General features: G+C 39.0%; 10 protein-coding genes across 11 annotated transcripts in view; 4 read left to right on the top strand and 6 right to left on the bottom strand.

Annotated features, from left to right (window-relative positions):
- Positions 1-3,799: 3,799 nt before the first annotated feature.
- Positions 3,800-24,073, top strand: LOC102216549 (lutropin-choriogonadotropic hormone receptor-like). Its single transcript, XM_005794648.2, has 14 exons — positions 3,800-4,109; positions 10,005-10,076; positions 11,036-11,110; positions 11,331-11,405; positions 11,486-11,560; positions 15,075-15,149; positions 15,388-15,468; positions 17,609-17,677; positions 17,760-17,834; positions 19,876-20,061; positions 20,139-20,359; positions 21,701-21,882; positions 22,080-22,271; positions 23,418-24,073. The coding sequence occupies exons 1-14, from the start codon at positions 3,925-3,927 to the stop codon at positions 23,949-23,951; spliced, it is 2,097 nt and encodes a 698-aa protein (XP_005794705.1). The 5' UTR covers positions 3,800-3,924; the 3' UTR covers positions 23,952-24,073.
- A 6,338-nt stretch (positions 24,074-30,411) lies between these two features.
- On the top strand, positions 30,412-46,989 carry LOC102238361 (F-box only protein 11-like). 2 transcript variants are annotated; one of them, XM_023341302.1, is made up of 22 exons: positions 30,412-30,745; positions 33,861-34,036; positions 34,167-34,227; positions 34,426-34,570; positions 34,662-34,791; positions 35,961-36,044; positions 36,172-36,304; positions 36,412-36,518; positions 38,474-38,585; positions 40,391-40,497; positions 40,577-40,714; positions 40,804-41,021; positions 41,236-41,416; positions 41,502-41,624; positions 43,107-43,192; positions 43,878-43,954; positions 44,036-44,179; positions 45,118-45,228; positions 45,314-45,421; positions 45,853-45,961; positions 46,044-46,142; positions 46,418-46,989. In XM_023341302.1, exons 1-22 carry the CDS (start codon positions 30,658-30,660, stop codon positions 46,545-46,547), a joined length of 2,667 nt encoding a protein of 888 aa, XP_023197070.1. In that variant the 5' UTR covers positions 30,412-30,657; the 3' UTR covers positions 46,548-46,989. The 2 variants fall into 2 exon arrangements, with proteins under 2 accessions (XP_023197070.1, XP_005794704.1); XM_005794647.2 differs by having other exon boundaries at positions 34,167-34,248.
- Positions 46,990-50,827: 3,838 nt separating this feature from the next.
- msh2 (mutS homolog 2) lies at positions 50,828-71,158 on the bottom strand. Its single transcript, XM_023341184.1, has 16 exons — positions 70,883-71,158; positions 70,077-70,225; positions 69,056-69,340; positions 68,639-68,785; positions 67,423-67,572; positions 65,983-66,116; positions 65,202-65,401; positions 65,021-65,130; positions 64,803-64,926; positions 63,646-63,796; positions 63,433-63,530; positions 62,865-63,110; positions 60,252-60,456; positions 59,931-60,178; positions 57,674-57,849; positions 50,828-51,132 (listed from the first exon to the last, which is right to left on the bottom strand). Exons 1-16 carry the CDS (start codon positions 71,094-71,096, stop codon positions 50,956-50,958), a joined length of 2,814 nt encoding a protein of 937 aa, XP_023196952.1. The 5' UTR covers positions 71,097-71,158; the 3' UTR covers positions 50,828-50,955.
- Positions 71,159-76,447: 5,289 nt separating this feature from the next.
- On the bottom strand, positions 76,448-82,849 carry LOC111609918 (the record flags this gene model as incomplete). Its single annotated transcript, XM_023341221.1, has 1 exon — positions 76,448-82,849. A coding segment is annotated over one exon (1,227 nt), but the record flags the coding sequence as incomplete, so codon positions are not given.
- A 1,981-nt stretch (positions 82,850-84,830) lies between these two features.
- On the bottom strand, positions 84,831-87,218 carry LOC111609817. The gene is made up of 3 exons (XM_023340312.1): positions 86,155-87,218; positions 85,048-85,185; positions 84,831-84,873 (listed from the first exon to the last, which is right to left on the bottom strand). The coding sequence occupies exons 1-2, from the start codon at positions 87,164-87,166 to the stop codon at positions 85,112-85,114; spliced, it is 1,086 nt and encodes a 361-aa protein (XP_023196080.1). The 5' UTR covers positions 87,167-87,218; the 3' UTR covers positions 84,831-84,873; positions 85,048-85,111.
- A 2,367-nt stretch (positions 87,219-89,585) lies between these two features.
- Positions 89,586-94,917, top strand: LOC111609824 (GTP cyclohydrolase 1-like). The gene is made up of 6 exons (XM_023340433.1): positions 89,586-90,038; positions 92,203-92,312; positions 92,397-92,452; positions 92,947-92,978; positions 93,946-94,030; positions 94,249-94,917. Exons 1-6 carry the CDS (start codon positions 89,741-89,743, stop codon positions 94,376-94,378), a joined length of 711 nt encoding a protein of 236 aa, XP_023196201.1. The 5' UTR covers positions 89,586-89,740; the 3' UTR covers positions 94,379-94,917.
- Positions 94,918-96,563: 1,646 nt separating this feature from the next.
- On the bottom strand, positions 96,564-99,437 carry cript (CXXC repeat containing interactor of PDZ3 domain). The gene is made up of 5 exons (XM_005794645.3): positions 99,325-99,437; positions 99,083-99,148; positions 98,594-98,648; positions 98,393-98,496; positions 96,564-96,911 (listed from the first exon to the last, which is right to left on the bottom strand). Exons 1-5 carry the CDS (start codon positions 99,338-99,340, stop codon positions 96,847-96,849), a joined length of 306 nt encoding a protein of 101 aa, XP_005794702.1. The 5' UTR covers positions 99,341-99,437; the 3' UTR covers positions 96,564-96,846.
- Positions 99,438-99,569: 132 nt separating this feature from the next.
- Positions 99,570-102,352, top strand: pigf (phosphatidylinositol glycan anchor biosynthesis class F). Its single transcript, XM_005794644.3, has 5 exons — positions 99,570-100,185; positions 100,485-100,576; positions 100,728-100,844; positions 100,936-101,044; positions 102,058-102,352. Exons 1-5 carry the CDS (start codon positions 99,958-99,960, stop codon positions 102,169-102,171), a joined length of 660 nt encoding a protein of 219 aa, XP_005794701.1. The 5' UTR covers positions 99,570-99,957; the 3' UTR covers positions 102,172-102,352.
- Positions 102,353-111,154: 8,802 nt separating this feature from the next.
- LOC102237316 (cytochrome c oxidase subunit 7A-related protein, mitochondrial) lies at positions 111,155-117,639 on the bottom strand. Its single transcript, XM_014469709.2, has 3 exons — positions 117,469-117,639; positions 113,045-113,179; positions 111,155-111,707 (listed from the first exon to the last, which is right to left on the bottom strand). The coding sequence occupies exons 1-3, from the start codon at positions 117,538-117,540 to the stop codon at positions 111,567-111,569; spliced, it is 348 nt and encodes a 115-aa protein (XP_014325195.1). The 5' UTR covers positions 117,541-117,639; the 3' UTR covers positions 111,155-111,566.
- Positions 117,640-123,865: 6,226 nt separating this feature from the next.
- The window catches only part of kcng3 (potassium voltage-gated channel modifier subfamily G member 3), a 6,610-nt gene continuing 5,003 nt past the window's right edge, over positions 123,866-125,472 (bottom strand). The window contains exon 2 of the mRNA XM_005794643.2: positions 123,866-125,385. Coding sequence (XP_005794700.1) covers positions 124,740-125,385 — 646 coding nt within the window. The 3' untranslated portion in view covers positions 123,866-124,739. The remainder of the gene's footprint in view (positions 125,386-125,472) is intronic.

Raw genomic sequence — 125,472 nt, 5'->3', positions numbered from 1 at the left:
TTATTTTCAACATTCTTCAGCTATTTGAAAGAATCTTAGTCGTCCATTTCTATCGTATTTAACTGCCTGTGAAACAGTTTCTTGATCCTCCTTTCTTTGCAAATGCAGATGCAAGTTTTTTAGGTGCATCACCTCCAACTTTGCATATATAGAAGCAGAAATATTTGTCCAATTATTCACTACACAGGTGATTTTAGGAGGCAATTAATTGTGCAGGGTTTTACTTAGGACAAGGGTCTCCAAAGTGGCGCAGGGGTCATTTGTGGCCCTTTGGCTTATTTTCTAATTCAAGAATGACACCGTTTGCACAGGTGGTTGATACAGAGAGAGGTGTTTTTTTTACTTATTTGTAATCAGGGTAAAATTATTACAGACATAATCCTCTTACAGTGGAAAAGGTACAACACAAAGTATTCACCTTTTCATTACCAAGCTTTTATAATACGTAGCACCACGTCTCTCCAGAGACTTTTACTGAAAATCAGATTTTGCTGCACCCAAATCAGCTTTTATTTAATTTATTAAAAGTGTCTAAATATAGCAAGCATTTTGAAAGAAGGTGACCCATTTCCTGTTCTTATAACTGAGAATAGATTTCTTCAAATCGACCCAAAGGAAATTTGGAGTAGATGGCTCTCTTTTAACATGGCAAATGTGCAAAATCTTCAGATTTGCAAAGAATAACACATCGCTTTCCTGCAAAAAAAAGAAAAATAAAGGACTGCTGAAAGAAGTCCAGAGTACCTACATGGTAATTCAGTCTTAAAGTATATAATTTCAGCGTAACAGTTGCCGTCACCATGACGAATGATGAAGCGTAGATGAAGAGGTCCTGCTTGATTCATTCAGTGCTTTCAGGTTGTGCTAGACTGGATCTTACTCAGTCGCAACGTCAACGTGCCCTGATTTATCACATCCTCACGCCAGTGCGATATATAACATCCAAACAAGTTTTCTGTTCATAACCCTTAGAGTTGATGCACATAAATTGTACATGCAGACAGACCTCTGCAGCAAAGCACTGTTTTTCTGCCTCAGGTTTTGAGTCAGTCTGCAGATACAACAGATACAATTCGTTCAGATACTCTGAACAAATTGTACATTTTGACTAGTTGGAGACACATTCAGACGTGAACGGAAGACAGAACCCTGAAACCTGAAACACCTGTTTCATAGTCAAAATATATCTGTGAAAATAGTCTGCTTTTAATGCGTTCAACAGGATTTCTGAGGAGGGGGCAGCAGAGGCATTTATCAACCTCCTCTGCACAGGTGTGAGACGATTAGCAACAGATCAATCTGCAAACATGTAAAATACCATGCATACCTTAGAACATTTCACAGATCTTATCTTTTATTTGCTCTCCTTTCTGCAGCTACTCTGTTTCTGCTTCTTCTTTTTCGCCTTTTTGTGCGTAAAGAACTGACAGTGGGAGAAGGGATCTGTGTCTATCTGTGCTTATCTGCGTGAGTTTTTGTGTGTGTGCATGTTCATGTCAGGAGCTCAAGGCTGAATTTTTCCTCTGTGCTGAGGAATAAATCTTAAAGATCTATTTTCTTTCAGAGTTCCCACAGTACAGCATTCACGCACGTTTATAGCTCCACATTGTTAACGACTAGAATGGACAGAAGCAGCCGAAAATCTAAGAGTAGCAAACGTCAATAAATTGCTGCCATGTGAGTGCTTGCGATGTTGTTAGCTTGTGAATGCAGGGCGTCCTTGCAAGCATCTGAGGAGCCCATCAGGAAAGAATAAAAAGTCTATTGTCAAGTTTTGAAAATCATTTGCAACAAATATGACATTTAACATGAAGAGAAGAGGAAAAAGGATATAATTTTCTTCCTTTCCACAGATTTAAGAGACAAAAAGATATAATCTACAGGTAAAAAAAAGGGCAACTTTTATGCTTACTGTATGCAAACAAACTGATTACTGCAGGTCATAAGAAAACAAATGGAACTTCAAAAATATTATTGCCACCATATTGGATTTAAAATTGGATGCAAAGTATTTTCACTCATAATTCCTGTTGTGAAGTTCATAACTGTTCATAACTTTTAAGCACGAAAAATTCGTGCCTAAAAATCTTTTCCAGTGTGTGCAAGCATGTTGATTATTTTTTTAATTTCAACATAGCAAATTTCAACATAGCCACCTTGAATTCCAGTTTAGATTTTACTATAAATTGACAAGTTATGCTTAATTTCACAGCAAATATAGAAAGACAAGAGTAAACTATAAATCAGGGACACGTTTGATTTTTTTTTTTTTAAATCACTATAGTTTGCCATTTTAAACTGTGCAACAGATGAGTAATGCCACAATTCATACTGTTCAACAAATCCAGGTAAGACTTAATTACCATGTTTTAAGTAAATTAAATAAACTGGAATGTTTGGCAAAGCACCATAATTGTTATAGTTTGGATGGTAGAGGACCAAAATGCAGAGAGTCTGCTGGAAAGTCCAGGAAAAGTGGAAAAGACGAAGAAAACCAGAAGAACTGATCAGAAGGAAATGGCTGAGAGAGCCAGACTTTAGAAAACAGCTATGAAGAGATCAAACTGGACATGTATAAGAAAGTTTTTAAAATGAAGCAAAAGCTTAGCATTAAGATACACGTAGGGAGCAAACATATCTGATATTTAAAGAAAGTTAATTGTTTGATAAAATGTTATGCGATGTAGTTTTTAACTTGATTTTAAAATCAAACCATCGTACCATCACCATACCAGTAGGTGGCGGTAATGCACACCAAATGGAAACATTTTAATTAAATGATTAATAAACATTTATTCTCCATTCTAAGTAGTAGAAATTACAATTGAAGTTGTAAATAAGCGTTAAACGTATGAATGGAACAGGAAGTAGTTTTATTTGTACTTACTCATTTCCAATCAGAGGTTTTTTGTTATGTTGCAGTTAGTTTAAGGTCATTATTACAAAGATGCAGCTAACAAGAGCACATTATTACAAGTGATTATAATAATTCACAAAAGTCACAATACAACATGCAGAGAAGCTGCAGTCTGTAGCTAACACGCCGGATATAATTAATTTTCCATAACAGGATAAAATCTTTTACTAAGAATCAAGTCGCAAAACAGGGGTCCAAGTCAAGTCTTAAACTTGAGTCTCAAACTCTCAACCTGCAAAATACTTTCAGCTGTGATTACAAAGTTAGTTCCAGTGCTGATTTAGGTGAAGGTGTGAATCAAATGCACACATTTCAGATTTTTGTACAAAAAAGTTTGTAAAATAAAATTAAAAACCTATTTTCCTTTGTCTTTACATTTATGCAGTTTGTGTTGCTCCATCACTTTAAGCGGTGAGAATCTTTTTACACAGTACCGTTCCTGTATGAAGTCACAACAAGTTCAGATTAATAAATGTTTGCCTAGAACTGATTTCTAGCTAATCTTTTTAATGATAAGAAACCCAAACAGTCGTAAACTGTGCATCACTGTCACCGCCACAACAATGTACTTCTGAAGCTTAAGCAGCTTCCTGGTGTCGTATGTCTGTTTTTTCACACTCGCAACATAACAAACGAGTGAAACCAGATTTCTGGTGAGGTTAGAGCGCTCGAGCGAAGTGCAAAATCTCTGCCGTATGCCTTGTTGTGGTATTTTGTAGACACTACACACAGAAGACACATGCACAAATCCAAGAAGGGACCTCCTACAGTCTCATCCACCCTTGAAGTTTTTCACACACCCCCGGCATTCACCGCTGCAAGAAAACATCAAAACGCCTCACATTTCTTTCTCTCCTCCAACCTGTGTAGAAAGACAAACGAACGAACAAAAAACTTTTTACATCAAGCTGGAGTGTGGGTTCTGAGGGCCTGCGTACATGTAGGTTTACATGAGCTAAAGACACAAAGAAGGATTTTCTTTTTTTAAAACAGATCAGTTTGAAAGGATGGTGGCAAACGTACTGATCATGCTGATGATAAAGATGGCAGCAGCTTCCATGCCTGGCTCTGAAACGGACCTTAAACATGGATATGGAGCTGGTTTTCCAGAACTGATCCAAAACCCATGCCACCCGGTGGGATTTGGAGTCAGAGCGATTCCTCCCAACATTTCCAGCAACACCTGGTGCCTGTGAGTAAACATACACACACACTCATAAGAGCACATGGATGCAACTACTAATTTTGGACATAATCTGTTGTCTGCATGTAGTGATGGAGCTGAAAGGCTTCATTTTCAAGAACAGCAATGCAAGAAAGAAAAAACATTTAGGGTATTGAGTAGCTCTTTGCTCCCTTGGCTCTGATTTAATGTGTTAATGAGTTTTCTTCTTGGAAACATCAATGAGATTGATCAACATCTTCCTCAGCGCAATTAGTTTTCTAAAATAAAGCAGCCCCTATTTCCAGTTTCCATCTTTAGTATTTTTTTCCTTGCAATAACGGTCAGAAAACACCTTCATATTGTGCAGTGTATGGCTTTTTTAAGCATCATTGTTGGTTTCAGTGAAAAACATTGTCACACTTCAAGTGTTTCTAATGCAACTCAACCAAAATTTGGAGAAGACACTCTACAACAAATTCTTCTTGTATTTTATTCAGTAAACCAAACTAAAATGGAAAGTTTCTCAAAATTAAAATATGGAAAGTGTGACATGTATTTGTATCCATCCTCCTCCTTGTGAACCAATACTTTGCAGAACCACTTTCTCTGCAATTACAGATGCAACTCTATTGGAATATGTTTCAACAGCTTTGCACATCTAGAGACTGAAATACAGCAAAATAGCTCAAACTCAGCCAGACTGGATGGAGCGTTCATTTAATCATCAGTTTTCAACTATTGCCACAAATTCCAAGTTAGATTTTACACTGCAAGAACACAAAATCTTAGCTTTAGGAACCAGACCAAAAATATGTTTATTTACTTGAAATAAGACAAAACTAACTTACAAGTAACGTTTTGGCAAGATATAGGAGTTATAAGTAAATAATTACTTAATGTTCATGAAAAAGTACTAGTTCCACTATTTCTCTTATAAGATGGAAAAAATATCATAAGTGAAACAATCAGCTGGTGGAGCCATTACTTTATCAATATTAAGGAATAATTTACTTAAAAGAAGTTCCTACATCTTGCTGAAAAGTTACTGAACAGATTTAGTTTTTGCAGTGTAGGTCTGAACCATTCCAACACATAAATATTTATTCATTACTCTCAAGTCTTTTACAACCTTGAGCAAGTTTTCTTCCAGGATTGTATACAGGATGATATTTACTATAGCTTCATTAATCTTGATAGAAATTGAGCTTCTTATATCTTATGCCTTTCTTACAGAAATGTCTGATTAGGATTCTCCCACCTGAGCTGTGAATCTCCGCAGGCCCTCCAGTGTTACCATGTCTGCACAAATCTCTGAGGCCTTTCCAGATTAGATTTATCCATATGAATCTTTAATATTACTGGCTGATCGTATTTTGTCTAGGTTTTAAAAAGTTAAAACAGCAACACTTTTCAGGTTCTTATTTACAAGAAAATGTAAAACCATACATAGTTTTCCTTTCGCTCCAGACCTATCACATAAAATCCCATCAAAATACAGTGAAGTTTGTGATTGTAATGCAACAAGTAAAAAAGAATGTATGTAATGTAATAACTCATAAGGTATTTTCCACAAATGTATAAAAAGTTTGCCCTCAAGCTACGCCATGATCAAAACTCCAGTTGCTTTTTATATCGACTAAAACTCATATTGTTCTTTGAACAAGTGAAAACCTCTCAAGACACTTTGTATAAAACGACACACTCTCTTCACCATCGTCTCATCATTAAATATTGAAGGATTATGCAATATTTACACACTCCCATCTTTTCTATGTGCATATTCATTTAGATTCATTCAAACCTCATTGCTTTCCTTTGGCTAAATCTTACACTGAACGTTGCAAAGCTGGTCTAATTAAACATTAACTGAATCAAGGATTACATGCAATACTTGTTTGGCCTGCTGCAGCACCACTGTGCAGCCACAGCTTAAAGCATTCACCACAAATAAACACTTAAGTCTAAAACCATTGTGTCACTGTGTTTGCTGCTTGGATAAATCTGTAGTAGCTCCTGGCGTTTCTCACTGCATGCCTGGATACAATGCGACTTTGTATGTTTCAGCTGTCAGAGATCAGGGAGCAAACACCATGCGATGTTGGTACAACGAGGAGGAGGGTGATGATGAGGGAGGTCTGCTTATTATCTGCCTCCTTGCACCTGTGTCCAGACAACTACATTTTTAAATGATGCCTGACAAAATAATTTGAAAGAACAGCAATATTTAGCTTACTTTGTCATGTGAGGGAAGTATTGATCAAATAGCACTGGTTTTAAAGAGAGACAATTAACTGGCCACACATCGCAATACTTTAGAATCAGATTTCTCCCTCCACGTTTTAAAGAACTTCCACCATTTTGGTTGTTGTTAGTTTATAACCAAGTCTTTTTTTTACACCTGGTAGTCCAGTGGACTCAGATTTATTGGGAACCACAACTGCAACATCTGTTACATTTTTCGCTGGTGTGGTTTGCTTTCACACTGCCTCGTGTCAAACGGACCAAATCCTTTGAAAAACCTGTTCACCTCCTCGTCTGTGGTGGCGCTGCACCAAGAACCACTGAAGATCTAATCTGGAAAGGCCTCAGATATTTGTGTAGACATGGTAACACTGGAGGACCTGCGGAGATTCACAGCTCAGGTGGGAGAATCCTAATCAGACATTTCTGTAAGAAAGGCATAAGATATAAGAAGCTCAATTTCTATCTTGATGGGAAGATTAATGAAGCAATAGTAAATATCATCCTGTATACAATCCTGGAAGAAAACTTGCTCAAGGTTGTGAAAGACTAGAGAGAGAAATGAATAAATATCTATGTGTCGGAATGGTTCAGACCTACACTGCAAAAACTAAATCTGTTCAGTAACATTTCAGCAAGATGTAGGAACTTCTTTTAAGTAAACCTCAGAAGAAAACATGAGCGCAACTTCCTTCTTTGAAAATACAAACAAAAATGTCAGATATTAGAGGTTGTACGGCTTCTCTTTTTTGTTTTGGTTCCATTTACCCAGAATGCCCTGCGCTGTAGTCCGCTTCCTGTTTTTGGAGCGGTCTCCTGTCTTCTTGGTGTGCATTCGGACTGCACCAGAGTTCACTTCAACCGAACTGAGACCTAGGATTTCAGGTGAACAACAGTTCACTTTTTGATCCGCGTCAGAGTTTGCCCCCCCCCAAAAAACTAAACAAAACAAAAATCAGAAAAGTTTATTATGAATAAAGTTCAAGGGGTGTGAATGATTTTCCAAATCACTAGTACCAGATCTAGCTAAAACAGACAATGGACAACAGACAGTTGGAATGGAGAAAGCAGGATTACATTGAACATTTATCCAAATGTTAGTACAAATGTTCTTTGTGTTTAAATTTGAGCTTTTTTGTATAATTGTATCCCTGTTAAGATTAGCGTAACAACATTTCAGACTTATTAACCACATGAAGTATTCTTTTAGTTATTGCAAAGGGAGGATGGCCAATTTAAGTTTGGTGGAAATAACAGAACAGAATCACCATGCTCAAAACAATGAGGATCAATATTACTTCTATTGCAGAGTCACTGAGCTTTGAGTAGATTTGCTTGTTTTGTTGCTCGGATGCGTCTCCCAGCTCAGTTTAGTGTTCACAGATACTAAACTGTATCTGTGTCTGTAAGGACACAGATAATTGGTATCTGTGTCTTTACAGATCCCAGTTATCTGTACTACAGATTCTGTAGGGACAGATAATTGGTATCCACCTCATATCTCAGTCCTCAGGCACCTCTCATACAACTATTATTACACTCTTTTTTGATCATGGTAATGTATATTGATTTTATCTTGTTTGTACTAGAGGTGTGCCGATCGATTGGCTACCGATCATAATCGGCCGATTTCCGTGAAAAAGCGTATGATCGCCGATCACGGTCTCTTGTTGCCGATCAGCAAAACCGATCACATTTATCTCACTTCACAGCCTGCGTTGGCAGCTGATCTCCTCTTTCCTTCACACTGCACAAGCGCACGGTAACAAATCCTGTTGTGTACAACTATAACGCTCAACCTCCACCGGGGAATGAACTCCCACACCGACCGTCTGATTAAAGCTGCATCTGTTAACTTAAACAAAACGATTTTAGTTATGCATTAAAACTTTCGCTGTCCTAACATAAGACAAATAATCAATCTCCTCTGCCTCATCCTGTGTTCTGCAGAATTACTCAGCTCGGTCAGAAACAACCAGAACCAGCGTTAATCAGCTAGCCAAACAGAACAATTAGCTGTGCTCTCCAGTTTTGATTCAGTAACTTAGGATTGTTTATTTTTGATGCAACCTGCGTTTAACTTTAAATGAATGTCTCCTTTATTACTGGACATTATTTAATATTTGGCTAATAATTTATGGAACTGAGAGCCTTACTGTTAAATATTGTTTTACTAATTGCAGATATTTCAGTTGTCCTTTTGGCTGAATAGCTGCTGTATTGTGCCTGCAAGTATTTTGCAGTATTTTGTTTATGTCTAAATTAGGTGAATATATAGCCAGATCACATAGTAGCATTTATACCTAAAGCAAAAAATTAACACTCAATCAGGGCGATCGGCAAAGATCGGTGATCGGCAGAGAGAGAAAAATTGGGGGTTTTTGACAGGGCTAGTTGAAGCTCAATTTAAAGGTTTCAAAAAAAAAAAAATCATCTGAAGCACATGTATAAACATGAAAAAATTCAACTGCACCTCATCCCACACACAGAAATACTGCTGACACATTCACATTCACATCACAAGGACATTCTTGTCTGGCAAAAGTAGCAACTAATCCCTGGAGAAGTGAAGTCCCAGCCTCCGGTGTGTGTGTGTGCGTGTGTGTGTTCTCATCTGGTCAAAGGTCAAGGCTCAGGAAGAGTTGTGATTTTCACTGTTATGCAGCTACTGATGGCCATTTCAGTAGGGAAATCCAGATAAAACCTCCGCTTCTCCCCCCCCACACACACACACACATCATTAGTGCAAAGACGTTTGTTTCTCAAAATGAGTGGCTCATTATTTTCCCCCTTCCTTGTTTCGTCTTAAATTACCCTTGGAGGAGCATACTGCAAAAAAATAAATAAATCTGCAAATTCACAAATTTGCTCTGTTTCATTTTACAGAATTTTACTGTAAACTGTAAAATACACAAATTTAAATACTTACTTTGAAAAAGGATGAAACCCCCAGGAATGTACCTCATTTTTTACATTTTCAGAGAGAATTTGAGTCACATGTTTCTTCATACTTTACATGCCCCTGACCTCCAACTTTCAGATGCATCGCTGCACAACACACCTGAATAAAAAGGCTGGTTAATAACCAGGTTTTTGTGAAACCTGCTGACATGCCAGGGTGGTAATTCAGCCTTTTGACTCAGGTGTGTTGGAGCAGGAATTTGGAACAGCTGTGAAGGAAGCGAAGCAGGGAGACAGAGGGAAGGTGAATAATTAACACAAAGGGAGCTGTGTTCATTAGTGAAACAAACCAAAGTGGAAACATAAAAACAGGACACAAGAAAAAAGAGCAAAATTAAATCTAAAGGAATTAACCTATTTGGCAACAGTTTTCTAACAATATATTCCACATTAATAGAGTATGGCAAGCTCTTTCAAACATAAATAAACAAAGAAATGATCAAACCCATAACAATATGTCTCTGCTAGTTTAGTTATAAACCAGCAGCTCACTAAGTTAAGTCATTTAACTTTTTAAAAAATATGTTTACAGTTTGGTGACATTTGACGATTAATGCATTTGTACTTTACTGCTGTCATTTTGGCCAACATGCTCTTGTAAAGCTCATTCATGTTTTTTGTTGCGTGTTCTGTTTACTGTAAGAAAAATAAATGTTCTCAACTGCATTTCTCTATAATTTCCCAGATATTTACAGGCTTTTTTTTTTTATGGTGTTGTAGGGTAGTGAAGCAGACGCAGATCAGAGAGATCCAGCAGCGTTCCTTCGCCAACCTGCATCACCTCAGAAAGCTGTGAGTTTGTTGCTCATGATTATCCTTTGGTGCTCTGCATAGTCACCCGAGGAAGACACAAACAAGTAATTATTTAAATGTTAAAACACAGGAAACTACTGCACTACACTGAAATTATGAAAATAAAAAATGATTCAAAAAGGCTCAGAAACATAGAAGAAAATAAAACTGATGAAGATCACAGGATAAATATGATGCGTTTGCTGGTGATGATGGTTGGATAAGGGGAGGTGTAACATATTTTTATATTTTGGCTATATTTGTTCATCATGTCTGCACCTTCAGTGTTTGCTTCATAATTATGTCATCACTAAAGCCTAAAATAATGGCTTTACTCATTTTTTCTAAAATTAACTTTTTTTGCCTAAAATATCTTTTGGTAAAAAAAAAATTACTTGCGTCACATTTGGTGAGGATATGTGAATGGACAGTCTGTGTTGGCATGGGAATCACTGAGCCGTTTATTCAGATTTTTTTTTATGAACCATCAGAATCTGTATATTTTATTGACACATAGAGGACTACTATTTTTTAGCAGTTTAATTCACCTCAGAATGTGTTATTTTAACTGGCCTGTTTTGCTTTTTAAATGAAATAGATTTTGTTATTTTGGTGAGGAAAGGGTGAGGAATTTCTTTATGCCCCAAACTAGAGCCCCCCCCCCCCAAACCTAACAAATTTGTTTTATTTATAATATTATATGAGGTTCTAATCCAAAACTTAATAAATTAGATTTTTATATCATATTGTAATTAAGTGAAATGCATTTTTAAGCTTGTGGATTATATTAAAGAACCAGACTGGGAAGCCATTCCCCAAATATCCACTAAAAAAATAATATTTTTCTTTCTATCAATGTAGATAGAAAGAAAAGTATTGCAGCAACTTCATGTTGAGAATACGAGTGAGTTCTGCTTTATTAATATATTTATTTCCTTTCTGTCACTTTCCCATCTTAGTGTCATCCTGCAGAACAACATTCTGCAGAGCATCGGTGCATCTGCCTTTGCCGGTCTGCCTCGGCTCTCTGACGTGTGAGTATTCACATTTCCTAACCTGGTGTGCATCCCGTTTCCTCCAAAACAGTCATGTGTTTAGTCTTTGTCCTGGAACAAGAAGAACCAGAAACTCTGAGGAGTCTACCCACGAGTGCACATGTCAGAATAATGGAAACAAAATATGTTTAACAATAAGTGCAAATGAGGCCCAGAGAGGCTTATTTTTAAACATGTCATGTTCTTCTACTTCTTTTAGCTGCATTTCTGAAAATCTCTCTTTAGAGACGATAAAAGCTTTCGCTTTCTCCGATCTCCCAGAGCTCGCTGAAATGTGGGTACAACAGACAGTTAGTTTTGATATATTAGATTTTTTTTTTTGTAAGTGTGGAACTGACAAATTGCTTCTTTCAGAGAGATAACCAAATCCAAACACCTGAGATCCATTCATCCAGATGCTTTCAGGAACATCGTGAACCTTCGGCGTCTGTGAGTGCTCTCAGACTTTGTCTGTTTTTTTTATTTTTTAAACTAATTGTGAGTTCAAAGTAGGCCATGGTTGACGAGCCTACTTCTGAGGACCCACACGACCAAATCCATGATTATTTAATTAGCTTGGATCCCCCTGATGACAAATCAAGCGTCAAACATCCAACCACCAAATTAAATTTTCCCACAGTTTTATTCACCCCGAACTCCATGGTTGTAACACTAATAGTTTCCAAGTAATTGAATTGTTTTTATATTTTTGAAACAATCTCCAAGTAGCCAATTATATGATTCATTGCTCACTGCTTTAGTCTCTCAGGGATTCTATCATCTGTATCGTTCAGCTTGGCCCATTTTGTGAAAACTGGGACACAAAAACTTGGCTCCGTGTGGTGACAAAAATATATTTTTAAACTGTTTGTCTAAACAAGGGCACCTTAGCACAGCATCAAGACATAAATCAGCGTCTGGAATATTTTTGTTTTTAATTTAAGCTTGTTTGTTGCTCAAATATCTGTCGGAAAATATGCAATGGTTGCTCGATGCTTAAACTCATCCTCCATTCATCTTCCATTTGTTTCAGACTGAGTTGGTTGGAAAAATGGGTAAAAATGAGTTGTAAATGTAAATTGTAAAGGAGTCTGAACTCCTATAAAACACTGGAATGCTGATGTTGTTAGAAAACAAGCCCACACTGCAACACAGCTTGGACTTTAAGCAGAGTCTCTGACGTCTGGCTTGCACAAATATTCATGGAAAGAGCCTCAAAAGGGTCAAGCATTTTTGGAGTAACAACTCGTAATATTGTCCAACTGTCATGATTTCAATGTTACACGCTGCTCTCCTGCTCTGCCCCTCCCTGATTGCTGCCACCTGTGCTGCTGCTTTGTGAGTTTCTCTGCCTTTGCTCTGACTTCTGCTACATGTACCTGGATTCTGGACTTGTTCTGGCTTTTTGACCCTCAGTGTGGCTGACCTGGACTTTTCGCCTGAGTGCTGAGTGTTGGATCAAAGGAAAATGACCCACTCACCTCCTCAAGGTGAAACCTGATCATTGGACTTGGGGCATGTCAACCAGCTTACAATGCTACCAGAGTTTCCTCACTCTGCGATGTCATAATCCCAGGTTTCTAGTGCATAGAGTCCACCTCTACATGGTCCTGCAGGTGCAACAATCTCTGGTAAAATGACTTTTCCCTTTAAATAAGTTACATTTCTGAGGAGTTGAGATATCCAGGAATTCAGGGAAACCATCTCTACTGGAGTTTGACTTGAAAGCTGATCTCAAGAAGAGGCTGTCAATCATTGTATACCTTTTTGTAATTGCAAATAAAACCTTTCTGGGTTTGATTCGTACGTAACTTATTATATCAAACCCATATTTTTTTGTATGTGTGAGTGTACATTTGCCTGGTGCCTTAAACATTTTCAAACTTTGTCCCTTTTAACCACAAACATCAAATGCCACACATGGAGTTTTGTGTGAAGGCAACTCGTTTGTTGTGATGCCCAAATGGCTTGAGGCAAACTGCAGATGTTAGTTGTTAGGACTTTTGGTTTATCCTCCATTCAGACCAGATTTGTGGTGAGCAAAACTAATATTTGGCCTGTTTTCAGATTCTCCAACATAAAGTGCAGATAGCTGCATCTCCTCCAGAGCAACTTTGGGCATCTTAGCTGCTTCTTTGAGCCAAAGCTCTCCATCTTCTGCCAGCTGCACCATATTTCTTTCATTTTTAGATGATAGATTAAACTGCACTGAAAAAAAGAGAAAGTAGCTCCAACTTAAAGAAATTGATTTAACCTATTACTTGCAATCAAATTAAGTTTGTCAAACTTACTTCTTTTTTTTTTTTTTTACATTTGTCTAACATGACAACTAATAAAAGCAATATATTTATGTGGATAAACTTAATTGGATCACCGCTTTTCTTTTTTCAGTGTGTGTTTGTATTATTACGTGACTTTTAACGGCAGTTTGTTGCGCTACATTATATTTAGGAGAACATTATGAAGAGAGCAGAATGAAGAGAACTTCATCATGTCAAATATAATTTAAAAAATGGATAACAGTTTGTGAAAACTTCTGCAGGTTTTTTTTTTACTTGTGAATTGGCTTGTAGTGTTTCAGATTTGGCTGGTTCTCCAAACCTTGTACTAAATCTGTTTTTATATTTTAGCTCCTTTTTCTCCACTTTAGACCATCCTGGCTAGTGTGTTTTATTTTTGCTTCATGTACTCCAGTATTTCTGCTGTTTGTTCCCCAGTTTGCTTTAGATCATCTTTGCCCTGTTTTCTCTGCACATCAGACCTTTGTCAATCCTCACACCTGGCCTGTGTTGCTTCAATAATTTATAACTTTTCTTGTTGTTTTTCCGGTTTCATCATTTCTGCTGTGTGTTTTAGGGTTTGATTCATACATATTAAAACTACATCTGTTTAATTTTTTTCTGCAAAGGCATCAAAAGTAATTTAATCTTTCTTGAGAGTTTGCACAAGGATTGCACAACATTAGAAAAACCTGTGAGATTCAATAATGTAGGTAATTGTCACAAAATGTCATAGTGAGCATCTTTTCTTGCACAAGTAGCATCAATACCTCCACAAGCTGTTTAAATGTTTACCTTAAACTTGGCTCTACGAAGCACTATTTGCAAATATCAGACAGCAAAGGCACATTTTTTCCCAGAGGCTCTCTCTAATGAACACAATAAACACCTTATCGCCTAAGTAATCAGCTCCTCTGCTATGCAACAGAATAAGCATATTTACACAACAATCCTCTAAAGAAAAAATGTCTGCAAATACATGTACATCCTGTTCATTTATCCTCATTTTATTTCCTCTAAAGTTTATGTACTGTATTTAGATATTGTGTCTGTGCTCTGTGAGCACTTGAAGTCGAAGTCAAATTTGTACTTTGTGCACACACAGTCTTGATCATTGAAGCTGATTTTGATCTTATAAAGTTTAATAAACAGAGAAGTAATTAAACAAATGAAAAGTATCTATTTGTTCTTCGCATACATAAAAGCTACAGGACAGAACTAAATTAACGCAAAGTAAATCTGACTATTTCCATCTTAATTTAAAAAAAATAATAATTCATTAAGATAAAAATTGGTCTAGAAAATGTCTTCTTTTCTGATAAAGAAAGATTTTAGCTGTAGTTTCCTAATGAATTCATCACATTGCAATTACTTTGTTCGTGCTGCACTGAAAAAAAAGAGTCAACAAATACTACTTAGTGTTACATCTTTATTTAATATTTATTGCAGTCCATGCAGCACTTTGCAAAATGCACATTAACAGTAACGGTGCATTTATAAGCATTAAAATTTCTATTAACGCTAATAGTTTTAGACTGAAGCTGCGTTTATTTCCCTTTCACCTTGACATATTCTCGAAGGATCTCCATTGTTCGTATGTTTGCTACGTTCATTCTCACGTGCCGCCTGCTTGCCTGTTGGTTACAAAATGAAGGAAGTAACATTCGGCTGTCGTATTTCCACAGAACTATCTCCAACACCGGGCTGCGAATCTTTCCAGACCTCTCCAAGATCCAGTCTGCAGCCCGAGGTTTTCTGTTGTAGGTGTCAGCGTATGATGGAAATGACCCGCAAGAGCGCACTCGCTAAAACACCCACACACCATCCTTTCCACATGGATCTGAATTTATAGGCACGCTGCGTTAAAGCACATGGCCTGAGGACATCACACACATATAACGCCTTTAAAATAGAGACACAGATTCATTGCAGATCAGTTTGTGCTAAACACACATGACTTTTTTTTTCCATATGTCTTTTGCCCTTTGTGTTGCACAGTGACCTCCAGGACAACATCAACATAGAAACTGTCCCTGCCAATGCCTTCAGAGGCCTCTGCACAAAACCAATCGAGGAAATGTAAGATAATCATCTTCTTTCCCTCTGGCTGCTTCCTTTTTCCTTTTGCATTCATGCATCTCCTATGGCTCTACTAAACAACTGCACATGTTTAGTTCTTGCAAAATGGGAGCAAACTAAACTTGGAGCATCTGTTTATAAATTAAAAGAAACGGAAAGGTCGGTTTTACAAGCACACGGCATCTCAGTGCTCTCACACATTTAAATGAGGAGTTATTCATGCATTTAGAGGACCAGCCATCCATATTTATGTGAATTACAAACAAGGGGAAAATATCGACAGAACCTCAAACACAAGAGTTGTCTGTGACAGTTAGAATGAAATATAATATATAACATTTAAAGCAGGTGACAGTTTTTATTCAGAAGAAGAAACAGGAAAGAAGGCAACTTGCTGCATTTGTGGTTTTCCAAAATAAGTGCAGAAATTTCATGAAAATGATGTGTGCTGTCTTCCATTGGAGAGTTTTCTACAAATATTTCCAGTAATTTGTAGATAAACTCAATCAAAGCTGTTTTAAAACACATTGCAAAGGTTTTCACAACCTCTTGATTTTTTTTTATTTTGTCACATCACAACCAAAGACCACCAAATTTTGCAGAGACTTTATGTGAAGAATAGCAAACATTGTAGTCACAATTGTGAAGTGGAACTTTTTACACATAAATATATGGGAAATGTGGCATTCATTTATGTTAAGCTCCCATGAATCAATACTTTGTAGAATCACATTTTAAGTTACAGCTTCAAGTCGTTTTAGTGAATCTCTCCACCAGCTTTGCACAGCAAGAGTCTGAAATACTTTCCAGTTATTTCCCGTCTAAAAAAGCTGAAGCTCAGATTAGATGGACATGTGAAAGCATTAGTTTCAAGTCTGAAAAAGATTTTTAATTGCGCGTAGACATGAACTTTGATTGGTCCATTCTAACACATAAATGACCTTTGGCCTCTCGTGGCAGGTTTGATCTCCTGTCATAGTCTTTAGGCAAAAGACAGAATAATACATGTTTGGATTTAGCTTTTCTGTGCATCATGCATACAACAAAATCAAAAGTGTTAAAATTAGACAAATGAAAAATGTGACATTTTTCTGGCTCCAAATAGTTGCAGGAACGTCAGCGAGCCTCTGCAGCTGGCCAAAAAACACTCTGGCACTTAATTGGCTGTTTCTGTAAAAGCCAAAAGTGGTTATAAAATGTTCAGAAGCAGCCAAGGTAGTCGTCTTGATGAAGTTGGAAAGGAAACAAGGATTACAAAACGAGGCAGAATGATTCTGAAGACATGCAGCATTTTTAAAATTCAGTTCACAAACCAGAAAAATCAATCAATCAAATTTTATTTGTATAGCAAATTTCAACAGCAAGGCATTTCAAAGTGCTTTACGTCATAACAAACACAAAAACACAAAGTCATGCAACATAGAATCAACAATCAAAACATTAAGTCAAGTGCCATCATTAAATTCGTAATTGATTACGCTTCAAATACAACTCTAAACAGGTGGGTTTTAGTCAAGATTTAAAGCAAGTCAGTGTTTCAGCTGTTTTACAGTTTTCTGGAAGTTTGTTCCAGATTTGTGGTGCATAGAAGCTGAACGCTGCTACTCCTCGTTTGGTTCTGGTTCTGGGGATGCAGAGCAGAAAAGGTAAATGATCATTAAAAAATTAACCCAAAAAGGGGCCTTAAAATGACCACAATACTATAAAAAAGACCAGAGAAGAAGAAAAAGCATGAAATAACTCAGAATGGTTATGAAGCAATACAAAATATGGTAGGTGGATGCACAGAACAATCACAAATTACAGGTTTGTGTTTTGTTTTGAGCTTCCTTCCCGTTGCTCTTCAGTTGGATGAGTTGGGTGCCTTTAGAGTGCACGTCTATACCCAAGGGACCCAGGTTTCATAATCTCGCCAACGACTTTATCATCCCTTCTGTTGAACAGAAGACAAGAAAAGAAGAGGAAAGAGCAGCTGAGGCAGTAGTCACTTGCTAACTGTTAAGCTGAAGGTCTGTGGCCGCGCAGCTTTAGTTTGTGGGAACAAAGGAAGTGCAAACAGCAAGTTTGGCACCAGCAGCTCGGATAAATTTTCACCGCCTGAGCCATGTGACTGAGATTTGGCTTCTCTTTCTGATGACAGACGGCTCACCAGAAATGGCATCAAGGAGGTGGCGAGTGACGCCTTCAACGGAACAAAGATGTACAGATTGTGAGTCACAGACAGACGCACAGCTACAAACACGCCATTTCAACTTTCACGTTTAATTTCTCTGCTTTTAACTCGTTTCCAGGCTTCTGAGTGGAAACAAGCAGCTTGCTCACATCAGCCCCGATGCCTTTGTGGGTTCCAGTGAGTTGGTGGTGCTGTAAGCATGACATCCCCTCTTTTCTCGAGTCTTCATCGTTCACCCTCTTCAGCGCCACCTTTTAAAGTCAAAGCAGGCGACAGTCTGTCAGCATTCTATTTAAAACTGAAATCTGGATGAAGGGTGAAATTGGAGGTTAAAAAATTAGATTGTGAGCCAAAGCAGGCAGCAAATTTCAATGCGCGGGATTTTCCCACCTCCAAAGGAGAGACACGTCCTCTACTGTCCAACATGTCAATCAAACGGGAGCAGCTTGACAGTTTAACAAGTTGTTCTGGATCATTCCTGCATTTATTTAATCTCTAAAATTAGAATAACTCCTGTGGTATGAAAATATTTATTTCAAATTGATAACTATCTAATATTCAATAGAATATGTTTAATAGATTTTAAATAAAATGGCTTCAATTTTAAGTTTTTATCTCGCTTTCTTTTCTAAAAAATAAAGAAAATATTTCCAGAAAGCGGCTTTTATTTCAATGTCAGTTGTATTATGGGGTATCAGGGCCAGGCTACAACAATGTCATAATACCAGCAGAATAAAGATGCAATTTTACCAGATGAATGACATAAAACTGAGAAAAAACTTTGACAGAGTTAGCACCTCAGTCTATGTGATTTTTCTTTCTTCAAAACAGACTCAGTCGTTTGTATGATTGTTTCAAAGTCCTGCTGGTGATAATAATTTGATGCTGATTCGTTGAAACATGAAGTATTTCCTTATCTGTGAAAATGATACCAAAGTATAATTTTACAAAATGCTAAGTATTCCTCATTCAAATTATTTTGTAGTTTTTATGTTGAAGTTCTCATAAAATAACTTCATTGTCCTAATATTACAACTTTATTCTGCTAAAATTGTGACATTATTCTCATATTATTTCGACTATATCGCTGTACATTTTTATTGTTGTATTATTATGACTGTATTCTTGTAATATTTTTATTTTATTGTCATAATTTTAAAAAAGAAACTTAGTCTGGTCTTTATATTTCATCTTAGAGTTGATCTGAATTCAACATTAAAATAAACAGAAACATGCTTGTTAAACAAGATGGCCGCCCTGCGTGTGATGACATCACTGAACTATGGAAACCAGTGAATGCACTGGTGGAAAAAAAAAAAATCCAGATTTTCCAAAACTTAAACCTCCAAAGACCAAAACTTTTTTATCACCCAGCCCTATTAATCATCTGAAAAATTTTCTTAGGCGTCTGTATGTTTACTTTTAAATTTAAAAATGAAAAAAAAAAAAACATCAAAAGGCATCTAAAATACCAAGGCCAGAAAATGAACTGAAATGCAAAGATGAAACCAAAAATATTTAAAAAGTCCCATAATTTAAGAAAAGGATGTTTTCACCATGTCTGGTGATAACTTTTAACTTTTGATGAAAATATCTCTATTTCTCTAATTGATGGGAATTTATTCTTTTGATGTTTAGCAATTTCATCTTCACCGTAAAAACACAAAGTGATCAAGTATTTTTGCTCTAATTTCTACTGCAAATATCTCAGTTCACTTGAAATGAGAAAAAAAAACTTGCAGCTATTCAGCAAGATATATAAGATTGTTTTTAGTAAATAATTCCTAATACTGAAGAAAAAGTACTGGTTGAATTTTCAGATGTTTTTCACTTATAGCAATCCACTTTTCCTGTTATAAGTGAAATAATCTGCAAGTGGAACTAGTAACTTTTCATATATTAAGGAATTATTGTTCTAAACAAATTTATATTTTTTTCTGAAAGTTACTTAGAATTTAGTTTTGTCTTATTTCAAGTTCACGAAGATATGTGCACTAGAGGGAAAAAAAGCAGAAATACCTGGTAAGATTTTGTGTCTTTGCAGCGATGTCATTTTGTTGTTTTTAAGTGTGCTTTATGTAAATTGGATTGGATACGTTTAATAAATAAATTGACACCAATTACTGGCAGATCTAACACCACGGCAAGCAATTCAAAACAGAATTATTGGTGAAATCAAACTGAAAACCTGGTTCTGTCCGTGAAAGCCTGGTTGTGTTTCTCTGCGTTTGCAGGGACGTCTCTCAGACGGCTGTCAGCTCTCTGCCGGACTCCATCCTTGGCGGTCTGAAGAAGCTGTTCGCAGAATCTGCTTATCGCCTCAAAGAGCTTCCTATTGTACAGCGCTACACAAAACTCCACATAGCCAAACTGACATATTCTTCACACTGCTGCGCCTTCAAAAACATGCACAGAAACAGGTAGAGATCGCATCAGAATGATACTTTTTCCAACAGGTGCTGCACGTCTTTCCTTACTTTGTGTTGTTGCACGATAGATCGAAGTGGACCTCTATGTGTAGCCACCCTGAGGCGAAAACCATCCCGGCCTTCTTCAGGGAGCACTGCTCTAACTCCACGTCCGTCTCCTGCAGCCCAGCACCTGACAACTTTAATCCGTGTGAGGACATAATGTCCCCCATCCTCCTGCGGATCCTCATCTGGATCATCTCTGTCCTCGCACTGCTTGGCAATGCAGTGGTTCTACTGGTGCTGTTAGGTAAAAGTGTAGCAAAATATGTGAGCAACTCCATTACATTTGTCCTGTGGGGTCACCTTTCTGGCTCCTAAATATGGTTTCAAAATAAGATTTTCTTTTGTCATTCATTTTGTACAATTTTAGCAGTTTAAGATGTGTATACTGATGATAAAGTCACTAAAAAGCATTCAACAGTGTAGCACAGAGTAATAATTTCATAAAATCATATAACTTACACAAAAAATGTACAACATTATCTAACTGCTTTGAAGAAAATCCCACTCAATAGTAATTAACTTGATACAGACTGTTTACCAAAAACATTAATGGTAGTTTTTAAGTGTTTGTGCCAAAATATTTTTGACTTTTTACTGTCCTGGTAACAGTGTTATCTTAAAAAGAGCAATAGGACGATTGTATTTTATAAAATGATCACACAAACCAAATTTCATCACTTCTTCACTCCCAGTATCCTGGACCAGATGTCTGCAAACTTTACAACCCAAAGAGCCATTTTTGCTCTCCAGCCCAACAAAATAAAATAACTTAGAGCCTCAGATATTACCTGGCCTTTTGAGAAATTACATCTTAACATTTTTGATAAATATCAACTACAGGAAAAACATAGTCATTTTTAAATTGTAATTATTCTATCCCTATTTTTAGTTTTTATTACACAGGAAAACGTCAAAAAGATAACAGTTTTTTTGCATCGGATGTTAATATTTACACATAGAGAGAAAAATAGACATAAAAAAATAGACCTAAAAAAAATTGACTGGTATTTTTAGTGGCAATTATCCAAGAGCCATGTATTCCAGGAAAGAAAACCCTGAAAATAACAAAAACCTGTATCTGTTCTATCTATTTTCAAAGTCATTTCGTTATCATTTTTAGTCAAAGATATTAAGAGCCATTGTGGAAGGTCCAAAGAGCCACTTGTGCCTCTGGAGTTGCAGGTTGCACACGGAAAAAAGAGAACAAGCAATCCATCTTAAATATATGGTGTTAATAGGTCACCAGGAATCAAATCAAGTCTTACCCAAGTTAATTTATTAAGTTGTCAAGTTAAATAAAAATAAATAAATTAAGTTTGACAAACTTAATTCAATTACTTGTCACCAATTAGCTATTTTTTTTTTCCATTTTGGTGCTTCAGTCTCCTTTTTCAGTCCAGACACTCAGTTAATAATAATAATAATACATTTTATTTGTAACGCACCTTACATTTCAAAGAAATCTCAAAGTGCAGTTTGCCTCTATGCAATGCAGCTGGTGAAGAGCTGAAACTAACTTGCTTCATGAAATAATTTTTTTTTATTCAAGCTGAAGTTTTTGTTTCTCCCTCTGCCCTGGACGCAGGCAGTCGCTCCAAGTTGACGGTTCCTCGTTTTCTCATGTGCCACTTGGCCTTCGCTGACCTCTGCATGGGCATTTACCTGCTAGTGATCGCCACCGTCGACATGCTCACTCACGGCCGCTACTACAACCACGCCATTGACTGGCAGACAGGCTTCGGCTGCAAAGCTGCAGGGTTTTTCACGGTGTGTGTGTGTGTGTGTGTGTGTGTGTGTGTGTGTGTGTGTGTGTGTGTGTGTGTGTGTGTGTGTGTGTGTGTGTGTGTGTGTGTGTGTGTGTGTGTGTGTGTGTGTGTGTGTGTGTGCACTCATGTTGCCTGAATTCATCAATGTCATGTCTCATCAGTGTCTGTGTTCGAATACTAAATTACTGTGATTTACAGGTGTTTGCCAGTGAGCTGTCAGTTTTCACACTAACAGCCATTACTGTGGAGCGTTGGCACACCATCAGCAACGCTATGCGGCTCGACCGCAAACTTCGCCTGAGGCACGCCTGCATCATCATGACAACTGGGTGGAGCTTCTCCTTGCTGGCTGCATTGCTGCCCACAGTGGGTGTCAGCAGCTACAGCAAAGTAGGTAGCTCAATGCTTAACACCTTATAAGATGCAAGAACTGAGCTTAAAATTTTGCTCTGATGCAACCACAAACTCCAAAGTAGTGTGTAATTGGAAAATTGTGTAAAAAGGATAGACATTGTTCAGATATTTTCTGAATTTGCAGTCCAAATCGGACCTTTAAGGACTTTCCTCGTCGCATTTTTCCATAAGAGTCACATTTGTGTAACAGATTGTTTCCCCTGAGCTGTGGTTCTCTGCAGCTCCTCCAGAGTTACCGATGTGCCTCTTGCCTGCTTCTCCGATTAATGCTTTGCTTGTCCAATCTGTGAGTTTTGGTTGACAATCATGTCTGACGTGCTCCTTGGGCTTCACGATGCTGTTTGTTCATAGAACAGCTGGATATTTGCTTAAATTATATGATTCACAGATAGAATTTGAATTATATGTGCCTAATGAAGGCAAATGTTTGAGCAGCATTTTATTTTTATTTTATTTTTTACATTTTTAGTAAATGAAGAACCAGGTGCTTCCAGTCACATGTATTTCCACAAACCCCAGCTGTATCAGACTGTCATAAGACAAGAAGTACAGGGTGATAAACCTCTTTCATTAAAGAGTTACAATAAATCAACGCTACTGTGCCGTTACCTAGCAACCCCAGCTAAGCTTAACCCGTTACCTAGCAACCCGAGCAGAACTCCAGCACCTTTGGTCAGCTGGTTTTACCGCTGTACAATGGCTACTGGAAAAGACAAATGTTTTGTTGTTGACTTACCATTCAGAGACCACTTCTACATTCTTGTTGGTTGTGCAGGAGGCTCCACTTCTGCTTTTCCATATAATACTCATGTATTTGAAACCGTTTTTCACGTGTGGGTGTAAACTTTGAGTTGGAGGCGTGGCCATCAATGGCTTATTTGGATTTAAAGTGAGAAGAGGCCCTAAAACGTCTCATTATCTGAAAATGATTTTGTGCAACAAAAATGTAATGAACATGTTTTTATAGCCCATCCTAACCTGTTCAAGGAGGCATACTAGGTCAACTTTAAGTTTATTTCCTTCAATAGTTTCCAAATAACCTTGCCTAATGCATGACATAAGCTAGAGAATAAAGTCCATTGAGACATTTAATCTTTTAGATATCTGAATATCTCTGTACAGGTGAGTATCTGCCTGCCAATGGATGTGGAGTCCGTGGTTTCCCAGGTCTACGTTGTTTCTCTACTGGTCCTTAACATCCTGGCCTTCTTCTGCGTTTGCGGTTGTTACCTCAGCATCTACTTGACCTACCGCAAACCCTCGTCAGCGCCTGCTCATGCCGACACCCGAGTGGCTCAACGCATGGCTGTGCTCATCTTCACCGACTTTGTCTGCATGGCGCCCATCTCCTTCTTCGCTGTCTCCGCCGCCCTCAAGCTCCCTCTCATCACCGTCTCAGAAGCGAAGCTCCTGCTGGTTCTTTTCTACCCCATCAACTCATGCTCAAACCCCTTCCTGTACGCCTTCTTCACCCACACCTTCCGACGGGATTTTTTCCTCCTCACAGCTCGCTTCGGCCTATTTAAGACCCAAGCCCAAATTTACCGGACAGAGACCTCATCCTGCCAGCAGCCGACATGGACCTCGCCAAAGAGCAGCCGTGTCATTTACTCCTTGGCCAATACGTTGAGTCTGGATGGGAAACAGGAGTTCTGATTGTCACTAAAGTAATCACAGTTAAAGACTTTCAATTAATGGTTCTTTTTTTTCCCCTCGCAGAAGCCAAAGACCATTTGATAAAGAAATGTTTAAAAGCAATGTGGCACTTTATAACGGAAGAAAATATAAATGTAAGAGAAATTAAACAGTTTGACATTTTGGAGTTTCTTAAATGAATGGAAGAATAATGAGTTAATCCAACCTTCTGGTTGGTCTTCATTTGGTCCCTCCAAACATTAGACATCTATGGACGTCTTTAGTGGCTGTTGACCTGTTTTTGTCTTTATGCTGTTAACCCAGAAAATGTGTTGAAAGTTACATTTTGTAGCCCCTAAACCCTGTTTCATTTACCCAAGACAAAGACATAGAAAGTCAGGTTTGGTTGGTACATTTAGATGTCAGTAGATGTCTTCAAGTTGACATCAACTTGTAGACGAAGCAAAGACAAAGTCCTTTACTTTTTAAATCTACTCAACAATAGTTTGATGTGGGGGAGATTGAACTCAACCGTAACTCCTGCTGAATTTCCTTCTTGAAAGCCCCAAGGACTTCTTGGTGGATTCAAGTTGCACTTGTGACATTTCAGCTAATTTCAGAGTGAAAAAATATATTAATATGCCACATAGTATTATAAAAATGCAAAGCTAGTTTTGAAATATTGCCTCAGAAATTTAAACCTGGTTATGGGATTCAAATTAACCCCATAACCAAGGGATAGATTGGTTATGGGGTTGAACTCCTGGGATTAACTCTCAGTTTTTGCTCATTAAGGCTAAAGTCACTTAGCAACACAATAGAAAACAATGTATTTCTTCATATAACCTGCACTCAAGCATTATAGAAACAAATTTACAGTATGGGAACATGGTGTTCTACTCAAACTCTGTAAGAAAACAGTGTTAAAATGCATATAAGAATATAAATCTTTTTGTTTTTATTGATTAGTCTTAGTCTTCTTGTCTACTAACATATGTCAAGTAGAGAGCTAATCAGAGAAACATCCAAGAGGCCAATTGTGTCTCTGAAGAAGCTGCGGAAATACCACAGTTCTCACCACAAAAGCCATCATGGCTGCTATGTGCTCAAAGCATACTGACAGATGCTGTAATAAACCTTTTATTTGCCCCTTTTACGATTTTTATCTCACTAAAGTCACCACATGTACGATACTGCGCAAGGTACAATACATAAGCATGTTGCTTTTCTTCCTGGTTAAGTTGGGTGTGATAAGTTCTGCTCCATGTAGCTTTACAAATAATACAAAATTTCAGTCCAAGACTTTGGACTTCAGGGTCCAGTTTGTTGCTCAGACCAAATGATCGATTTGTCTCTGACCTGGAAGATGTATATGCTGTATATGAGCTGGGCGCTTCTTTCTAGTTGAAAGTAAAGCAAGAAAAAAACCAAAACAGCACAATTTGCTAATCGCTAATTGTTGTGGCGCTATGATTTTGCAAAACAAGATTGTAAGAAACAAATTTTGCACATTCAATTTGTAAAACAAGGTGTTCACAAATAGATAATGTACATTAGATGCACTTTGAAGAAGAATTTATGTTGCATTTGACTGGAAACTCATAATATCTGATTCCGGAGAACAAACAGAACTCACCAGGAATCACCTCCTCATTTGAAAGCCCGGTGTAAAACGTATGAACAGAAGGAATCTATGCAAACACAGAATTGAAGATTATTTTTTGCTTGAATCTGGGTCAGAAAAACTGTCCTACATACGGCTGTTACAACTAGATTACACCAGCAGATGGGTAAAGTTTCCAACAACTCAACCTTATAAAAGTAAAAGTAATCACATGACCTCATCTGTCATATCGCCTACCAAATATTGTCCTTCTGCTGCGACAAGATGTGCTGCCAACTGAGATACCTTGTAATAAATTAGACCAAAGTTTTACACGTGGGATGTCGGCATCAAAAATTCAACATTTGTTCAATGTTTAATGTTATGAGTGAGGGATGTTTATTGAAAAGAACACTGCAGGGAACTGCTGATTAATAATCTGCTCATACTCTGTCTGCTGTAGCTCTTCATACCTCCAAACCTCCTCCAGCCTATGAGCATATATTCTGCTCAAAACGAAGGTCGTGTAATCATCTTTGAGATGTAATTATGCTGTGGCTTTTTTTGTGCAAAATGTGTAGATGGATTGTTGTCACATTTTTTTGTGTGTTTTTTTTTTTTTTTTTTTTACAAAGTTGTTTGTAAATCTTTCTAGCTGAGTATTTTCTTTAAAACCTATTTGTGTGTGCTGAAGTGGTATTTTCTTTATTTTGTAATGCTGTCCTTCAGCTCATCCAAAGCTTTCAAGGACAAAGAGACCCTATTAACCTCTGCTTTGCGTTTGGGTGGGTGGGTGTTTCTTGGAGGAAAGACAGCTGCGTTTTCTGCTCGTTACAGGTGGATGGAAATGGAAGCGAGATAAAGCCCTGCACAAACGCCAGAGAGAAACCCTGAGTTTCAAGGCTGCAGCTGCAGCAAGGAATCCGTCTCATTGATATGGAAGCACTGCCTCCTACATGCTAAACGTGTTGATGCATTTTTACCACCAGGTTATTCAAGTCGGTCTAGATTTAAGACGATTTCTGCACTAGCATTGTTGTTCTCAGATGGCAATTCTACAATTGCATTGCCATATTTTGAAGGTGAAATGTCAATCCAGAAGGTACATATTTGAGCATTTAATTCATGTTCTGGAAGAAAAAAAAAGATTCAAAAGTATATCAAAGGTGATTTAAAACTTAAAAAACAGAATTCATGCATAAAAAGGAGCATAGCACTATGAAACGAAAAGTGTTCTTGCACAATTCCAAATACTTCTTCACATTGAGATAAATTATACTTTCTAAATTTAAAAACATTTTAAAACTGGTCACAGTCACAGATATAAATAAGCAAAACTGAGCCTGCCCAGCCTAGTCTGAGTTCAGCACAGTTCTGACTGCTACGGGTTTCAAACAGTACTGTAGCTAAACAGCTCCCCCTAGTGTTCATACAATGACCTACATCAAAGCATTTTTCACTTGTCAAAGGAAGAGAATTTGAATGTATTCAAAACTGACTCATTTCTTCATACCATAGAGCCAACAAGATATTAGAAACATTTTCAAAGATTTTGGTCCATGACAACATCACAGCAGCAATAGATTTGTCGACAGTGCATCCATAATTTGCAACTCCTGTTCAATCAAATCCCAACATGCTTTGGTGGATTGACAGAATACCTTACAATAGTTCAGCGTTGTTATGAATGCATATATGAGTCTCCTTCAATGTTCTTTCTTAATATACTCAGATTTATTTTTGCTAGCTGCTTAAAGTGACAGAAACTGGACCTGGAAACTGGATTATTTATTTGGTGGCCCAGTTTCACCTCTAATTCTAACTTTACTCCCTGACTTGAAACTTTCGGTCTAACAATGTGTGGAAATAAATCCAGAACAGCAGGAAGAGCAGTCAAAACACCAGTGGCCTCAAGCAACATCACCCGAGTCTAATTTTCACTAAAAAGTAAGAAACTAACTGCAAGACCGAGATGTTATATGTTTTTGCTTTACAGAGTGTTAAAGGAGAAAAGGCCAAAAGAAGAAGAATGAACCTATAAGGGTTTTATTGGGTTTTTTTTCCTTTGTTTTAACACGTTCCGTCCGACAGTACAGCGTTGTCTGAACACTAAGGAGCAGCCCAACCAATTCATTTTCACAAGTAGAGCAATACGGAGCGTTTCGCTATAATGTTTCATCTCATATATATATAAAAACTTTGCTAGACATTGATTTGGGTTTATGTCAAATGCAATGGACTCTGAGACAGCATAGAACGGGAAGAAGAGAGAAAAGACAGGAAGAGAGGTCGGACAAAAGTTAAAAGGTTAAAAGTTAAAAGGTAAGAATTGAGGAAAGAAAGAAAGATAAAGAAAAAACAAGAAACCACCCAATAAGCCTGCGCCTGCTTCTACACCTGCAGAAAGAGAGAAAAAAAATACAGAACTGAGAAAACAAACGGTGGTAACCCACAGACTGTGGAAAGCTTTGCCTTCAACTTTGGACTGTCTTAATTTAAGAAGCAGTTGAAGACTCCTCTATTCAGACTAGCTTTACCTAATGCTCTTGGTGTATATGCATTTTGTTTTTATATTTTCTTATATGTTTTTATCTCCTGTGTTTTGCTTGTTCTTAATTGAAAAGCACTTCGTTTTTGACCCGTGGAAGGTGCTATATAAGTAAAGTTGACTCAAAGGCTTAAGTCGTCTGTTTGGTTCAATAACTCCTTTTTTGGCACTTAATTCATTCAAATTTTTATTGTTTATTTGATAGGGACGGATACAAAGAACATAAAATGGTGCCCGCATTAGTGTTTCTAGTCATAGCTAATTTGTAACACTCATCCCTAGAGGGACCTTTAACATTTAAAAGAAAAGTTAACAGTAAATACAAACGATCAAAAAGAGTTGTAAAGCAATGCATTTAAAACTACTACCTCAAAAACATTACAGTATTTCAAAATAAGGACAGTTTGGTTTGTCTTTAGCCAATTCCTAAGCCTTAAAGCGAACATTTTAATGCAAGTTGTGGTCTTAAAAAGATATGGTAGTGAGTTCAAAAGCTTACAAGTCTTAACAGAGAAGGCCTTTTGTCCAAAGGTTGTCCTGAAAAATTTCATTATTTATGATATCGGGAGTATCTAGTGGCTATTGCTGTTCCTCTCAAATTTAAGCAATTGCTCAGGTGCTACATGACTCCATGACTCAGGTGATTCATGAAACAGTTTAAGAAAAAACATAATAAAGCTGTCAAAGTTCATCAGATTATATTTCTTAATTTGGCTTTTTATCCTTAAATTTTACAGCAGAAAGAGCTAATGTGATTAAATGGAGAGGTTCAAGATGCCGGCAAAGTCAGAGGTAAGAGGTAAAATGAAAAGAAAAGAAAAACTTACAAGTGACACGAAGGGATTCTCGGAAAACACAGAACCATGGAGTACAAGAGGTAACAAGAGACCCATGATACTAAGTAGCGTAACGGGAATAAACAAGAGAATCCAGCAAAGAAAGAACAAGAATGAGGAGCTTACAGTATATACTGAAGAGTTTGATTACTTAGGTGGCAGATTGGGAACTCGGTGCAGTTGTGAAAAGAGACCAAATGTCTCCTCTTGTTTACATGATGGGGATGTAAACAATAACCAAGTGGATAAATCCTAAATACTAGTCCAAAGGAAACTAAACTCAAATGCAAAAATCACAAAATTGTAAGATTAGAAAGATACTAAATACAAAAGGATTAACTGATAAGCAAGATTTAAGATGATATGAATAAACAAGAAAACAAACGGAAAAAGCTCAAATGTATGTGATTCACTTCTATCACTGGAGTTATATTATATCTGGCTTGTACATTTATGTCAAAATTAGAAGAATTACAGTATTTTAAAATTATTCACTTGATATAGTTTGGGCCCTCAAAATGTCTTTAACAATTCAAATCAGCTGATTTTTAGAGTAAAAACACATCCAAATCAATTAGACTGTCATCAAAATGTTCATTTATTTCAGAAGTTCAGTTCAAAAGGTGAATCTATTCTATTATGAGATTAATTTAAACACAGACTCGTGTATTTAGTCTATAATAATTATAGACCTCATGCCAATCAAATTTTCGTTTGGATTTTCATTCTATGTATCCCATCAACAGACTTATCGTAAACCAGCACAAATAAATATGATCTCTGTGTGACACATCTACAATGAAGCACAACATTCTAATTCAAAAATACTGCATTTAAATGTTGTTGTAACTCATATTAATTCAAATTCTTCAAAGAGTTATTGTAGGCAGAGATGGCCGTTGGAAGGAAAGATTTCTTGTAGCTGTCAGTATTACAGCAAATTTGAAAAAGCCTCTGACTGAAGACGCAGTGTCATGAAGATGAAGGTCAGGATTATCTATAATTCTCTTGATTTCATAAAAAAAAATCCTGCTTTGCACTGTCATTTAGTGCAGTAGTCCCCAGAACAGAAACACCCGTCTTTATCACGTTGCTGAGCCTTTTAAAATCCCTTATGCTGATGGCAGAAGAGATTACTCTCCACTGCAGATTTTTTGAATGCATGCAGCATCTTGCAGCAAATATTGAGAAGTGCCCATTCTCATTAATTCCCAAATAAGAATCCCAAAATTCATTTTTGGGTTTAGTTTTGGCGTGTCAATCCAAAATTATTGGTGGTCCCCCACATCTGGATACCTCTTTCAAAACAGGCGCCCCTGGTTTAAACTCCTGCTGCTTGACCGATTACGAATCGCAACAGAAAGGTTTCTTGAAGTCGTTTGATACGAGCCTTCTGATTGGTCTATTAAAACCGACTGTTTGAAACACAGAATGTGATTGGTTAAGATGACGCTGTGTTTTATTTTTTACCATTCGATTGTTTCCCGTGTGAGTTAATGGCTCCTCCTGCAACGGAGAGAGACGGAGCTGGCACAGAGCAGTGAAACGGGGGTTAGCTGAAATACCACGGAGCTGGGTGAAAAAACAGCAATTACACCCCAAAAACAGGGAGGTTTAGGTCGCTATTGGAGGGGATATTTGGGGGAAAGGTCGTCTGGGGGGCTGTTCCAGTCGAGGGGCGACATTTTATCAGTGGGCAGTCGAGGTTAGCGGCGTATTTTTCGACAACCAACTCCCCAGATGAACTCCCTCAGAGCCACCAACAGGAGACCCAGGCGAGTATCGAGGCCGCGCCCGGTGCAACCCGAACGAATCAACGGGGATAGAGGTAAGCTAGGCCACGGTCAGCTAATGGTTTTAAACAAAGGTTTGTTAGGCGAAACCATTCTTTTATGTAACCCTCTTTGTCACTACCGAGCTACTTAGCAGGCCTGGAGGCGGCGGGGTTTTTTTTTCTTTAGGAAAACCCGAGGCTTCTCGCTCTGTGGCTCAGGCCAGGCCGCGCTTTGTTTGGCTTGAGTGATCGGGGCTATAGCTAGCTCACCAGGTTAGGAGGAGGAGGTTGTGGGGGTTGTCTTCGCTTAATGCGTATATAGCTAGGCGGACATCATAAATGGCTCAAATATTCCCCGGCTTGAAGCTTACGGGGCGGCCTAACCCTCCGCAATCACAAGCTTCGTGGCCGGTCGGCTGCTGCATTCCCAGCTGTCACAGCAATTTGTGCGAGTGCAAACCTTTAGGACTGCCATTTTTGGGGTGTAACGTTAACAAAAACATTAGCCGCGGCTCCAGGGGCAATGCTAGCTGGTTGCTCTTGCCTGGAGAGGACACGCACATCAGCTGTGACAGAGGATACTGCGTGATTTGGGCTAATTACCCGGGGTCAGCCGAATAGCCTCAGATTTGTTAGTTTGAAGCTCGTTTTGTTATCGGATTGTCGGTCTATGCTAGTCGCGGCTTGATTTGTTTACACCGCGGATTTGCCAGCTACGCAGTTCAGTTTTTAGCTGTTAGCAGTCGACATCGACTGCTGTCCCTGATTTGACAGCACCACAAAAGACCAGTGTGGTTGTGGCTGGGACAACGACAAATGCATACAGATCAGGATCTTTTCAGGGTAACTACACATGAAAAAAGGTAGTTTATCTGCAGAAGGCGCATCTCCTATTATCAATCACCAACCTTTGTCTGCTTTAACACCTAATGTGGGTCATAAAATAACTATTAAACGATCATATATGGAGGTTAAATATTAAACAGATAGTGTGTTTTATTAGCCGATATTATTTTTTATAAAACTTCAGTGTAGATTGAATCATGAGAAAGAGACAGAATTATAAAACACATAGTCATAAAATGTTCGGCACACCATCTGTGGTGTTCTCCTTTTTTGTACTCATAATAAATGTCAGTTAATTTACTTTTTTTTATTGTCCTTTTATTCGCCACTATTGATGGCAACATAAAATATTTGTACATTATTTTCCAGAAGCATTTTACATTTGAAGCCTGAAATTGAATAAAATCAGAATAAAAATTTGAAAGACCTTGCTCAAGTTAGCAAGCATGTGTTTATGTATCAAATCAGACTTTTTTCAAAATATAGCTGCATAAAAACATTGGCTAACTGAACACAGTTTTATTGGACCAAATGTTAATTTTTTTTAAAAAAAGATAATGTGCAATATTGTTGGTATTAGTTGCAGCCGGAGTCCTTCCCACTGGTCTAATGTATTTTCAATATTTAGCATGACACTAGAAATATAATACATCAATGCACAACCTCTGATAGTAACTTTTCTAGTTATATTTAAGCTGCATATAGCTTATATGAGATGCTTTTAATTGTATTTCTATAAGTGAGTGAGTAAAACTTTCTAAATAGTTTTATATAATTTTCATCTAAAAAAGCAAGAAAAGATCTTTCAGAGACTTGAGAATTTTTAATATGTAAACTTTAAATGGTTACAGTATTTTGAAATCTGGGTTATTTTGTCCCTTAATTTCCATCAAAATGTTTGAAAATCCGATAGTTAAAAGTAAAGTATTCACCACAGGAATTGGCAAAATTTCTAAAAGACAGAGGGTTTTTTCCCCCCCATATTGCCATACTTTGTGTTTGACATCGTGACGAATTGAATGAAATATAATTTTACTTGTAAGGAAATAATCCAAAGGCAATTACACAAGAGTGATCAAAGAACTAATTTATAAAAATACAGGAAAACGTGTCTGTCGTTTTACGCTGTCATCTATACTCAGTTTCAAAATCTGAGGTATTTCCATTAAATTTTTAACAGCAAACATTTTTTTACATATTACTTTTCAATTAGTTGCAATAAAAAGGCCAGAAGATTTTCTAACCTATACATATAACTGTATGCTTCAGGTTAGAGATGCATCAATCAAGCTTCTCCTGACTGATTTCTGATTTTCTGATTTCTGAACTTGTGACTCTGATTTTGATCATTTTGTTGTTTGTTTCTTAGGGTTATAACATAATAGAGAAAATGTGCTGCAGGTTTTAGTTTTGAATCTGACAAAAAAAATAAGGGATTTAGGGGATTATTTGAATTTATGCTTCAAAGGATAACCTTTTATCTGATTGTTTTATATTCAAAAATGTGCATTAAAGGTACATTCTACCAGTTGACTTTGGGTGCATTCACACCAGCCTTGTTTGGTCCGATTTAATCAAATTCTAGTTTGTTTGTCTAGAAAGTCCAGTTCGTTGGAGACTTGTGAATAAATAATCAAACTTTGATGCAAACTCTGGTTCGCCTAAAAAACTAGATCTTGGTTTGTTTTTAAGGGATTCTGGTGCGGTTTGAATAGGTATGTGGATACCAGCTTGCTTTAACAGAAAAAAGCGAGCTGTAGTGCATAGCATTCTGGGTAAACACAACCTAAACAAACACGTGAGTTTATCGCTAGTGAGAGAAATGGCTCAGGCTCTTTAGGCAAAGACAAAACAAAAATCCTACAACCACTAAAATCTGACGCTACGCCATTTGTTTACATTTTGTGAAGCAAGATGTTGCACTAATGTCCTTCTTCTATATATATAACTGTATGCTTCAGGTTTACAGTTATAAACCTGTAAACCTGGTTTACAGGTTTACATCAAACCTTTGTGTCGTTTTCTTCAGTGGTTGTTGGTGCAGCGTCACCACAGTCAAGGGGTTGAACAGGTTTTCAAACGCTTTGGTTTGTTTGACACAGTGCAGTGTGAAAGCAAACCGTCCCAGCTGAAAATGTAAAAAATGTTGCAATTTTGGTTCCCAATCTAACTGAGTCTACCAGACTACAAGGTGTGAAAACACTGAAAATGGTGGAAGTTCTATAAAGCATAGAGGAGGAAATCTGACACTTTAAAGTACTAGGATGTCTATCCAGTTGATTGTTGCATCTCTACTTAACACCCACAATGCTTTTCTGTTTAGATGAGGAGGCTCCTGCGGCCGCTGCAGCAGAAATGGCTATCGAGGAATCCGGCCCCGGCGCTCAGAACAGTCCCTACCAGCTTCGACGCAAGACCCTGCTTCCTAAGAGAACCACCACTGCCTCTGCCACTGCTTCTGCCACCGCCTCTGCCTGCCCCAGCAAGGGCCCGATGGAGGTGAGCGTGAACGCTGTTGCGCTTGTGCTTTGCTGCAGATTGCAGCAGATCTTGCAGCAGAGAGACACTGATTTATTGTCATATTCACTTTTGAATCCCTCTGAGCTTTAAATCTCTGCTGCATTTTCAGGGAGCTTCAACTTCATCAACAGATGCCTTCGGTCATCGAGCCAAGCGGGCACGAGTGTCCGGTAAGACCCACGACCTTCCAGGTGTGTTTAAGCTCTTCAGCATGATGGGCAGCGTTTACATGTTTGATTTAGTTTTTCTTTCTTTTTCTTTTTGCTGAGATCCACTCTTGCGCTGTTGCATTACAGTCCATCCGTACTGTAATGTTGACCTTTTCTTCAGACTTACACTGCCTTTTTTGTGTATTTGTATATTTTTAGCAGCCCCAGCAGAGCAGTATCTGCAGCAGAAGCTTCCAGATGAGGTGGTTTTGAAGATTTTCTCCTACTTACTGGAGCAGGACCTTTGCCAGGCGGCCTGTGTGTGCAAGAGATTCAGCCAGCTAGCAAACGACCCCATCTTATGGTAAGATGATTTGTATCATCTGACTTTATATCCTAATTTATAAGCAAAGTAGACCTATAAGATTCCATTCATTTCCTTTCCCTATTTCAAGGAAACGGCTATACATGGAGGTTTTTGAATACACGCGTCCCATGATGCATCCTGAGCCCGGCCGGTTTTACCAGGTCAGCCCTGAGGAGCATGAGCATCCAAACCCCTGGAAAGAGAGCTTTCAGCAGCTGGTTAGTACAACTTTGTTAATTAATTTATAAATTTATCTTTATCTAATGCTTTGTTCAGTTTGGACACCCCAGCAACAAGGTGCTGTTGTTCAGACTTCTTATAATCCCTTTGTTTTTTTGTTAAAAATATTTTATATAAGCTTCTGTAAGGCCTTTTATTATTTAAACTGGTTCAACAACCTTGATGGGCTTTTATCAGTAATATTTGGTCATGTATAAAAATACTCTAAAAATTATCTCAACTATTCGTATTGAATAGATTTGTAGTTAGTGTTTCAACTTCCTTTCGTTTGTCAGTGGTTTTAGTTTATAACGTCTGGGTCAGGCGTTGGACAGAATGAGATTCTCACTTTTTGAAACTTTTCAGCTAAAACAACGTTTTTACTCTATTATTACAAGTTTTACATATATTTCAAATGGAAATCTTATTTGCTTTCATTAAAACTGAAAAGCACTAATTAATTGACCTAATTAATTTGAAAGTACTATGCCTTGTAATGTTTAATTTTTCATAATCAAAAATATAGAATAAATGCTGGCAATGTTTAGCTTTGGTTTTCAACTGCTTATTGCCACAGTGTAACACGTTTGCCATCTTGCTCTATATAACTGTTTGCTGGGTACTTAGTTGGGCTATCTGCTCCGGTAGCCAGCTTGCAAATTGGCTGTACCTCTTGAGGCTCATTTATTGTAATTTGAAGGCAGCATTATTTTAATAAAAGTTGTTTGGTGCTTCTCTTGTTTTAAGAAATATATTAAACAGCTAAATTGGTGTTTCATAAAAACAAATGAAAAGTAGTAACACTGGAAGGAGCAGTGCTGCGCTACTCTTTACCTCATATAGATAAAAAAAAAAAACCCAGGTCGCTCTGGTTTTCTCTGCTTCTCATCAATATGACTTTAAACCAGAGGAGCGCTATGACTGCAGATGTAAACGGTGTTGTAGTAGGCTCATAACTAGTCAGGATATCTAGTTTTGAAGAATCTACTGCTGAGTACCCTGCTATCTTTGTGAAAATTATTACCTCTCATTATACAGTCTGGGTTTGAAGCATTTGTTTATCAGCATTGGTGATGTTTTCACTTTTATCGCCTTTTAACAAGCAAAGTTATCTGCAGAAACTGATATCCAACCTACATTCACCAGTTTTGATGTTTTTGTGTTGCAGTACAAAGGTGCACATGTAAAGCCCGGCTTCGCTGAACATTTTTACAGTAACCCCGGCCGATACAAAGGCAGAGAGAATATGCTGGTAAGTCCAAACTCTCAGCTGGAAGACAAAACGGTTGATTACCGTCGATGTGAATGGCATCACTTCTCTAAATTGTCGAAGGATGCGCTTGTTTTGCCTGAAAGTGTTTGTGTCTCTCCTCTCGCAGTATTATGACACCATTGAGGACGCTCTCGGAGGTGTTCAAGAAGCCCATTTTGATGGTCTCATCTTTGTTCATTCTGGCATCTATACCGATGAGTGGATTTATATAGAGTCTCCCATCACCATGATTGGTGCAGGTAGTGGCCATCATAAAACGACGCTGAAGATTTGATCATTCTTCTATATTCAGGCTATATGCTTACTAACCTCTCTGTTTAATGGATGGTCTCCGCTTTCCTCTCAGCACCTGGTAAAGTAGCAGACAAAGTCGTCATAGAGAATACTAGAGATTCAACATTTGTCTTCATGGAGGGTTCAGAGGATGCATATGTGGGGTTCATGACCATTAAGGTAAACAAATACCCTCTTGTCATATTTTTCTTAATGTTGTCATAATAAATACAAATATTTTTAGTACTAATTCATAATAAGGAATACAATTATTAGTTTAGAACATGGCGTTTTCTGTCTAACTAAAAGAAAATGTATAGTTAATCTACAAAAATTACAGATTTGGATGTGTTCAGGTTTCTGATTTTACTAAGAAATCAAATTTTTTTTTTTTTAGTTTCCAGTGAGCTCGTTACATGAATTTTGAAATGTTGAAAGCCTTTTGGAAAGTTTTGCATAAATAACTGTGTGTGCATTCTCTCCAGTATTCACACAGAGCATGCTGTTTTTGTAAAGCTAGCTATGCTAATTGCTAATATAAGATGTTAAGCCAGTTTTAATCCAGGTTCTCGCTGCTCAATTACCTTCTGTCTCAGACAAAATCTTTTTTTCATGAAGAAATTGTAAGAGAATTTCTGTCAGTGTGAATTATAGATTTGTGGTCGTTCAGTGCGAGTGTTACATCAAGTAGTGTGACATTTTCTGGGAGGATCTTACAGGGTGTCTGCTGCAACATACAGCTGATGATTGTCTTATTTTGAAAAGCTGTGACTGCATCCACATCTTTCTCCTTTTGCACTTCCTTTTCTCACCCTTTTTGGGGTTCGACTCCAGTAATAAGTGAAGCAGTCTGACATGAGTTATATCCAAGGTTTTATTGATATCAAGTTTGCAGTATGACATGTTCAACTTCTGTACGCATTTTTAAAAAAATCTGTGTGCAAGGTCTAAGATGTCAATCTCACAATTATTTTGAAATATATGAAAACCATGTTTAAGAGAGACTACTCTCTCACGACACTGTAGCCTCTGTACTAAAATAAATGACAGAAAGTGTAGAATAATATACAGTTCTGTGAAAAAGTAGATATGTTTCTTTTTAGCCATTAGATGTTATGTTTAAGTCACTTAATATATCTGCAGGTTACATAATAATCAGGAGTGGGTTTGTGAAACTGAGCTCACAACGCAAGCCAGCAGCTTCCTACTTTATAAAATGTAAACAAAAATGGAGTGGTGTAAGATTTTACTCGTTAAGAGGATTTTTCTTTTCTTTTGATAAAAGACCATGAGCCATTTCTCCCTCTAGTGCTACGCCCGCATGTTTGCTAATTCGTCGTATTTACCCAGAATGCCACTGCATCCACATGTGCATCCGAAACGCACCGCGGTTCATTCAACTGAATCGAAGGCTAGGTTTTTAAGCATACCAGAGTTCGCTTTTTTTGGTCCACGTCAGAGTTCGATTGCACATTCATGCCTTCACAAACGAACCAGATTTCTAGACAAATGAACTAGAGTTCAATTAAAACGGGTCTTATCAGGCTAAAATATTATCAGGTTAAAGGAGATCAAAAAACTAACCCTGAAGTTTAGTAATTGGTCCATTTTCAGTGTTATGACTTAAAAACACAGTAGTTATAAGTCTAAAATCCTGTGCTGTTAATACAGTGGAATAACTTGGGACTACACTGATTTTAATGAGATCTGCAATGATTGAAGTACCTATAAAAACTGATTCAAAGACTTTGAACCAGTTTTTATAGATACGATATTAAAAATGACTGTAGAAAGGCAGAGTTAGACTGGCCTTAGCACTCTCTGACTGAAAAACAAAGCCTATAAGGTCCAAGAGTCATTTAGTATTATAATAATGTATCTTTGTGAATATGTTGTTTGCTTTGGGTTTTATTTCTCTAGAGTTCCCCAAGGCAAAAGAATAGCAGTATGTGCTCTCTATTAAGCAAGGTTAACCAAATGGTGCGAACTATAATCATCCTATTTCCTCATTATTTTATAACTCTGAACTGTTAGCGGCTCCAACACTTAGAGTGCCGTGTGGATGTGGTGGGCAGACAGAAGTGCTGTCTGCACTCTTGTCCTCTGTCTGACCTCAGCTTCTGTTCCCTCTTCAGTTTAATCCAGATGATAAATCGGCGCAGCATCACAACGCCCACCACTGTCTGGAGATCACAGTCAACTGCAGCCCCAACATCGACCACTGCATCATCCGCTCCACATGTACAGGTAACCACACACACCAACGCCTCCTGTTCCAGTCAGAGGACGCTTCATCACATTTCCTTATAATCTGATCAACCCACACTTTGCAGCAGTAGCGTGTACTGAAAGGATTTTAGTTTGTGATAAGTAGAAATGATCCCTATATTTGGTATAGTAAACTGACATTTAATAGTGGACATTTCAAACTTGCTTACTTTAGTTTAGCAGGTAATAAAAATGAGGAAGTAAAGTGCAAACATTTGTTTTTTGGTCACATGTCTGAACTGGTGTTTAATCAAGTTATTTTATTTTTCAAATTGCATTTTTTACTTGGTTTTCAGTTTATATTATAGTTGATTGAAGAACATTCCTGGTTTAGTATTTGTACACTTTAACTCTTTTCGCCATACGTTTAAAATCTCCTCCTGGATATTTTTGCTTATTTTAAGCGTACGCAGTTCTTTAAATGTCATGTGAGTAAATATATATTTGCCCACTTCTCCGTAACAACTGGAACTTTCAATAGCTAGCAAGTTATTCTTGCAATTTACCGTCCATTAACAGAGTGCCCTTCAGATTAATTTCCATAATAACCTGATAGTGGCTGGAAAGCGAAACGTCTCCCCTTTTAGAAATCGTTGGAATTTTTCAGATGAAGCAAACTCTTTTTGCGTTTTAATGTAGAAATCTCTCTGTGGATTGAAAAAGTTAAATCATCCTGCCGAGAAATGGACACAATAACTCACAAAAATGAAATGAAAGAATTACATGTCAATACCCATTACTGCATCAGAGCTCATGATGCAAATCTTTTTCTCATTCTGCTGGTTGATGGGTTTATAGATCAAAAACGGTGGGAAGTCTTAGATTTGATGCATTTATTTATCGCAAAGGGAAATTTAATGTCGTCATCATCCAAGTACCTTCACGTACGTTGTGGAAGGTGATGCTGTTAGTAATCAGTCTTACAATGAATTTGAAGAGGCCTCTATATGTTTTGTATCTTTAATGATACACAAACTTCATAAAAATATGTTCATTGTTGAGCAGGAAAAAGAATACAATAAACCAATTTTTTGTATTTTTAATGTAATGAATTTTGTGGCCAGTTTAAATTTGCCAGTTTTGGCCTACAGGGCAAAAAGTTTGGACAGCACTGTTCTAGTCTATACAGACACCTTCCAAATACACTCTAGATCTGTGCTTTCCATGAATATATTATTAAAGTTTTAAAATATGTATATTTATATAGAAAAAGATGCAATTTTTTTAGGTTTTTGAATGTTTTGTGCAGGGATTTGAGGTTTATTATCGGCCGATACGATACGTGAAAACAGTACTGAGTTGACTTGAAATGTTTTTGTTGTTTTTTTAACACAGACATAAATGTACTAAATTGTAAATTTGCTTGATAACTCTGCACTAGTACTAAACTTAAACACACCAATAGCTACACAAGTTTGGTCAAAGATGTAAGAACAACTTAAATTTGTTCAGTCAGTACAATTAGGAGTAAAACAGAAAATGTAGCATTAATGATAAAGAAAGAAAAAAAAAAAATAAAAAGGTTGTCTACCTTTTGTAAAATAATCTGTAATAAACTCTTTCAAATGATTCAGAAAGTACAATTAGGAATTATAAATATAATGTAAAATAAATAAAGTATGATGTAGCTGAAAACACAAAGCACAGAATTAAACTGAATAGATCTGCCACATTATCACAGAAACCCGATCTAGATTTTGTTTTTTTATACCGGGTACAGATATTGGTATCGGATCCATGCATCTCTAGTTTTGTAAGACCTTTATTTCCATCTTTGTGTCCAGTGGGTTCAGCCGTGTGTGTGAGCGGACAGGGCGCCTGTCCAACCATCAAACACTGCAACATCAGCGACTGTGAGAACGTGGGTCTGTACATCACAGACCACGCACAGGTAAAATCAAACAGCACATTTTAACCAACGACATGCAACACAAAGAGTCTCGCCGACCGAAAGCTTTTTGTCTTTGCAGGGCATTTATGAGGACAACGAAATCAGCAACAACGCGCTGGCAGGAATTTGGGTGAAGAACCACGGTAACCCCATCATTAGGCGTAACCACATTCATCACGGACGAGATGTAGGAGTGTTCACGTTCGATCACGGCATGGTGAATGCAGCTACGACACGTTTTACTTCTTACCCTGAGGAACTCCTTCACACAGCCTCACCTGTGTTTTTTTTCCCCATTTGTTTTAGGGTTACTTTGAGAACTGTAACATCCATAGAAATCGCATAGCTGGCTTTGAGGTGAAGGCGTACGCCAACCCCACAGTGGTCCGCTGCGAGATCCACCACGGCCAAACGGGAGGCATCTACGTCCATGAAAAGGGGCGGGGCCAATTTATAGAAAACAAAATCTATGCCAATAACTTTGCTGGTGTTTGGATCACGTCCAACAGCGACCCGACGATACGGTAAGAACACAGACGTCCCAGAAGCAGAGTTGGTATGGGTGCTTGAAATCCTTGAAAAAGAATTGAAGCTTTTTTTTTTTAGTTCATTTGTGTTTTAATCTCTTTGGTGCTGGAAAAGTTTGAAAACTGACCTTGGAAATTCTTGAAAAGTGTACATACTCTGTTTTGGGTTTGTCTCATTGTGTTTCACCTTATTCCTTCCTCTTATTTTCAGTGGAAATGCTATATTCAACGGTAACCAAGGTGGAGTGTACATATTTGGAGACGGCCGTGGGTTAATAGAAAGTAATGACATCTATGGTAACGCCTTGGCTGGGATCCAGATCCGAACAAACAGCTGTCCCATTGTAAGGCACAACAAAATCCACGATGGGCAGCATGGAGGCATCTACGTGGTAAATACACAAGTCTTTGTCCAAACCTATTCTAGCAGGGGGAGAAATGTGGTCCTATGATGAGCGGTCCTGTGCTTAATTTCAGCATGAGAAAGGCCAGGGAGTGATTGAGGAGAACGAGGTTTACAGCAACACGTTGGCTGGAGTTTGGGTGACCACAGGGAGCACTCCTGTCCTCCGTAAGAACCGCATCCACAGCGGCAAACAGGTACACAAAAGGCATTTATTTCTTACTTTTGATTTACTTACTTTTCTATTACTGCATATCAGACTTTTCCTGTCTTTCACAGAAAACAAATAATGAGGTTTTGGCAAATGTATAAACATTTTCAGTAGCCACAGTGGCTGGTTTAAGAAAATTATCATTTCTATCGACTTGACAAAACATAATTTTCTGCTTAAAAAGACACGAGCGTTTAGGCCTGTCACAATAAATCAATTAATTGTATACAAGTTTAAAAGAACTCATTAATTTCTTATTATTTTTCCAATTTCTCTCTCTCTACCAAATTTGTTTTCAGAGACTTCATAATTAATTTTATTTGTTGTCTGTTTATGTTTAGTATTTAGACATAGTTAAAATGTCCTTCATTTCCATTGTTAAATGTTCATTAGAGTTAAAAAAAAATGTATCTTTGAAAATATGTTTTTGCATTATTATGACATTATATTACTTCAAAACTGTCTCGAAGCAATATTATCATTTATAGCAATAACTTCTGGGACAATTTATCGTCTAGCAAAAATTTGTTATTGTGACAGGCCTATGTGTGATATTCGTCTTGGATTCAAAAACCTTATTCTTTTTAGTAAACTTGATAAGATTAAATTTACCCTACGAGGTTCCACAACTAAATTTTTAAAGATTTGGCAGCCGTTTTTTGATTTTGTTCAGACATTGCCGTCCCGTATGGTGCCCAACTAAATTTTGCTTTTGCCTGACCTTTTTATTTACATTATCATATTATTTATCAAATTATTTATTTTGTCATTAATACCCATTGATGTACCTTTTTCTTAAATCCTCCCCCCCCCCTTTTTTTTTTATTTATTATATAATTTTTTTTTTTTTCTTTCTTTCTTTCACTATTAAGACCTATATTTATATCATTGTACTTTGCACACAAGACTAATGTCTTTTTTATTTCTTCTTCTAACATATCTACTTTTTGTTTTTTCTTGTTTTCTTTTCTTATTCCTCTGGATTTTATTTGGGAAGGCTTATCCATGTGTTCTGTACGACTTGTGTTCGGTTCTGTTATAGAAAAAAAGTTTACATATCTTGTTCATATATTTTTGTACATTTGTATTTGGATGTTAAAACCTAATAAAAAAAAAACCAAAAAAAAAACCTTATTCTTATTGAAAAAATACTGTACTATTAAAAAAATAAAATCAAAAACGTTAACAGTAAACTGTGGAAGTTTCCTTAAATATTCAGATGGATGGATGAACTGCCAGTTCATACCCACATATTTCTGTTTTCATATCCATTTGTTTCATAAGTTTATTTTTCCTATTGTATTTTTTAAACATAAACATGCTAAAGTGTGGTGCAAAAGTATTCCTAGCTTTCAGAAATATGTAAGCTAGGAACATATTTCCTAGCTTACTAGGAAAAACTTACTTAAAAGAAAAAACTGGCCTTTTTTTCTTTTTGCCACTAATTGAATGTTTTTTTGTCCTTTAGGTTGGCGTGTATTTCTATGACAATGGCCACGGTGTGTTGGAAGACAATGACATCTACAATCACATGTACTCTGGTGTACAGATAAGGTAACAACTCTTAATAGTGTATTCAATGAAAACACTGAATGAGATGAAGATATTTTTCTTTCAGTCCCAAATTTCAAAGAGGATCATTTAGGTCCTTGCCAAAACATAATCCTAGTCCCATGCTACAGTAATCCTATAGAAATCAATACTATGTATATAATTAACACCCAAGTATCTCTGCAGTGCAGTAAAAGTAACCTGGAGAATAAATTAGTAGTTTTTTAATGGGAACTAAAACACAAAAGCTAAAAAAAAAATTCTCATTAAAAAATGTTTTCTTGTAATTTTAGGACATTGTTCTGGTAATTGATGTTAATTGTGACTATATTGTTGTAACCTAGTATAATGGTCCCTTTAATCGTCTAACTCATTAAAGGGATGATTGGAGTAAAAGCCACTTTTTTTGAACTATTTTATGTTATTTGTAAATTCTTCTTTAGAAAAGAAACTCATTAAAAAATGATTCAGATCTGGTTTGAAAAAAGTCAGAGATTTTATTTTTAAGTCGTAACACTCAGACCTATTAAGGGATATTTGAGGTGAGTCAGGGTCTCTGAAAGCCATCATTCATAAAGTATCCATACTTTGAAGTTGATTAAAACTAGATTATTTTATTCAATCATGTATTGAAACTCGTCTTCCATTGAAATCAGCAGAAAATAATTGAGTCTGTTTTGATCTGCAGGACGGGAAGCAACCCAAAGATACGGCGCAATAAGATCTGGGGAGGGCAGAATGGAGGGATTTTGGTCTACAACTCAGGTTCGTATTTACGTCTCACGGCACCAGAGGGACGTCTAACGTGGAGTCACAGCTTCATCTAACGCTGCTGTTATGTCGCAGGGTTGGGCTTCATCGAGGATAATGAAATCTTTGACAACGCCATGGCGGGAGTGTGGATCAAGACAGACAGCAACCCCACATTGCGGAGGAACAAGATCCATGATGGCAGAGATGGAGGCATCTGCATCTTCAACGGAGGCCGAGGTACAGAAACTCAGCTGCCACAAGATCGAGTGTAGTCACAAATCTTCACAAATGTTAATTAAATGTATGGTTTATTAGATTTAAATTAGTTCCATAAACTAATAACGTCAGCTCCGACTTTCTTTAAATGTTGTAGTTTAGCCACTATCCAGCAGAGGATATCACTGGCCAGCCTTAAGCCAGTTGATACAGAAACAAACATGGCGGGGTCATACTAGAACAGAGAAATGATTCCAACAGAGACTGTGTGGGCTGCAAAACGGTCTATGCGGTTCTGTTTTTAAATATAAATACTCAACAAGCTCCTTAACGGCTCTCATTCAGCCGAAGCAGCACCAACTTCTCGATCAAAAATTACAGATTTACTAACGGAGAAAAATTGTAACAAGATGGGAAGAAAGCATCTTGCCAATAAGCAAGATGCTTAAATCAGATTGATTTTGATGACTCTCGTGAGTTAATGAACCTCATGGAGCGAAGTTTTATCATTCGCTGTTTGCTCTTGCTCGTCAAGAGCAAATACATCTCTGAATTAAGAGTTTCATATATTTAATTTTTTTCATCTTCTGTTTTTACATTCGGTGACCTCAGAGGCTCCTGTTTTATGTTTTATAAATATGTTTAAGTTAATAATGTGAGAATCACAATTTTCTTTTTATTCAGTCAGTATTTACTGTGAGAAAATGTTTTTTTTTTAAAATCCAGCATATCCTGAAAAAATTAGCCCATTATGTTATCGAACGACAGTCAGCCCTCTTGATGCAAAAGAACAAAATGCTCAATAAGATCAATCAACTTTAAATTAACTCCTCAACCGATAACTTGGAGCCCTAGATTTAGTGCAGCTTGCCTTCTGTTTCAATCAAGATGTAATTCATTGAACGTAGATGTTCCCAACATGTTCTGTTGAAGCATATGAAGAAACATCTTCCCTGCAGGTTTGCTAGAAGAGAACGACATCTTCAGGAACGCGCAGGCCGGCGTGCTCATCAGCACCAACAGCCATCCCACGCTCCGCAAGAACCGCATTTTTGACGGCTTTGCTGCAGGTTGGCTTCACAGACTCTTCTAGATCCTAAAATAATCATTTGGTCTCCTTTTGGCTTACAGTTGACTTGTCATTCACTAAACCAGGTATTGAAATTACTAACCACGCAACGGCAACATTGGAGGGCAACCAGATCTTCAACAACCGCTTCGGCGGGCTTTTTCTGGCCTCAGGAGTTAATGTCACCATGAAAGGTAAGAGGTTGTTTATATTCATTACAGCTGGGCATGTTGTGTTTGTGCTACACTGCAAAATCAACAAATGTTATCAAATATTTTAAAATTTTCTAGTGGAAATATCTTTGTATACTTGAAATAAGGCAAAACTAACTTATAAGTAGCTTTTCAGCAAGTATGGAGCTTGTTAAAGTAAATATTGACTTAATATAGATAAAAATATACCAATTCCAATGGCTGATTATTTCACTTATAACAAGACTTTTTTATTTTGGCGGGGTAGTAATTTTTTTAATCAATATTAAGGATTTATTTACTTAAACAAGCTCCTATATTTTGCTAAAAGTTGTAGATTTTGTCTAGTGTACAAAGAAGCTCAACCAAAAATACTTTATTTTATGTTTTTGCGGTTTATATCTGCTTACTAACTATTAAATGTTCCCTGTCAGATAATAAAATTCAGAATAATCAGGACGCCATTGAGAAGGCGGTGAGCAGAGGACAGTGTCTCTACAAGATCTCCAGCTACACCAGTTACCCCATGCACGACTTCTATAGGTAAAAAAATTGAAATAGATCTGATTTATAATTTTTATTGCAGTTTTAAGTTTTTATTTAAATGATTTATTTGGTTTTCTAGGTGTCACACCTGTAATACAACAGATAGGAATGCCATCTGTGTTAACTGCATCAAAAAGTGTCACCAAGGACACGATGTAGAGTTTATACGACACGATCGGTGAGCTTCTTTCGTTCTTTACTTTTAAATTTTGTCAGTTAAATTTATGTTTGTTCTGATGTTTCCTTCATCTTGTTTCTAAAGCTCTTTAGAAAAATGCCTCCAGACTTTGAGAAAATCTTGCATTTGACATTTCCTTAAAGGACAGACATCTTAATTTAAAACTTTCATTAAAAACGTAATTAAACTACGAGTTTCATGGTTTTCCTCAAGTTTCACAGAGCACATTAGGTCACCTGTAGATGTTAATTTTATTGATTCACGCTCTCCTTCAGGTTTTTCTGTGACTGCGGCGCGGGAACGTTGTCCAACCCGTGTACGCTGGCCGGAGAGCCCACACATGACACGGACACTCTGTACGACTCGGCACCGCCCATCGAGTCCAACACGCTACAACATAACTGAAGGCGGCGGCTCGTGTTAACGCCCTCAGATAAGCAAACAAACACATTGCATTACACACAGCTACACACACATACACACACTCACATACACCCAGTTCTAAACGTGCATCCGCCTGCAGCTATAAGGACCCAGAGAGACTCTGAGCTCAGCGCTCTCAGTGGAAGAGGCTGCAGAGGAAGCAGCTTCATCTGGCGTCAGCCGCACTCGCTGCAGGGGGTCACTAGAGGGAGCCGTGGAGCTTCCTGAAGCGATTCCTCGCTGCAGACTGTAAACAAAGAAGACTGGGAAGGGCAGGTTATTCTGAGGGGCTTTCGAGGTCCACCTGGTGGCACTTAAAGCATGAAGATCTCCACACAGCTAATCCTCTTGCGAACTGCGGTTAAAAAGACTTCCTGCTTCCTCGCAGCTGCCATCCCCATTGGATAAAAAAAAAAAAGGAAAAGATTGATCGTGCGTGGGGGTGTGTGTGTGTGTGTGAGAGAGAGAGAGAGAGAGAGAGATTGAGCACTTGGGCTTTTTTAAAAAAAATATATATATATATGTTCTGATGAATGGATTTTATTTCAATGCTTTCTCATGTAGTTTTGTATTTTCAAGCAAAAAGCTGACTGTATTTGAATGTCTTTTATTTTATTATATATTATTATAATAATTTTTTTTTTTTTCCTTTGGTTAGCGTCCCTTCCCGTCCCCGCCTCCCGCCACGTCGGACTGCAGAAGCTGAAAGGTTCCAGTGGTGAATTTCTTTCTGTGAAAGAGAAGCTTGTTAACACTAAACCCTCTCCTGTGAGTTAGTTTAAATGGCCGGTGGAGGAGCTCCACACTTGTATAAAGAGGTGTGTGTAAATGTGTGTCGTGTACAGTGCAAACTTTGTGTGCGTGTGTGTTTATATGTTGATGCAGTCAGTGTTTTGTGGAGAGGGTTTCTATAGGGGGCGCTACAGCCCCCTTTTTAACTGGAACCTGGTCAGTCTGCAGCGCCCTGTATCCCCCCCGTCCCCACCCGTTTCTGCCCTCCTCCCAGTGTATCGTGGTGACTTTGGCTCCTCATGCAGCCTGAATCGTATGCATGTACCATAACATCTAGACTTAATATATTGTGAAGTATTCAATAACCATTAGTAGATGCTAGTTGAAATTCAAAAAGGGGTATACTTTCTTAGAAAGACAAAAGAAAACTGAAAACTTGCCATTTCTAAGAAAATAAAACTTTATTAGATCAAACATGTCTGGTTTTTCATTCACTTGCTCTGATTAAAATGTCGAGTGGAGCTAAATAGGCATCTCTAAGTTAAAATAAAGTTTGTTTTTTTTAACTCGAAAAGAAAAACTGCAAAAACAGCATACAGTGGTCTAGTTTGTAGTGAAAATATCTTGATTAGAAATAAAATTAAAATGAACTTACAAGTAACTTTTCAGCAAAATATAGGAGCTCGTTTTAGGTCAATAACTTTAATTTTTTTTTTTTTTTTTTTTAAGTATAGTTTCACTGAGAGATTATTTCACTTATAAGATACTTTTCCCTTGCCATAAGTAAAATAATCTGATGGAACCACAACATTTTTGTCAGTATTGAGGAATTTACTTAAAAACAAGCCCTTTCATCTTGTTACTGCTAACAAGTTACTTCTAACTTAATTTTATTTCTAGTTTACATTATTTACATTACTTTTTTAACTTTGCATTTTTGCATTGTACAGTTGAACCCAGATGTTTACATTCAGACTTTTTTTAGGTCAAAATTACCATTTACAAAATTCCAAAAATGGAGAAGTTGTGTTAGATATGTCTTCAAAGTCAATCTGACATATTTCCACCATCTTTGGAAACCTTTCTTTTCCTGGATTTATGGTAAACATGTCTTATAAATTAAATAATCTACCAGTACTTTTTTCATCAATATAAAGGAATTATTTACCTAAAACAAGCTCCTATATTTTGCTGCAAAGTTACGTTTAAGTTAGTTTGGTCTTATGTCGAATGTAATAAGATATTTGCACTAGAAAGTAAACCAAAAGCAGTTGGTAGGATTTTAGTTTTTGCAGTGCATAGAGTGTAAATCCAAAGTTCAGTGTCTGTGTCATTATTATCTTTTCCTCTTCAACTCTGACAGTTTAGGGGGAGATGAGATTTGTTTCTTAGAGAACTTCAAGGAGGTATGAGACATTTTTTGAAATCCACATTACTTTTATTATTGGTCTGGAGTAATATTTTATTCTTAAAAGTCATGCTTTCATTAGCTGGAAGCAGGAAATAAAGGTTTCAAAACATCAGTCTGTAATCTACATAATGTTTCACTTAGTGACTTCTTAATTTATTGAACATGATTGTATAAAAGGAAATCACGGGAAGCCAAACATAAAGAGAGAACAAGGTCAAAACATTGTAGTTTGCTTTCTTTATGTGCTTTACAGATGGAACTAAACCGCATCGAGTCACAGGTCTTTGGGGGTGTAACTTCAATTACACGCAGTGAAACTCGTGTTATAATTTATGAAACGTGACCAATAGTGGAAACAATGCAGAACACAAGGTTGATACTGGAAAAGCGTGACAGGAATGAGTCGATGGGACCAGAGAGTGATGGCGGCGACCACCACCGACAGGCCTGCAGGGTCGCCATCACACCTCGTTATTCCAGAAAGAATTTGAATTCTGACCAGCTTCTTGGAAATGTCGATCAGCTGAACATGCTTGCTTTGACACAGTGACCTGCTCCAGAGCGGCACAACGCAGAGATTTACGCCCATGGGAATTATTCCCTGGTGGCAAAACAAAATGTGCCATGAAAACCCAAAACTCATCATTCTCAGAAGCTGTCGGTTTGTGGCTTCCTCATCTAGATTGGTACAAAGAAGATGCAGAGAAGGTTTCTCCCCTCAACATTTGCTACAGCCAATCTGAACTTAAACGAAACAAAATCTCTCCTGTTTTAGGTGAGTTATAATAAACAAATAGAGATGATTTAGCAAAATCATTGCTTTTTTTCTTTAGCATTTTATTACCTAAATTTCAAATTTCCGCCTGAATATTTTTTTTTACTTATTTTAATTGTATGTAGTTCTTTAAATGTCTTCGGAGTAAATATATTTGCCCATTTATCAATAACTGGAACTTTCAATATCTAGGAAGTAATTTTCTTTACTTACTGTCCATTAAAAGAGCGCCCCTCAGCTCCCCTGCTACTGCGGGGGTGAAATTACTGTAATAACTCAATATTGTCTACAAAGCACAACGTCTCCTCTTTTCTGACACATTTTAGTTGAAACCCTTGTGTTGTCTTGCGGGTCAAAAGTGACCCATTACCATGTTTACCTGTAGAAAAAATACCGTAAACTATCTTTTTCCGGCTTGAAATTTGATGATTTTTCCTAAATTGACCCCATCATTAGAAAAAGTGATACTTTGTGTTTGTTTATATTTCCATGTGGGCTGCACACCACTAGGGTACAAGGTTAGTCTGATGGGCCATTTTGGACCTGTGCATTATAAAAGCATTTAAGCACCAGGAAAAAAAAGTTCAAAGGCCATACACAAACTCTCTAATACACACACACACTGCATCCCCCTCCTCCCCCCCCCACACATATCAAAGAAACTGGATTGATGTACAAATTGAACTTGCATTTGACCTGCACCTGGACTATCTTAATAAATACAATAAATGCTAAAACCTAACACTCCACATAGTTGTGGATCAAATTGTATCTGGGTCAGTTTCAATTTTTAGCATGTGAATAAAACATTATATGACAAACTGGCTTGCCAAAGCCTCTGCTTTGAGAATGGAGGACCATTTAAATAATAGATATAATGCTTAAGGTTTTTGTGAATAAACACATTCTGTCAAAATGAGGTCAGCTCAAACATAACTTTCGCTTGTATCTTCTCACCAAGGGTATGTCAAAGAAACTAAGCCATGTCTGTCCTCCGCATGAAATCAGATCTCTTTAGGGCTCTCTGGGGGAAATCTCAATTCCACATGCATAAAACTCGTGCTGCAGTTTTACTGAATGCTATCAACAGAGGAAACACTGACACCAAAGACCTATACATGAACAATGTTCACAGCCACCAGATGACAGTGGCAAGCCTTCAGACATGCCTATTCCTTATCTGCCCTATATGACGCTTGGCTTCCTGGAAACCCAGATCAGATGAAGACGAGCTCATGCAGCAACAATCAGGTCAGGCGATGCAACATCTTAACCACACAAAGTTCTGCTTTTCTTTCTTTGAATCAAAAATCTGCTTCAAATTCAAAGAAACATGTACAGATGTTGGTGGAAAGCAAATTAAGAGAAATTCTTTATTGAAAAACTTATAGATTATAGGCACTCTAATCTCAACTCTATTCCTACATGAGCTTTAGGTGAACATGAGCATTTAGAGAAAAAAAATGTAAAAGTCAGGCAGTTTTTACAGGAGCGCAGCGGGCAAGTATCTCACTGATGTACGTGTTATTTTTGGCCACCAAGTCCTGCTTTATTCTCCTGAGCTCTGCCTTCACCTCCTCCTCAGTCATGGTGACGACAGGAAGTGCCTTCACCTTCTCCAGGAAGTCCTGGATCAGCTTTTCTCCCACCTGAAGGAGACACAGGACGGAGATTATTAGGTATAGAAAGCGAGGACCCTGGAAAAGGCAAAAACTTGGATTTCTAGATTAGTATTTACAAATTTTATTGAGGTTTTCGTGCATGTTTGACAAATCTTTTAATCTCCATCGCAACCATTCAGCTGTGCAAAACGCCTGGTTAGAGCTAGCTCCGCCTTCCAGGCATAGCTCCTCCTCTGAGCTGCCCAGGTTACTCCTCCACTCAGCTCCTTCAGACTAGCCAGCAGCAATTAGCAAACATCTGGTGGAACTACCCACCTGCTGAGCTCATTAAAAGAGCCACTTCTCAGTGAAACCCTGGTAAAAACGATGTTAAAGAGTTAATAAAGGAGCCATGTTGTGATGACTTCCTGAAGACGGAGTTTCAAAAAAGGCCTAATATCAATTCAATCTGGAGAGACTCAGACGGAGATGAGAAGACAATTAGAAGAGTTTATTGACAAACAGAATTTAAAGTCTTTGGCGCTCGGGCCCCGGCTGGGGATAACGGTTATCGCAGCGTTAGCGATAGGCTTCAGATGAGCATCCCCGAGGCTGTTAGGAACGTCATCCCCCGGGGCCCGGCACTGGTGGTGGAGGTTGAAGAAGGGTGCGGGCCTCGGGACCGGGCGAATGGAGGAGAAGGGGTGGTGGTGGGTTGAGCTCGGCTGGAGAGCGAAGGACACCATGGATGAAGGTCCTTATCAGCTGGGACTTGGTCGGTGATTGGACGTGACGTGGCTTGGTCCGGCGTGGATAGGTCGACGATTGTGGGCAGGTCGCTTCAATTAACGGGTCCCGGTGGGGATAAAAGAGTCTTCCAGTTTGAATTTGCGCCTAGGCTTCAGTTCAATCTGGAGAGACTCAGACGGAGATGAGAAGACAATTAGAAGAGTTTATTGACAAACAGAATTTAAAGTCTTTGGCGCTCGGGCCCCGGCTGGGGATAACGGTTATCGCAGCGTTAGCGATAGGCTTCAGATGAGCATCCCCGATGCTGTTAGGAACGTCATCCCCCAAAAAGAGGCCGAGGCCGGGGCCGAGGCCGTGAATATAAGGCAGAAAGTAAAAGGGGGAAAGAAGTTGCGCTGACTTTGGCTACCGAGTTAATAACGTAAAGGTCGTGACATGACAGTTAAAGGAGAGGGAGAGTAGGACGGGAAGTGAAGACCAGCTGGGAATGCTGCAGGGCAAGAGGCGGTAGAATACACAAAACACAGGGCATAGGGACGTGATGTGAGAGCCGGCTGGGGATACGGCAGGACAAGGGAGGAAGGGATGTTGGGAGGTGACGGCCGGCTGAGGACACAACGGGGCATGGGGTAGCAGAACGCAGGGCATAGGGATGCTGGAGGATGAGCCGGCTGGAAATGCTGCGGGACTAGTGGGATGGACGTGGGCTGGCGATAGTTGGCAGAGGACACGGCAGGGCATGATGATAGGAAAGCCGGCGGGGAATGCGTGGGGTGAGAATGAAGGGATAGAAGCAGGGCTTAGAAGAGGGGATGCTGGTTTAAAAAACGCCAGCATTAACTAAAGAGGGTTGTAGGATGAGGGGAGCAGGGCATAAGACAGGGGATGCTGGTTGAAAAACGCCAGCATTAACTAAAGGAGGGTGTAGGATGAGGGGAGCAGGGCATAAGACAGGGGATGCTGGTTGAAAAACGCCAGCATTAACTAAAGGAGGGTGTAGGATGAGGGGAGCAGGGCATAAGACAGGGGATGCTGGTTGAAAAACGCCAGCATTAACTAAAGAGGGGTGTAGGATGAGGGGAGCAGGGCATAAGACAGGGGATGCTGGTTGAAAAACGCCAGCATTAACTAAAGAGGGGTGTAGGATAGAGGGAGCAGGGCATATGATGGGGATGCTGGTTAAAAAACGCCAGCATTAACTAAAGCAGGGTATAGGATAGAGGGAGCAGGGCTTAAGATAAAGGGACGCATTGAATAGAGGAGATGGAGCGGGGAAAAGGATACGGGGCAGCTGGCTAGAAAAAGAAGCCAGCTGGTAGCGGCAGGGCTTAGGAGGTAACGAAGACATGGAAGGGACCAGCAGAGGAAGGAACAGGACAAAGGATGAGGGGCAGCTGGTTAGAAAAAGAAGCAAGCTGGAAGCGCAGCGAAGCATTAGAGGAGAGAGGCAGATGGCTGAAGGACAGCTGGGAATGGTTCGAGGCATAGGGAGAAGTGCCGCTGGGAGAAGAGTGATCACTATGGGTGAGCGGGGACACAGCGGGGCAAGGGAAGGTGGAATGCTGATGGGTGAAGGCCAGTAGAGGTGAAATAATGATACTATGGAGTGATATTACTGATAGAGAATGAGATCCCCCCAAAAAAGCTGAGGCCGGGGCCGAAGCTCAGAATTAGAGGCAGGAGGAGCTAGGCTAACTAGGGGCTTACGGGCTATGTCTCAGGAGTAATTAGAAGATGATTGCAGAGATAGAGGTAAGAGACGAGAAGATGGTAGATGAAGGTGAACAAAGGTAAAGTGGATGCTTTGAAAAGATATGTTAGCTGGTGGAAGGAAGCTAGCTGTGAGATAGCAAAAGAGGATGGGAGAATGAATAGACTAGAGTGAGAAAATAACTGCCTGCTACTGAAGGTGGGATGCTGATGCTAGGATCAGACTCAGAGGGTGACGTTAGAGGAAACGGGCGAAAGACAAGATCATTCTAGAATGAACCTGAAAATAAAAGTGTGAAGGACGATGGGGGGAAGGACATGCATCACGTTTGCTGCATAAGAGTGTGCACTTTTGCCTGAGGTTGACCAACCACCACCAGTGGATCGTGCAGTGCTCGTCTGGCACTGAGGGAAGCTGCGAACACGGTGGAGAGATACTCATTACCTGAAAAGAATACTGAAGATGAACTGGGGATTTTTATATATATATGCCCATATATAAATTATGTAAAATTTTTTGCACTTATTGGAATAAAGAACAACGACTCGCCAGATCTAGATCATCATCCATGTGTTTATCTTCAGTTACATTGGTTACTGCCACGCGACTTCGCGGGTCTTTCCGACAAATCAATCGAACGCTGCAGCTGATCAGAAATGCTACTGATCGCGTTCTCGCTAAAAACCAGGAAGATGGAGCATGAAACGCCAGTTTTAAGATCCCGACACTGGCTCCCTGTTGCCCAAAGAATTGACTTTGAAATACCGTTGTTAGTTTGCAAATCACTGAACGACTTGGCACCACAAAACAATGAGGATCTGCCGTAAAGCATCAACCTCCCAGGCTCATGAGGTCTTTCGGTTTGAGCCGCTCTACGACCCTGGGACCAGGCCAGAAAGAGAAGGAGCATTCAGCATCTAAACCCCGCGGATTGGAGCAACTCCCGGGAGACCTTAAAACAGCTGAAACACGACTTTGATTAATCTCGACTAAAACCCGCCTGTTTAGAATGTATTGGAAACATGCTCAATTACAAAGTTAATGATGGAACTTGACTTGATATCATATTTTGTTTGTTGCTTCCCTATGCATGACTTTGGTTCTTGAGCTGTTATGATATAAAAGCACTTGCGCTGAAGACACCTTGCTGCTAAAAAGCTTTGTTGAGTGAGATCTTTAAATACTACAGCAGCCACAAGCATCCGGTAAGGGATAGATTTCTGGTTCGAAATTTATTAAATAGAGCTGAGAGTGGTCTACGAGAAATACAGAAGATGAGACGAATGAAGCTATTATTTTCACTCGCTATGGAGTTAATTTTTTTTTTTTTTTGTACCAGCAGATGGCAGCGAGACGACAAATAAACCGCAAAAACGTTATCGTGATGATAACTCTTTAGATTGTCATACCTGAATTTAAGTTGCTCGGATATACGAATCCTGCTTGAACGCGGAGAAAACTTACTTTTATTCGTTGACCCGCTCCCGGTCTCTTGAACAAACAGCTCTGAACGGCCTCTAACGATTACTTCATAACGCTGAACGAGAGCTCTTACGACAACGGCTGATGCAGTTTGAGAGTACAAGGAACCAATCAAGGTAAATGTGAATCGGACGGTTTCCTGAGCTCTTAAAGCGCATTTATGTTAATCCATTTACGACATGCTATACGATAGGAATTTGATTGATTGATTTGGCTGGCTAGTTGAAAAGTGCCGTGCGACTACTTGACTTGGACCCAGGCGATGATGAGGGGGTTTGGTTCCTTTATAAAAAGCCGTGGCTTCAGGGCGGCTTGTAAGTGCTGATGGCCGTGTTAACGAATCCGTAAGGGAAACCGGAGGGTGCTTTATGATGATTAGTTCAGAAGCGAGATGGAACGAACGCATCTGGGCCTGGAACCTGAGTGAGCTAGAGAACAAGCTGAGTGAACCAGGGAGTGGCAGGATAATCTGAGAAAAATGGTATGCAGATTTCAGATGAGAGATGAAGCGTAAAAGCACTGGACGGGACATGAGCTTGAAATATGAGAAAATGGAACAGCTTGCTTATTAGCGGAGAACCGCCCTGGCTCAGGATAAAATTTAACGGGTAGGGCGAAATGAATCTACGAGGCTGAACATGTACCACAACATCGGTAGCCTGCAGGCTACTTGTCAACGAGCTTAAGGTATTACTAGAGTCGACTTTCAGCTATCTGTATTACTAGAGTCGACTTTCAGCTATCTGTATTACTAGAGTCGACTTTCAGCTATCTGTATTACTAGAGTCGACTTTCAGCTATCTGTATTACTAGAGTCGACTTTCAGCTAACTGAATTACTAGAGTCGACTTTTAGCTAACTGAATTACTAGAATCACCTTTTAGCTAACTGAATTACTAGTGTCACCTTTTAGCTAACTGAATTACTAGTGTCACCTTTTAGCTAACTGAATTACTAGTGTCACCTTTTAGCTAACTGAATTACTAGAGTCACCTTTTAGCTAACTGAATTGCTAGTCACGTTTTGGCCATCTGTAGTACTAGAGTCGCCTTTTAGCTAACTGAAGTGCTAGAGTCGCCTTTTAGCTATCTGTATTTATGAGAGTGAACTTTTAGCTATGATTGCCTGTATCAAACGGCCCTATTCGCCTCAGTCGGTTGGTTTGGGGAAACATTTGCACGGTTCTTTGCGTTTGCTGATTGTTGCCGAGGTTCTAACGCGCCTGCGCTCTCCTTCGCTGCCCTCTGGGTAACCCAGCGCGAGCGTCTCAGCACTCATGATGCGTTTAAAGGCGGCTTGGAGAAAAAGGCCACGACATGAAAACATCAGATAAGCAGTTTTAACTGCGAAAAAGAGCGAGAACACATGCATGGGAAGTACGGAAGCCCCCAATGTAACTAATTGATGTAAGAATGATGAAGTTTGGAACGCAGCCTGAAAGGCGCATGCGAGTAGGGCCTGCGAGTTCAGGAAGGGGATAAACTAATAAAGTTCCTACGTTTTGTCGCGTTGTAAAGAGTGAATGAGGCACGTGAAGGCTACATCTTACCCCCGAAGCCCGAGGCGGGCGTGGCGTGGGAAGTCCGATGGGAGGTGCTGACGGGCGGGCTGACAGCGGCCATGCGGATTTGAGCCAAAGCGGGGAACCTGTGGGAAGGCGGTGCGATGAACGCTGGCGGTGGAAAGGAAGATGGTGGACGATGAGCTGGGAGGAAACGGCAGCGTAGATCGAAGCAGCGAGACGTTGCGGCCCGGCCGGGGCGGAGAAAGGCTGCCAGGGGATGTATGCAACGTAGACGGTGGGATTATGTGTCCACTTGCCAGAGACAGATCGTGAAGCGGGTGGCATAGGAGCGAGGGCCGGTAGATCCCAGATCGGCGAGAGAGCAGCGGGAGAAGCTGTCTGGAATGAATGAGGCCTGGACCGTAAGGAACTCTTCTTCCATCTGAGGAGCGTCTGAAGGAAAAGAAGGCGCCGAGCCCGCGGCTAAGCGGCTTTTGTGACTGACATTAGAGGTGGAAGGACGAGCAATGACGACGAAAAGGATCTGGTGAGATGGCTGACTGAGAGCTGAGGCGTGCAGCTGAACAGGTTGAGCTCGGCTGGAGAGCGAAGGACACCATGGATGAAGGTCCTTATCAGCTGGGACTTGGTCGGTGATTGGACGTGACGTGGCTTGGTCCGGCGTGGATAGGTCGACGATTGTGGGCAGGTCGCTTCAATTAACGGGTCCCGGTGGGGATAAAAGAGTCTTCCAGTTTGAATTTGCGCCTAGGCTTCATAGCGTTAAATTACAAAGTAAAAATGTTTTAAGTCATATTTGATATATACATACACTATAGTACTTTAACAACTGAAGGTAACATAGTTACTTGATTGTGCTATAAATTTGTGCCTGGAAAATACATAACAATGCCCCTTTAAAGGAAATACTATTCAAGGAGGTATAAATACTTTTGCAGGGAGTTATTTGTACAGAACTCCTGGAAAACAATTGCATTTTCTCAGTAATTTTTACCAGCTACTGATTTATGTTCCGGCTCTGCCTCTGAAGCGCTCGATTTACGACACGCAAGGAAAAGAGAGCAACACTGACAGTTCGCACTAGAGTGACAGCAGAAGAATTGTGTCAAATCGAGCCTTACTTGCTTATCTGTCCGCCGTCTCTTGACCTCGGGCTCTTCGTCCCGCTTCGAATCGTCCCCCACAGGTTCCTGGAACTCCTCCAGCTCCTCCGCCTTCTCCCTCGCCACGGCCAGCACCGACGGGGGGAAGCAGGCCAGCTCAGCGACGTGGATCCCAAAACTCTGGTCGCACACACCTGAGGAGGCAGGTCAGGTGTTTGAGTTCATTCAGTTGAGAAATTGCAGTTTTTTAAAACTCAAACACGTCTTGAGAGTGTAAAGAGGCCAACCTCAGGGAAGTACATTAATTATTCTGTTGATGTTAGGATTGATTAATCAGTTATTGAAATAATCATCAACTAATTTAGTAACCAATTAATTGTTAACTTGGGTGAAAATAGCCAATAGCTGAGGGAACAACATATTCAGAGCAGTAATTAAGTCAAAATTGTACAAAAAATGTTAAAAACTCCTATTAAGCAGATTTTGATATACAATTGATTAATCCAAAAGCTAAAACGATTATCCTGTATATACTGCAAATTAAAAATCAGCAGAAGGAAATGATCTGATTAATCATCAGAATAATCGATAACTAAATTAATCGATAACTAAATATTTGCCACCGTAACGGATACTTTGCAACATATGAAAACATGTTATGTAAAAACTTTCAGCTTTAGGAGGAAGATCAGAAACGAACAATCACTGGAAAAACTAAATACACTGTTATTGTTTCCATTGGGGATGCACAGATATGAAAATTAGAGCCAATATTGATATTTGATATGAATTTAGCTCTTATAGTCGATAACTGATATTCTCCAATATTATGAATCATGTTTGTATCCAAAAAAAACAATAGGAGGTAACAGTTTGCAGTTGTAGCAACTCTTCTTTCTGTTTTAAAGCAACACCTGCATCGCGTTTCCACACATGAAAGCCGCAACGACTTAAAAGGAATAGTTTATTTTGCTCTGATATTTGCATGCTGGACTTCAAACAGTTGTTCCAAATTATTTTTTTACTTAAGTCATTTGTTTTTGTAAATTGGACAACTTGCTTCGCTTTACTTTGGACATTAGATGTTTTGTCTCTCATTGTATTTTTTTCTCTCTTTACTGTAAAAATCCAAAAACTTAAAGGAAATAAATCAGATTCCTACAATAAAACTAACATATATTTGATCAGTTATATTCGTTGCAAAAGTCCAGACCTCATTCCGATATAAACATTTCCTCTGCAACAATTTGGGAACTCTGATGAAGTCATAAATAAATAGAAATCATTTCTGAAGGAGGCTCTAACATCAATGGGGTGTACTTAGTTTTTTACAATTTCATTGATGCTCATGTGAACTTTCTTTTCCAGATGGCCGTGTTGAAAACTAACAACATGTACCAAGAGGTTCTGATAAAATACATAAAATCTAATGTTCACATCAACTTCCTACTCAGTAGGTCCAGAAAATTGAGAATCAGTTCATGTATTGAAAATTAGGATGGAAAAATTTCTTGGCTCAAGGATGGAGCCGGGTGATTTTCAGCTTGACCAGGGGAAAAAACATCGAATTTTTTCCGGTCCATGAAAGCACCACAGCGATGTAGTTAAAAGGCATGACTTTTCTGGCAGATAAACAAGTTACAGGAAAGTGAATTATTGGCATTAAGAACAGCTTGTTGTGCTATTTATGCTTTAAATGTGTGCTGGAACCAACAAATCCATTGTGACTAAACGTTATTATTAAACATATCTCTTTAAAGTGCTTTGCAAAAGGTTTTTACAGACTTCACCTTCTGGGAATGTTTTTTGGGATTTCACATGACAGATCAACACAAACTGGAGTAAAACTGTAATGAAGACAGAAAGAAAAGCCACGTTTTGTTGACCCCAGCCAAGTTTTGGTGCGTCTCCTGCAGATTTGTAGATCTGGAGACGGAAATGTTTCTTCATGCTCCTTTAAATAAAAGGCCAGGTTCAGTCAGATTGGATGAAGAATGATTTTAGTCGTCGTCCTGCTGGAAGGTGAATCTCCACCGCAGTCTCAAGTCTTTTGCTGCTTCTAACAAGATTTATTCCAGCATTACCCTCAACTAAGCTCCATCCATCTTCCTTTCAACTCTGACCAGTTCCTCTATCCCTGCTGAAGAAAAGCATCCCCACAGCATGATGCTACTGCCACCATGTTTCACAGTGTCACAAATCTGCCAAAAACCCTGTGTAGGGTATTATTAACAGAGATCCATTCATCCACCAATCTAATGGCTCCACTACTGACCTGGTTTGACTCGGTACAGCATTGTGAGCGTGTTGTGGGTCGTCAGGGCGGTGACGTGCAGGTTGTGGACGGCCGGCTGCTGTGCCGCCAAGGCCGTCAGCTCGTGGAAGTGTGTGGCGAAGAGGCAGAAACAGTTGATTTTGGAGGAGATGTGTTCACTGATGGCCCAGGCCAGCCCGAAGCCGTCGTACGTAGAGGTTCCCCTGCCGAGCTCATCGATGATGATGAGCGAGTTTTCCGTGGCAGAGCTGCAAGGGACGGCACAGAGGTTAAGAGGAGACGGTCGTTTTCCCATCGTGTTCCGAGGTTTGTTTGTCTCACCGGAGGATGGCGGCAGTTTCCAACATCTCAGACATGAAGGTGGACACTCCCTTCACCTGGCTGTCTCCTGCTCCCACTCGGGCCAGAACGCTGTCGATCACGCTGAGCTCAGCCTTCTCGCACGGCACGAAGCAGCCGATCTGAGCCATCAGCGCGATCAGACCCACCTGACGGATAAATGTGGACTTCCCTCCCATGTTTGGTCCTGCAAGCACAACACCATACAAACCAGAGTCAAACTCAAATGTAAAACTTTTTAAGACCTATAAACATGGCAGAAGTGTACCAAAATTTTTTTATATTTTATACTGCAGTGGCTTTTTTGTTCAGGTTCGTAACAGAGGTAAGCCAGTGGAAAAGACAAATGTCGTCCAGCAAACCGGTAGGTAGTTTTTTTGAGCCTATCAAAAAAAGCTAGCTAGCTTTCCTCAAGTCCTCCCTAAAATATGACTGCTGGACATCTCCACTCTGTTTATATTTGTGCATAAAAGCTTGAAAAGATGAACATTACATCCTCAATCATCTTGAAACTTCCCTACAGGGTGAATCAGACTTGTGGAGGCCCGTAGTTCTTTTTCAAATGTCTGTATTTTTCATAAAGTCCCACAAGAACTTAATTTAAAATGCATCTACAGGTGTGCCTCCATTTAACTCAGATGTTTTGATTTAATCTACATTAAGTTTATAAAGCCGTGTCATCATTAGCCATTGCAATCTTAACTATTGTCATTAAAAATTCTCTAATTATTCCGGCATTAAATAAAGTTGACCTATTATTATTCTTCCTTGAACAAGTTAGAATAGCTTAATGGGATTTACAAAGCACTTTTTTTGTAGAAAATAATTCTTATATAGTGAGTTTTTAGTCTGGTCAGTTCTGCCTATTCACACAGAGTTGTTTTAGGGTGTCCTTTCACTTTAAATCCTAATAAGCTGCTGCTGGCCACGCCCCCCCTCTCACCAAACATCTGGGAGTTCCACTTGGGTTGCTAGGTGATGAGTTGGGGTTGCTAGGTAACGGCATAATGCCCTTGGATTGCAACTTTACTGGGAAGTTCTTGAAACAGCTGAGTTTCCAGACACCCATCCCCACTATAAACAGTGTTGGTGCCGTACTGCTTCCCCCATGAGACGCCGGATGGTGGACCAGAATCGCCTCGAAGCCGTACGGAAGTCTTTCTCCATGGCCTCTCCAAACTCCTCCCACGCCCGAGTTTTTGCCTCAGCAACCACCCGAGCCGCATGCCGCTTCAACCGCCGGTACCCATCAGCTGCTTCCGGGGTCCCACAGGCCAAAAAGGACAGAAGCACAGAAGTCCAACAACAGAACACCGCTTGAGTTCAGATCGGGCGGGCCGTTCCTCCCAACCACGCCCCTCCAGGTCTCACTGTCATTACCCACGTGAGCGTTGAAGTCCCCCAGCAGAACAAGGGAGTCCCCAGGAGGAGCACTCTCCAGTACCCCCTCTAAGGACTCCAAAAAGGGTGGGTAATCTGAACTGTCGTTCGGCCCGTAAGCACAAACGACAGTCAGGACCCGTCCCCCCACCCGTAGGCGGAGGGAGGCTACCCTCTCGTTCACCGGGGTAAACCCCAACGTACAGGCGCCGAGATGGGGAGCAACAAGTATGCCCACTCCTGCCCAACGCCTCTCACCTTGGGCAACTCCAGAGTGGAAGTATGCCCAGCCCCTCTCAAGGAGACTGGTTCCAGAACCAGAGCCATGCGTCGAGGTGAGACCGACTATTTCTAGCCGGAACTTCTCGACCTCACGCACTAGCTCCGGCTCCTTCCCCACCAGAGAGGTGACATTCCACGTCCCAAGAGGCAGCTTCTGCAACCGAGGATTGGACCGCCAGGGTCCCCTCCATCGGCCACCACTCATCACACACTGCACCCGACCCCTTTGGCCCCTCTCACAGGTGGTGGGCCCATGGGAGGGGGGGCCCATGTTTCCTCTTCGGGCTGAGCCCGGCCAGGCTCCATGGGTAAAAGCCCGGCCCCCAGGCGCTCGCCATTGTGCCCCCCCTCCAGGCCTGGCTCCAGAGTGGGGCCCCGGTGACCCGCGTCTGGGCGAGTGAACATGAAGTCCAATGGTGCCGTTCATCATTGGGGTCTTCGGGCTGCGCTTTGTCTGGTCCCTCACCTAGGACCTGTCTGTCTTGGGTGACCCTACCAGGGGCATGAAGCCCCAGACAGCATAGCTCCTAGGATCATTGGAGCACTCAAACCCCTCCATCACGATAAGGTGGCAGCCCAAGGAGAGGTTACAAACATTAATTTATTGCCAAAAAATGACTGGGTGGTTTTTTTTTAAGCGCTCAGGCTGTTTCTGGAAGCATAAATGACCCAAATGGAAGAATAAAAACATTCAAAATATAAATACAGACCACTACAGGATATCTTTCCTGCCCCTCAGCAATCACCATCTACAATAACTCTTTAATTAAACGTGTTACTTTTGATTTCCCTTTAGGATCAATAAGGTATTTTTGAATTTGAAAATGTGAAGGTAGCATAACAGGTTTAAGCAGATAGAATCATTTTGTGATTGAAACTGACCAGTCACATGAAACATTTAAAATAATGTCCCAAAAACATGGCGCCTCCCACCTGTTATAATATAGAAGCTCTTCTCCCCCTGGACGAAGCTGATGTCGTTGGGTATGAAGGCGGTGTCCGCGTCCGTCTCCATGCAGGGATGTCTGGCCTGCAGCAGCTCCAGACGCCTGCGGCCGTCGTCCAGCAGTTGGGGCCGGACGTACGGAACCGGAGCGGACACCGACGCCACGGCGAAGCTCGCCACCGCGTCGAGCTGCGCGATGACGTCACTCAGCGTCTGAAGGGGATCCACGTAACCTGGAGGCAGATGAGCAACAAAAACCTCGAACAAGCGGTCAAAGATGAAGGATTGGAGCATGTGCAGCCACAAAAATTAGATCTGTTTGATTTTTAAAGTGCTAACCTCACCCACAGAAATGGTAATTAGGACTTAAAAGGAATGTGGAGTTCAGGGACCTTTAGAAGAAATGTGACTGAAATCAATTAGAGAAAAGCACAGAAGGCAGTTTACAGATATTCATCATTTCCATGTAGCCAAGACACTAGAGACTTCTCTGCTGGTAAAATCAATGCCATGCTGACAGGACACCACGAGCAGCCATGTGATGGGAGGCCACACCTGAGGCGATGTTGATGATCTCTTTGACAATGGCGTTCTGGGCCTCCTCGTACTCTTCCCTGTTCCTGGTGTACTCCTCGTTCAGAGAGCTCAGCTTGCTGCAGAGACATAATAGAAAGAGTTCAAGGGTCAGCGCAGCGGCTGACGAGAAGCGAGGCTGGGGGTTATGGATCAGCTTGCCCTGACGTGTACAGGCACGGCGAAAACACGCACCTGTTTGTGAAGCGAACGCCGTTCTTCTGAACATCCAGCGTGGTGAACTTCTTGTTGTTCCTCAGACTCTTCTCCTCCTTGCACGTGACCCGCAGGTAGAAGCCCAGAATGGCGTTGGACTCCAGCTTCACCGTCTTACCGGCTTCCAGACCTGCAACATGACAGATTGGATTATTTGTTAAAGAAATAAATACCTCTTGTATATAATTTCATAGTAAAACTCCATACTTAATTTCCAAGTTCTCTGTCCATTTTAAAATAACTAATGCTAAACCTAACTCTGAATTTGGTTATGATGCACTGCAAAAACAAAATCTTACCAGGTATTTTTGGTCTAGTTTCTATTGCAAATATCTTAGTGTGCTTGAAATTACACAAGATTAACTTACAAGTAAATATTAGCTTGTTTTAAGTCAATGATTCCTTAAAATTTATGACAAAGTAATAGTTAAAATGGCAGATTATTTCACATATAACATGGGAAAAAGGTCTTGTTATAAGTAAAATAATCTGCCACTGAAACTAACTAACTCTTTATTAATATTAGGGAATCATTGACTTAAAACAAGCTAATATTTCTTGCTGAAAAGTTACTTGTAAGTTATTTTTGTGTAATTTCAGGACAAAACTAACGTTGTCTCGAAAGTATATTAAGGTATTTACACTAGAAACTAGATAAAAAAACTATTTATTAAGATTTTGTACACAGAAAAAGAAGGCTGCAGGGCCTTTCAGCACCAGTTTAATTTAGTTAAATATGACATTTACACATACACAAAAACATCTCCAGGCTTTTCATCCAAATCTCTCACTGAAGAAGTCGGAAGCCAGATTTATACCTTTAAAAGACTACAGCAGTGGTCCCCAAACCCCGGGCCACGCAAGAAATAATTAAATACTTCCGTTTTATGTGTTGAGTCTGGAGGATCTATTATTTTGAAAATCCTTTTAACCGGATTTTGTCGGTTAGGTCTTGTGCGCCAACATATTGCTCACAAGCAGCACAATGAATTAGAAACAGCAGCAACAGCATCGGTGTTGGTCGTCTCGACGGTCCTGGTCCCGCAAATTTCCACACTGCTTAAAAACACAGCCTTTGATTTTAACAGTAGATTTCCGCCTCTTGTTAAGTTGGATGTAATAATTTATGTTGTCACCTAGTTCTCTGGCTGCACTGCTCAGCACAGCCTGCATGCTTTTCTCCAGAGCGTCCATCTTCTCCCTGAGCTCACTCAGAGCGGGATCGAACGACGCCTTCACCAGGAACTCATGGTGTTCGATCTACATGCATGGTACAAAATGTAGGGAAGAAAATAAATGTGAAGATGAAAATACAACACAGAACAACATATTTGATATTAACAATGAACCCGACCTGATTCACGTCCAGAGTGGTTTCAATCATCTCCTGGTACTTGATGAAATCCGTCTGCAGGTCAGTGAGAGGCGAGGTGAACACCGCGTGCAGCAACACCTTGTAGCTGCCTGCAAGCAACGAGTTTCAAGGTCAAACTCGGGGTTTGATGGTCCTGGGTGGTCCAGGATCCGGTGCGTACCTGAGTAGCTCTCCAGAGCCGTGATCAGAGCGGGGATGTGACTCACGGCCTGGTAGACGCGGTAACAGTCTTGCAGCGTCGCCGTGTGACGGTGAAACTTTTTGGCAAGGCGGTGGAGATCTGGAAAGCGTCGCAGCAGATCCTCCTGACAAGTCTGCCTCAGCTCCGAGTCGCACACAAAACTCTCCACAAGGTCCAGTCTAATTACACAAATGGCAAAAATGCAGCTTAATTATACAAAAAGACTGACTTTAAAGGTGACTTGTTATGGTAATGTTTGCCATATTTTTTTTTTTTTTACAAAGAACATTTGGTGATGTTCTGTAGGATTGTTCAGTTCATGTTAACTTGAATGACCAATATGGAATTATCCTTTTGCACTTTGACAACTTCTGACATGATGATTTTATTTGTATTAATGGTGCTACTTCAAGAAGGTACTTGTTCTTTACACTGTAAATAAATATCTACCTTAAGATTCTGTCTTTTTTTAGGATGGTTATATGCGTCAATTTAAACTTTTTGTGTGGCCGTCTCATAGCAAAGCTTAAAGCTTAAAATACTTCCAACTTTGACCAACACTTTAGTCTTCAACAATCACAAAAAAACAGCAAAATTCCTGAGGGACTGATTATATACAGTACAGACCAAAAGTTTGAACACACTTTCTCATTGAATTCAATGAGAAGGTGTGTCCAAACTTTTGGTCTGTACTGTATATAAAAAAAAATCAAATATCAATGATGTTAGATGAAGATTTGAAAGGTGTGGCTTTTTGTACCTTTCCTCTATTTTGGTTTTGTCCATAAGTGGTTGTTTGATCCACTGGTTGACCAGCCGCTGACCCTGCGGAGTGCGGCACTTGTTCAACAAACCGGCCAATGAATGAGCTCCACTGGTGTCGTCAGGCGAACCCTGGAGGGAAAAGCGTCAAAATGTAAAATATGATTCACTGAATCTGACGTAATAAAAACTCAACTGTACCCATCAAATTACATGCCTCTGCTGATTTATGTGTATCCACAATATTGAAAGAAAAAGCCTGAACAGTTTTCTTATTTTACCTTCACAAACTCTCTCCAAGTTCACAGAGGTAATCATACATGTACTGCTCTCGCTTCACTCATTCTGAAATCTTTTGAGAAGATTATAAAAGCTGAGATCACGAGAGCAACTCAAACATCTCATTCAGTTTGCTTACAGAGCAGTCAACACCCTGCTTCATCTGGTTTTGGGTTGTTAGATAGGGCAAAACCTTTTATTTTCTTGTTCTCCATTATTTTTTCAATACGGTCACCACCACATTGACTGGGATTTAGCTGCATAATTGATTTTCTAACAGGAAAATTACATTATATCTGATGCACTTTTATCTGCACGGATAACCCTCAAGGCTCTGTGCTTTCCTTTAGTTCATTTTATACGCTACTAAATACCAGACTAGAAATGAGGACAGATAAAATTTTATGATGATTCTGTGATTGTGTCTCTGATCATTTCTCTGGGGTGAAGGTTTTTTTAATCAGCTGCTCTGACTGCTCATTTCTGAAGATTACTGTCTCAAAATTCTAAGAACTGTTTATGAAGAAGTCTCCATCTCGTCCACCAAATTAACCCATGAAAAATTTAAAAACTTTAATGTCGATACTGTCTGAAAATGTTTTATTTTTGTTTTATTGAGTCAGTTTAAAGTTGTATTTGTTGGTTTGAGTCGCTTACCCTGAAAAATAAGACATAATTTACAAGAAGTGAAGCAAAACTGTGTGGAGAACAGTAGGAATGGTATTTAAAATGAGAAAAACCCTGCAAACAACAGCAGAGATGTAAACACTTATTAAGTTTATTGGGCGCAGTGATGGTATTAAGTCTAACAATTGCTGGCAGGAAGGATCTTTGATAATGCTGCTTTGTGAACCTTGGATGCAGCAGTCTGTCACTGAAGAAGCTCTTCAGTTCTGCAGCTTCATGCACCGTTAACATATGAGTCAAAATTTTAGGGATAAGTCTAGCGCTAAGGAACCAGAGCCACAAGGTAAAGTACTCACCATTCTGAGCTTCTCAGAAACATTCTGCATAATGAATCACTTCATTGGCTCCAGAAGTTACAAAAACATGTCCAGTCTCTTCAATTTCCACAAAAAAGCCCAAAGGTTTCCCAGATGTAAGTACGTTATTAGGGTAAATCAATCAAATCTGTAAAACTCTGCTCATGGTCACTGACCTGGAAGAGGTTGAGAGCCCTGACGGCGGCGTTGTCCAGCCTCATGTACTGCCCCAGCCCCAGCGTTGTGAGGCTGAAAGAGTTGAAGTTCGACTCATCGGAGAGAAGTTCGAGGAATCGAACCACAGCAGCCAAACATGACATGGCCACCTGAGAAAGACATTTACTAAATCCATCACATAGTTTATGACTGAAAGGAAATGAGTCTCTTACATTTATATAAAGTACCAGAAATTAATTTCCTTAAGATTTTCCATTTTATGCTCATCAGCAGCCGCCCTTGGGGAATAATTAATAGTCTTGTTAAGCACTATTGCAGCTGGAAGCACACGCAAGTTTTATCTATACCGTTTTATTTAGATACAACTTCCTACAAATATTTTTGTAAAATCTCTGATCCAGATTAATTGTCAGAGAAAATCCAAGTTCAAACACATCCGAGTCAGTTTGATTGAAAACCCCCTGAGTTGATGTCAGAATCACCAGTACAAACAGGAACAGTTCTGATCTTTCTGTCTCTTAACGGTAGTTTGGTAGGAAGGAACCAAATTTAGTGGCATATCAGAAAAAGTGCTTCAGAGACAGAAGCTCGTTTTCAGAACCATTACAGAACCGGGACAGTCGGGGCAAAGTTTTTAACGAGTCTGCGTTTGCCCGAAAATCACCAACCCTGGGATGAATACAACCAACTGTAACAAAAAATATGGAAAAAGATTCTCCAAACAGGACAACGGTCAAACGGAGGCAGCAGTCTGATGTCAGGAGGGGACAGTTTCTTTTACAAGCAGGAAGGAATCATCAAGACCTCACATAATGCCTGAAAAATAATGCTGCTTTCATGGTTTCAGTGATGGAAATACTGCAACTGTGTTTGTACTCAACTGTGTTGATGAATTTAATATGTGCCTGGAGTTTGAATCTAACCTAGGGATTGAATAACAGGGTTCCTTCACACTGGCTGCACAGTGGCACTGTTGAGAGCCTTGCAGCAAGAAGGTTCTGGGTTCGAATCCCAGCCTGGGGTCTTTCTGCTTGGAGTTTGCACAATGTTTACCCTGTGCATGTATGGATTCTCTCTGGGTACTACTCCAGATTCCTTATATAGTTCAAAACCAAGACAGATAGTTTACTGTCACTGTGGCTCTTGGGAAACCAGAAAGGAACTGTTTTTGATAAAGGATGCAATAAGAACAGTCAAACCTTTTTCTTTTGTCACCTGCTTGTCCAGTTCAGGCAGCGTGTTGCTCGCCATCGTCTCTCCTCTCTTAGATCGCAGTAGCCTGTTGAGATCCTGGACGATGTCCTTGCTGCTGAACTCTGCTCTCTTCCTGTCAGAGACCAGAACGCCGCCACGTTGCACCACCTGCACAAACACAGCAAAACTAATCAGTGACCTCACTCAGAAATTGAACCCTACCTCCACCTTTGCTTTAACAATAAACAAGGACAAGAGCTATTTATATAAGTAGAGAATGTTCACCCGGGTTCAGTTTGAAGATAAATAAAACAGGTTTTACGTGTGTGAACGATAGTAAATAATAGAAGGCGAATCTGAGTCAGAGTTTCAATAAAAACCCAAAACTGAACCTAAAGTTTCTTCACTGAAACACTGAATTTGAATGAGGGAACTCACCTCCCGGAGCTTGTTCCCCTCAGCGCTGCATTCTCCCTGAGCCAGCAGACACTCTTTGGGGCTGATCTGGACGAGTAGAGACTCCAGGTTGGAGAAGATCTCGTTGTCCGGAAACTCACACACCCCCATGGTCCTCTGGGCTGCGTCCACGTAGCCGACCCCGACCACTCGCTGTCCGTCGGCTCCCGTCGCAAACCGCACGGCGACCACTCCCGCGCATCCCTCGCCTCCGCTTCCTCCGCCGAACAGAATGTCCTCGAACTGGGTCAGGTTTCCTGGAGAGGCCTGAGTTAAGGACCAAGGAACACAAACAATAAACCCAACTGGACATCTGGTCTATTCACTGTGATTTGTTAAGTTTATTTCATTTTGTTCCTCTTTTGTAGTTTAAAAAAAAATACAGTAATCACATTTGTCACCATCCCTGGAAAAGATGTAGAAAAAGCCTCAAAAAAGGGATGTTTATATTTATTTTAAAAGGGATTTATTAGGTTACTTTCAGTTTCACCACTAATCTTGTAAACTTCTATTATTTTTTAACCTGCGGTACACCAGTTGCAGTTTTCTGTCAGATCATCGATCTTTAAAAAGCTTGACCTGCCAAATCCGAATTTTTTTCTGACACTGAAATACTATTACAGTATTTCTATTACTGACTGTTATTGTGACCTAATAACACAAGTGTGTTGTGTTATTAGGTCACTTTCAATGTAGGGGTAGGTGATATGGACTTAAAACAAATACTGTTCTTGAAAAACATTCCCCTTTGAAACATATCTTTTTAGGATAGCAGGAATGTAATTTATATCCCCAACCTTCACACAGTTACTGCATTTAATTATATTTTCCAATGCAGTGATATGTAATATGTCTCTTGTGAAACAAATAGTGGAGAATATAATGATAAGTACTCGCATGACAATTTTTTAAGGTTAACTCTTTATATGTTGGTACTTCTCTCCCTTCAAAAAATTATTCTGGAAAAGCTAATTTTGACAGTCATATCAGTAATTTCTGGCACCTTGTACTCGATCCTCCAGTCGTGCTCCTTGCTGCTCTTGCTTTGGTTCCTATATACCTCCACTCGGTACTGCTTCACCAGCAACAGATCCTTCGCAAAGGCCTCGAAGTTCAGCTTGCTCAGGATCACGCTCTCCAGCTTACGGCTCCCTGTTGACCAACCAGCAAACATTTCTCAGACCCAAAACAACCTCAGAGATGCATTTCTTTTAAATTAGTGTACAAAATACATGGTTCCTCCAGTTTTTGTATTGTCCATTTTATTTTTCAGATTTACCTTTCCAAATCTCAGTTTAAAGTATTAAAATGTAATGCAGATAAGACACTGTAGTTCACCATAAAATTACTGCAAATATTTGTACAGTTGACTGATGTTCAATAAGGAACCATGAAAAAAAGAGCTCCCTATTCCTAACCGCTAATTTAACCTTAGTGATTTTATAGATGACTAACTTAATTTTAGGTTTTTATTAGCTGTAGTAATCAAAATTAAGAGAAAAACTTGTATGGGTTTAATCAATTTATGTATTTGTAACTTTTTTAAATAGCTTTTCAGTGTTTTCTGATTTATGTAGACGAACTTCTAGAAATAGTGCCTGATAACTAATAAATTCTGAAAACAACAAATTATCTTACTCAATGCCCACAAACTATATAAGAGTGAGTGTAATTCAAGCTAACCTTAACTTAGAAGCTGCTAATGTATTAGCCACCTGCAGCTACATCTGACAAGCTAATAACTGACTTTAACCCTAAAACATCTTCATTGAGTAGGCGCACAGAAAAGCCGTAGTTAAACCCAGTTACCTGAGCCCAGATATTTGATGACTCCGTTAGTCTTAAAAACCTCCTTGGCAGCAAATATGGCGTCTTTCCCGTGGACGGTGTAGTAGTCGTTCCGGTCGAATATCCTGAAGGTTGTGTCCGGTTTCTCCGGCATAGAGAATATGAAGTTCAGAAAGCCGTGTTCGGCCGCGCTGTCCAGGGACAGGTTCTGGTTCTGCTTCGGTTGCACCGCCATGCTGCGATCTCCCGCCACCGATGGAGCCAAACAGGAAGCTGCGACATCCGTTAGGGTGCGTTGTCATGGAAACGGCTCTTCTCTTATTTAAAGGGACGGAAGAAGGCCGTTTCCTAACAACACCGCCGCCTACAGGCAGGTGAAAATTTCGATCCTTGGAAAAGTATCAGGTTTTAACATTTCGGTTGAAACTAGTGAGGATGGGCAAATGAAGCCTCATGAAGCAATGAAGCTTTCCAACCCTTTGCTTTGCAAAAAGGTTCATTACTCGATGCTTCATTCATCACTCACTAGTGACATCTGCTGGTGAAACTGCAACAACCTTGTCACTCAGTTGGATCATACTTCCAACAATTAGTAAATGCAATATTGTCACAAAGTCTTCATCAAACTCATGTTTAGTAACAGGAGAATCAATTAAATCTTATTTAATTGTCATATGTTTTAATTATTAAAATGATTTGTAGCCAATCTAATCCTGGTATATGTTGAACGTCAGTGGTTGTGTTGGGGTTTCTTTTATGTCATAGACTGATTTGACAATAAATACATTTGATGTTTTAGTGTCTTGGGAGTGCAGTGCTTGTTGGGGCATCCACTTTTTCTTTGATTTCTAATTGGCTCTGATCCCTTATATTTAGCTACATGCAAAATTTTAGTCTTGCAACAGCATTAAATCTGTTTCTACTGTGCAAGATCAGACTTTGCTGATCAGACTACAAATAATAGTGAAAATTTCCAGAAGGTGAGAAATGGGGAGGCATAAGGGTTAGTTATTTTTACTTAAGAAGAATTTTATTGTGAGCAATTATCTCAAAGTATTCCCGGATGTCAGAGATTTTACTCTTGCTGGTTCCATTTCAGACAATCAATCGAGTTTATTTGTGTAGCACATTGCAGCAACAATGCAGTTCAAAGAACTTTACATCAGAAAATCACAAAAATATAAAGTCATAAAAAAACACCATAATCGACAATTGAGAAAACCAGTAACAAACATTACATTTTGATGAGTGCCATCATCAATACACATCAAATATGTTGGTCAATGTTCCTTTTATTTTGGCCACTGACGACAAATATTCTCCTCTGATGCGCGACCAAACGACCTACTACAACAACCCATGAAGCAGCACTGCTCATCGCGCTTTTATTTTGAAAACCGACACGCAAAATAAAGCAGTCACGTGTCCCAGGTGACGCGAGGCGTCCTTTGTTGCCAGTCACGTGGTTTTCAGCAAGACTACACAAGGCTTCATCTGACACGCCCCCTATTTACTCGGTACACGCCTGGAAGCCTGGCTTCAGATGTCCCATCTCTAGTTGAAACCCAGTGTTCTGTTCTAAAGCTGAAAATTTGTCACAATGGTAAGGTGACATTGTAAAAAATAGTCAATAGCATGTGGAATATCATTATTATATTGACTAACATGGACTAACTCCATCAGGAATGCTAGCATTAGTGTATAAACTAAAATTAGCTAAAATGCTACAGTTAGCTTGAATGCTATCAGTAGCATGTCAGGTATCGCCAGCATGTTACACTGACTTGATTCATTTAGTATGATAAACATAGCTAATAAAAATGACCAAAAATGCTTATTTTAGTTACTATGCTAATATTAGCATGAGGGCTATCATTAGCATATTGAGTTATTACCACTAGTAGGATGAGGGTAATCACTAGCATATTGACTAACTCAAAATTTTAGGTACAAAGCTAATGTTAGCATGACAGCAATCACTAGCATGTAGAGTGAATAGCATGTTAACTCTAGCAGTAGGGTGTGGGTTATCAGCAGCATGTTGGCTAACAAAACATCCACTGTGTACGGTACTAACATTAGTGTAAACTAAAATTAGCCAAAATGCTAAGACTAGCTTAAATGCTACCAGTAGCATCTGTGATGTCACCAGCATGTTGATTTACATTGACTTAATCCATTCAATTTGATTAACATAACTAGTAAATCAAAAACTATGTAAAATGCTTATTTTAGATATAATCACTTTCAGGATTTTTCAAAATTGCCAAAACTTTACTTGTATTTCTAATTTTCTGACAATTATTTCATTACTACGGAAGAGGATTAGGGTCACTGAAAAAAATATATATTTTGACTTCAATCTCAGAATTCTAACATTTTTCTCATAAATCTGACCTTTTGTATTTAGGTATTCTCTCATAACATAATCATTCTATAGCATATTTATATTGTAAGAATGTAAATATGCTCATAGTAATAAAAATGATCAAAGTAATAATGGATATTAAATGTCAGATAATGAAATTGCAATAAAAGAAATTGATTTTACCAGGAGTAATTCTGTAGCATGCTATCAAACTTAAAGTCAGACTTTATTCTACTGTCTGTTGGTTTTGTGTCTCAGTTGCTGGATGCACAATACAAAAAATAAGGTACATTTGTGACTGAGAGAATGTATTCTGTAGGTTGCAAAACACTACTTCATTTTTCCAGAATCTTAGTGGAAAACAGGCAGAATGACCTTTCTAAAATCATTAGATACAGCAAGTTAAAAATATGGTGTCTTGGGGTGGGTACTGTGGTGGCGTAGGGGCAAAAGCATGACCCACGTATTGAGGCCTTAGTCCTAATTTCGGTGGTCGCAGGTTCAATTCCCGGCCTGGCGACATTTGCTGCATGTCTTCCCCCTCTCTCATTACCCCGTTTCCTGTTGTACTACTTTCAAATAAAGGCCAGTAGAGCCAACAAAACCTTTAAAAATATATATGGTGTCTTCAGAAAAAGTAGGTCACCTTCACGAAATAATTGTGTGCAAAACACTTGCAAATGACAGGATTATAAGAGTAATATATAATTTACAGTAATGAGCCGCTTTGAAAGAGTCATTCATGCAGCTGTTATAATGACCGTATTCTTATCTTAACTCTATCACGTTGATAAACTACGTAATCAGAAAACATTGCAGCTGAAATTAAAACAAGAACATACTGTACACTGCCTGGCCAAAAAAAAGTCACCACCAAAAAATGGTCACACTCTCTAATATTTTGTTGGACCGCCTTTAGCTTTGATTACAGCCCGCATTCGCTGTGGCATTGTTTCAATAAGCTTCTGCAGTGCACAAGATTTATTTCCATCCAGTGTTGCATTAATCTTTCACCAAGATCTTGTATTGATGATGGGAGAGTCTGACCACTGCACAAAGCCTTCTCCAGCACATCCCAAAGATTCTCAATGGGGTTAAGGTCTGGACTCTGTGGTGGCCAATCCATGTGTGAAAAAGATGTCTCATGCTCCCTGAACCACTCTTTCACAATGTGAGCCCAATGAATCCTGGCATTGTCATCTTGGAATATGCCCGTTCCATTTGGGAAGACAAAATCCACTGATGGAATAACCTGGTCATTCAGTATATTCAGGTAGTCAGCTGACCTCATTCTTTGGGCACACAATGTTGCTGAACGTAGACCTGACCAACTGCAGCAACCCCAGATCATAGCACTGCCCCCACAGGCTTGTACAGTAGGCACTAGGCATGATGGGTGCATCACTTCACCTGCCTCTCTTCTTACCCTGATGCGCCCATCACTCTGGAACAGGGTAAATCTGGACTCATCAGACCACATGACCCTCTTCCATTCCTCCAGAGTCCAATCTTTATGCTCCCTAGCAAACTGAAGCCTTTTTTTCTGGTTAGCCTTACTGATTAGAGGTTTTCTTACGGCTACACAGCTGTTCAATCCCAACCCCTTGAGTTCCCTACGCATTGTGCGTGTGGAAATGCTTTTGCGTTCACAATTAAACATACTCCTGAGTTCTGCTGTTGTTTTTCTTCGATTCGATTTGACCAAACGTTTAAGTAATCGCCGATCACAATCATTCAGGATTTTTTTCCGACCACATTTCTTCCTGGAAGACGATGGTTCCCCACCATCCTTCCAGTTTTTAATGATGCGTTGGACAGTTCTTAACCCAATTCTAGTAGTTTCTGCAATCTCCTTAGATGTTTTCTCTGCTTGATGCATGCCAATGATTTGACCCTTCTTAAACAGACTAACGTCTTTTCCACGACCACAGGATGTGTCTTTTGCCATGGTTGTTTAAGAAATGAGGAGTTACTCTTTGCATCAGCTGGGGTTAAATAACTTGTTGCCAGCTGAAAGATAATCGCCTATGCAGTACTTATCCAATAGGAGGCTTGTACCTATTTGCTTAGTTAAATCCAGGTGATGACTTTTTTTTGGCCAGGCAGTGTATTAACAGCTCAACCCCTGTCTCTGATTTTACTTTTATGAGCCTCATGATTTTTTAAAGACTTTTAACACCTCCACCCAAACAAATTTACAATCTGTCATAAGTTTCCTTTACTTTCACTGCAATATAATGTTTTTGCTTGTTTTTTTTATTTTCATTTCCATCAATGCACTTTGAATTGCCCTGTAGCTGTAAATGTGATATACTAAATTGCTTTGCTTTGCCTTAAAATGTAGTATTCATAACCACATTGTATATTTAGTACATTATGAGAAATTTCTTTGAAAACTTGGAAAATGTTTAGCTAGTAGGCACTGATTAAGTACAAGATTGTTATCATTTTCTAAAATTAGTATATAGTAGAATAGTTTCTTTAAGAGCCCAATGAGCTGCTGACAACATCATGTGATGAACCAGACCCTCCTCTTATGCCAAACCACCCACCTCAGTCAAGAAAGAGTACATCTACAAACATTAATTTTCTGCAGATTTTCATCTGGATTTAGCTTTGAACTTTGACTGGGCCATTCCAACACATGAAGATGCTTTGCTCTTAATCGTGGCTGTATGCTTAGCATTATTGTTTCAATGGAAGGTGATCCTCCAGTCATGTCTTTAATTGCCTCTACCAGTTTTTCTTCTAGAACCTCCCAATATTTAGTTCCATCCATTTTATCATGAAGTTTAACTGGTGCTTGCTGAAGAAAACCATCCTCACAATAACAAGTTGAGCCCATCCTCATTTGCATAATGGTGCATAAGTGCATAAAATTTGAGACAGAAAAATGTAAAAACACATGGAAATGAAAAGACTTGAAACAAGCTTAGAAACTTATATAAAAAAATTAAATAGACATAAATGCATCTGTGTAAAAGGAAAAACAAAAATTGTTATGCCTTTACACATAAAATATTTAAACATATTTCATATGCTGGAATATATTATTTGTTGGAAATAAGCTAAAAATAAATTGATAAATTATAAACATGACAGAAAGTTATTTTTTAAAGTAAGTGGTGCATTTTAAATGTATTGATTTATTTGAGCCATTGTGACGGGGTTCTATTATGATTTAGTCAAAAATAAAAAAAGACTGTTCCAAGTCGGAGATCGTTTAAGAGGATTTATTCAGCTCTCACAAAGATGGCAGGTGCAGATCACACAAAAAGGACATCCAGAGCAGGTTAAATAATCATTAATACCTTCACTTGCAATAGTCCATCACCTCCAGCGTGACTTCTTCAGGAGTCTAACCACAGACTGCCTCCTGTGGAGCAGAGCCCTGCTTTTAAAGCCACAGGCTCCGCCCACAGACAATCCAAACTAGCAAAAATACTAATTATTTCTAACTCAAATCAGAAGTTTGATTCTGATTTGAATCAAACTTCAAATCAGTTTGAAGTTTGTAAAGTATACAAAATAATAATAATAGAAAAAATAAATAAATAAACTTGTAAACAAAATACAATACTCAATTTAATAGACAACACCCAGTGCGCTCTGATGACATCACCTCCTCATGTGACTCTCTCCCGGCACGCCACAATCCGGAAACACCCTACTTGAAAACAAAACCGGGAAAACGTTTAATGCTAAAAATAAGTTAGAATGAATGTTTAACTGAAGCAGGAACACCGCGTTCAAGGGGTGACTGTTTAGCCATCACTTCAACACCAGGAACCTCTTCTTCCTCTTCCACTGGCCTCAACAGGCATGATGTTTCTGGAGCTGGACATGATAGTTCTTTCCACTCCTTTAGCAAGTTCACATGATAAGCCTGTGTAGCTTTCTTTTTGTCAGGATGGTAGACTTCATAGGTGGTGGGTCCTAGCTGTCGGCTGATGGTATAGGGCCCTTGCCACTTTGCCAAAAGCTTGCTGGTGGATGAAGGCAGGAGAAGCAACACCTTCTGTCCAGGACTTAAGACCCTTTGCCGTGCCTGCTGGTCATACCACCTCTTTTGCTTCTGCTGAGCCTGCAGCAGGTTCTTTTCAGCTTCTTCCTGGTACTCAGCAAGCCGACCTCTCATCTGCAGCACGTACTGGACCACACCTTTGGCACTGGATGAGGTCTCTGATGCATCCCAGCTTTTTCTCAGCAGGTCTAATGGTCCCTGAACATCCCACCCATACAGGAGTTCAAATGGGGAGAATCCAGTTGATGCTTGCGGCACTTCACGATAGGCGAAGAGAAGGAATGGTAACCAGCGGTCCCAATCTCTGCCAGTGTCATCCACAAACTTCTGCAGCATCCTCTTCAGTGTCTGGTTGAACCTTTCGACCAGTCCATCAGTTTGCGGATGGTAAGGCGTCGTCCTGATGGCTGAGATCCCAAGCTGTTTATGAAAGAGTTTTAGGAGGTTAGAATTGAAATTAGTTCCCTGGTCTGTCAAAATCTGATCTGGGATTCCAACTCTTGAAAATAGCTGGACCAGAACTCGAACTATTGCAGGAGCAGTAATGGTATGCAGTGGAAAAGCCTCTGGAAATCTGGTGGCATAGTCACATACTACCAGGATGTACTGATGACCACGCCCACTCTTCACTAGGGGTCCAACAATGTCCATTGCAACCTTACGAAAAGGAGTGGAGACGACAGGTAGTGGCTGGAGGAGCGCCCGATCTGATTTCCAAGCAGGACGAGTCTTCTGGCATGTGGGACAAGAAGCACACAATGCATTAATGTCATTGTACATTGACGGCCAAAAAAAAACTTGAGCTGACACGCATAAATGTTTTGTGACGCCCCAAGTGCCCTGCCCATGGAATGGTGTGTGCCAAATGCATGACAAGTGCCCTACAGCAAGTTAGAACTATCAACCGTTGTTTTTCATTACAAGCATACAATACACCATCTTTTAACACAAAAGTTTCTCTTCCTCTCCACTTAGCATCAGTTTTTTCCTCCACTTGGTCAAACAAAGGTTGTAAAGTCACATCCTGTTTCTGTAAAGTAGCAATATTTTCAGGTATTTTCCACATGTCATCTACCGTTAAATCTGTTGACACATTTCCACTCAGCATTAACTTTTTCTCAAATTTTTTCTGTTTTCTGGATTTTCTAGACCTCTTTGGAACTTCAAACAAACTCTCATCAAAGTCAGGTAAGGACTCAACTTGTTCTTTGGCCTGAGAACGAGTAATCACAGGACAGGAAACATTGCTAACTTTGCCCCCCTCGGTTTGTACCTCTTCCAAAAGATGAAACATCACAGGTAAATCAGTACCCAAAATTATATCAAAAGGTAGGTTTTCCACCACACCAACAGTTAGCAAATATGGTTGATCATCAATAATGACAGTCACTTCTGCTTTTGGATAAACATGACAATCTCCATGCACACACAAAATCTCAGTTTTCTTTTCATAGTTCATACATCCAACAGGTACAAGACTCTTTTTTATAAGTGATGTGGAACTACCACTGTCTATTAATGCAGTCACCTGCTGTCCATTCACAGTCACAGTTTTATGAGTTCTAGTTTCAAAGTTTTTGACTCCAGCTTGATTTTCAACTCTAGGAGCATAGCAGGAACCAGTAAACTTAGTCTTCTTTATTGGGCACACAGAAGCCTTGTGGCCCAGCTGCTGGCAATAATAGCAAATCAATGTCTTACCATTAGATGGTGGATTCAGAGAACTGGTGATACCTTTAACCTCCTGTCTTGGGTTTCTGGGATACCGTTGATGTCCAGCTGGTTGAACAGGTCGCGGTCCAGGGTTGGAGAACCGTGCTGCTCCTCCTCGCCGTGCGTTCATGTACTGTAGAGCCAACTTTGCAGCAGTCAGACCATCCTCAGGTTCATGTTCCTTCACCCAGGTTCTTACATCAGAGGGCAGAATGCTCAGCAGTTGTTCCTGGATGATGAGCTCCCCGATGTCCTCCTTGGAATGCTGGTCCGGACGGATCCATCGTCAGTAGAGACCTCTAAGGCGGTGGTAGGTTTCAGTAGGAGTTTCACCAGCAGGTATACTTGTTGCTCTGAACTTCTGTCTGTATGTCTCAGGTGAGATGTCAAACTTTGTTAACAAAGCAGTTTTCAAGTCCTTGTAGCAGTGAACACAGTCCTCATCCATGGCAGCATAGGCCTCCAGCGCTTTCCCAGAAAGGAGTGGAATGAGGCGGCACGCCCATTCACTCTCTGGCCACCTCCAGGTCTTGGCAATGCGCTCAAACCGCAGCAGATAGTTTTCAAGGTCTTCTCCTAATTGATAAGGGGGAATTTTTGGATCAGTGGTGTAACTTACTGACTGAGGTTGATGGCTTTGATCACCGTCGTCCTCATCATCATCATCGTCACTTTGCTCTGCACCAACTCCTGACTGAAGGTGAGGACGTGGTACTTGCTGTGGTTGCTGCAGGGACATCCTAAGATTTCGCAGTTCCTTCAGCAGCCCTTTCTCTCGCTTTTGCTGACCTGCCATAAAGTCCTTCATCAAAGTGAGAAACTCACTGCCAGATGCACTTGATCCACTGGGGCCAGGCTTTGGTTCACCTTCCTCATCTGATCCATCCGTCGTTGGCATGCTTTCCCATGCTTTGTCAGTCACCTGTTCTTCCATCTTTGATTGTGATCGAAGACCAGATCTTTGCTTCACCAAACGAGATCCTCTTCTCCGGCTCGCCATAATCCCACTCCTGACACCATGTGTGACGGGGTTCTATTATGATTTAGTCAAAAAAAAAAAAAAGACTGTTCCAAGTCGGAGATCGTTTAAGAGGATCTATTCAGCTCTCACAAAGATGGCAGGTGCAGATCACACAAAAAGGACATCCAGAGCAGGTTAAATAATCATTAATACCTTCACTTGCAATAGTCCATCACCTCCAGCGTGACTTCTTCAGGAGTCTAACCACAGACTGCCTCCTGTGGAGCAGAGCCCTGCTTTTAAAGCCACAGGCTCCGCCCACAGACAATCCAAACTAGCAAAAATACTAATTATTTCTAACTCAAATCAGAAGTTTGATTCTGATTTGAATCAAACTTCAAATCAGTTTGAAGTTTGTAAAGTATACAAAATAATAATAATAGAAAAAATAAATAAATAAACTTGTAAACAAAATACAATACTCAATTTAATAGACAACACCCAGTGCGCTCTGATGACATCACCTCCTCATGTGACTCTCTCCCGGCATGCCACAATCCGGAAACACCCTACTTGAAAACAAAACCGGGAAAACGTTTAATGCTAAAAATAAGTTAGAATGAATGTTTAACTGAAGCAGGAACACCGCGTTCAAGGGGTGACTGTTTAGCCATCACTTCAACACCAGGAACCTCTTCTTCCTCTTCCACTGGCCTCAACAGGCATGATGTTTCTGGAGCTGGACATGATAGTTCTTTCCACTCCTTTAGCAAGTTCACATGATAAGCCTGTGTAGCTTTCTTTTTGTCAGGATGGTAGACTTCATAGGTGGTGGGTCCTAGCTGTCGGCTGATGGTATAGGGCCCTTGCCACTTTGCCAAAAGCTTGCTGGTGGATGAAGGCAGGAGAAGCAACACCTTCTGTCCAGGACTTAAGACCCTTTGCCGTGCCTGCTGGTCATACCACCTCTTTTGCTTCTGCTGAGCCTGCAGCAGGTTCTTTTCAGCTTCTTCCTGGTACTCAGCAAGCCGACCTCTCATCTGCAGCACGTACTGGACCACACCTTTGGCACTGGATGAGGTCTCTGATGCATCCCAGCTTTTTCTCAGCAGGTCTAATGGTCCCTGAACATCCCACCCATACAGGAGTTCAAATGGGGAGAATCCAGTTGATGCTTGCGGCACTTCACGATAGGCGAAGAGAAGGAATGGTAACCAGCGGTCCCAATCTCTGCCAGTGTCATCCACAAACTTCTGCAGCATCCTCTTCAGTGTCTGGTTGAACCTTTCGACCAGTCCATCAGTTTGCGGATGGTAAGGCGTCGTCCTGATGGCTGAGATCCCAAGCTGTTTATGAAAGAGTTTTAGGAGGTTAGAATTGAAATTAGTTCCCTGGTCTGTCAAAATCTGATCTGGGATTCCAACTCTTGAAAATAGCTGGACCAGAACTCGAACTATTGCAGGAGCAGTAATGGTATGCAGTGGAAAAGCCTCTGGAAATCTGGTGGCATAGTCACATACTACCAGGATGTACTGATGACCACGCCCACTCTTCACTAGGGGTCCAACAATGTCCATTGCAACCTTACGAAAAGGAGTGGAGACGACAGGTAGTGGCTGGAGGAGCGCCCGATCTGATTTCCAAGCAGGACGAGTCTTCTGGCATGTGGGACAAGAAGCACACAATGCATTAATGTCATTGTACATTGACGGCCAAAAAAAAACTTGAGCTGACACGCATAAATGTTTTGTGACGCCCCAAGTGCCCTGCCCATGGAATGGTGTGTGCCAAATGCATGACAAGTGCCCTACAGCAAGTTAGAACTATCAACCGTTGTTTTTCATTACAAGCATACAATACACCATCTTTTAACACAAAAGTTTCTCTTCCTCTCCACTTAGCATCAGTTTTTTCCTCCACTTGGTCAAACAAAGGTTGTAAAGTCACATCCTGTTTCTGTAAAGTAGCAATATTTTCAGGTATTTTCCACATGTCATCTACCGTTAAATCTGTTGACACATTTCCACTCAGCATTAACTTTTTCTCAAATTTTTTCTGTTTTCTGGATTTTCTAGACCTCTTTGGAACTTCAAACAAACTCTCATCAAAGTCAGGTAAGGACTCAACTTGTTCTTTGGCCTGAGAACGAGTAATCACAGGACAGGAAACATTGCTAACTTTGCCCCCCTCGGTTTGTACCTCTTCCAAAAGATGAAACATCACAGGTAAATCAGTACCCAAAATTATATCAAAAGGTAGGTTTTCCACCACACCAACAGTTAGCAAATATGGTTGATCATCAATAATGACAGTCACTTCTGCTTTTGGATAAACATGACAATCTCCATGCACACACAAAATCTCAGTTTTCTTTTCATAGTTCATACATCCAACAGGTACAAGACTCTTTTTTATAAGTGATGTGGAACTACCACTGTCTATTAATGCAGTCACCTGCTGTCCATTCACAGTCACAGTTTTATGAGTTCTAGTTTCAAAGTTTTTGACTCCAGCTTGATTTTCAACTCTAGGAGCATAGCAGGAACCAGTAAACTTAGTCTTCTTTATTGGGCACACAGAAGCCTTGTGGCCCAGCTGCTGGCAATAATAGCAAATCAATGTCTTACCATTAGATGGTGGATTCAGAGAACTGGTGATACCTTTAACCTCCTGTCTTGGGTTTCTGGGATACCGTTGATGTCCAGCTGGTTGAACAGGTCGCGGTCCAGGGTTGGAGAACCGTGCTGCTCCTCCTCGCCGTGCGTTCATGTACTGTAGAGCCAACTTTGCAGCAGTCAGACCATCCTCAGGTTCATGTTCCTTCACCCAGGTTCTTACATCAGAGGGCAGAATGCTCAGCAGTTGTTCCTGGATGATGAGCTCCCCGATGTCCTCCTTGGAATGCTGGTCCGGACGGATCCATCGTCAGTAGAGACCTCTAAGGCGGTGGTAGGTTTCAGTAGGAGTTTCACCAGCAGGTATACTTGTTGCTCTGAACTTCTGTCTGTATGTCTCAGGTGAGATGTCAAACTTTGTTAACAAAGCAGTTTTCAAGTCCTTGTAGCAGTGAACACAGTCCTCATCCATGGCAGCATAGGCCTCCAGCGCTTTCCCAGAAAGGAGTGGAATGAGGCGGCACGCCCATTCACTCTCTGGCCACCTCCAGGTCTTGGCAATGCGCTCAAACCGCAGCAGATAGTTTTCAAGGTCTTCTCCTAATTGATAAGGGGGAATTTTTGGATCAGTGGTGTAACTTACTGACTGAGGTTGATGGCTTTGATCACCGTCGTCCTCATCATCATCATCGTCACTTTGCTCTGCACCAACTCCTGACTGAAGGTGAGGACGTGGTACTTGCTGTGGTTGCTGCAGGGACATCCTAAGATTTCGCAGTTCCTTCAGCAGCCCTTTCTCTCGCTTTTGCTGACCTGCCATAAAGTCCTTCATCAAAGTGAGAAACTCACTGCCAGATGCACTTGATCCACTGGGGCCAGGCTTTGGTTCACCTTCCTCATCTGATCCATCCGTCGTTGGCATGCTTTCCCATGCTTTGTCAGTCACCTGTTCTTCCATCTTTGATTGTGATCGAAGACCAGATCTTTGCTTCACCAAACGAGATCCTCTTCTCCGGCTCGCCATAATCCCACTCCTGACACCATGTGTGACGGGGTTCTATTATGATTTAGTCAAAAAAAAAAAAAAGACTGTTCCAAGTCGGAGATCGTTTAAGAGGATCTATTCAGCTCTCACAAAGATGGCAGGTGCAGATCACACAAAAAGGACATCCAGAGCAGGTTAAATAATCATTAATACCTTCACTTGCAATAGTCCATCACCTCCAGCGTGACTTCTTCAGGAGTCTAACCACAGACTGCCTCCTGTGGAGCAGAGCCCTGCTTTTAAAGCCACAGGCTCCGCCCACAGACAATCCAAACTAGCAAAAATACTAATTATTTCTAACTCAAATCAGAAGTTTGATTCTGATTTGAATCAAACTTCAAATCAGTTTGAAGTTTGTAAAGTATACAAAATAATAATAATAGAAAAAATAAATAAATAAACTTGTAAACAAAATACAATACTCAATTTAATAGACAACACCCAGTGCGCTCTGATGACATCACCTCCTCATGTGACTCTCTCCCGGCACGCCACAATCCGGAAACACCCTACTTGAAAACAAAACCGGGAAAACGTTTAATGCTAAAAATAAGTTAGAATGAATGTTTAACTGAAGCAGGAACACCGCGTTCAAGGGGTGACTGTTTAGCCATCACTTCAACACCAGGAACCTCTTCTTCCTCTTCCACTGGCCTCAACAGGCATGATGTTTCTGGAGCTGGACATGATAGTTCTTTCCACTCCTTTAGCAAGTTCACATGATAAGCCTGTGTAGCTTTCTTTTTGTCAGGATGGTAGACTTCATAGGTGGTGGGTCCTAGCTGTCGGCTGATGGTATAGGGCCCTTGCCACTTTGCCAAAAGCTTGCTGGTGGATGAAGGCAGGAGAAGCAACACCTTCTGTCCAGGACTTAAGACCCTTTGCCGTGCCTGCTGGTCATACCACCTCTTTTGCTTCTGCTGAGCCTGCAGCAGGTTCTTTTCAGCTTCTTCCTGGTACTCAGCAAGCCGACCTCTCATCTGCAGCACGTACTGGACCACACCTTTGGCACTGGATGAGGTCTCTGATGCATCCCAGCTTTTTCTCAGCAGGTCTAATGGTCCCTGAACATCCCACCCATACAGGAGTTCAAATGGGGAGAATCCAGTTGATGCTTGCGGCACTTCACGATAGGCGAAGAGAAGGAATGGTAACCAGCGGTCCCAATCTCTGCCAGTGTCATCCACAAACTTCTGCAGCATCCTCTTCAGTGTCTGGTTGAACCTTTCGACCAGTCCATCAGTTTGCGGATGGTAAGGCGTCGTCCTGATGGCTGAGATCCCAAGCTGTTTATGAAAGAGTTTTAGGAGGTTAGAATTGAAATTAGTTCCCTGGTCTGTCAAAATCTGATCTGGGATTCCAACTCTTGAAAATAGCTGGACCAGAACTCGAACTATTGCAGGAGCAGTAATGGTATGCAGTGGAAAAGCCTCTGGAAATCTGGTGGCATAGTCACATACTACCAGGATGTACTGATGACCACGCCCACTCTTCACTAGGGGTCCAACAATGTCCATTGCAACCTTACGAAAAGGAGTGGAGACGACAGGTAGTGGCTGGAGGAGCGCCCGATCTGATTTCCAAGCAGGACGAGTCTTCTGGCATGTGGGACAAGAAGCACACAATGCATTAATGTCATTGTACATTGACGGCCAAAAAAAAACTTGAGCTGACACGCATAAATGTTTTGTGACGCCCCAAGTGCCCTGCCCATGGAATGGTGTGTGCCAAATGCATGACAAGTGCCCTACAGCAAGTTAGAACTATCAACCGTTGTTTTTCATTACAAGCATACAATACACCATCTTTTAACACAAAAGTTTCTCTTCCTCTCCACTTAGCATCAGTTTTTTCCTCCACTTGGTCAAACAAAGGTTGTAAAGTCACATCCTGTTTCTGTAAAGTAGCAATATTTTCAGGTATTTTCCACATGTCATCTACCGTTAAATCTGTTGACACATTTCCACTCAGCATTAACTTTTTCTCAAATTTTTTCTGTTTTCTGGATTTTCTAGACCTCTTTGGAACTTCAAACAAACTCTCATCAAAGTCAGGTAAGGACTCAACTTGTTCTTTGGCCTGAGAACGAGTAATCACAGGACAGGAAACATTGCTAACTTTGCCCCCCTCGGTTTGTACCTCTTCCAAAAGATGAAACATCACAGGTAAATCAGTACCCAAAATTATATCAAAAGGTAGGTTTTCCACCACACCAACAGTTAGCAAATATGGTTGATCATCAATAATGACAGTCACTTCTGCTTTTGGATAAACATGACAATCTCCATGCACACACAAAATCTCAGTTTTCTTTTCATAGTTCATACATCCAACAGGTACAAGACTCTTTTTTATAAGTGATGTGGAACTACCACTGTCTATTAATGCAGTCACCTGCTGTCCATTCACAGTCACAGTTTTATGAGTTCTAGTTTCAAAGTTTTTGACTCCAGCTTGATTTTCAACTCTAGGAGCATAGCAGGAACCAGTAAACTTAGTCTTCTTTATTGGGCACACAGAAGCCTTGTGGCCCAGCTGCTGGCAATAATAGCAAATCAATGTCTTACCATTAGATGGTGGATTCAGAGAACTGGTGATACCTTTAACCTCCTGTCTTGGGTTTCTGGGATACCGTTGATGTCCAGCTGGTTGAACAGGTCGCGGTCCAGGGTTGGAGAACCGTGCTGCTCCTCCTCGCCGTGCATTCATGTACTGTAGAGCCAACTTTGCAGCAGTCAGACCATCCTCAGGTTCATGTTCCTTCACCCAGGTCCTTACATCAGAGGGCAGAATGCTCAGCAGTTGTTCCTGGATGATGAGCTCCCCGATGTCCTCCTTGGAATGCTGGTCCGGACGGATCCATCGTCGGTAGAGACCTCTAAGGCGGTGGTAGGTTTCAGTAGGAGTTTCACCAGCAGGTATACTTGTTGCTCTGAACTTCTGTCTGTATGTCTCAGGTGAGATGTCAAACTTTGTTAACAAAGCAGTTTTCAAGTCCTTGTAGCAGTGAACACAGTCCTCATCCATGGCAGCATAGGCCTCCAGCGCTTTCCCAGAAAGGAGTGGAATGAGACGGCACGCCCATTCACTCTCTGGCCACCTCCAGGTCTTGGCAATGCGCTCAAACCGCAGCAGATAGTTTTCAAGGTCTTCTCCTAATTGATAAGGGGGAATTTTTGGATCAGTGGTGTAACTTACTGACTGAGGTTGATGGCTTTGATCACCGTCGTCCTCATCATCATCATCGTCACTTTGCTCTGCACCAACTCCTGACTGAAGGTGAGGACGTGGTACTTGCTGTGGTTGCTGCAGGGACATCCTAAGATTTCGCAGTTCCTTCAGCAGCCCTTTCTCTCGCTTTTGCTGACCTGCCATAAAGTCCTTCATCAAAGTGAGAAACTCACTGCCAGATGCACTTGATCCACTGGGGCCAGGCTTTGGTTCACCTTCCTCATCTGATCCATCCGTCGTTGGCATGCTTTCCCATGCTTTGTCAGTCACCTGTTCTTCCATCTTTGATTGTGATCGAAGACCAGATCTTTGCTTCACCAAACGAGATCCTCTTCTCCGGCTCGCCATAATCCCACTCCTGACACCATGTGTGACGGGGTTCTATTATGATTTAGTCAAAAAAAAAAAAGACTGTTCCAAGTCGGAGATCGTTTAAGAGGATCTATTCAGCTCTCACAAAGATGGCAGGTGCAGATCACACAAAAAGGACATCCAGAGCAGGTTAAATAATCATTAGTACCTTCACTTGCAATAGTCCATCACCTCCAGCGTGACTTCTTCAGGAGTCTAACCACAGACTGCCTCCTGTGGAGCAGAGCCCTGCTTTTAAAGCCACAGGCTCCGCCCACAGACAATCCAAACTAGCAAAAATACTAATTATTTCTAACTCAAATCAGAAGTTTGATTCTGATTTGAATCAAACTTCAAATCAGTTTGAAGTTTGTAAAGTATACAAAATAATAATAATAGAAAAAATAAATAAATAAACTTGTAAACAAAATACAATACTCAATTTAATAGACAACACCCAGTGCGCTCTGATGACATCACCTCCTCATGTGACTCTCTCCCGGCATGCCACAATCCGGAAACACCCTACTTGAAAACAAAACCGGGAAAACGTTTAATGCTAAAAATAAGTTAGAATGAATGTTTAACTGAAGCAGGAACACCGCGTTCAAGGGGGACGATGAACCGCCCCGTTCCAAACTGCAACAAAAGTAAGTTAGTGATTATGTATGTGTTTGTCGGCATGTGTGCGCAGTTGTGCGGGCATGCTGACACGGACTCTAAGTCCCAGCTCGTGACGGCTCCTCCATCACAGCCATCTATTCATTACCAGTTTTATTTTTAATTATGTCAGTTTTGGTCCCCCATAACTTAAAATAATCTCAAGAAAAAATGCAAGCCACACTTTTCAGGAGTTTTTTTTTTTTTTTTTTGAAAAGTGTGTAAGATGTTCCTTTCAATAGCAAGTCACATCGAAATTTGTGTGATGAAATATTTCAAGGCTGAAAGAGTATGAACCTTTATGTCATGTTCTGAGGAAGTCTTTCAACCCACATGCAGAATCAATCAGCGGACAAACAGAATAAAAAATACACTGAGACTGGGTCCAGTGATGCCTGAAGAGGAAACTGTGTTATTAACTGCAGATTTGATACTGATATTCTGTAAATGATGAAATAACCATCTTACAGCCAGGGGATGCGATGTGGAAGTTAGGTTTCTGCCGGTGAAATTCCACCTGGTTCTGTTTGACCGTCTGAGTTTTGGTTTGGTGGAATTAGGATCCAAAACATTGAGTTCACTCCATTTAGTTCTTGCTTCTAACACAAATGGCTTCCTCAGGAAGTAAAGTCTGCTTAAGACCCCATACAACCTTTGACTGGCTGTGGTGTTAGTTTGGCAAAGAAGTTCAATTTTGCTCACATTTGACCAGCGTTCTGTTTCACATATTGGGGCCTTTATACCTTGCAGCACACTCTAATCAGGACTTCTTATAGATTTTCTTTTTGCTGGTTCTCTTTGGCAGATTTGGAGATTAGTCCGAATCTGACCTATTTCAGATGATGGATGTTCACATGCACAGTGAGAAGTTGCTTGAGATAATGCTTTACAATATATTCCTTAGATGTTTCAGATACATTATTAACCTGCATTTTATTCACTAATGTTCCCTAACAAACCTCTGATACCTTCACAGAATAGTATGGAGACAGACTAATTAGGTGTCTGGAGCACCAGATTAAAAGTGTCTGAACACAAACACACTACATACTACACTTTTACATTTTAATCATTAAAAGTAATTCATTTCCTGAACTATTCACAGTTATTTTGTATTGATTAATGACATAAAACCCAAGTGAAATACAACAAAGTTTGTGGTTGTAACGTGACAAAAGTGTGGAAAAGTTCAAGGGTTGTGTAAGACTGGTGTAACTGCCTACATGAAAATGCTCTTTAAGTTCATAAGGTTACATCTTCAGTGCATTCATGTACCTCTTTAATCTATAATTTAATTTTAAAAGAAGAAATCTGCAAATCTATACCTAATTCAAAGGTTGGTTGGATGCTGAAAGGATGCTGATCTCCGTGTGGGAGATCGGTTTATCTACCATTTTTAATTATCCACAGAAGTTGGAATTTGGTCAGGAGTGCCTGCCACTGTGAAACCAGTCATCATAATCTTAACTTTGACCCGTCCTTCCCCCCAAAAATGTTGAAAATAAGTATCATGAGGCTCGTGAGTTTTTTGAGGGAATGAATGTTGTAAAATATAATTTGACCAGAACAAATCAGTTGGAGACAGCCTAAAGCATTTTGTGTCAAGTGATGCCAGATGCAGAAAATCTCCTGCATGCTTAACCTTCGCGATTTAAAGCGGGGAGGGTCTGTGAGGCTGCTGGTTTTTGACGTAGGCGCTGCAAACCTGGCGAATGGTCAGCTGTGTGCGCTCCTGGCAAGCTTTATAAAAGCAGAGCGCACCGAGAGCGCTTCCAGTCAAGCAGCCCAGCCGGGTCACCTCAGCTTCTACTCTTCTTCTGCTGCTCTTTATTCTGCTTTTTCTTCTTGTTTTCCCAAAACAAAAAACAAAACAAAAAAACCCCCACAATTTTTATTTTAATCAAAATCAACATGAATTCTCACTGCAACGGGAAAGTCGGAGAAACCGCGGTGGAGGAGTTCCACTGCAACAATGGCTTCAGCGACCTCATCATCGACACCAAGAAGTCCGCCGTTGTCCACCGCAAGCATGAGACATCCCGCAAGGAGGTCGAGGACGAGTGCCGCTTACCAGCGCTGGAGGCCGCCTACACCAGCATCCTGCGGCACCTGGGAGAGGACACGGACCGGGAGGGTCTGTTGCGCACGCCGCTGCGCGCCGCCAAGGCCATCCAGTTCCTCACCAAGGGCTACCATGAAACCATCGATGGTGAGTTTGACCTCTGGGACCTCAACAGGACAGGAGTTGGGTTTGTGTCGTTGTTATAAAGGGAACAGTAGCAGAAAAGATTGGAGACGGTGAGTGTATGGGAAACCGAACGTGTCAGAATTATTTACACTGAAAAAATAAAACTGAGTTATAATTTTTAAAAAAGTGTTAATTGGTCACAAGTAACTGAATGAAATTTGTCAAATGTATTTTTGTTATGTTTGCTTAATTTGACTTAACCAAATAAATTAACTTGGTAACATGTAATTTTATTTCCTGTGAACAGAACTTAATACAATACATTTAAGTTCTGCTGTTCTTTCTTTTTTTCTATCTATCTATCTATCTATCTATCTATCTATCTATCTATCTATCTATCTATCTATCTATCTATCTATCTATCTATCTATCTATCTATCTATCTATCTATCTATCTATCTATCTATCTATCTATCTATCTATCTATCTATCTATCTATCTATCTATCTATCTATCTATCTATCTATCTATCTATCTATCTATCTATCTATCTATCTATCTATCTATCTATCTATCTATCTATCTATCCATCCATCCATCCATCCATCCATCCATCCATCTATAATTCAAATATAGATTATATGATGGAAATCATCCAAACCAATTTTTGTATTTATTTATCTCCTTCTTCTGTTTCTTTATTACATTTAATTTAGCTAAAAAAGTGAACCTCCAATGTGAACTTGATCTCAACATTGTTGTAATCAAAGTTTTGATCGTTGAATGGATATTTAGTTTAATCAGTTAGGATCTATATTAGCAGGATGACCTGTAGTGCAAAAACCACAAAAATTTTAATCACGACTGAAATTATTTTATAAAAGTTTAGATTTCGATTTATCTTTTTTTTTTGTACATTGAAACAAATGTTGTTTATTTAGAGAATGTTATTGTCAGTTATGTTTGGCTTAATATATATATATTTGATAAGTTTTTAAACATTTGTACTATAGCGTATTTTGAAGTTGGTAGAGATGGAGATTAGGATTAGAGGCTTAACCCAAACATTTCCAGGAAATTACAAGATTTCTAGGTCATTGCATTTCATCCTTTTTATTCATTTTGTTGCATCAAAATGTTGTTTTTTCTTGAAAATGCACCTTTGAGTTTCCAGAAAACATGTCTAATTAGTTTTCTCTTTGGAAGTGGAACAATGTGGTGAAACCAGTGTTGGAAAATCATAACATTCAGTTCTTGGGAGATAAAAGAGCACTAACAACCTGGAAACGGGTGGAACCCCGGGTCCCAAAGCAATAAAAAAAATAAAAGATACAGGTTTCAGGCATATCCGCTTGATATGTCTGAAACCAATTATCTCCAATTAAGTAATAAATAGTGCAATTTAAACACCCATTTCTGGTCCAGCAACCAGTGCATATCAAATTGACTGGTACATATAGCATCTTACTAAGCAACATCCACATTGTGCTTCCACACACAAGTTGGATGGAATACAATACACAATAATGGATTTATGTGGATAAGAGATGATGAGTTCTAGCAAAATATTCATCCTTTTTGCAGCACTTTTTAAAAAACATGTATGCACGCGCGCACACACACCCACGCCCACACACACACACACACACACACACACACACACACACACATATATATATATATATATATATATATATATATATATATATATATATATATATATATATATATATATATATATATATATATGACAAATTAAAAAGTAAGGAATACCAGTAATCGATCCACTTAACATAAATCATAACAGTTTATGTACTGCTTTTTTCAATCTAAGGAGGCCTTAATCCAAAAAAAAAGCATCCAGTTTTTTTGTATTTCCACAAATATAATTAAAGATTCACCAGTTAAAGATTTGGGGGGAGGGGGTTACGATTTTGTGCAGAATATCTTTTATTTAAACAGTTCACATTTTTAAGTAGAGTTGATCAGGTATTGGATACATTGAAAATCAACAAAACTGACCTTGAGTTTACTGCCAGCCGTAGAAAACAGCTGTTGTGATGCCCAATGTTGAAACGGCTCCCTAGAGCGAGAGCCATATTAGCCAGATCAAAAACCCTTCACTGGTTACTAATGCAAGACTTCTGCATTTCTTAAGAATACTCTATTTTTTATTACCCTGCAGACATCCTAAACAACGCCATATTTGACGAGGACCACGATGAGATGGTGATTGTGAAGGACATAGATGTGTTTTCCCTGTGCGAACATCATTTGGTACCATTTTTTGGAAAGGTAACGCCTTCATTTGTGTTTCAAACACCCATCGACGATCTGGTAGGTCCTCTGGTGACCTCTGCTCCTCTGCTCTCTCTCCAGGTTCACATTGGCTACATCCCAAACAAAAAAGTGGTGGGACTCAGCAAGCTGGCAAGGTAACACAGCGCTCATCATAACCGCCTGCTGCCACTGTATGCGCCTGCTGTTAGTGCTGGGTGACTGCATTCTTCTGTTATCTTAGTGCTTTGACCTGGAGGCTTAGAGTCTGAGCCCGCTGGCCATCAGATAGTCTCTTCCTCTAGCAGAATGACAGGCACAAGTCTAGATGCTATCCGCTTAGAGCCATGAGAAAATCCTTTCAGACCGGTGGGAATCGTAGTTATTATTACAGCCTCTTTTGTTTCCTCCTTCCCCCTTGAAAATCAGAGAGGATCTGGACCCACAAACCCGGGATAACTGCAACAGAGCTTGCCCTCGAGTCACTCTGAGAACTCTGTATGGTGAATGATTCACAAATAAAGAAGCTGTACAGTTCAGAGGGCCCGCTGGCCAAAGGATCGATGCGAGTTTGTGTTTATCTGAAGATTAATCATTATTACACCTGATCTGTAAGCAGCCTTCTCTGTTTTTTGTGTTTCTCCTTCTGCAGGATTGTGGAGATCTTCAGCCGCCGACTTCAGGGTAAGTCGAACACTGTGAAACTGCAAAAACATTAAGTTCACTTCCAACAATGTTTACAACATTTCCCCACAACCCCTCTGTTTAAATCTTGCAGGAAGTTTGTATGTTTTCCCTTTGTGTTCCCTGGATGTATTTTAAATTGACCTTACACATGAGCCTGTGTTCAGAGTGTACACCGCCTTGAGATAAACCCCACCCTATAACGAGTAAGAATGCATTCACACCAGTCCTTCTTAATGCACTTTAACCCATTTCTAAGCTGTTTGAAAAGAAAGTCCAGCTTAATTGGGGAGGTGTGAATGTGCAATTGAACTCCGGTGCGCCTAAAAACCTCGGTCTCAGTTCGGTTGAAGTAAACTCTGATATGGTTCAGATGCATATATGGATGCAAGCAGACAGGAGATTGCATCAAAAGCAGGAAGTGGACTATAGCACAGGGCATTCTGGGTAAATACAACCAAAACAAGCGCTACAATATAGCACTACAATAAGTAATGGCTCACGGTCTTTTACCAAAGACAAAAGAGAAATTCTACACCCGCTAAAATCTGACGCTACTCCATTTTGGTTTAAAATTTATGAGGAAGGAAGTTGCGCTCAGTGTTTTCTTCTAAGGTCTTTGTGTTGTTTTGTTTAGTAGTTCTTGGTGCAGCGCCACCACAAGCAAGGAGGGGAACATGTTTCTCGACACAATGCAGTGTCGAGAAACACGGGCTGAAGATCTAACAAAAGTTGCAATTTTGGTCCCCAATTGGACTATCAAGTGTGAAAACACCCTAAGCAGAGTTTGAAAATGGATTAATAGATGTTTCTGACTGTGAAGCACAGTGGAGATTTCATCTTGATTTAGTTTTTTTTTTCTTATATCCGGTGAGGGAAGAATATTGTTTTGATTAATCTGTGGTATCACAATCATAAAATACTTATCAAAAAATTTATGTTCTGACACATTTTGTTTCTTTTTTAGTTCAAGAGCGTCTGACGAAGCAGATCGCCATGGGCATATGTGAAGCGCTGCAGCCAAAAGGCGTGGCTGTGGTTATAGAAGCAGCGTAAGTTCACACAAAAAGAGTTTCCCCAAGAATAAAACAAATAAGATTTTGTCAGGGGTAATAAAGCTGCCTGTATAAATTCTTCCTGCTTTTAGAAGTGGAAAATTCTGCGGCGTTCCCCTTTAACTGCACCACCCTCAGGCTTGAGGGGATCATTTATTCTGCAGCTCTAAGTCCGACCGTTCACTCTCTTTTTCTGTGTGCGTTTGTGTTGCCAGTCACATGTGCATGGTGATGCGCGGTGTCCAGAAGATGAACAGCCGCACGGTGACGAGCACCATGCTGGGAGTTTACCTCGAGGACCCCAAGACCCGAGAGGAGTTCCTGGCTCTGGCGATGCACGCCTAAGAGACCTCAAATCGCTCTTCATTCCCGAGCCATGCAGCGGATAGAAAGCCATGGATTCACTGGTTCTGCTTGTGACACCAGACGGGAAAGAGACAAGAAGTTGCTGCATGACCTCCAGCCTGTTGAGTTAACCTCAAAACACTGAAGCCTGAGAGATTTCAGTCAGTGTGAACCCAACAAGCATATTCTTGGTGCCTTTATTACTTATTATACAGTCTTGCACGGCAATATTGTTGTTATGAAATATGTAACCTGAGTGCAATACTGTAACTTGGCAACTTAAGATATGTAACAGTTATTTGTCCTATTTTTTTTTCTTTCCTATGGGAATTTGATTGGTGCTTTTCCAAAGTATTATTTACGTAATCCAGACTTATTTGTCATTTATATACATTTTTAAAACCTTTGGATTTTAGTGACATTTTGCGATATGGATCAAATATCTAAAGATGAAAGAGTCCAGCCAATCAATGTAAATCTGTGATCAAAGATAATATTGTCTTCTGAAGTCTTAAATAAAGCTTTCTAAACATTAAGAACATCACTGACTGTTTCTTGTCCTATAATATTCTGTTTTATAAATATCATATCATACTTTATTTATAAATTGGCTTTTAAAAAATAACACATGGCTCACCAAAGTGTTCAATATGAGAAATATAAAAGATACATGAACATTAAATGTCAGTTATGCATTGTATTAGATGCTATTGAATTAAAATTACTTTTTAGCCTGGATTTGAAGGGTTTTTTAAATGTAAAATAGCATTTTTGAGCTCTATATTATGCTGTAATGTTATTCCCTCATCATAAAAATACCTGGAGTGTTCCTTAGATTTTTTTTCTTGCATGTTTAAAGAGGCAGTATTGTGTTTTCCAGGTACATAATGTCATTTTATAGCACAATCGAGTCACCGTTACCTTCAATTGTTATAAAAAATAATGTATATATAAAATATGAGTTAAAAGAAACTTGATTTCACAATTCAATGTCTTGAAATTGACCTCTGTCTCTTTAAGAAGCTCCTTCTCTCTCTGAGACTCCACCTTCAGCAAGTCATCACAATGTTTCTCCATAATTCTCTGTACAGATGTTCTTTGCAACGTTTCACTGAGAAGTAGTTCATATTTCCGTGAATGAAATCTACTGGATTATTCATGTTCATCAAATAAGTAAAGCGTTTCCTGCAACAGCAGTTAACTGTGGTTTCAGATCCCTTCAAAAATTATTTCTTTCAAAGGCAAATTAAATGTAACTTACATAATTTCAACATCTTTGAAGAGTCTCCAGTAGCAGTCAGTCACACAATAAATCTGAACAGGCCTCTGGCTAAAGTGTTTTGTGTTTTGTCAATTTCAGTGGAGGCGATATTCTACAAGCAACATGTCCTAGAAGACACCATCAGTTGATGAAAAGCTCTGCTAATCCACCCCATTTGCTATTGCCACTCCTCTTTAAATCCCAGTTTGTTGGAAAATTAAAAAGCAAAAACAAAAATCTTCCAGCAGTACAACATCCAAAACCATAGGCAATAATTGTCCAAACATTTGATCACTCAACCCGAAAAAAGGAACTAAAGTCTACAAAAACTTCTAATCAAAATCAACATGCTGTCACCATGAGCGGTGCAGTTATACAATTCAAAACTTTACATCAACCAAATCTACTTTTGGGTGTTTACTCAAGAGTCTCTAGGTAGAAAATGTAAAGCTAACTCATAGTAAAGGATACAACAACATGTCAGTGGAAACAAGGAAGACGTATTTGAAATCAAATTATATTTGTGGATGAACTTTACCCACCATTACGTTTTAGTTAGCCATTAATTGGGTTTTTACTGCAAATTAATCACAGCCTCCAGCACAGTACATTATAGACCCTGTCTGAAAAGGAGATTTGATGCTGCTTTAGTCTTTTCAATAAAACACGACCGTGCTCACGTATCCACAGGCCTGAGGCAGAGCAAGCCCTTTAAATATCAAGGAGGGAGACCTGTGAACTACAACCTCCGCACAGGGATTGGGGAGGTTTACTGCTGACAGTAAAGCAGACAGTTTCCAAATATGATTATATCAGAGTAAACCAATTATTGCAACACAAAGAGGAAATAAGTCCATGCTGTGCGTAAGAGGATAAAATTATGGCCAGCTATGGCTGTAGGCGTATAAATCGTTTTGACAAATATCAAACTGGCAGCTTTATTTCACTCAAATTCAACACAGCAAATATTACATGCATACATTTTCAAAGAAGCAGATACACTTAGTTTTGGGACTAATAACAAAAACACCTCTGGAAGCGGTCACTTTACGGACAGATGATCTATTTGGAGACAACGCTGTTTGCTTGAGAATGGAACAGATCCAGTGGTGTGATACAATAATCTAAAATAAAGAGGACGCCTCTGGACATCTCTTTCACAGTCTATGTTTTACACTCATGAAGATGCTCTCTGACCACAACTACATCACACAGAGGTCTGCCTGTAGTTCTTGGTGTCCAGAACCTTCTTTCCACACATAGCACAGATTCCTGAAGAGACAAATGGACAAAAAAAGAATCAGGAGGTACACTTACATTCATAGCTTTGGAATATTTAAACATATTATCACATCACAGCCACAAACTCCAACATGTTTATTAGGATTTTATGTGATAGATCAACAGAAAGTGTTGCGTAAATCTGAACTAGAAGGGAAATTATTGTTTCAAGGGTAAAGCACATCTGCAAACCTACCAACAATCATTGTTCACATTTAATCTGACAACTGTCACAAAAATTTGACTTTCAGTTGTAATTGGAGCAAAATGTGACTCTACAAAGTATCAACTTAGGGGACTGAATATAAACACAGAAGACACCTCTTAGATTTTTCATTTTATTTCCCATCTATCCCTTTTCTTCCGCTTAGCAATGATGCACTACTGTGTGTTGGCCTTGCAAAAACAAAACAAACCATGGGGTTGACAAAATGGGAAGATGTAGAATATTTTTGTAGCTTGCTGCACTTTCTGAACTTTATTGAGTTGTAGAGCCACAAATATTTCTGTAAATGTTTAAAATGATATAACTGAAGCCGTTAGAGTGCTTCTGCTAAACTGTAGGTCATTTTCATTGCTTGGTATCTTTACTACAAAGCAGGTAGAGTAGAGATACTTGTTGAAGAAAAAGGTTCCAATTTAAGTTGGAGGCAAAAACATTTTAGCTTCTTCTGCAGTGAGAAGAAAAATGTGAAAAAAGTTTCTTGGGAAAAACATGTTGCATCACAAATTAGGGACCGAAGTCATTGCCATGTTTTCATGAACCCTCTGGAAACGTGGCTTGTTAATGATATACTTAGACCTACTCTTTATTTGTATACATTGTTTGTTATATGGAGAAACCGCAGCTTTATTTTGAGAAACAACTGTTTGCATTTCCTCATTCAGTTCAAATACTCTACAGAGACGGCAGCAGCAAACACACCTCATTCAAACAGACCAATCAGAGCAGCCCTGGATTCAGTCTGAGCATACTTTGTTTACTTACAATATAGGATTCAACCCTTTAACGACATGGCCTACAGCTGTCGCAATCGTGGTGTTATAGCCACTCCTGAGTCAGACATGTCAGAAATTACCTGGCTGTAGTGTAATCTCAAAATTTAAGTCTCACTTTCTACTTCAAAGGAAAGAAATAAGTGAAAAAAGAGTTATCTATTTTGAGTAAGATATAAACTGCTCTCCTCACTACTCTTTGAAAAAAAAAAATTAAATAAAGTCTCTAATCTGAGCAAAATAAAGTTATTGTGTGTGTAAATTTCTGCCCAAATAGGCACAAAACTGAGTTTTTCCTTCCTTTAAACCAAACAGAAAACTTACAAAAAGATAAAATAATCTATCTATGGGCAACTATCTCTTTCAAACAATACAAACTGGCAAACACTAGAGTCACTAAAGCTATTATTCTTTAGTCAGTTAAAACATGACACTCATTTGAATGAGGGCTTAATGAATTAAAAATGATACCATACCTTTCTTGTAAGCGCAGCCCTGGCAGTAGTGAGACCCAGCTTGATGAACCGAGCTCTTGCAGATCCTGCAGATAGCAAAGCCCGTCTTGCTGTAAGGGTCAAACCTGAGAAAAACAATGAAGAAGTTATAATTACAAATGCAGTAATGCTTGGAAGTTTAGGAGCAGTTCATTTCAATATTTCTTTCATGAGAATACCAACCTTGCTTTTTTAGATGTCAGCATTTTGTTTTCATTCAACTTGCGCCCTCCACTTTCTAAGTAAAAATGTAAGCGAGAGAAACCCATTAATCACTACTACATTGAGTGAGACAATATAAATGATAGCCGACCTGGATAAGTCAGAGTAACAGAGCAGATTACTATCAAAAACTAAAAGTTTAAAGACAAAACTTACAACTATACTGCTTCATCTATCTTCCTCTCAGCTCAACTTCACAGTATGAAAAGCAGTACATCAGCATGATGCTGTCACCACCATGCTTATTAATCAGAATCTACCTACTTTAAGGTAATTAACATATACAGCTTTTACCACTGACATTTGTTTAATGAGTGAGAAACCTAAAGGGAATATAACATGTAAGTTTACTCTATTTTGTTGAAACAAATCCTATAAATTAAGCATAGACTTCGTGCTCCCGAATCAAACATGTTCTTTTTGTTGTTGTTGTTGTTTTGAATCCATCACCTGTTGTATTCCGAGCTCCATCCTTCCAAGTGTCCGGAGTGATAACTCTACCAAGCTTCTTCTCACCTGAAACAACCGAAGTTTATATTTACTGCAAGGGAAAATGTGTACAACGAAGAATAAAACCGAATGTTATCTTCACGTAACCTTCGTCAGCGTTCGGGGAGGCTTCGTTGACACAAACAACTTCAATTAGCCTCAAACTTGCATAACAAGATTAAAGAGAGAAATGTCATACGTACATTTTTCACAAACCATGTTTCCGATGTGTTTATTTAGGGAGAAGAAAAGAGAAGAAAAACAACCTATAGCTTTAGCTTCCTTTGCTAGCGTAAACTTCCGGGGTCAAGTGTGATTTTTCAAACAATACATTTCATTGGTTTACTATGGTGACGTCAGCCAATGAGCCAACTAGAATGTTGTTGATTGGTTAGATGAGGCACGTTACGTACGAACAGAGGCACAAACCTGACATTTGGAATCGTCCCCATATTGTGAGTGGTATTGTAGAGACGAAAATCCAACATGACGCTTCGTTTGACAGTTTTGATTAATTATGTACCAGAGATTTGCTAATTGATATGCCCAGTAATCAGGCTATTTAGAAATAATCTGACTGTGTTTATATCTGTGTTCTGGTTTGGTGTAACGTCATTCCTTAGGTACAAACTTTTGAGGACTCATAGTATACTTTTATTTTGAAAGTCAAGCGGAAATCAACGTCTCTCCATGTTTACGGAAGCGCGGTGGAAATCTATACATTCATGGCTTCACCCCACTGTCCTCATCCGATGTTTCGCTAATTTTTAAAGCTTTTTAATGTGATTTATTTTAATTGTGTCGCACTTCGTCCGTAGTCAGCTGAAGCCGCCATCATGTGGGACCACGAAATCAGAGCCATGGCGTCCTCTCACTCCATCATTGCCGCCTCAGTGTTCATGGCCACCGTCCTCCCTGCGGTGCTCGTCCCAGGTTTTTCGGTGTACGGAACTCACTTGTTGTGGCTCTACTCGGTGTCAGCTGCGGTTGCCGCGGTCAGTGTCTCCGTCTTCTGGCTGCTCGGCATCTCACCGCCCACTAAGAAGCACACACTGGGATACAAGGTAACCCAGAGTGTATGTGGGTCAAATGTTCAATTTAAATGTGTAAAAATGACTTGCAAATTTAGTTTTAAAAAAAAAACCTTTTGTTTAATTTACAATGCAAACGTTAATTTTATACAAAGGGCCACATATTTGTTGAGAAAATCTGAAAACATTTGTATGAATTTGTGAGCAGCTCTTAAACTATAACAAAGTTCAAGAGGTATGCTGACTTTTGCAATGTATGCATATGAAATAAAACTGCTTAGTTTTTTTCAATGTATTTTTTTTATCTGATCTTTTTTCCTTTCTTTCCTCAGCTGTCCAGGTTGTTTCGTTCATGCCTTTACTTCTTCCTGTCTTGCCTGTTCTTCCACACGGTCGTCATCCTCTACGGAGCGCCACTGATTGAGTGAGTAACTGCTGTTGGAAATGGGGAACACAAACCAATGTACCATGAAGAAATTGATGCAGTTATTTCCCAATGTTTTTTGTTGTATTACGTTGTTACAGCTTGTGTGCTAACTGCCACACTGTGCATCTGATTGGTTTCATTTTTCCAGGTCTGCTTTGGAGACATTTTCACTCGCTGTGCTGCTGACCTCACTGACCACACTGAGGTGTCTCTGTGTTCTTGGCCCCAACGTCCAGGCCTGGATCCGAGTGTTCAGTCGACATGGGTGGGCTTTCAAACCTGTTTTTTCCTCATCCCGGACTCTCTGTTATTAATCCAATAACACTATTTTTCATTTGCTCTGTGTCCCTCTTCAGAGCTATGTCTGTTTGGGACACTTGTTTGCAGATTACAGTGGCCTTCACCCTGATTGGAGCCTGGCTGGGAGCTTTCCCAATACCGCTGGACTGGGACAGACCATGGCAGGTCAGGATCTTACACAGAAAAAAATCCAATTTAATACAAACTGTGTAGAATTTACATTCTTCCTGGTAACCTTTCATATTTTATTAATGTTGACCTTCAGTACAAATGGAGTTTTCTAGGTCCTCACACTTTACATAACCAACATAAAATACTTTAGATCCATATGATGCAGAAAAATATTTAGAAAAAGAGTGAACAGGGAGAAATCCTCTTCTCTTAAAAACGGGTTGACTTAACATTGTAAATGTGTAATTTGTGTTAGGCTGGCCTAGTCAAAGTATGCACTTAAATACAGTTAATACTTTACACAATAAAAAAAAACCCGGATTTTTTTATCCAGCATGATTGAGCTTGAGCTATTTTTCTTCCACTTGTACTACTTTGTGTTGCTCCATTACATAAAATCTTATTGATTTAACTTAATCTCTTTTTATTTAGTTTTTATCTAAGCAGGTAAGTTTATTTAGAACAAATTCTCATTTTTAACAACTGTTCAGAAGACATTAAAACATCATATACCAGAATATCATACAGCAGAAGACAGAAAAATATAATGAAACAGAGAAAAACAACAATAAATATAACATTTAAGGGTTGTGGATACTTTAGTACAACTCTGTAAATACTCTTGTTAAATAGTAATTATCAGTAGTAGAGAAATATGTGGTATAATTATATAACTTAAGTAGTGTTTAGTTAATGAAATGACATGTAGAATGTTCTCACTGGTCAGTGTTCACATTTCTAATATGTTGTTTAAAAAACACCACATTTTTATACTTTCGCCCTTGTTTTTACCATGTCTACTATAATGGTTTCCTTTTAATATGTTTTTATTCTTTTAATACAAAGGAATCAACTAAACTGCACCTGTTATTAAGCACAAAGGGGAAAAATAACTTCACGGTTCTCATGAGATGTACTCTCGTTTCGGCATGCATCTCAGAGCAACATCAAGGTGTTTTTACAGCTTTATATGATTGTCAACAGTTTCCTGCCTTCCCCTTTTCCAGGTTTGGCCTGTTTCCTGCAGTCTGGGCGCTATGATCGGCTACCTGACTGGACTTGTTGTTGCTCCCGCGTGGATCCATTACCATCGCAAACAGCTCACATACAAATGCAAATGATTGAGAGACCTGTGGATATCTGCCTGGGTTGATGCGAATGTGTCTGTTTGGTGTTTGTTCACTTTCTACCGGTTATTTATTGGCAGTCTGTTAATGATTTTGTAACAACACATTATTTTGTACATATGCAAGGTGAGCCTGAGCATTTTTGACATGAATAAAGAATTACTTGACTACTGTGCACTGACTTATTTTTGATTTGACAATTTTGTTGCTCAGAATTAATTTATTATCTTATATTTTATTACCTAATCATGTACTCAAAAATAATGAATACCATAAAACAACATGTTGTTTTATTCATTATTTTTGATTATATATGTACTGATATCTACAGTCATATCTTGATAAATAGCAGTATATAGTCAGGGTGTCCGTAAATTCTTAAAAAGCCTTAATCTTACAAATATAAAATTAAAGGCCTTGAAATGTCTAAAAAAAAAATAATAAGTTGGGGTCAAATATATTAATCACAGGTTTTTAATCTCGTATATTCTGTAATTTCTAGCGGTACTTTTCTGTCGGGCAACGGTTTGAGTTGTTTGAAGCTACTGCTAACTAGCTGCTAGCTTACCGTTACTAGCTAGCTAACTAGTTTTATTGCGTCTCGCATGGCTAAGTACAAATGTATCGCCTGTTGGCTGAACAAATTTTGTTTTCGTGGAGAAATAGGTCTTAAATTCCCTCCATAATGATCTTAAATAGGTCTTTAAAAGTCTTATGTTTGCGTTGGTGAAACCTTCAGAAATAAAAAAAAATGCACATAGGCTACATCAGTGATAACGTTTTAAAACTAACCCATAAATCCATTACATTCAGAGTGATATATTTCAAGTGTTTTAATCAGTTAATTTTGATGTTTGATGATGGCTTGTAAATAATTACATACATAGCACCATTTAAATTGTTTTTAATAGAGAACCGTCATCCTAATTAAAAGTGTCAGAATATGTGCTCATTGTTTGGTTGAAGTTACTATTGAATGAATTACTGCATTCATAAAAAAAGAATTAACTAAAAAACAGTTCTCAGAGTGCTGTATCCAAGCATACTGGAAAAAGTATTATTTCAATTATAACAACTTGAAAGAGGTGATTTTACCTCGACCTTTTCACATTTTCACCTTGGTATAACTTCACTGAAATTAGCTATTTAAACAAGATAAATGAGTATGTGACTGATATCTTCATAATAGTCTGTAAACAACAGTGTTTAATGTCGCCACAAAAACTGACTGCGACTGCAGGTGGTGCTGTTGAATCACCTCTTGGATGCTCATTCACAGTGCTAGCCGTATTTATTATTGGCATCTCCAGTAAATTGGGAAAAGTTTAAGAGACCTGGCCTTTAATTTGAAGAAATTTATTTAGTGGAGAAACAATTATCCTTTTAATCTCGGGTGGCTCAACATCTGGTTACTCATTCTAAAACTATACATCCTAAAAGATCCAAATAGTATGCAAGTAAACAATTGGAGGTGCATAGATAGAGTACCTAAAGATTTAACTCAAGTAAGAGTAGCACTACTTCAGCATACTTTTACTCAAGTAATAGAAAAAAGTAGACATTCAAGAAATTACTCAAGTAAGAAGAGAAAAAAGCATTTGGCAAAAAGGGTTAGAGTTAGACATCAATCATTAAAAATTGAAAACATCAGACTAACCAAAATATAAAGTTATGTGGAAATGTTGGTATTTTAGAGACCAAAATGAAAACAATTTCTATAAATAAAATTACAAAATGACAAAATAAGGCAAAAATAAATTTTTTCCATAAATGTATTTCTTTCAATATTAAACTTATGAAACTTTAACAAAAACTGCAGGTGTGTTGGTTAAAACAAGTTTATTCTTCATTTAGTGAAATTACTCACCGTGGGTTGAGTATCCATGAATTGCACTCGAGTAAGAGTTGCAATACTTCATAATAAGATTACTCAAGTAAAAGTAAAAAGTACAGCATAGTAAAAATACTAATAAAAATAATTTTTTCAAAAGGTTGCTCAAGTATATGTAACTGAGTAAACCTAACTAGTTACTACACAGCTCTGCTGATTATGCAACTGTAGTGATAAGTCAATACCTATACTGTACATTGTTATTTACGCTAAGACTTGTTACACTTAATGTGGTCAGTACTGCATGAGAACAACTGTTGTATGGGAAAAAGTCTGAAACAAAGCATAAACATTCCTTGAAGCAATCAGCGCTCTTAAAACCCAGCAGTGCTGCGCCGCACCTGAAGCTGATGACTGATGAATAGGCTTCCTGTTTAAATATCCATGAATCTCCGTCAAACTCCATCTCAATGTTTCCCCGACTCACATTCTCATTCCACCTTTTCCCATCCCCGGGGCTGTGCCGCATTGATTCACTTTCATTTTGGGGCGGGGGGCATTAATTTTCCTCCTTTCCACCTCTTGCTCTCCCTCACAGCCGTCAGCCAGGAAGGGGATTAAATTTTCTGTGGCCCAGTCTCGGGTTGTAAAGCAAATGAATGATACTGCTTGCAGACAGTGAAGAGGGAACATAAATGATTGTATCTAAAGAAGGGGGAAAAAATAAAGTGCATTATTGTTGCAATCCATTACCCAGTTTTTATTGAGATTGTTGGGTAATGTCAGTGCAGAGCGAGGGGGGAAACTCTCTATTTGCCTGCCCTCTGCTTGAACTCTTATAAGACTGGAAAACTAACCAACAGGAAAAAAGGCATATGTTAAGAAGCTTACATATGCTTGCAACACCAGTCAACACTTTCAGTCTCTTATGTGTTGTGAAATTCATGCTGCTAATTCCATTTTTTTTCTGGCTTTTCTTTGTGTTTTCCACCTCTGCTCTGGTACGTCATCACCTCTGGAGAGGAAATGTGTGACTTTTGTTGATACTGAGCTGGTTTCACTGTGACCTGAGCCAGATCTCACCCTGATCCTCACCACCAGCAGAGCTGCTGCATGAATGTATATTTTTAGGGGGAGCAAAGATGAGTCACAGTCTTCACACCAGACGATATTTGTCAGTCTCTTGCATGTAATCATTGTTCTTTGTTTTCAGAAAACCGGCTGCAATTGCTTTTGTTTGTGTGCTCAGCTCAACTCCTGGTTGTTTAGTCTTCCAGAGCTGCTCAAACACGCGCAGAGAAAAAGAAAAGCTGCTGCTTCACAAATTGCTCTCCTCTTTCAATCTCAGAACTTTATTTATTCATCATTTGTTCTCAGGCTGTGCCATTGTGGCGAGGGCTTTTGATGGGAGGCGATTCGTCACTCCCTTCCCCTTTCCTCTAACTTTTCTGCAAGGCACTTGGTGCGTTCATGTCTTCTGCAGAGGAGAGATTCAGAACTAAGATCTGTCACAGATTCTGTTTATAAACCAGCTGGTACATTCGGTCTATTTCCAAAAATATTCACTCGTCTGCCTTCACACACACACACACACAGGAACTCGAGGGTTTTCTGAAGTATGTGTTTAGAATAACATACCCAAATCTACCTTAGCAATGACAAACTCTATTTGTGTAAGTATAACAGCAGCTGCTATAGTTTAAGAGAAAAAGAGGATGCAACATAAAATAATTTGGATTTTTCCCGTCCATTATAAGGTATATAAGCCTTTTAGAAATATCATAAATAATGCTACATACTTTTGGAAACCATATATCGACCTGTGAACATTACCTGTGTAAAGATTGATGCAGCTGAAGTAAACTAAAGAAAATTAAAATAGAGGTTTTAGTGAATAAATACTTGCTGTTTTGTCTTTGGCTCAGTTTAGCACCAGCTACAAAACGGTGTTTTTTATGTTTTTATTACAAAATGTACTAAACGTATGTTCACATGTCTAAATTGTTTGTTTTTGATTGTTTTGGAAATGCTCACAATTATTTTTATCCAGTCCTAATAAAACAATAACAGTTGTTTCAATTGTATTGAAACAAAATGCTTTAATACAATTGAAGTATTTTGTTTTTGGAAATCCAGTGTCATAAAGGGGGGAAAAAAATACAACAAATTTAGGCACATTTTACAGATTTTTTTTAAGCAAACAAACTACATATTCTAATTTCTTTTGGCACCACCAAAGCTCCATACAATGTCTTTTTAATAACGAGAATATTAGTTGATGACAACACAAATGAACTCATAATCTGTTTGAAAATCTCCAAGCATTTTGGTCTGACAAACGTCATGTTTAATGTTCAGCTTTCTTAGGAGTCACATTCAGCTGCAGCGGGCGGCAAATTACAGCAAAAATATTAAGGTCCAACTGGTCGGCACAGGAACAAACTGGCAGCTCTAGCAGCTGAGGAAGGTCAAAGCAGTGAAAGAGTTTTTCTCAGTATAGCTCAGGGAAATAGTGTAAATCTAAGACACACTAAAAGAGTTGGATTTATCTTTATCTGGAGATCAGAAACCTGACACTAAATAAAAAATGACTGCTTCCTGGCTGCTTGATTTAAAATATTTTTTGCCAACGAGAAAGGACAATCAATACAGATTCAAGATAAAAGAGCATTTGCGAGCTAAACTGACATACTCCATTATTATGAAAGTGTTGCTCTGACGTGTCTTACCAGCTATCTGGTTTAGATTCTTCTGCTGTTTGTATTTCTAAGCAGCTTATTAAGCTGCACTGCAAAAACACAAAATTCTACCAAGTATTTTAGATGCAAATATCTTAGTATGCATGAGTTAATACAAAACTAACCTACAAGTCAATATTTAACAAGAAATAGAAGCTTGCTTTAAGTCAATAATTCTTTTATGTTGATGAAAAAGTACTGGTTATACTGGAAGATTAATTAATTTATAACGAGGGAAAATGTCTCAGTATAAGTGAAATAATCTGACAGTGTAACTAATACTTTTAAAAAAACAAATCATTATTAAGGATTTTTTGCCTTAAAATAAGCTCCTATATCTTGCTAAGAAGTTACTTGTAAGTAAATTTTGACTTATTTCAAATTTACTAAGATATCTGCACTAGAAACTAGACCAAAAATATTTGGTAGATTTTGTGTTTTTGCAGTGAAGTGCTTATACATAAAAATAAGACACATCACATTCAGATTAAGCCAACTATTGGATATGGATTATTCTGGCAGATTAATTCACACATAACATGAAAAAACATCTTGTTACAAGTGAGATAATTTGCCAGTGTAACAAATACATTTTTATCTATATTTAGGAATTATTGACTTAAAACAAGCTCCTTTCTTGTGCTATAGAAAAAAAAACTTGGTACGGTTTTATGTTTTTGCTCCTTTACTTTCCTTGATAGCTAAAATATGCTGTTTTCTTGGTTCAAATATGACATTTTGTCAACATATTAAAGGCCCAGCAGCATTACATGGCTCATGATAAAAACATCTCACTGATGGGACACTGAAATGGGATTTATTTTTAATTTTCTCCTGATAACTTGCACCCATCCTCCCTTTGACAGCCTTCTTCTCACCCCAGCCCTCTATTTTTCCTCACATCCCACCTGCTTCCTGGAATTTTACCCTCCTTTACCCCACTTTTCCTGTGTCCACACGCCTCATCGTGTGCTCCTACTAACAGCCGGAGTGCTGTGTTGTAGACGTGTTGCAAGAGCGTCCCATGGATCCATTGTTGCTGCAGGATGTTCAAGTTGGCCGCAATGTCGCAAAGGCTTGTTGGAACAGAAGGATTTTTCCATTAAAAAGAGAAAACATATTTGTTGTATAATGAAAAAAGAAAATTCAAAGCTTCTAATTTTCTTGGCACACATTGTAGCAACTCAAGCTGTTTCAAACTCTTTAATTCTTGCTCGTTGTAGAAATGTTCAAGTTTAGGTGAACAATTATTTTTATCCAACCATTTTCAGACCTTCACAGATCTGCCTTACACTGCAAAAACACAAATTCTTACTAAGTATTTTTGTCTCGTTTCTAGTGCAAATATCTTAGTAAAACTAACTTACAAGTAACTTTTCAGCAAAATATAGGCGCTTGTTTTAAGTCAATAATTCCTTTATATGGATTTTTAAAAAGTATTAGTTCCACTCGCAGATTTTTTTCACTTGTAACAAGACATTTTCCAATGCAATAAGTGAAACAATCTGCTAGTGGAACTAGCACTTTTTCACCAATATTAAGGAATTATTGACTTAAAACAAGCTAACACTACTTCTTGAAAACTTACTTGTAAGTTAGTTTTAACTTATTCCAAGTCTACTAAGATATTTGGACTAAAAAGTAGATTAAACTTTGCAATATTTTGTGTTTTTACAGTGTTCTTGAATAAAAAGCTCTCTTGTCTTTCTTGTTTTGAAGAGTTGTGTATAATATTTATAATCTTATTATGTATTTTAATCTGAGACAGCAGAAACATGTCGATGTTGAATGAGAAGGGACCCAGGTTGGAGCCTTGGGGAATCCCAAGTAGGTTTTTGTTTTTCTTCTACAGAACTGCTGCCACCATCATGTGTAACCATGTGGATGTTGTGTTCAATTTCTTATAACTGCCTGTTTGGTTAAAGTCCAGTGACTTTTCTTGCTACTTTTACATTTAAAAAAATGTAGTAATAGTTCTGCAATCATCAAACTCACCCATCTGAGCTGTGAAACTCTGTCGCTCCTCCAGAGTCAACATGGGTTGCAATAATTCCAGTGCAAGTTATTGCTAAAACTGTTTTTCTCTCTTCTGAATAAATATGTTTAGTTAGTGTGAGAGTATGTCACTGCAATAAAATATGCATTTATTTTTTGTCTTTCTGCACATCTTTATCAAGGGTCCTAACAGGACAGTTGGATCAAACTGGCATTCACCGTTGCAATATGTCACATATTTGCTAAATTCTCACTTGTTTGCTTCAGTCTGGTCTTTATAAATGAAACAATTGCTTAGAGGAAGAATAGAAATGATTCTGTCCAGATTGGCTCACAGCGTTCGCTGCGTTTGGGATTGTATTGCTTCTGAACAAGCCTTAAAAAGCAATTTTCTTTCCTTTGAAATGCCTAAAAAATAGATGAAAGGAACTCCAGCAGCAGAGAATTATAAAATCCTCCATCATCACGGCGCAGTTGATATAAAAGGCACTAAAGACATGAAGATATTGCAGCTTACTGCAGCTAGTGGACAATAACAGGGTCTTGAACCTGTTAAGAATCTTTCCTTTACACTGGAGAAAGAAATCTCATATACAGTTGAGTCAGGAAGAAGGTTTATTGAAAAAAAAAGAAAAGAAAACAGATTAGAGATGTTTCACTCTGCTTTTATTGTTTTCATGGTCACTGGTGTGATAAACAAACTCAGAAACATCACTCTAATGTCCTTTTTTCTCGCAAACCTTCCTTCCTGTTTCCATGAGATTCACAAGATAGCAAAGCGAACCTTTAAGACCTCGCTCAGTTTCCACATGAATGGCTTGTCAGTTGCATGCTGTAAATGTTTCATCTCATGCCAGAGGCACTCAGTTGGAGTGGACTGGTCTCTTGAAATCAAAATCAGAGGCCTGTTTTATGGAATCAGTATGCAACTTCTGCTGCACAACACAATGCATTATTACAGGTGGCAGCTGCCCACAGAAAAAGGTAAACTGTTGTCGTAAAGGGAGCCTGGAGTTCTCAGTTGCACACTGAGTCATCATCATTACCCAGGCTGTTGACACAACGCAGATTGGGTCTGTGGAGTCATGCTGTGGATATATTAATATTTGACCCAACCATCTGGGCCTGTAGATATAAATGCAGATTTCTCAGACCAGGCTAAATGCGTCCGGCGTTCAGCCGGGCGGCTTGGTGAGCTTCTGCAGACTGCACCCTCTCACACTTCTGTTCCTGGCAGACAGGAAGATGAAGCCATGATGATCTGCTGCTCAACATCCTGGTCGTTCTGAGCTTCCAATTCTCCAGAAAGTTTGTAAAGCATGTCTGTCTAAAGTTACAGTTGGCGGCTTAATTTGAATGTGATGTGTTGTATCTTAATGTTATTAACTTCTGTATACAAGCTCTTCTCTGCAAAAACAAAATCTTATCAAATAGTCTTGGTATAGTTTCTAGTGCAAGTCTCTTAATGCGTTTGAAATAAGACAAAACTAACTTACAAATAACTTTCTGACAAGATGTAGGAGCTTCTTTTAAGTCAATAATTCCTTATTACTATTTTTTAAAAAGTACTAGTTCCACTGTCAGATTATTTCACTTATACTGAGACATTTTCCCTTGTCTTAAGTGTAATAATCTGCCAGTGGCACTAGTACTTTTTCATCAATACTAAAGGATTATTGATTTAAAACAAGCTCCTATTACTTGTACTAGGTTAGTTTTGTCTTAATTCAACTGCACTAAGATATTTGCACTAGAAACTAGACCAAAAATACTTGGTAGGATTTTGTGTTTTTGCAGTGGATGAAAATAGGCATCAGCCCATTACACTCCCCACAACTCCGCTTGTTTTAAGTCAACAATTCTTTAATATTCATGAAAAAGTACTCATTCCACTGGCAGATAATTTCAGTTATAATACGAGAAAATCCACTAGTGTTTTTTTCATGAACATTAAGGGCAATCTATATTTTGATGTAGGTTACTTATGTTAGTTTTGTCTTATTTCAAGCGCTAGAAACTATATCAAAAATACGTTTTTGTTTCTGCAGAAAAGGAAGACGGGCATTAAACCCATTTCACCCCCCACAACTCTGCAAGGACAAGCAGGTAAAGACAATGGATGGATGACATTCAAATTTATTTGAGATGAACCTGCAGGAGAGGAAAAGCATCACCTAATATGATAGTGAGGAGAATATTACATCCTACCATCGCCCCCCACACATGGTGACTATTTACCAAGTGTGGGGGCACTTGTTAGCCAAGTGAGCAGCAGCTACGTTCCAGACGGCGGTATCTCCATCAGGCTCACTGATAAACTGGTGATGACATGGCAGACAGACCCTGTAGAGTGTTTCATCACGGTACAGCAAGGTCGTTTCCTTGGTAACAAAATGAAACAAACTCGAACTAAACCATTTTCTTTCTAGGATTTATTAACTTAGACATCTTTCTCAAAGAACACAAACATTATGGTCATTATTGGCTTTGTGTCCTGATATTGATGAGGCTAAAAAAACATTTATTAAACTTTTTCTTTTTCATAGGTGGTGAGTAGTAATTGATACCAACTTTAAAACTGAATTATTTGAAAAACAAAAAACAAAGTGATAATAATAACAATATTGGTATTCATTTAATTTTGGTTAGTGTGACAGCAATTACGCCAGAGGCTCGTAAAGCTCTTCCTGTCCTTCAAAAACCAAAGTAGAGAGGGGAGGTTTCTCATTTAAAAGGGCCGAAGAGGGTTTGGTGAAGTGAGACCCGGTGATTGCAGCAGCAGCAACAAGTCAGTGGTGTAACACAAGATCCCAAGTTTGTGTTTGTCACTTCTTTTTGGGCTGAGCTGCGATGTAGAGAGCCACCAGGCAGTAGACGACGCCTCCGACCGTGAGAGCCATGGTGGTGCGGTACAGTAGTCGGTCTGGATATCCGCGCTTTAGATGGACAGGGACACCGTCCGATGTCTGAAGTTTGGGACAAAAGAAGGAGAAATGGAGGAGAATTTAGTAGACAAAACACAGAGAGTTGTTGTTGAGAGTTCAGATCACAACATTTTTTTTAAACATGACCTATTATGCTTCCTTGAACAGGTTAGCATAAGTGTTTGGGTTATACAAAACATGTTCATCACAATTTTTGCACAAACTCATTCTTAGATAGTCTGATCTCCTTTCAGAGTGAGCCGTTTTAGGGACTCTTGTCACTGTAAATCCAAATAAGCTGCTGCTGGCCACGCCCCCTCCCAGCCAGGTTGCTAAGTAACGGGCTTGCTAGGTAACAGCACAGTCCCCATCAACTTGGGCCTTACAAATCAGGAGGTTTTTGAAACTGCTCATTTTTCAGACACCAAAAAACAGTAACTTATTGCCAAAAACACCTGGCTGTTTTTCTTTTTAACTGCTCAAGTTGTTTTTAGAAGCAGTTGACACCCAAATTGGAGTTCAAAACATGCAAAATGTGAATTTTGCATAACAGTTTCCCCTTAAGCTCCAGCAGTCGATGTTTCATTTAACTGGTGTGTTTGTTTTCCTCTGAAATGGTGAGCTGTGGTGGGTTGTGTGGCGGAGGTTGCTCAAGGCCGTTCAGACCATGTAGAGAATGAAATAAATATTAGTCATTACCTAAAATCTCCTCTGCGCTTTGAAAACTGTACTTTAGCACACAATGCACCGTTCCTGTTTGACCTCGATAATAGGAGAGCTTTGAACCGGTTCTCATTGTTTAGCAAATGAAAAGGTCTGTAAAATCTCCAAACCTAAATTAATCTATCTTAAAGTCCTTGTATAAACTCAAGTCCCCAATCCTGCTGTTGGTTTACCATCTGTGATTTTGTCATTTTGCACTCCCAGCTCACTGGGTGGCTGCACAGTTTGAAGGATTTTTAGTAACAGGATCAAAATAACTGGCAATAACTTTGGAATAAATGGCAAAATAATCGGCAATAGTATCAGACTATAAGTCAATAGCATCCAAATAACCATCAAAGACATCACAATAATATTTGGCAATGGCGTCGGACTGCTAGGCAATAGCATCAAAATAATCAGCAACCGCATCACAATAACTGTTTGAATTAAATACTCACAATAACAATACAAATGCATATTTAATCAGAAATACATGTGATACCAAGTGTGCACAAACATACTGCATTGATTTTAATTACATTGAGCGTCATTATTGGGATAATTGACCATTTTGTAATGGATTCTGATTTGTATCAGGAACAAAAATAAATCCTGATCTGGACATCACTACTTTTTTTCCATTACATATGAAATTAAAAAAAAATATTTATTACCTGGAAAAATTTCTGGAGGTCAGGAACTTTGTTTGTTCCCAAATACTCCACTGTGGACCCTGCTTCTGAGACCAGCTTGGTGGGTGTGGCGAAGATCATGGTGGGAGACTCTGCAGGCAGGCTTAGCTTCAACCCCTAAATCAAAACAAAATATTTTTATATATATATGTATATATATATTTGTAAATTAACATTTCTGATGGCTTTAATTCGTTTCCATTTTCCAAAAGTCCTTGATTACATTCATGGGAAAATATAACCAAGATTTTTATTTCCAATCCCATTTTTAACATTCTCCACTTATATAAGCTGCTTTTCTTCCCCGCCCACCCAAACCAAGCCTGTGGGTATGAGACCTTGACAGAGACCTTAATAAACACAAAAAGCACTGAATCAAATAAAATACACTAAAAAAAGGAGATGAATAATGGACATTTTATATAAAAAGAAGATGTGAGGCAATCAGCCAACATCTTCCGACAACAAAGTCAAGGATTTATTATGAGAACGATTTCTAATGTAATTTCTTCCAGCTCTTCAAGTCAGTTTCATGGATCCAATGCTTTAAGTTCAAGGACGAGGCTTTCACTTTAAAACAAGAAGGCTCTTTTCCTTACATGCCTTCATCGTGATAAACCTTTAAAAAGTGCTGATTTATATTACTATAAAGACATGATAAGAAGTCTCTTCATATCAATCTTTTTTAAATTAAGCTCAAAAAGATTCAATATTCATTTTGTAGGTTGAGTAATATCTCAGATTCTTAGAGTGTTTTATTGATTCAGAGTCGTGTCTCGACTTGATTTAAATTGGTTAGGCTGTTTAAGTGTAAAATCTACAGCACCCTTAACAGTTGTTGGCAACCCTGGTGCAGAAAAAGCTTTAAAATAAATTACACTGCAGCAGTGTAATGTTAAATTGAAAAATCCTACCATTACTTGGCAGAAAAATCCCATTTTCATTAAAATTGTATGTATCACACTTATTGGTTGGCAACAGGGCACTTGAAATCTGCCACATTATACTACCAGGGATACAGGAAGTTATTGAATATGAATCCAATGTTTCATCTTAAAAAGGTTTATGAAATTTTAAAAAGTCAAATACATTCGTGTTTTAAGAGTTGCTAGGGGTGCTATAAATTATGTCACCGATTTTGTTTAAAAATAAGAAAAGTTTGGACATTTTTCCATAAAAATCAAAAAATTGTAGAAAATATTCCAGGATTGATAGTTTTAGCTTTTGATTTTTACTTTTAAAGGAATTATTTGGGTGCCTCATTAAATGTTTCACTGGATTTCAACACACTGTTTTGTCAGCATTTAAAAAAATGGAGCTAAACTGAGACTACTTCTTGTAAGGGATTTCAAATATTTGTTATAAAATACAAAGTTTAGCTAATTCAAAAAGAGTTATGAAGAGCATCATCGCCAGAAAAGACTAATCTTTCCATTCATTTTACCATGTTCCCTTTATGGATAGTTATATTTCCTTTTGGAGCAACATTTTGAAATCAAAGCCCGACCCGGTACGTTTTATAGTGACCTTCTATTTTTCTGCAGGGTGCTGAGTAACGCTGGTAAATAAAGCAGCGGTCTCCTGGGTGTCAGTATAATTTTATTTACATAAAGGTTTCTGTGACGGTCGGACACTATCTTGTTAAAGCGTGTGGAGGCAGATACGTAGGCGTTGCAAATCAAAACCGGACAGATAAAAAAGCAAGGAAGGCCAACTTTCACATCAAGATACAGATCAACATATTTTGTTCCCTTTTCTGTTATTGAAATGTCAAAAAGTCCTGGTTAAATGTTATTTTATTTGCAGAACTATCATAAGATTCCAAATCATAAATACGATTGAGTAAGGAACAAATAAAGAACTACATTTTATAAAATATATTTAAACTGCAATCCAACCACAGTTAAGATGCAACACAATTTATAAATCAGATTTGTTCAAAAATGTTTTAGACATTACTACATTTGTCATATTTTAAAAGGACATTAGATACTGGTCATTGTGCAGTAACGTGTATGGTGACTAAAGATGAACCTTGAGTTGTGTAGATAATTCAATTGTAATCAACAATAAAATTTTGACCTCCAACTTCGAAAAAGTAAATAATTATAAACAGACAATTTTGTAAAAAGCCGCTATTGATAAACATGTCTTTTAATAAATAGAATAGAATAAATCTTTTCAAATAAAAGTAGGATTTGGGGGGGGGGCAAATTTCAGGGGAAAAAAAGCATCAATGAATAGCTCTAAAAGGGAAGTTTACAACAGAAATGTTTGATACATTACAAATATAACAATAAAATACTACTCTACAGCATAATATTTTAGATGTATTAAAGCACACATGATGTTTTAAGGTTGAACTTGGTGGCAGAAAAGCCAAGTGCACTGCAGCACAAATTTCATTACTGAGAAACTAAATAAACTTATCACTATAATCTACAATAGGACATTGTGGCCTGGCACAGCTGCCCTGCAGAAGCTTAATCCTTAATAAAAACTGCTGAAAGTTGTCAGCTGCAATGTGATTTTAGAGGACGTAGTCTGTGTTGCAGCTTTCTTTATATTAGTCGTGCAAAAACAAAAAAAAGTAACGAATAAAATGCAGAGATGCCAGTCTATACAAGAGCATAACATTCGACAGTGAACTGTTAAACCCGTGGAACAAATTGGATCTGTGAGTGTGTGTTATGACTGGGTGAACAGCATTATAAACACACACAAACACACCGTTTCACATGAATTGTGGCTGTAATAAAATGGAAAATCTACCAGTGTGGGTTTACCCAGGAGCTGTAAAAATATTAAATCAATGTTTATCACATTATCCAGGCCATCTGCTGCTGTTTCATTACAGGTGGAGACTGAGCGCTGTGCTGTGTGAATGACGCCTGCACCAGATTTAACCAGGTTTCCACCCAGTGGCTCTCACACTGTGTACACTGTTGTATGAGACATGGTACGTAAATTTTTCTCCCACTAAGTGAGTGCAAAATCTAGAAACTAAAATACTTGCCAGAGAAAATAAAAAATTAAATATGTTCTTTTATTCAGTTTAGAAAAGTTTTAATTATTCCGGAAAAAAATAAATAAATAAAAATAGTCAAAGAAAGCGCACACACACAAACAACCCCCTCCAAATGCTTGAACACAACTACTAATTTAAAAACAGGGAGGATAATCAATGTCAATTACTTTGCAATTGTCTGCCTGTGGCAGCAGTGTAATGAAACAGGGCCGTGGTTCCACTATGAGTAAATCTCCCACATTGATTACCAATGAGAAGGTGCAGAAAAACTTGCTTTCTCAATCTGCAAAAAAATATTTTTCTCAAGCATTACTGATTTGACAGTGGAAAAGTTAAAATACAACTTGGAGGAACAGGCCTACAACTTCCCAATATTTTCTTTTTCTTCATACTAAACATGGCTTTTATGCAAGAGGTACCATATCAGAGTTTTGATCTGAGGGCTTTTTGAGTTATCAGCGTCAAAGCTGGGTGTTTTCAGTTCAAGTGGGCGATATAGCTTTTCTACTTCTTGTTACTTTCATTTATAATCAATTTTGCAAGTTTCTGCAGCCATAAAATGAATGGAGTAAAGAAGAAGCTTTTTTTTTATCTGTGCTTCTATAGATCTGGTGGTGGAGAGATTTCAAGTGACATGCATTCATTGTGTTGTAATCCAGGATATGTTACTGTGAAATGTAATCTCTGCTATCCAGAAATTGAGCTGTTAGCATGTCATGACAGCCATGAGACTGTCATTCAGTAATTGTCTTCAGTCAGAGCCCTCTTCCTAATAGCTGCAAGACTGACTGGTACCAGAAATCTATGATGAAGATTCTTGAATGTTGCAACACTTAAGTTCTGTTTGGGGTAAATAAAATAATTTTGAATTAAATAGAATTTAATTTTCTAAATCGGAAGCTAAAATTGGAAGCCAACTTCAGCTTTGTATGTATTATTGGACTGTTTTAAATGGCATTAATTTCAAATAAAGCCCGGATTAAAACACTGAAATACCATTTAAAGACAAAGCTGAAAGACTAAGACATAAGAGGTGAAAAGGGGGTACTGCACTGTGGGGGGAAAAAAACAAACTCTTCAGAAGGTATAAGTGTAATGACAGGTGAAAACAGAAAAATACCCATACGTAAAACAAAGCTGAATTTAAGCAATATAAATTTTCGTTGGGTTTAAGAGTAGCAAAGGGAACATTACCAATAAGTGTCCTTAATATACATATTTGTGAATATAATAAAAAACATATTTTTCAGCTCTTGTGGTCAGCTCAAATGCTAGCTAGCTAGCAACAGCAGGATCCGTTATCTAACAAACCCACGCCAAGGTCAGCAGAGCCATTAAATACTCGGTTTGTGACCGACACACCGCTTCAGACTCTCACCTGAGGGTTGTAAGCCGCCGTGGGAGCAGCACCCGTCAATTTCTGGGTGAAACCGCTGAACTTATAGTACATTTTCCTGCTGAAGGACAGAACAAGGTGCTGGTGCCACAACAAACCGACCGGCTAAGGACCTTTCCGACTCCAACCTTCACAGGAAGAAGACGCTGTGAGGTGCCCCCAGCACTGCCCGATTAAAAATGAAGACGGAAAAAGGTGAAAACAAGGTACGCCGATAATAGTGGTGTAGTTTGAAAGTTTTATTTAAATGTGTAAATCAACTGAAAATATTGCAATAGTAAAATTGACATGTATATCAGATTGGAAAAAATATATATTGCAAAGTGACATCAAAAGCGCCATAATCTTACTCTTCAGTACGGAAAGCAGAAAGAGCCAAATGTCGAAAGAAATACGTGTGTCTGGATTTGTACGGTTTCGATTCTAAGGTGAGATTTGAGAAGAAAACGATTCATGGGTTTACTGTTGCGTTTAAATTTTCCGATAATTTTATAGTGTATTTTTGCTCATAAATGAAAATGCACTAATATTTTCACTTTTAGGATAGTTAGTTCATATGGCTAATGCTAAGAAATTTGAAATGCTCCTGTAGGATGTATTTAGGAATGATTTTTCAAAGTAGAAAAAATACATCTAATCTCTTCAGCCACACACATTCAAGTTACACCCTTCATATTAGCATCTTGGTTAAAAATGTATGAATGACTTAAACTATTTATATTTTACATTATGTTTTTGAATTATTCAGATGGAAATGCAGTACAGCATTATTATTATTATTTTTTTATATATTCAACAGTACTTAGTTATATTAACAGTGATTTAAACAGACACATTCAACCCCCAAAAAGAATTCCTGCTTTTGTAAATGTTTCAAATTTGCCACAAACTACAATATTGGGATTTTATGTTAGACCAACATAAAGTCACACATAGTTGTATTGTACAAATACTTTTTACAGTCCATTTTCTATTAGGTCTAAATAAGTAGAAAATGTATAATTATTGCAATATTATATTAGGAACTTTTAATTTGAAATCCTTGGCTTTCTGTCTCCCTGGGATACAAATATAACTTCAAACAAAGACCAAAATTTTCCTAGCCACTCTTCTAAATGAGAATTACCAAAAAAGCGTGGCATTCGGATATAAGACAGTGGTGTGTGCCTGCCTACACATGCCCACATCAACACTTTTAATGAAAGTTAACACACTTCAAAAACACAAAATCTTACCAAATACTTTTGATAAAATTTGCAAATGTCTTAGTACACTCGGGATAAAACAAAAGTAACTTACAAGTGACTTTTCAGAAATATATGGAAGCTTGCTTCCATATAATAATAATAATAATAATAATAATAATAATAATAATAATCCCATCCATCCATCCATTTTTTGTTCACCCTTTGTCCCTAATGGGGTCGGGAGGGTTGCCGGTGCCTATCTCCAGCTACGTTCCGGGGTACACCCTGGACAGGTCGCCAGTCTGTCGCAGGGCAACACAGAGACATACAGGACAAACAACCATGCACACACACACACACTCACACCTAGGGAGAATTTAGAGAGACAGTCATGTTTTTGGACTGTGGGAGGAAGCCGGAGTACCCGGAGAGAACCCACGCATGCACAGGGAGAACATGCAAACTCCATGCAGAAAGACCCCGGCTGGGAATCGAACCCAGGACCTTCTTTCTGCAAGGCAACAGTGCTACCAACTGCTCCACTGTGCAGCCTAATAATAATAATAACAATAATAATAATAATAATTTATAATAATATTTAATTAATTATTGGTAAAAATGTCTTGTTATACATGAAATAATCTGTAGTGGACTAGTATTTTTTCATCAACATTAAGGAACTGGATTAAAGTAAAACAAGCTGCTATATCTTGCTGAAACATTACTTTTAAGTTAATTTAGTCTTAATTAAAATATACCAAGATATTTGTACTAGAAACTACACAATACCTGGTAAAATGTTATGTTTTTGCAGTACATATTGAAGACAGCTGGAGCTGTGACAAAAAAACACCAGATGAGAATCTAAGGTTATCTTCCTGCCACAGAGTTCAGAGGACGGTGAATAATCTCATATAAGATCAGTATGAGATTATTGTAACGTGATAAATGAGGCTTTATTTCCTCACTTTCACTGGAGTTTCTCTGAAACTACTTTGTACAAAACACCACAAGGAAACTTTCCCTGAACATCGAAATCTGTTTTTATTATATCCTAATGAAAGTGAGAAGTGAAGAAAACCAAGTTTTCAAAAAGCTTACTGATGAACATGAAATAGGTTTTTGAAGAGTTTCAACTCCGGGGGCATTCCCTCTGCTTCAGTCATTTCCTTCTTTTGGCTGCTTTTTGTGAGGCCAGCAGTGGTGCAGCTTTCACCGCACATGTGACTCGGAGGAGAGCGCTGGAAGGCTCAGGTGTTCATCATTCTGAATGTTAAGATTCAGTGCCTCCAAGAAGCAGAAATGCAGCTTATTTTTTAGCCTGCAGTTACATCATCACTTTGAAATTAGGAAGCGCCAGCGACCCAAAAAAATCCGTCTCCTCTGGTGATCGAGACACGTGACTCTATGGACTGACAGTAACAAGATATGACACTTCATTTAATGAAGATGAATGTGGTTGGAGCAGCCAGCTTATGGAGTCTTGAAATATAAAGTGCCTCGTGAATGTATTAGTATCCAGTGAATCTTTTCATATTACAACCATAAGCCTCATGTTAGTTTTTTTCAGATTTTATATGGTATATTAACACAAGGTAGTGGAATGAAGTGGAAAGAAACCTATCAATGTCTTGCTCTATTTTTATCTTATTTTAAATATATGTGGTTTTGAAGTAAAAATACACAAACAGATTTGCAGTCAATCTCCAATACCTGGATAATCCTAGATTAAAAACTAGTTTGTTTGCCTTCCGAAGTCACCAAATTAGAAAAATGTAATTGTATTTAAATAATTAACTGAGCTTACGGTACTGTTTGATAACTACAATAATTTGGAAGGCATGTGTTTAAATTAAAATAACATTTGTTAAAATGCCTTGAGACAACATTTGTTGTGAATTTGCTCTATATAAAGAAATTGTTTTCAAGCATTTCATAAAAAACTAAATGTAGAATGAGGGGAATTGTTCCTACCAGAATGGAAAACATGAACCTATAAAACTTTCTCCAGTGTTCAGATATTTAAAATCAAATACCTGTTATTTCTTCTTGTGTATGAACATTGGATCATCATGTAAATTGCATTTTGTGTCACTTTATGACACTGCTTTGCTATAAAATTACTTGGCAAAATTGGTAAAAATGAGTAAAATCAACTCATCCAAAGTGCGGCCCGATATATCGGTATCGGAAGTGAAAAAAGTGGATTGGTGCATCCCTAGTTGTAACGTGATAAAATGTGGAAAAGGCCCAAGAGGCAAGGGCACTTTTGCTTAATTATTTTATGATAAAGTTTGAAATAAGTAGTCAGACACTTTGGTTCTACATATCAGAGGTTTTATTAGAAAAGCTCAAACACTGATCACATTTATCATGAGTACCGATGAAAAATGTCTGATTGAGGGTTTCAATCAAAATGTTCCTTCTTGAAAACAAAAGCTACATGATTTATGTCAGAACTCAGCTAATGAAATATTCAATTTCATTTTAAGACATCTGCTGAACTTAAAAAGCACAGAAAGAACAACAAGAATATTTAAAGTGACAAACACACTCTAAACTAATACAGACCTCTAAAACAGTGCTGGAAACACATAGATTAACTTCAACATTTGATTTATTTGAAGAAAAAAAAAGAGTCAAATTGATGTGTAATAAAGGGGGGAGGAAAAGGAGAAGAGATGTAGAGCAAGACTGTTGTGTGGGAGAGGTGTTGACTTGTTTGGATCATGTGTCTGTTCAATAAATCGCATCATCTTGGCAAAGAACGCCACAAACATGCATGAGTTATCAATGTATCAATGTCAGAACCATCATTTGTGGCAGCCCTGGATGATATTTTTTTTTTCAAACACACGTTTCTTTTTTTGCACTCAGTTTTATCTCGATTTGTGTTGTGATTCTCCACAAAAATCCCAGGACAAAGCTGTTGAGCACCATCCAGGAGGTGTGCGTGGATGCAGTCTATTTGCGTGCACAGAAATCAACCACCATAATGATTGGCATGTTGGAGGATGAGGTTGCCTTGGAGACTGAGAAACACAAAATGCCTCACATTCACTCACAAATAAAGAAGCAGCTTTTCCTTCTTTGTGCTTGGGCTTTGTCTTTTTTTTTTTTTCTTGCAGTATTTTTTTCATCTTCCATCTCAGACTCCATCTGTCCTGTTGTATCTGTGTCTGTTTTATTGTCTGCCACTTTGAGGTCCCTTCTGACCCAAACCCATATTTCATTATTCTTGGCTTAAAGCTCATCTAACACTCTGAGTCCTCTGTGTAACCCCTCGCATTTGTTCGCGCCTCTCTCCTTATTTCACACCGGTCTCACAGAATGCATCTAGGTCACACATCATTCTTGTGTAACTTGCTCCATCCGGGTTTAAATCTCTGAAAAAGTGAGCGGCCAACAGCCAGACAAACAAACACACGCGCATACACACACACCGATGCAGCCATTTCTGCCTGATCTGTAACCATGGGGACACAGTGTAAACAGCAACCATAGATAAAATGGGATTGGCTTTACCTGTGTGTCTCTAATAAATAATTCTGTGTGTTTATCTGCACGCTGTGCTTTTAAAGGTACACGCCAGGTGGTGAAGCACGAGCTCTTTGTAGTAGGTATTAGTAGGCTGTAGCTTACCTGCAGAAGACAGAAATCATCAGGTGAGGTTGGAGGAACATGGAGACTCCATCACAGGATTATAGGCCAGTACTGGTCAAACTGGGGCTGCTTCGGGACGTCGTTTCAGCCTTTAAAACGTCCTGACTTCCACTTTTTACATCAACCATACTTGGCAGGAAATATAATTTAGGATATAACTCACACCGGGATGAGGAGGGACATTCCTCAGATACTTTCATCAGAAATGATGACTTATAATCTGTTTATCAGATTATAAGATTATAACGAGGTGCAGTTTGTAAGCTACACAGAAAAAAATTAACAGCAATATTATGATGTATTTAGCATGTCATAGAGACAAAAATTGAGTTAATTTTTCAATCATATTTTAACCATGTCATTCATATGTTTATGAATGTCTTAGTTCCTAATTTAATATTTAATTCATCAACCAAGCATTTAGCTTGAAAAACTAATGAAATTAATTAATTTAGTTTACAACCTAAACATTGACCTGAAAATTAAATATTAATTTGTGTTAGCTAATTAACACAAACCTTATTGTTGAATAAGGTTAATTTAGAAAATAAACATGAATGTTTGTTTTCTAAACAAAATATTTATTTCCTAATCTGAACTATTTTGCTTTGACCTAAATATTTCGGGCCAAGCTAAACATTTACCTTGTGAATTAAATATTTAGTTTGGGATGATACTTATGAATGCATGAATGACATGGTGAAAATATGACTTTAAAAAATGAACGCCCATTTTTGTTCTGTATGGCAGGCTAAATAAACCAAAAATATTGCTGTTCTTTTTTTTTTACTACATAGCTTTACAAACAGAAGTTGGAAAAACAACAATTTATGTCTTCAAACTATTTTTAACAAAGATAAGCTGATTAAAATAAGAAATAACAAATTTATCGGGGAAATAATCTATCAAAACAAACCTGGGCAGGTAAGAAAAATTTATTTCCACTTGCTTCCGCTACAGTCAGAATCCATGATTCAACAATAAGAAAGAAACGAATAAGATGGTAAAATCACCGATGAAGAAAAACAGCAAAGAAACAAAAACTATGATCTCCTCATGATCTCCAAAAAAATGTAGAAAAATAAACCAAAAAATCTGGGGATTGAGATGTTCAAAGAAATACTTTTAGAAAGGTGTACATCCTATTACACCTGCTGTAAAACTAACGGAGAATCTGAGAAAAAGAACATCATATTAGCAGTCAAACATGGTGGTGGCAGTGTGATTGTAAGTGGCCTAGTCAAAGTTTAGACTTAAATCTGACTGAGATGCTGAACATAAACAGGAAGTACATAATTCAAAATTCCCTCAAAGCAATATTAGAGACTCATCGTCAATTACTGTGATGGAGTTGTTGCTGCCAAGGACTAAGTATTAGGTTTATGGGGTGTGATTATACTGTAGATAGTTCTCTCACCCTGTTAGAAAACTTTTTTTTTTTTTGCATTCAGGTTATCTTTTAAATTAAAATTATTTTTAGGATCTGAGAGATTTAAATGCACAAAAAACAAAAACAGGAAAAGGGGATACCTTTTGACTTTTATTTTGAAAATTTGTACTCTGAACCTCTCTGCCTCTCTGCAGGTAAGATACTGATTACTTCACTTTGTTTGCTGGTCAGTTATAATCGGTTCTGCTGGAGACAGGGGCTATGTGGAGGAAGGGTGTCCTTGTGGCCTCAAGAAAGGTTCAGATTTGTCAAACAAAACAGGAAAGAATTGATTATCCAAAAAAAAAAAAGATTTTTCTGTCAATAAGGCAACAATCTGAAACCCTGTATATGTTTTGTATCTCTAATGATTTACAGATTTCCTTAAAAAAAAGTATAGGTAAAAGAAAAAGTCACAATTAACTACATTTTACATCTTTAATTTAATGGATTTTGTATGCTTTGAGTGATTTAAATTAGCCAGTTTTGGCCCCCAGCCAATATTGAATGCTGCACTGCAAAAACACATCTTACAACTTTTTTTTTGTGCCTAGCCTCTAGAGAAAAATATTTGTACACTTGAAGTCAGATGAAACTGACTTACAAGTACCCTTTCATTAAGATATTGGATTGGGTTTAAGTAAATAAACAGTACTGGTTCTACTGACAGATTTTCTCACTCATAGTAAGACAATTTTTTCATGTTATAAATTCAATAATGTGCCAATGGAACTTGTACTTTTTTAAAAATCAATATTAGAGAATTATTGTCTTATAACAAGCTCCTAGATCTGAATGAAAAGTTACTTGTAAGTTAGTTGTCTTTTGAAATATTTGCACTGGAAACAAAACAAAAACACTTGATAAGACTTTGTGTTTTTGCAGTGTGCCAAAGCCAGGAGACAGGGCAGTTCACATAGTTGGTTATTTCACAAGGAGATCCCCTGGTTCGCTGTGTTTGTGTCTGATTTGGTTCACTGCAGCATCTCTGAAGACACGTTTCGTGCGTATCTAGCGGAGCGGACCTTCAGTTCGTGGTAGCACTGAACGAAGCTGTGGTAGATGAAAGTGATGGGCAGAGCCAGGAGAACAATCCCGCTCACAACACACATCCCTCCGAGAACTCGTCCTCCAGTCGTCACAGGATACACATCCCCGTACCCAACTGTAGTCATGGAGATGATGACCCACCAGGCGGCGGCCGGGATGCTGGCATAATCCTGGTTCTGCGAGTCCAAGTCCAAGCCGTGCTCCAGCAGCTGTGCCAGGGCGCTGTATATTGCCATGGCCACGAAGACAAACACCATGAGCATCACCATCTCCCTGTAGCAGCGCCTGAGCGTCAGCCCCAGAGTCTGCAGGCCCAGGAAGTGTCTGGCCAGCTTCATGAGCCAGAACACTCTCATCATCCTCAGCACGCGCAGTATCACTCCAGCGACCCCGAGCCCGGCACCCGGCATCCCAGCTCCGGCCATTGCCATGGTGACATAGTAGGGGGTAATGGCAATCGCGTCGATGATGTTCAGCGGATGGCGGATGAAGTCGCACTTGTCTCTGGCCAACAGAAAGCGCACAATGCACTCAGCTGTAAACCAGCCGATGCACACGGCCTCCACTATCCTAAAGAAGGAAGATGGAAGAGAGAAAGAGTTCAACAATAAACAGGAAATGGCAGAGGCGCTCCAGAGAGATAACAGTATGCTTGAT

This window comes from Xiphophorus maculatus, chromosome 10 (genome assembly GCF_002775205.1).
Source record: "Xiphophorus maculatus strain JP 163 A chromosome 10, X_maculatus-5.0-male, whole genome shotgun sequence".
Classification (NCBI taxonomy): Eukaryota; Metazoa; Chordata; class Actinopteri; order Cyprinodontiformes; family Poeciliidae; genus Xiphophorus; species Xiphophorus maculatus.
Note: the sequence above shows the minus strand (reverse complement) of the source record. Positions and strands in the feature narration are given on the sequence as shown.

Bases quoted from the DNA above. Each gene is read 5' to 3' on its own strand.
- LOC111609824 (XM_023340433.1), top strand. From the start codon at position 89,741: ATGAATTCTCACTGCAACGGGAAAGTCGGAGAAACCGCGGTGGAGGAG. The intron at 90,039-92,202 runs GTGAGTTTGACC...ATTACCCTGCAG, and splicing joins CTACCATGAAACCATCGATG to ACATCCTAAACAACGCCATA. The intron at 92,979-93,945 runs GTAAGTCGAACA...TTTCTTTTTTAG, and splicing joins CTTCAGCCGCCGACTTCAGG to TTCAAGAGCGTCTGACGAAG.
- LOC102237316 (XM_014469709.2), bottom strand. From the start codon at position 117,540: ATGTACTATAAGTTCAGCGGTTTCACCCAGAAATTGACGGGTGCTGCT. The intron at 113,180-117,468 runs GTGAGAGTCTGA...GTTTTGATTTAG, and splicing joins CGGCGGCTTACAACCCTCAG to GGGTTGAAGCTAAGCCTGCC. The intron at 111,708-113,044 runs GTAATAAATATT...CCCAAACTTCAG, and splicing joins ACCTCCAGAAATTTTTCCAG to ACATCGGACGGTGTCCCTGT.
- LOC102216549 (XM_005794648.2), top strand. From the start codon at position 3,925: ATGGTGGCAAACGTACTGATCATGCTGATGATAAAGATGGCAGCAGCT. The intron at 10,077-11,035 runs GTGAGTTTGTTG...TTCCCATCTTAG, and splicing joins CTGCATCACCTCAGAAAGCT to TGTCATCCTGCAGAACAACA. The intron at 11,561-15,074 runs GTGAGTGCTCTC...GTATTTCCACAG, and splicing joins ATCGTGAACCTTCGGCGTCT to AACTATCTCCAACACCGGGC.
- LOC111609817 (XM_023340312.1), bottom strand. From the start codon at position 87,166: ATGGCGAGCCGGAGAAGAGGATCTCGTTTGGTGAAGCAAAGATCTGGT. The intron at 85,186-86,154 runs GTAAGACATTGA...CCCACATGCCAG, and splicing joins TCTGAATCCACCATCTAATG to AAGACTCGTCCTGCTTGGAA.
- pigf (XM_005794644.3), top strand. From the start codon at position 99,958: ATGTGGGACCACGAAATCAGAGCCATGGCGTCCTCTCACTCCATCATT. The intron at 100,186-100,484 runs GTAACCCAGAGT...TTCTTTCCTCAG, and splicing joins AGCACACACTGGGATACAAG to CTGTCCAGGTTGTTTCGTTC. The intron at 101,045-102,057 runs GTCAGGATCTTA...CCCCTTTTCCAG, and splicing joins ACTGGGACAGACCATGGCAG to GTTTGGCCTGTTTCCTGCAG.
- LOC102238361 (XM_005794647.2), top strand. From the start codon at position 30,658: ATGAACTCCCTCAGAGCCACCAACAGGAGACCCAGGCGAGTATCGAGG. The intron at 34,037-34,166 runs GTGAGCGTGAAC...CTGCATTTTCAG, and splicing joins CCAGCAAGGGCCCGATGGAG to GGAGCTTCAACTTCATCAAC. The intron at 34,249-34,425 runs GTGTGTTTAAGC...GTATATTTTTAG, and splicing joins TAAGACCCACGACCTTCCAG to CAGCCCCAGCAGAGCAGTAT.
- cript (XM_005794645.3), bottom strand. The intron at 98,649-99,082 runs GTGATGGATTCA...ATTTTTACTTAG, and splicing joins TGGAGCTCGGAATACAACAG to AAAGTGGAGGGCGCAAGTTG. The intron at 96,912-98,392 runs GTATGGTATCAT...TTGTCTCTTCAG, and splicing joins GGGCTGCGCTTACAAGAAAG to GAATCTGTGCTATGTGTGGA.
- msh2 (XM_023341184.1), bottom strand. From the start codon at position 71,096: ATGGCGGTGCAACCGAAGCAGAACCAGAACCTGTCCCTGGACAGCGCG. The intron at 68,786-69,055 runs GTGAGTTCCCTC...GTGTTTGTGCAG, and splicing joins AGGGGAACAAGCTCCGGGAG to GTGGTGCAACGTGGCGGCGT. The intron at 65,402-65,982 runs GTACAAAAAGCC...TTGTGTAATTAG, and splicing joins AAAACCAAAATAGAGGAAAG to ACTGGACCTTGTGGAGAGTT.